A 144,179-nucleotide genomic window follows, 5' to 3' on the forward strand; every position below is an offset into this window, starting at 1 on the left:
GGTTGGGGGATGGGGGAATGGTTCAGCAGTTAAGAGCAGCGGCTGCTCTTTCAGATGACTCAGATTCCATCCCCAAACATCAGTTCCAGGGGATCCAGTGCTTTACTTTGGACTTCACAGGGTCTGAACACACAGAGAGGGTAGCCATACATGCAGGACAAAATCCACACTCATAAAAAATACACGTTTACACATTCTCCACACCAGGTATTCAAATATACTAGTTAACGCAGGCTACACTGGAAACAACAGACTTCAAATATGTAACTTGCTTTTATTAAACAGAAAAAGGTTCACATGTGTCAAGATGACAGATAACCCAGTAGCTTTAGTAAGAGTTCAAACAGTGTCAGGCTGATTGTGTAGTTTTCTGAATAAAAGAGGAATGAAATTCTGAAGGAAGTTCAGGACACTAACATGTTCTAAACCTCTAGACCACTGTAAGCCAACACATCAAGTACTGTTTCTCTCAACCATTTTGGCATTCAGGAAAATATATATTATTATTTAGGTGACTAGCATCTGAGCTACATAAGTGACTAATTTAGCATTTTTTTTAAATTAAAATTGGGATTTTGCATATGTTTAACTTCAAGGTTTTGAATGTGCACATAAACTAACCCTATTCTTCCCTATACCAAAAGTGAAATAGCTGTCACAATGTATCAACATTTTCACAGGAATATTTTAAGGCCTCTGGCATTAGAAAATATGTAATATCTGTGTAACAACATCATAATTATATACAGAAAATATCTTAAAGTTGTCTTGTGCAATTTGACTTCTAAAGGTTAAAGTGTTCTATTTAAAAATACTCAACTGTTTCCTACAGATCCCACACTCACTTGTAATTCAAAAAGACATAAAATAAGTCTCATAGTGACTCTTCAGTAAAAATAACTGAACATTATTTATTTGTTTTACTAGTCTTCCACATCTTTCAGCAACAAAGGCCGTACTATAATTTCTTTTTCTAATTATAGCCTAATGCTATAGGCAGTAAATGTTAGTCTGTGCTTGCCTGTTTCTGTGTCATACAATATATCTATAAATCTCAATTTACACCTTTGTTTCATGGTGCACACTGTGTCCGTAAGAAAAAAAAAAAAAACATAAGCAGTGATTACTCATCATTGGAAAAACAAGTCATTTACACCTTGTTTAACATTTCTAAAGCAGCAGTATTTAGCTATAACAAAAAGGCCAAAAAGTATTATAAATTATAAATTCTCATTTTTTTCTTTTGGCATTAAATCCATAATACAAATGTTTATTCTTGAACGGATTTATATATTAATGTACATCTGAATATATATTCGTCAGTATTTTTTGTAGGCAGAAAGCTGGTTGGTGAAGTGTGTCACAGCAGGGTGATGTCAGCGACTGTCCTGGGCATCAATGGACATGGACTGGCTGAGCCCCGACTTTCCATTCACAGATATTCTATTTGACGGAACAGTAACCTAAGAGGAAGAAACACATTTTGTTCCCATCAGTTCTTATAAAATGGGACAGCTGTCTAATTTTTAACAATTACCACATTATAACTTCTGCTCAGCTGTAAATGTTAGCCTTCAGTATTTATCACTCAACGATTTACAAATAATTAAGAATAAATGTTCACTCTATCATGAAATGGAAAAATGAGAGTTGATATTTCCACAACAAACAAGTTAAATAACCCATCAACACATCTTAATCTTTATAAAATTACCAAGCCAACATAAAAGACAAGAGCACAAACAGACTGCAGGCCAAGCTGTTCAGTGCAGTTTCAGCTAGATGAATCCTGGCTTCTCAAAAGGGCTTTGAAAAAGTTACAGTGAATCTTGCAAATTTTTACAAATTTGCTTCTAATGTCAGACAGTAGTTTGAAGTCCTCCACTTCGCAACTCCCTATATATTCAAGACATAAGCATCAACTACCAAAATTGGATCTTTAAGAATTTTTTCATGGCAAGGGCTATAGCCAGCTGTCAGGCCTGTAACCAGCATGCCTGGAACAATCGAATGATAGAAGGGCTTTACAGGAAGTTTCGATCAATAAACACTCAGCCTTCAAAACCCAATGGCTGAGTGTTCCATTTGCAAACCACTGGAAGAAAACAAAATCACTTAAGACAGTCAAGCAGGATGGTATACACCTGAACTGGTGACAATGGGGCAGGAGAATTCCAGGCTAGTGTGGGATATGGAGTCAGACACACCACCCCACCCCCCAAGACTGAAGAATTTTCTAAATGCCTTAGAAGAATGTAAAGAAAAAAAAAACCCTATGTATCATGAATAGTAAATACATACTTATGTATGTGTTTCAGATATAAAATGCAATAAAATACTATAAGAAAAACAATCTCTCTATTGATATTTGACCAGCAAAGATTTAGGATATCAGATCCCGTGGAGCCAGTTTTAAGTCTTTGTAAGCTGCCAGGCAGGAGTTCTGGGGACTCAATTCTGGTCCTCAGAAAGAGCATCAAATGCTCTTCCACTGGGTCCCCTCATAATTCTTTATAAGGAACAAATGGACAGGCAGTGGTGGTGCACACCTTTAATCCCAGCACTTGGAAGGCAGAGGCAGGGAGATCTCTTAAGAGTTTGAGGCCAGCCTGGTCTACAGACTGAATTCCATGACATTCAAGGCTCCACAGAGAAACCCTGTCTCAAAACACGAAACAGAAAAAGGAAAAGAAGAAACAAATATACAAATGTAATCACAAAACTAAAGTGGTAAACTTGCTATCCAGAAGTAAATTTGCTCGTTGTACCACCATAAACAGAACCCAGTTCAATCTCATCCAGTATATATCAAACGTCATGCTGCCAGTGAGGGAGTCAGAGGACTTAACATTAGATTATAAAAAGAACTGGAAAAAATTAAGCACCATAAAAATAAAACTGGTAACCAATAAAAGCATCAGTGATCTGGTCAGCTCTTAAAAGAAGAAATGCAAATGACCTATGACTATTTGAAGAATGTTCAACAACTCTAGCCACAGCCATCAGCGCAACTAAAATTACTTTGAGAATCCACCTTACCTGAATCAAAATGGCTACCACCAAAAAAAAAAATGCCAACAAATAACAGTAAACGGAAGTGGGGGAAAGAACGCTTATCCACTGTGAGTGGAAGTGTACACTAGCAAAGCCACTGTGGAATTAGCAAGCAGGCTTCACCAACAACTAAAAATAGAAGAAACACATGACCCTGAAATACTATACCACTCCTGGATATACTCTCAAATGACTCCATACCCTACTTCAGAGATATAATTCATGGATCCTTGTACATCCATGGTTATCACTATGGATAACCCAGCAAGGAAATGAATCAGCCTCAATGGTCATGAATAGATGAAGAGATAAAAAAATTGTGTTATACACAAAGACATTTTATTCAGCAATAAAAGATGGAATTTCAAAACATGCATGCAAATAGTTAGAACTGGAAAATACCATATTAAGCAAAGTAAGAAAGGCCCAAAGAAAGGCATACACCATATGCTCTCTCACATATGTGATACTAAATTCTCATTGCTAGCTATGCATTATCCAGGTGTACTGGTTAGTTTTCTGGCAACTTGACAAAAGCTAATGTCATTCGAGAAGAAGGAACCTGAGTTGAGAAATGCCTTCATTAGATTGGCCCAAAGTCTGTAAGGCATTTTCTTGATTAATGACTGATGTGGTACAGCCTAGCTCACTATGGGTGGTATCAACCCCTAGGCAAGTGGTCCTGCATTGTATAGGAAAGCAAGCTAAACAAGCCTTGGGAAGAAAGCCAGTAAGCAATGGTCCTCTGTGGTCTCTGTTTCAGCACCTGCCTTGAGTTCCTGCCTTGGTTTCCTCTGATGATAATAGAATCTGTAAACCAAATAAACTTTTTCCTTCCCATGTTGCTTTTTGATCATGGACTTAAATAGCAACAGATTTTGTGAGTAGGACACCAGGCAAGGCAAATATCAATAAAGGCGAGGAAACTAGAAAGGGGCCATGGAACTGGGTGGAAAACATAATTTAAGGGAAGGGAGTGGGAAAGGAGAACCAAGTTAAAGTGGGTAGAAAGGGAGGCAAAATGCTATAGTGGGAGGAGCGAAGAGGTGGATGGAGGAGTCAAGGGGGAGTCAACTAAAACACATGTGGAAAAACCCAAGTAGAAACCTAGTATTTTGAAAACTATTTTTTTTTTAAAGAAGGGCAAATACAGTATCATCTTAAATAGCATAGATCTACCTATGATGGGAAGCTTCACAGAGATGTAAGTTAATATGTTTCTAGAAGTTTCCATTGTATAAACTAGATTTGTTAATACACTAATAAAATATTGTAGAAGTTTACACAGCAATATGCCAGATGCTATTACTCACCAGATGTGAGGGCATCAACCTATAGTAATCCTAGCACATTGAGAAACTGGGGCAAAGGGACTGTGAAAGCAAGACTACCCTCAGCTACAATAGGTAAATCACACCCTGTCTCAAAAAGAACAAAAAAAAACAAACAAACAAATAAACAAAACAAAAACCTCCACTAACTAAAGAGAGGTTATCTTAAAAAAGAAAAAAGTATTTCTTTGATATTTAAATATATTAATATGGGAAGATATCATTAGAATCTGATAATTTATTAATTCTGAAATCAGAGATCTAGAATATTTCTTAAATTAGATAGAAATTTAAGAAACATTTAGAAACTAAGTATTATTTGACTTTTTTGAACTAAATACATAATGTACACAATTTGCTGAAAAGAGTTATTTTTAAATATGATCCATTTTGTTTTATGTGCATTCCTAGTGCTCACAGAGGCCAGAGGAGAATCTCTGATCCACTGAAACTAGAGCTAGAGCAGTAGTGAGTGGTCACACGGGCACTGGGAATTGAACCTGAGTCGTCTGCAAGAACGGACAGTACTCTTAATCCCCGAAAAGTTACTTTGTAAAAACTAATATTTACGAACTTACTGATGTGCTTGTTGATCATCTACCCTTGATGGTTAAAGAATTTTCAGGAGTGGACACCCAATCCGAACTGTGCCTATGAAACACTAGCTAATTTTACAAAAACTTTTATTTATTTAGAAGACCTGTCAAGTATGATCCTTTGTTTAAAAATCGAAACAAAAAATTAAGAATAAAAAGCAAGCTAATTAAATGATACAGGGCAGGAAGAGTCTGCAAGGTATACGTGACTTTTTGTTCTTTCCATACTACCATTTGGTCAGATAAATTTTACATTCCAAGACAATCTACAATATGAAGTATAAAATAAAAGTTTACTTTAGGCCTTGTTTTTAAAAACATATTCTATTCATAACAATGCAATGACCTGATTATGAATTAATTCAGGGCAACACAAAGCACTGAAAGCGGCCGAAGTTCTTGTGTCAGAACAGAGCAACAAGAATGGATGATTTACCTTCATTCTCTATGAACGATCTGCTGATTCATAATTCATTGATAAGTCTGAAGATTGGACACAATTTGAAAATACTGTTCTAGGCTAATTAAAGCTTTGTATGAAGACAGCTAGTCTCCATGGTTACGGGAGTAAGATATGGAAAAACCCCAGAGAATCACGACAAGACCACAGCATGTTCACAGCCACATTCACAAAACACACGTGAACTGAACGCTCTGATGCCAGGTAGCTATTCTAACAGAGGCTAGCTGCTCTCCAGCAACCAGAGACATAGCTCAGATGGTACCTGATGCTAAACTGAACAAATGAGTTCAGAGATAGATACGGGCAAACATGGCGCCAGCTCCCCATTCCACATTCAGAGTCTAGCTTGAGCTTGTGCAGGACTTGTGCATGCTGTCACCGCCTATTGCTGTAAGGCAGGCCCACTGGTGCAAAGGTGGAATGGATATTGTGGAATAGCCAACCACTTTCAGACTGGATTTAAGACCTGCTCCACAAGGTGAAACTCAAACCTAGAACAGTTCTTGGAGTCCCCAAACCTCTGGCTAGACAGGTCATAGGTCCCTAGAACAAAACCTGCGACTATTATTCCGATAAACAGACACTGTATTAAACCAACTCCTGATGACTTAGCAATATACACACAGAGTAGTGCACCTCTCAGGAGGATCAGAGAAGCTGCAGTAGATCTCACGACTGGTTCGGAATTATAAGATGGAGATCACAAAATGTGAGGATCACTAAATAGGGGTATCTATACCACAATTCCTCCTCCCAAGGCTCAGGGACCTTTGGGAAAGAGGAAGTTGAAAGACAGAAAGAGTCAGAAGTAGTGGATGACTACAAAGAAAGTGGATTTTGGAGACAACAGATCAGTCACATGAGACCCCACCTTCCGGTGAAGAGCTGATGACTGATGGCCGTTGGCAAAGAAGAACTCAAGTTCTAAAGGTGTGCCTCTGTGGTAGGCTAACCACACTTCTGTATTTAGCCAAATGCTCCAGAGTACACGGGCTGCACAAACTGGACTTGGTGGGATTTCTTAAAAAAGAAGATGCAGAATAGGGAGTGTAAAGGATGAGAAGCAAACCTGGGAAGAATGAGGGGAGGAATGAATATGATCAAAATTAATACCAAAGCTTTCCCCAAGTGGGTATAAAGTTGGGAGGGGCGGGGAGCAGTCAGAGGAGTGAAGGGATGGTGGCCGAGGATGGACATGATCAACATACACTGTCAAGGTATGGAACCTCAAAGAACATAAAAAATGTTTCAGTAAGATGGTCTATTCTTCAGAAACACTTCTGTTTATCATTTTTCAAGTTATATTTATTTGCAACTTTATAGCAAATATGGCATGAGCAGTGATATATATATATGTACATATATATACACATATATGTGTATGTATAATATATACATATATACATATATATACACATACATATATACATATATATATATAAAATCAGTCTTGGTTTACAAAAATATATTTCCATTTTTTCAAATATGCATTGGTGTGAAGGTGTCAGATCCCCCAGAACTGGAGTTGTGACCTGCTATGTGGTTGCTGGGAATTGAACCTGAGTCCTCTGGAAAAACAGTCAATGCTCTTCACCACTGAATCATCTCTCCAGCCCCCCAGAAAAATAATTTTTAAGAGTATATACTAGAGCTGAAATACTCATCACTATGTTTAGAGATTGTGAACATAACTAGTTCCATTAGTGAAATAAAATAGATTATGTCTGAAGTGTTCATTAAAAACGTAGGAGTTCACTCTATGGGCCTCTGAGCTGTTAATAACCTCCTACTCAATTCGATAAAGTTTTATCCTCAATAGAATCTAATGTAATGAGTTTTAAATAGGATGCAATTATAAGCACATCATTTAGGTCTCCTTTCTGTTGGCTCAGAGCCAGCTCTTTCTAGAAGTTGTGAAGAGTTTCCTGTGTGAAAGCCAAATCAGGCTCAAGCATCCACTAGCATCCAGCTGCTGGCCTGAAACACAGTGCAGTTCAACATACAGTATTCTGCAATGAGAAGACTGAAACCAGTTAGTATATGCACTTGCCAGTCCTAAGGCATTGCACGTGTAGGCACTGGGCGCTCCTATACATCGAATGCAACACTGCTTTTCAGGTTGAGGCTACACAGAAGGCAGAGGCTGGGATTAATTATCTTCCCATCCTGTGTTTCTAGTAAAAATGTGTGTGCCTCTAATTTATTGAATTTAGGAATCTTTAGATTGGTGGCAATTGGCTTGAACTCCTCTTTAACATCCTAAGTAAAGAACAGAAACTATTTCATAAACAAGAATGTGCTATTTATTGACATCGGTGTTATTTTCCCCTTGACCAAAAAAAAAATTGTAAAGACTGGTAAAAATACTAATTTCAACATTTAAATCTCTATGAATTTTCTGCTGCCTTGGTACCTATACATAATGTGCAAATTTTAGATGTGTCCTCTGATTTATTCCATTACGTTTCTATCATTTCTGAAACTACTTCATACATTGTTTTGCCTCAGTGGTGTCTCTGTGTCTCTGTGTCTCTCTCTGTCTCTGTCTCTTTCTCTGTCTCTGTCTCTGTCTCTGTCTCTCTCTCTCTCTCTCTCACACACACACACACACACACACACACACACACACACACACACACACACACACACACGTAGAGCAACTGCCTTGGATGGTTCTGCACAGCAAGGGCTAATGTGGCAGAAAAACCAAAGACACTGCTCTCAGTATTTCTATTCCTTTGTAGCTTTAATTTCTGTGGAACTCAGTGCATTATTTGACAAGCCTCTTAATACGTCTTTGAATGCATTCTAATGTGATTACCATGAAAGCTCATGCTGTGAAACTCAGGGAAGTCAGTGAAATACGAACGTCCATGTTGAGGTGCTTCTCTCAGCATGACTGAGGAGGGTCCACCACAATGGCTGGTCAACCTGAACATTGTCTCTCAGAGGAAGAAGGTAGAGAGGGAGGAGAGCCTTGCCTGTGATGTTTACATTCTGTCCACTGTGCACCAGATGAGTCCTCTGCGTTCTCTAGATTCCTCTCTGCTTTCTGTAACTAAAGCTATAAAACTGTCCCTAAAACCCAGATATAGCAGTTACTTTGACCACTGAGAGATGACTGCAAACATAAACGGTCCCATTGGCAAAAGTCCACTTTTCTGGAAGAAAAAAATTGGGTGGGATGGGCTGGGCTTAATTTCTTACAGTGCCATAGTAACTTCTTAAAATGAGAGTTCAGGTTAGCTTTTCTATAAACACAGCAATGAATACAGTCATAGGCTGCACCTGGCCCACAGAGTGGGGGGGAAAAAAGAAGGAAAAGAAAAAGAAAAAAAATGACTTGACATGCTTTTAGATATGTGTAAGACTCTGAATTCCTTCTCTTTATACCTCAAAAATGATCTCTGGCAGAAAAAGAGTAACAGCTGTCATTTTTCCTGTTCATATGTGAATGTTCGAAGAACACCTGATCAAGTCCTAGTTTGACAAGGTTAAAAATAAGCCCATGGTTACCCATCTGATAAGGTAAACTTACTCTCTTCAACTTGGCAGCAGCCTCTCCAGACCGGATTGCGGTGAGCAAGCTCTGCCGGACGTGCTCTGGGTCAGAGCTCTGGAAGGTCAGAGAACTCTGTCTCTGAAGGGTGAACGACGACGGGCCATCAGCGGGAGGCAGCCTCTGAGAACTGTGCTCATTCTGAATAGGTTTATTTTGCTATAAAAAAGATTGAAAGATATTTTTATGAATTCCAAGAGAAGAAAGGCCTATTTAAAAAAAAAAGTTTCTTGTTACTGATTACTCTTTTCAAAACCACACTTGCCACACTCGTGACACAGACACAGCTCTGCATCTTTACCCTTTATGCCTCAGTTCTGTCAGAGCCCGCTGGGAGATCAAGAATATATCTTCCCTTCCCAGATTAGGACCATGTGCACGAAAAGTGCTACCTCTTTTTATTTCGTGCGTAAAGTGGCGATCTCCCTGTGTGTGAATCCAACAACACTAATACTGCCAACACATGGAACTGGCTACCAGAGCCGAAAACCATGGTCAAAAATTCCACTAACTGAAAAATGGCCCCCCTTTCACCATTCTAACATACTCAGGCAAGTGCACAAGGCAGCTGGACACTGACAACTTCACACTTTTGAATCCGGTATGATTTAACACGGAGATGTTAATGTCTCTACTATACTTCACTGCCTGAGTCTTTTTCTGTTTCTAGAAACTTCAAGAACTACGAGCTCAGCTGGCTTTCTTGACTTTTCCCGTAAGACTAAAAATAAACATTAAGAGCTTCCAAATTAAATAATCAGAAATTTAATTAAACCTCTTAAGAACAAATATTTACTGAGCAATTAAACTGAAGAATTATATCAAGCAATCTTTAATTTTTTTTTTTTTTACAAACTGTCTAATACATATCTTTACTGTTTAAATGAACTACACTAGGCTGAGGCCTAGGTCAGACCCAAAACTCTATCCGAGCTAAGCTGAGCTGAGCTAAGTGTTCAGGGATGGCGATCCGTTTCAGGGAAAAGGGAAGCTCTACCCCAAAGTCAAGAATCCCTCTCTGTATCACATATGCTTCCCGATGCTAGATTAGCCTAACAACCATAAACATCAAACGTATGAGGAAATATCCTTCAAGGTAAATATTACCTCAACATCATAGAAAAACATTTACTCAGCAGCAAGGTCACTGTTCTCTTAGTTAAGGAATGTTTGAGAGAGCTGTACAAAATGCTCCTGGAATTGTCACACATATACGAAGGTATTCTTTAAATACTACCAGAGTCAAGTATTCGAAGTAGTTTTTGTAGGATTGCCTTCGGATCACCATGAACCACACTGTGAGTTTAATCGTCTCCTTTGACTATGTTATGTGAATCCAGAAAGCAAGCTTCTTTAGTTGACAATTCAGGTCAATGGGACTTTTTCTAAATTACCATGGTTGGATGGTATTTTATAGTCTACATATTTATAATGGAAAATAACAAACTGGATAATTAAGAAGACTATATTTTAAGGCTACTTTCATTTTAAATTAAATTATCTGTGAGATGTTTGGCAAGCTGACATTTAATGTATGTGACAAAAAAACAAAAAACAAAACATACAATTGAACACTTTGAGCCCCTGCCATCTTTGATACTATTTATTTCAAGTAATTAAAACTATTTATTTGGGGGTTGGGGATTGAGCTCAGTGGTAGAGCGCTTGCCTAGCAAGCGCAAGGCCCTGGGTTCGGTCCCCAGCTCCGGGAAAAAACAAACAAACAAACAAACAAAAAACCTATTTATTTGGCTATTACATAGTACCATGAAAGTGGAAGAGAAAAATAAACCATGACAACAGTTAAAATATACAGCAAAGCACAGGAAAATAGTCACTACTTTCAATAATTATACAAGGGGATGAATAAAGAAACTTTAAAATATTTGCTAATGATACAATTATATAACAATGCCAGAGTTAAATGGATTATAATTCTCAGAGGAAAACCTTGGATTCTTAAGTATTACCAGTCTTTTCCCAAAGATATTAATTCAGCCACGCAATATGGAAATATAACCAAGGATTGGTATAAAGCGGGCTGCCCCCTACTTTAACCAAGTTGCACTGGAATCTGATAATTTACACCGGAAGAGTTAAGAATTACCTTATCAACACCATCATGTTGGGAGCCCACCGTAGGCTGATTTACTGTTTGTGTCTTTCCATCCTGTATGGCAGCCAGAGGCTGGGCAGAGGAGTCCTCGCTGGGTGACTCTGGAGATGCCTTGCTGAACGACTGTGACCTTTTCACCACAGCAAGGGCAAACGGTGAGGGGGCAGAACTGTTGTACGGTCTCGGGGCCCCAAATGTTTTCAAGGTCTTCAGGTTTAGTGAAGCTCCCTGACTACCAGGAAGAGCCAATGGCTTGGGAGATACAGGAGGAGGAGAGGCCTCAGCAGGAAAAGCCATAGGCTTGGGAGCTACAGGAGAAGGAGAGGCCTCTGTAGGAAAAGCCATAGGCTTGGGAGCTACAGGAGGAGGAGAGGCCTCAGCAGGAAAAGCCATAGGCTTGGGAGCTACAGGAGGAGGAGAGGCCTCTGTAGGAAGAGTCATAGGCTTGGGAGCTACAGGAGGCAGAGAGGCCTCGGCAGGAAAAGCCATAGGCTTGGGAGATACAGGAGAAGGAGATGCCTCTGTAAGAAAAGCCATAGGCTTGGGAGCTACAGGAGGAGGAGAAGTCTCAGCAGATAAAGCCATAGGCTTGGGAGCTACAGGAGGAGGAGAAGTCTCAGCAGGCTTCTGAATTCTATTATCATCAGCTTTTGAAATACTGGGCAGAGGAGCAGAGTGAGTCCTTTCACTCAAGGGAGAAAGACACTGCTCTGGAGGAAGCTGTGGGTCCCTCTGCACCTCCTTGATTGTTGGTTCTTTAGGGGTAGGCCCAGGGGCAGTGTGGACGCTCTTAGCAGCTGCAGATGTCACATAGTGGCCTGAGGCTCTCTTTTGCATCTGCAAAAAGAATGAACTTGGTTTGGCCTGGGGATTCGAAGCTCGGGATCTGAATTTTGACTCCAAAATATTGTTAATATCTTCCAAATTCGGTGCAAAAGGAATGGTGCCAGTGTCCGTAGTCATCCTGGGAGGCTTGGGAGGGTTCATCTCGGTACCAACTGGTGAGCTCACAGTCCTGTGCAAAGGATGCTGTGTTCCTGAGCTGGGCTTTGGTGTACGGTCAGGCTGAGGCTGCTGTGAGTTTTTAGAAGTGACAAGGGCTTCTCTTTGCATGGCAGTCTCTGTCACAGTCTCAATCGCATGCTTCTGTGCTATAGCAAGCATCTTTTGGTCATCTTTCTTCCCCACTGCTTCTGAGTCCCAGTCTTTCACCACTTCCAGGGATTTCGGAGGCACTATTTTATAAGTAGTCATTCCAATTTTAGGTATGTACTCTCTCGTAATTTCATTTGAAGGTTTTGGCTTGGGGTGGTTGTCTTGCCTATAAAGTGGAAAGTTCTTTAGGGAAGAAGCAGCCGGATTCTTATCACTTCCATCTATGGGAGATAAAGCGTCATTGTTCCCGTAAGTACAAGCTGCCTCTTTCACAGGGAGTCTATCTTGTACATAGGTTGAGGTGCCCTGACTCCTGACTTCTCTTGAGGCATTTACAGAATCTTGGAAGCTTGCAGAGTGCTGAGTTGATGGGCTGCTACCCAAAGTCTGCACAGTCTCATCAACCCTGAGGTCAGGTGAATTATGGGCTTCGTGATTCCCATCAAAAGTGCTGCAGGCAGGGGTGGCCTGAATTGCTGCATCCTGCATTTTTGTCTTCTCTACACGTGGTTGATTCGATTTTTGATCTGGTCCTGGTGATGCTGTTAGATGATTTTCCCTTGAACTTTGAACATCATCCATTCTACCTTCAGGAGAGCCTGACAATCTTCCAGCTTCCAGGTCCCCGACTTTCTTCTGTGCCTCTCCTTCCATGGTGGCTTCCATTTCCCTTGGTCTGTTTTTCACGTAATCTGTGCTTGTGGCACAGACCACGACTTCATTTTGAATTACTAAGAGAAAAAGAAAATATTGTCAAGCACATATTTTAAAATGGAGAATTCAATGTTTTCAATGTGTCTCACCTATCTAAAACTAGATAATTTGAGGGCTACAATCCACTTTCAGCCTAATAAAACAAAGGCAAGTGTGGAGCAAAGAAGACAGTATAGGCTGTGTCTATGAAAAAGAATTGTGTGTAAAAATATTTTTATAAATCTTTGATAAGCAACTCTAATTCATTAATATTAAGACTCTGATTGTAGGTCTCATATTTTCCAAGAGTTGACCTATCACTCTCTATTTCTTGGCACCATTTTACAATTATTCCCAAAGACTGTGAAAAAGGCAACCTATACCGAGCTATAAAGGAGCTACCCACCCTCGTTCATATCTAACGATGATGCCCATCAAATGTCTATAAATGACTGCATCAGTTCCAAGGAATGCTGATAGAGGGAGAAGGTAGCTGCTGTATTATCTTTCTATTTTCCCACTATTAAAAACTAGCATCGATGTCTACAATGGGACAAAATGATGGTTTAGATAAGTACTTATGAGGAAAAGAAAAAGAAAACAAAATATCTTAAGGATAATAGAAATTATTTTCTAGAATCACCTGTGAGTTGATAAAGGTCACTACAAGGTACATGTAGATAAGAGAAACTATTACTGAGATATTCTTGTAACTAACCTAGCACTAGCCTGGTGTCAAAATCTTACTGAAGTGACTATCGGATTAAAAAGGGGAGTGATTGGTTGATTTTTAGACAGTTTTACTATTTAAGCAGGGCTAGTGTCTCAGCCCTCTGAGTACTGAGAATTCAGCTCTGAGTCTCCATGCCACGTGTAAGGAAGAGCTCTGAAGACTGGGATCTACATGAATGATAGAGGCCTCCCCTCTGTGTTCAAAGCCCTATATACAAAGCCTAGCACTGCAAAATAAATAAACTAACTACCAAATATAATAGTTATAAAAATCATACTTTTCTATAGCATCGCTATTGCCATAACAGCAGAGACAATGAAAATCAGAGCCAAGAAGAACTTAAGAACATTTTAATAAACTATCAGACAATATTAAAATTGAAAAAGATATTAATCTGATATAAATACAGTCACATTAGTTACAGAGTTCTGCAGTACATGCAGGGCAAACACACACAACTACCACCACTACCCCTACCATCATCAACCACAGTATTAGAACTACCCATTTCCTTCCCGAACATGAATTCTATAGCCCTGTGTTCATTATTAAAGTTTTCACTTAGCACAGACTGGACCATAGGAATTCATAGGCTTTCTCATTCCCTTAAGATGTATAGATCATCATGAATTCCTTGACTTCTCTACTGAGCATCGTTCTATTCTGAAGCTCCATCCTATGTAGATATGTGAGGTATGTCTTCACATTTTGTTCTGTGCTATAAAGGTTTCACAGAAAGTCACAGATTCTGTTCCCTTATCCAACACTGTATGACTTGGCTGGAAAGTCAGGAATTCTGAAGTGCGTGGCTTGCAGTAATCAAGTAACAAAGTTAACACAGGAGAAGGATATGGATAAAAACTGAATGGCCAAAGTAGATGGAAACAGTTTGCTATTCAAGGACAGCATGACCCTAGGCCAACTGGCAGCACTGAACCGGTTACATCATGAACAAAAGAAGAAACTGCCTTAATTTAGGCATGGGAATGGAGAAATGGTGGCAAACGATGTTGCATAATTGGATGGCTTGAAAAATCAGGCAGGCAAGTTTCATCCAAAGTGTGGCAATATGAGTATGAAGTAAAACATGCACTAGGGAACTGAGAGGAACTCAGGTCACAGATGCACAGAGGACCAAAGTTTAAGACCTGAAATTTAAGTTCTATAGCCTCAAAAGGTGGACCATCATGAGGAACAGCAAGAGAGCTAAAAGACCACTGTGGTACTGTCCATGTTCAAATCCTAGGTCCACCACTTAATAGCTATGAGACAGCATCTTCATGGTTTTCTCATCTGTGATATGAAAACTAAGAATAATAGTCCTCATAATACTCATAAATGAGACAGTTATTAAATGAACCAATACACGAAAGAGTTGCCCCAACATGTCCTTAGGAACAGTCCTTTGTTCGTCACATTCTATGATAGGGTTGGCCATTACTATTTATAAAACTCACCACTCTCTTGGTTTGGGCTCAATGTCTTCAAGTCTTTTATACTGTCAGATACATTGTTCTCATTGCCTATAAGGCACTCAACAGGATGATGTGGCCCTCTGGAAGACAAGACAATGAATGTATGTGAGATGTGAAGGTTATTCAAACATGCCATCAAAGAAACTAGGCTATCATTTTTTCAAAGACAGATGGACTGAAATAATCACCCGCTTCTGCCAAATACTGGAATTTGATAGCAAAGAAAAACAGAACAGAGGAAATGCGGCTGTGAAACGTTAGCTTCAGTACACTGGTCCTACTGCAAAGGAAGATGTAAGGAGCTTGGTAAAATGGACGCGCTTCCAAATTAACATCTTTACTTAAGTTTTTGGATCTATTTTTATCTTAAAGAGAAAAGGAAATGAAATACAACATTTTAGTCTTGCATCTGGCAAAGTCAACTCCATAAGTCAGGATGTGAATTGACCTCACTGATTTTTGTTTGTTTGTTTGTTTTCTGGCGATAGAGTTTAGTTTGCAAATTAGGCAAACTTCTGATGAAGAGAGCTTATTTTGCTTGTTTGTTTTCATCTTTATTCGTAGTCATACTAACATTTCTAGTGGACTAGAGCTTTCACGCTTTCTGCATCAGATGGACAGTGAGTGGTTCTTGCATCGCAGACTTGACTGTAAAAAATATGGTGGCTTAATTTATTTCTAACTTACAGGGTGATTTCACAGGCCAGGTAGTGAAAGTGCCCAGATGCATTCGGTACAAAGTGAAAAGTTGATTTGTTTGGTTCAAGCAGATAATAGACAAAATATATGAAAAAACAGAATTATTTTACTTTTGACTCATACAAATTAACTATGTGTGATGGGGATGCTACGACTCTTGAACTGGGTTTCGCTTGAAGACAATCACATGTAACTTTGTTAGTAAGCATTTTACAAACAAAGTATGAGAGAATCTAAACAACATGGCCAACTACAGCTAAACTTAAAATATCAGTTGTCTTTCAAAGAGCAGCATTAATCAAACAAACCACCACCAACACCTCTGGCATAGAAACTACTTACTGCCCCTCTGGGTTTCTGCCTTCTTGAGTGTTTCCCTTGGAGCCTGGCGAGGTCTCTCCGTCACTGATGCCGAGGGCTGAATCAGGATCATTCTCCACTGTAATTATCATATCCGTAGATGCTGAAGCAATGGTAGGCGACTTCACACTTCCAGCCTGATCTCTAGACGCCTCCATCAGTTCTTCCTTTTCATCTATCTCTTCAAGACTGTAATCCGAGCTTACGCCAGCTACAAAGAGATGCAGATACCATCCTAAATATTAATCTGCCCTGCTCATCCTAAGCAATCTAGCATCCTAGCAATGATGTCCTAATTAGCTAGACTCTTACAATATAGTTCCAAAGTAATAGTGAAATGCTTATGTAAATGGTGAATGGGCATGTGCGCTTCGTGAAGCAGGTCACCTCACAGTCCCATTGTTCTAGAGCTGTGTTTCCCACTCTGGGCTTTGTTCATGGAAAGTTAGTTAGCCTTATACACGTCACATAATTGCATTTACAAATTAAACCTTTGGTTAGTTACTTTATACTCACATAATAATGTGAATTAAACAAATTAACAACTTAAAATTCAAATTAATAATATATGAGATTTTTGTATTGCCTACTAGTATGTCTGTAAACTGTCTCAGTAACACTAGCACTGACAGAGAGGGTGGGGGAGGGGGAAAAGGAGGGAAAGAGAGAAGGAAGGAGGGAGGGAGGGAGGGAGAGAGAGAGAGAGAGAGAGAAACATTCTAGCAGCTAAGTGCTCATATTCTTGCCAAGAGTAACTGTGAAAGCCACAGTATACACAAGGTTTGATTTCTGCTTAAACAAATTAAACATCTCCATTCACATAACAGCATCTGAATGCATTTAGCTTTACCTTGAGGGAGGGCACTAAGGTCATATTCCACTGGCTACAGTGGTCAGACCATGCGAATGCTGTAACAAACCAGAGAGTGTGTTAACTTTTGATCTCTGAGAAATAATACGAGGCAGCTGTAGTAGCAAACAACTTTAATCCCAGCACCCGGGAGGCAAAGACAAGCGGATCTCTATGAGTTTAATACCAGCCTGGTCTACAGTGAGTTCCAGGACAACTACAGTTCGGTAGAGAGAACCTGTCTCAATCAATCAATCAATCTGAATGAAAAGAAAAAAAAAGGGAAGGAAGAAGTAAATATGGCTCCTGGGCAAACTAAGCCAACAGAATGACTTCTCCTAAGAATTTTATTCTAAAGTGAGCAATTTTGTTTGAAGAGCCACACCCTCTTCAAACAAAACAAAACAAAAAAGTCAAAATAAAAACAAAATTTAACATCAAACATGGTGCACACCCTTTAATCCCAGTACTCCAAAGGCAGAGGCAGGTATGTCTCCCCCAGCCTACACCACAGATCCTGTCTCAAAAAAGAAAGAAAAAAAAAAAGAAAGAAAGAAAAAAGAGGAGGAGGAGGGGGAGGAAGGAGGAGCAAGAAGGAAGGAAGCATGAAATAAAAAAGTGCTAGTAGTTAGCACTGTTAACTATTTCCCTCATAAAAATTTGACTACTCAAAAAAAAAATTGTTAAGGAACTAGAATTTAAATAAAATGGAAACACATGAACTTGAAACGCAACTAGTATTTTAAAGGAAGTGTTTGCTTGCGGACTTTGACTTACGAAAGCTATTAAACTTAACATTTAAGCTTGTCTTTTCAAATATCACATTTTTCCAAGTTATCAAAATGTAAAACTTGCTTGACAGATACTATGCCTCTGGTAAATACAATTTTCTTAAGTCAATCCTAAACACGCTTCTCTTTCTAGTCAGCACTGCACTGTGTGGGCAGATGGGTTACACCTTAATTCTGATTTACAGTTTAGAAACCTTTGAGTATTTTCCCCTTTGCAGGCAATGACCATGAGAGAATCTGTAACGCTGCACACTCTGTGTGTACTCCAGCTTTCGTTTTCCATGAAAAAATACCCATGGGCAAGGTTTCTTGAGTCCTATAGGAAGTGCATGTATACATTTCATCTTTAAATACCCTGTCAAAGGCTACACTATAGCACATGGGGAGATCTCTCCCTTAGCAAAAAGCACGAGGGTCATCTCTACCTGTTGTGGTGAATATGGCTTAATTATTCTACCATTCCACACTAATGCTGGGACCGGCGGGCCACGTGCCATCTGCGGGGTATTTCCATTTCAATCAGCAAATCGTCTCAACCGCTAAGCTCCCAATCTCCATCCCACCCTGCCTATAGCTACTCTCTGAGCCCAGAAGCAATCTCTACATCCATCTACTTCCCAAGGCCGGCCCCTGCCATACCAGTTTCATACAGAGATCGCCTATCTTAAGGCTCTCTGACTGCTGACTGTGCGTATCCCCAGCGTCCACCCCCTTCCGTTATAGTCTCAACTCCCAGTAACCCGTTAAAACCAAAACTCAATAAGCTTGTAATTTAGCAATCAGATTTATGTCTTAAATTCTCAATCCACAAAACGTCCACACAATAAACTCACAACCAATTGATAATGATATAAACTGTTTAACCTAGATAAGATAAATAGTCCTATAAAAATCCATCCCTTATGAAATATTCATAACTACCTGTGGCCATTTAAGGTCACACAGATCTGGGTCATCCTCTGCCTCCATCTTGGTTCCTCTTTCTCTCTCCTCTCTCCTGTCTTTGTCGCTGCCCAATCACAGGCCTTGCCTTATCTTGTGCCTGTCTTCACCTGCATACAGACAACAGTCTACATCTACCCACCCCAAAATCCTCATCGGACTATTCGCCAAAGTTCCCAAACAATTTTGCATTATTACAAGGAGCATGAGACAGCATACTAATGGTAGGTGACTAGGTTGAAAGAATAAAGGGCTTTATTTTTTTGAGTTTTAAAAGATGAGTAAGGAGTTGGGGGTTTAGCTCAGTGGTAAAGCACTTGCCTAGCAAGCGCAAGGCCCTGGGTTAGGTCCTCAGCTCCAAAAAAAAAAAAAAAAAAAGACAAAATAACAATAAAAAAGATGAGTAAATTTATGAGGAGATCCAAGTATCATACAATTATAATACTGTGCTATCTTCGAACAAAATAGTTCTACTTTTAAAACAGGAAAAGCATCTGAGAATATGTTAGAGAAAATAAGCCACATAGCAAACGGGTAGGGTTCAGTAGAGAATAAGTGTAAATATTCTCAGCAGATCAAGCAGCCCTTGAGAAAGGCAGAAAGCCCAAAACAAGCAGAAGCGGTCCCTAGAGCCACCGAGTGGTTTCTCTCTACTTGGCTGCTTATTTAGATGGTTCAGGAAAACAGCACATTTCAAGCCTAGGTAAAACTTCAAGGGAAAGAGGGAACTGGGCGCATATTTACTTATGAAACATTTTTTTCAGCATGTAACAAGCAATCTGATCTATACTCCATGTCTTATACAAAGCCCCAGCCAGTTCCAGCCTGAGCACCTACAGGTCATGGAAGCTACAGCTGCCTGTGGAGTTCCAGGGCCCTCAGAGATTTCATCCATTGGCTTGGGCACAGCGCACTCTTCCTGGCTTAGGAACCCAGGGCCCTCTGTCAAAGAAGTAGAGTCTGTAAAAATGGCACTTAGAAAAGAGAGTTAAAACAAAGCAAGCACACATCCAAACGTGGTGGGACCAGTGCTGCGAGCTCACATATACCAAAAAATAGCCCTAAAAAGGTAGCAAGATCTAGAAATAAGTCAAAGTCAGAGTAGCCTGGCTGCCTTTCGGAAACTTTAAAACCTTCTCATTCCTGTGTGTATTTTATGTTGGCAACATTATCTTAATAAGTTCCCTGTGTGGACTGAGATGGTTGTAGATGAGTTGGGATGGGATGGAATGAATTGTAGAGCCTGCTTAAGGGGGAAAAAAGCATAACTACTTATCTAATGGCAATATTTTAATACTATAAACAGGAGATTCTTTTACAACTTAAAATCCCAAACTTCTAAGTACCACATGAGAGTCGAGAATAAAGGTAAGCTGTCCCTAGACTTGGCCATCTCTGTGAATATAAGCGATATAATCCAGGTACTCATATCTGGCCAACATTGACACTTACAAATTATTGCCATGCTAATATACTAAGAGTATGACATTTCTAATGTCCTTTTCCCTCTTAAAGCAGGCTGCCCTCAACCTCCCAAGTGCTGTATTTATGGATTTGTACCACTACACTCTGCTCGTATTTATTCTTACGAAAGCTTCTAAGTAGCTACTATTGAAATAATTAAAAACAGATCAAGTCTTTGTTTTGTTTTGTTTTGTTTTTTAACTTCATTTCCTTGGGAGAATCCACAGTGAGAGCTGTGTGGTAGAAAGTACATTTGAGTGAAATTCTTTTTAAAGAGGGGAACACATGAAAGCTGACTTCATAAGTGAAGCAGTTGCTGAAGGAGACCGTGCTTAATGTTAAGTCTTTGAAACATACCAATGAATCATCCCACTGGGGTGTGTCATTAACTAGAGGGAGGCTGTTAACTGCTCAGTAGAGAGTACATAAGGAAGAACAAGAAACCAAATAGAGAAAGCACCTGGGGTCCAACTTCAGAACTGAAATTCTGATTTCTGACAGTTTCTTATCCCAGTGTCTATTCCTTGGTGGTGGAGGGGGGCTGGGGTAGGAGGGCACAAAGGATTTGTTTCATAGTACAACTCTGTAGAAAGAATTCGAATCTCAGTACAAGGAACATTCCAATCTGTTTCATTTCTGTACTCTAAAGGCATTTCTTTCCTTCACAATTTCAGTGTGGGGTGAAGGGGGTCATACCTGGGCTGGACATACCCTCAGGAGAGCTCACTTCCGAAATGCTGTCTGGAACAATCCCATCCTCCAAAGGTAGGCCTGAAAGACGCAAGACAACTGATTAAAAAAAAAAAATCACACCCAGAAAAGAAACAACTCCTGTGGAATTTTCTGCTTTTACTTAATCCAGGAAAGATGAACCTAAACTTACTAGGGCACTTTACAGTCCAGTTGTGTAATGAGTAAGTTCTATCTCCATCCCCATTCCTATGTAGTCAATCATGGATTGGCAGTATCTTTCTGACTAAATCTGCATACTGTTCGTGTGCCCATTATAATAATCAAGGTATATAATTTTGTCATTTTTTGTTGCAAATTTTTCAAAAGCAGTTACACAAGAATAATCAGACTATTTTAAAGGCCTAATGGCATTAGTTTCACATAGATAGACAGATGATTGATTGATAGATAGATAGACAGATAGACAGATATGAGAGACAGACAGACAGACAGACAGAGACAGAGAGAGACAGACAAAGAGTATATCTCTAAGTTCATGCATTAAATCCCAGCACTCAGGGTCAGAAGCAAACAGATCAATGTGAGTCTGAGGCTACCCTGGTCTGATTAGGGAGTTCTAGACCAGCCAAGGGCATATAGGGAGAGCCTGTCTAAATGAGGGGAAAAAGACAAGTCATGACTCCTACTGTTTTCACTGACTGCACTAAAACACAAACCCCAAGCCACTGTCCTGCTCCCAGGAGAATACCATGAGCAGCCGCAGAGCTCCCTTCATCGGTCTCAGTCAGGGAGGGTTTCGAAGGTGGGGCAGGTGCTTTTCGCTTCGTTCTCTTAAGAGATGAAGTTCCTACTGATGTACTGCCACTGAGTTGCAGTGATCCTGTCCTCACCATGAATCCTTCAGAGGAACTCTGTAGAAAACAAAATGGCCAAACAATTATACATTAAGCAATCAAACACAAACTTCAGGATGGCCCTGACCTCCATTACAAACATAGCAAATACTAAAAGAGAGCATAACAGCCATTCATTCAAAATATTTAGGAAGCATCTGTCATGTATAGATGGTAGATTAGAGAATCAATACATAAACAAACAAACAAAATGGCGCTTCTAAAAATTATTTGCCTAGAATGGGATTGACACACAAACAACAAACTACAGTGTACAAGACTTTGAAATGACACAATTGAAAGCTAACATTTGAGGAAAACTCTGGAGAAATTATTGGATGCAAAGGACAATACAGAAGGAGCTAGGGAGATGGATCAAAGGGTAGGGGTTGCTCAATAAGCATGTGGTATTAAGTTTGGATCCCTGGCACCCAGCTTAAAACCCACACAAAGTATCATATGTCTGTAAAGCCAGTATGTATAAGGCTGGGCAGTGGAATAAAGGTGAATCACAGTCTCACTGGGCAGCCCATCAAACCAACTGGTAAGCTTAAGATTCAGTGGGAGACCCTGTATCAAAAAAAAAAATTAAGGTGCAGAGCAATAGAGGAAGATACCTAATAATAACCCCTGGCCTCCCCGAGCAGGCACTCCCCCATCATTCCCCAGTGGTAAGGGAAGGGAAAGTAGCCTTATATTAAGGGCTGACTTAGGGTCCAAAGATGGCTCAATTGGAAAGGGCTTTTACTTGACAAGCCTGATGACTTGCTAGATTCCTGGGACCTATATGAGGAAAGGAGAGAGACTAGCTGTGAAAGAAGCTAAAAACTTGCAGGTGATCTTCTTGAGATGATTCTGCCATGGACTTTTAAAGTTAATGACAGAATTGCTTCTTTAGGCAAGGCCGAGGAGATCTGATTTTAGGAAAGATTCCTGCTATTAATATGCTTTTCCTATTTTTATTAAATATGTCTAATAATCTCTAGGTATTGGCCTACCCTTTTGAGTAGATCTCTACAAGATGTACGGTCTTGTAGTAATGCTGTATAGGCAAATAGGTGATTTAATTCTTAATGATGATCCTATAAGAATTCCTAAAATGATATTAGTAATAATTAAGCTCTTTTATTATAGGACTGCTATCGAGTACTTTCTGATGTCAAAACTGTACTGAGAACTCTGCCAGTCTTCAGTGTCATGAGACAATTGCTTCTGAGATAGCAAGCAGGCATCTGTAACTTAGAGCACATTCCAAGAGGTTGTAAAACAATTAACCAAAGGTCATAAAAAGGGAACTGAGGATTTACTGTAGGTGCAAGGACAGAAGATACAATATTGACTGGGTTTATCTATACAAAACTTCAATGATAACTTAGTCATGGTCTTTAATTCTCCATGAATCTATAGAGCTGGTGACAGATGATGAACGTTTAGCCAGATAATTACTCTTAATAGATATGCATGTAAGCATCTCTCTTGTAAACTTACTCAATTTATGATTTGAATTTATGTTTAAACTTATAGTAAACTTTTGTTAAAAGGGGGGGGAGATGCTTAGATAAACAATGTTATCTATTCTCCTAGAAAATGTTCAAAATACTAAGAAAGATCACATTAGTAGGCAAAGGATTCGTAGAAATAGTATTGGGAGCAAGGGCATTGTTATGTCAGAGCAGGAGAAGAGAATAACATTAGAAGGAGAATGCAGAGTGGAATAACTTAAACTGTAAGGCAACTTAAAAAATTAAGAGAGCAATACACAGAATGAGGAGGGAAAGAGACAAAAAGAAGAAGCTACAGATAGAGCAGAAGGAGCAGGCAGGCTTCTTTTCACCATGCAACAAAACAGGTCTTTTCTTAATAGCAAAGCAGGCTTAGTCTTACTAAAGAAAACAGCTTTCTTCTTACAAACTTGTTTTTAATTCATTTAGCAACAAGAGGGTAGAAGTTTTTCCTTTCTCTATGCAATAAATATTGAAGCTCATTTTTCATCCAGAGTGAGTGAGTTCTTTCTGCACTGACACTTGGTCTTTTGCCCCATATACATACATACATATGGATGTGTGTGTAAATATGTAATTATGAGATAAGCATGTAAGCTGGACCCAAGTGGTTTAAATGGAGATGTATGAATATGTAAGCATAGGTTTGTATATGAGTTTATCTATATTTGCTTGTGTTAAGTTTTTCTTCTGCAAGGGTGACTTTCTTCTCCTGGTTCAATAGAAGTTTATTGGCCCAACCCCCCCCCCCCAGCCTGACAAGCAAGAGTTACCTGGACACAAGATGGAAAAGGCTCTAGCAATAAATCTTTTACTTAATGCCCTGCTTGTTTCCTATGAGGTACTAAACAGCAGAGACTGAAGTTTCTGGCCTCAAACGAGCTCAGGCAGGTCAGCTATAGGAGCAAAGTGGCTCAGACTTAAGATAGATAAATGTCTTATTATTAAACAGCAACCCTAAGAATCTCACAAGACCACTGCCTCAAGAGGAACCAGGAAAGAACAACAGCTAGGGCTGGCCTCCTGCAACTAACATTTGCAAAGTTGTCTTCTGATCTCCTCATGTACAATGTAGCACACATCTGTATGTGGGACAGGCACTCAAGAATGCATACACATGCACGCACACACACAAATAAAGGTAAAGAGAAATTTAAAAAGCTCATTCAATCTATGTTTTTCAGTATAAAAAAATAAAAAAAATCTACATGTAACATGGAAATGAAAGAAGAATGGGAAGGAGGGCATAAGGAAAGGTGAAGAAGACAAAAGAACGTGAAATAAGGGGAGGAGAATAAACTAAAACACATTGTATTCAACAATTTCATAATTTTATCTAATACCTGGTATGCTAATTAAAAATAAAATGATGAAAATCACAAAAATATTTCATTGAAGTTTTATAAATATAAAAGACACACAGACACACACACACATATATATATATATATATATATATACATACATACCCCCTTCACCGTTCCTTATACCTTCCTTCCCATTTCCATGTCAAATGTAGATTTTTTTTTTTACATTTTTCATGTATGTTTTCATATCAAAATATAGATTAAATAAATGCTTTAAAGTTTTTACACTTATTAATGTGCATAGACGTGTGGGTATGTGCGTGTATATGTATGTGCATGTGTTTGTGTATCTGTGGCTGTCCCATACATAGAATACATAGATATGTGTGACCTTGCAGATATGAAGATCAGAAGGTAACTTGCAACGTGTGTGTGTGTGTGTGTGTGTGTGTGTGTGTGTATGTGTGTGTGTGTGTGTGAGGGGTGTGCATGTACACACACATCTCAGAGACAGATCCTTTGAGGCCGCATTGCACAAGCAGACCCTCCTGCTCCACATCAGGTAACTGTTAGCAAACCCTAAGACAAGCATTTCTCAGCAGGCTGGCTGCTGCCTCCTAGCCAACTTCCTCATCTGCTCTGCTTCTGCCATTATAAGCAAACAGCTTCACAGAGTTGTATGTAGTTTGAATCTCTTATTTTCTATTGGAGTCCTGCTAAGTTTTTCTAAACCTCAGATTCATTAATACTTTACCAAACTTGACCACAAATATGTTATAGTCACTTACTAGGCTCCATGATTTAAGCTATACAGCACTAAGCATAGGTGACCATTGCTATTCTAGCTTCTTACTCCTAGGATCACTACTCCTTCCTCTCCATAGTCCCACACTCTAGTTACACAATGTGGCTGACCATTACTACTCATCTCCTGATGAACATCCCACAGTATATGTTCATGTTTCCCCCCTCTCTGGGGAAGCTCAACGTTCTCTTGATTTTAAGTATTCCTTACATAATAATGTAATAATGGATCCAAAACTCCTTTCTCCCTCCCAGACCCCTCTTCTATCTCCACTGAGTGTCTAAGGATACTTCGTGTTAGCATGACTAAGCCTGAGCTCTTGATAACCACTGCTTTTTCTTCTTCACCAAAGCACTGTCTTCTTCTGGTCCCCACAAGTCTCAGCCAAGAGAAAACCTTCAGTCTTCCCTCATCTGTTCTCTTTACCCACACTACTCTCATCTGTCAGCTCGTCCCTTAACTTCCACCCGCATGGCTTCTACTCTGAATCTTGAGACCCTTCTAAATTGACATTGATTTCTCTACACTTTTCTTAGCACATCAATAAACAGTCACTTTCTTCTTAAGGTGCACACTACCATAAGCTACTTCACTCAAAACCCACTAATGACTTCTGAAAATATTCTGAGCGATTCTATGGCTCCAAGACCCCTGCATTTCCTTCTCCAAGGATGTTTGACTTGCATCTGCTATGCTTTCCTTCTCACCACACTGTCTTCTTACTGTCTCCACCTCCAAATGGAGAACCTTTGCGTTCTCTGAGCCTAGAACTCTCTTCTGGTAACACAGTACTGTACCCCTATTCTGTTACTTATTTCTCATAAGGTACCTCCTCCATTAATTCCCTGACTCCCAACAGCTCCCACCTGCTGATTGATGCTCTTAGACCAGCATTTCATAGGTTTCTAGCATACGACAGAGCTGGCTTAATTGTTTGATGTTGTTACTTGGCCCTCAAAAGACTAAAAGGGTACAGAAATTTCTTTTTCGATTCTGCCTACTGCTGTATTTCAACAGCAATGTCTGGTTCATAGAAGTTTTATGATTGTAAGAAGCTGAGGTGAACTTGAACTAGGAATGCATGTTATCCTGAGTCAATCTAATTTACAAAACAATTAGGTACATGAAAGAGTAGTGAACTAATTCAAAGGAATTTTATCTTTTTTTTTTTTTTTTATAAGGGAGAAGCTGGCACAAGAGACAAGATTTCTCTGTGTAGCTCTACCTGTCCTGGAACCCATTCTGTAAACCAAGCACAAGCTTCAAATGCAGATATCTGCATGTCTCTGCCCTCCCAAGACCTGGGATTAAAGGTGTCTGCCACCGCTACCCAGCTTCATAGGAAATTTTCATGCTTGTACTGTGCTATTAAGAAAAATTTAACAAATTTATTACTTCATACTTTTAAAATACTTTTCCAGAGTATTCTTGCCTCTTCCACAGGCAAGAAAAAGAAAGTTTGATTTAGCCCCTGCATCAGGATGTAAAGAATACATCTCATGGGGCGCAAGCCATGAGATCTACAGCAGCACGCACTCAGCTACAAACATCTCTCTACCCACTTACTCCCTTTACAAAGGGGATAGATAGGACAGCATCGCTCCATAATGGCCTCTGACGTAGTGAACAATTAAATTTGCACTTGGTAAAATACCTGCAGCCACACCTAAGCCAGTCCTTACCAAACACGCTGCTCCTTCCTCCAGAACTCTTCAGACTTCTCCATAACCATTCAAGGAAGGAGCTACAATGCGCACCACAGCCCACATTTGGAATCCAAATCACTAATGTCAAATCTGATTAACCATCGTGATCAGACCCCTTGGGAGGGCAGGCAAGTGCATCCTTAATGGACTTGTGAAATAATTCAAGGACCTTCTGTGACAAACAGCAGAACATGAAGCATAGGATCTGGCCCTGTTTGATACCATTTTCAGTGGAATATAAAGTTAAAGCAGCCTTCTACTGTGTTTTCAATCTTCCACTCAATAATTTTCCTTATGTCAGCCAAGGGAAGGTTTGGCAGGCAGTCCTTTTTGTCTATGGTGGTCAGAAGGCAGAGCCTGGAACAGTCACCAGGCTGTTCAAAGCAAAAGCAAAACAAAACAAAACAAAAACAACAAAACAACAACAGCAAAAAACCCCACCAACCCTGTTTAAAAAAACCTAACCGTCATAGACGATGACTGTGAGAAACTGTAGGGAGATCAGAGAGATGGCTCATCAGTTGAGAGAATGTGCCGCTCCTGAATAGGAATTTAGTTCTCAGCACCAACATCTGGTATCCCACTGCCGTATGTGTAACAGCAGCCCAAGGGAATCAATACCCACTACCAGACTCTACAGGTATCTGTGCACATGGGTGGACACACACACACACACACACACACACACACACACACACACACACACACACACACACACAGAAACACACACACACAGAAACACACACACACACATCTCTCTCTCTCTCTCTCTCTCTCTCTCTCTCTCTCTTTCTCTCTCTCTCTCTCTCTCCCTCCCCCCCCACCCCCCTCTCTCAGAACCGCTATCAGGACCATAACTGTATCTAACATGCATCTCCATGGGTACATGTTCATGTGGCTCTCCTGTTTCAAAATGCTTTGTGACATGTCAGATGACATTTGGAAAGGAAAAATAAGACTCAGTAAAGAAAACAAATAAGCATAAGCAACTGATGGAAATTCACCTGCAATTTGAAGGTGATAGACACACCATGTTATACAGGAAAAAGGGACTGATACGGACATCATCACAGCAGTCTCAAATTCTAAAAGGTAAACTATTTACCCCCAAAGGCTGACAGCGTTAGATGTAATTTCTTGATGAATTCTTTTGATAACGCCCTAGTGGCATGCCACTCCACTGCTATCCTGACTCATAAGTGAGATTACAGTAGGTGATCAATATGTAAATGCAGAGACACAGGAAGCAATAGAAACTCTGGTTTGCCTCCTAGTTCCCTGCTTCTGGAGTTCTGAGTGATGTCTTTCATGAGATGTATAATAAAGTTTTTTCCACCTCTGTGCTGCATACCCTAACACTCACTGACAGGTCTGTTCTTTCGCCTGATAAAAGCAGTCATGGCATGAATGTTCTCAGGCAAAAGTATGTGGCTGGAGTCAGAGCTCTCCAACGTGGGGTACAGGAGTGGAATAAAGCAGCGGGTACAGACATGGAAAAAAGAGGGAGTTCTAAGTACAGACTCACAAATGTGCTGTGAACGTATCTGTAACTCAAAGACAGAAGACCCACAGATTCATTTATTAGTCTGGAGGTCTGAGAAGCAAGGTTGTGTTTTTTTTTTAACATGATATTTACATTTCTAGGGATAAGGAATTTAAAGCATATCAAAGTGAAATGAACTGCAGTTTTATAAATAGGTGGGGTCTCTCTCTGTCTCTCTTTCTCTAGTACAATTTATGAAGACAATTTAAAGGGGAAAACACAGACATCCTAGGAAGGCTTTTACTACAACCTTATCCTGTATAATCCACCCCCTTAGCCTGCAGAGCAAGTGAACAGGAACACACGTTTCTGAGGATACAATTTGAAGCAAAGGTACTAAGAAAGTGGACATTCGAGGAGAATGTGGCTGAGTCACCAGGCTAGGCCTAAAGGCATATCATAACCGCAGTCTATGTGGTAAATGTAATGAAAACTTACCAACTTTAATGACAAAATAAAAGTCTAAGGATTGGTACAAATGGTCCAAAGGCAGAATTTTGAACAAATAAGAATTTGACTTTAGGTAATTGGCAGTAAATTGGTGACAGGGATACATGTTTCATTTTGACATATGAATGAGATTAACGTGAGCCTTTAGGAAAGTAGCTTGATATGTTTTATTGTCTTGTACAACACAGAGACAAAAGGTGGTTGGTTACCATGAGGAGATTTCTCAGGAAAGAACTACAGTCAAGATACAAACAAAGAAAGGTAAGGCCACGTGAGTCAAATGTGAAGATCTTTTATGTGGACTAAAGCACTATATAATACATGGTGAAAGGCTAGAGCCCTATACTGTGAAGAAGTCTTTAATCTATTGAATATATCCTTTGGTCTAAGTTTTCAGGAAAAGCAGGGGCAAGCGAATTAAAAGACTTCAGTATGTCTTATCTAACTCATAGCCAAGAAAACTACTACATGTTTAGGTCAAATATGTGACATGTAGAACTGGAGGGGCTTCAAAGTCAAGAGTATCAAACACTAGAAAACAGACATTCAGAACTACTGTAGTATCTTAAGAAATGCACATGATAAGGTTCAAAAGTGACCAGCCAATTTATCACTGAGTGTGAAGCTTAACTGGAGAGAGGCTTACTGAGTGTTCTCAATCAATTTTGAGGATGGAATACTGTAATATTTACAAACAAGTAGGATTTGGAGTCAGTGTCAGGGGTTCAGCCAGGAAACAAGTCATTTATTGTCTTGGGAACTTCAGCCTTCTCATGTACAAAAAGTAAGCACATTAACCACAAAAAGTATCTTTGTCAGAAAGGGATTGGGTTACCCAAATGACATCATGCATGTACAACAGAGTAAGGCCTAGCACCCCATACCATCAGCTGGCACTACTACAATAGATGTCTACTTTCAGGCTGTGAATATCATTTTGTAAATAAGAAAATAAAAGGTAATGAGGTGAGGGGGGTATCAATATGAAATGGTGACATTTAAATCATCTCTCTTTGGTGAGAGCAGAAATAGACTCCTACTGGAATCTGTCTTAGAATAAACTCTAAAACTCAACAGTGCTTGTGTTCTGCATTCGAGCTTGGGTTATGCATATGTCATGCATACTGCCTGAAAATCCCCACTGTCACTTCAGCACACCATGAAGGACTCCAGTAATAATTAAGGCTCAACACTGGTCTGTTACATCTTGGCAATGATTAGATAAATGTGTACTGTAGCATAGACACTTGGACAATTTCATAAGCATGGCTAATTAGAAAGAACTGCTTAACACTCTTTAGTTTTGGTATCAAAATTCATTTCCTTCAGTCAAATTATGGCAGAACATTTAAAAGAAGGGGTGAGATTTCATTATTTTTAAGTCTGAAGGGTTTGCAAACCAGGAAAAATAAAAACATGTTTCTAACTCCCTAGGAGAACCTGCCTTGGATAATCATTAGCTACTCAATTCTTTGCTCTAGTTAATGTCACTGATAAGGCTGGGCACTATTAGTAAGTCCTGCACCTGAAACAAGAACACACTCCCACAAACTTTATGACCTGTGAAAAGGGAAATATTACAAGAAAAAATAGACATGCTGGTGAAAGAACATGGTAAGGTCAGATGGGAACACATGGTAGACAGACCATCTGAATCCATGCCCAGATTAGCACTTGCTTACTCAAATGACATGACATCTAGCAGAAGGCAGAAGGAGTAGTGTGCCCAGCAGTGCTGAGGACTGGTGCTGGAGTAGCTTACATATTAACACGGGTGCACCATAACACGGGCAGTGAAATCAGTAAATCCTCCATGAACCAGTAAGAATACAGGGGAGGGAGAAAGTCCTAAAGAACAGAAACAGTGCAGCCCAACTGCGATCATGGTGCTAAATGTTCTATTAGGAAATCTAGGATTGTATCTGCTTTTAAGAATATTCTCACATTTAGGGAGTGGTGGGTTTAGGGAGGATTTAACCACTTGAAATGATCTTTTATCTTAAAATACACTTTCTTCTTCTAGGAAAGGCTAACATTATGCTTAGCTAACCTTTTTGACAGCATAACATCTATTAAATATCTTGTGATTGACATCAGGCTTATGCAAATAGACCAAGAATATGTCCCAACTTCATGTATGACTGATGGTTGAGCTTTAATTCTTGGTGGAAGGTCCCTAAGTTAATTCTACAACTTAGACACACAAGCTGGTTTTAAATGTCATTAATTTGGAGATAATGATGTTATTAACTAATGAAATATAGAAATGTGAGATACTGGATTTGCAAAGTAGGTAAGCTCTGTAAGCAAGGTTTTTTTTTTTTCCTGTTAACAAAATCAATATAACTGCAAGTGAAACATGAGCAATGATGAAAGTGAGGAGTTTAAAAAAGGGGAGGGGTGAATTAGAGAAAGGACTGAAAGAGCTGAAGGGGCTTGCAACCCCATAAGAGCAACAATGCCAACCAACCAGAGCTCCCAGGGACTAAACCACTACCCAAAGACTACATGGACTGACCCAGGGCTCCAACTGCATATGTAGCAGAGAATAGCCTTGCTGGGGCACCAGTGGAAGGGGAAGCCCTTGGTCCTGCCAAGGTTGGACCCCCAGTGCAGGGGAATGTGAGGGGGGAGCGGTAAGTGGGGCGGATGGGGGAAACACCCATATGGGGGAGGGATAAGGGAGGGGGCTTATGGACAGGAAACAGGGAAAGGGAATAACATTTGAAATGAAAGTAAAGAAATATATCTAGTTAAAAAAATAATCAAAAAAAAGGACAGTTGTATATTCTGGTCATCCTTTTGAGGTTTTGCTGTTTGTTTTCTCATGCATAATTGTTACAGCTGTATGAACATATGCAAAGAGAACTGGCCTTACACTGGATGGAGACATGTGCCACTTCTTTGTCATTGAAGCAGTTGAGAAATGAACTATTTCTGGGTAAAATATGGAAAACCTTTTGCCAAAGGCTCTTTTGATTTTGATTCTTTTGACAAAGACTCTCAGCTCTCTATTACATCTCCTCTGGGTAAGGGGAGAACCTAAAACTTGATAGCACACAGGATCCATTCTCTTATTTTCTAGTTAAGGCCATATTAAGAGTCCGCCTTGATAGCATGGAAAGTCTTACTCAGGTTATCATATCCCAGTGGAGGAGTGGGGAAGCACAGGTGTCCCATCAAGTACCAGCAGCTGTGCTGAGCCGGAGGAGACAGGAGACCTCAGCCACAGGGCCTGCAGCTCTTCAACTACACTGTGAGAGCAGTCATCTCCTCTGCCGATGGTAGCACCACTCCTATCGTTAGTCTGAAGTAAGTGCGGTAGAAGCCATTAAGGTTAGAGTTAGATCATCTAGCAGTTTGAGCCATGCTAGCTTGTGACTTTATGTTCCTAATTAAAGTTAAGGCCCTCCAGGGAGTCACGAGATTTTATCAAGTGTCTTGTACAAAATTCATTATTAGTTAATAGTGACATGTATACCCTCGAGTTAATAAGCTCAGTAAACCCATTTTCCCCACACTCTAAGCCTTCCATTTCTTTGTAGCAGCACAAGGTGCTTGTGTGGATTCCTGTGTTATAGTAAGTGCAGACAGGAAGATGCCAGGTATTAATTCTTCAATGTTACCATCATATTTTGGGTGTCAGGAATCGTTCGATAGGAGCGGCCATCATGACCTGGTGACCACCATCCAAAGGTCCACACTACAGAGAGCTTCATCAGGTAGAAGCCAGACTTACATAGTTTTGCAATGTAAGAGCTGGAAGGTTCTGGAAAATTGAGTTGCAAAATTTTATTCCTCAGAGGGAAGAACACAGCAATGCAGAAGTTCACTGAGTATGGAAAGTTGATGGAAAGACAACAGCAGAGAATCAAAACACCACAGACTTCCTAGGAGAGCCCACGATGACACAAGACACGTGGAGGGTTTAGCGGCTTCCCATTTACGTCCACACTGGCTGTGTGTGTGTGTGTGTGTGTGTGTGTGTGTGTGTGTGTGTGCGTGCGCTGTTTGCGTGTGTGCGTGCACGTGCAAAGAAAAAAAAGACAAATTTTAAAGCTTATGCTATGCCTTTGCCAGACCTGTACATCCGTCTTCTGGAGACAAATCAGCATTTACCTCAGTCCCACCCACCCATCACTCACTGAAATATATTTATATAATCGAGGCTATTAGTAACAATCTTGGCTTTATCCTTTTAAGCCCAATGATGAGAACTGAGCCCAGCAGTCCACCATATATGGACAAGAAAGTAGAGCCTAGGATCCAAAGTAAACGAGAAGAGATGTGACTGTCATGGTTCCCGTAATCCTCACACACTGGACAGACATGTTTCTAGGGACAGGTGAGGAGAACACCTTACAGGTTAGCTGAGCTTAGAACCCGTGCCAATGACAAGCAGCAACCAAAGTAACAGACTGGGAGCATTCCGGTTCAGCCCAGACATGAAGCCAAACCTGTAAACAAGCTTGGTCATATGTGCACCCTCCCAACACACGTATAACCACGGCTATGCTTCCTCTGACCCGGCTTCTGTCAGTGCATGCTGCTGACTAGAGAAGGGCAACTCTACTCAGGCAGCATCCAACACCGAAGTAGGACAGAGGCTCCGTAAGCCTTGGACCTGTGACTTCCGTGTTCTGCTATGACCTCAGTGTAAAGCTAAAGGTGACATCAGCTTTTTGCTCACGGATAGACAAAGAAGAGAACCATTCAATTGACAAGTGGTAAAGCTCTTCTTCTTTGAATATTCTTCTCCTTTAATGCATAAAGCATAATCAGCAGGTCCCTTTACTTTTGGGTTTGAAGCAGTACTGACAGAGGGCTTGGCTGTAGATTAACGGAGTGCTGTTTGCAGAGCTTGGCCTGAAATATGAAAACTAAACACAGAAGCAGGCACGACTGCTTTAATGGCTGTGTCTCATTAATAAACCTTAGAAAAGTTACAACGGAATGACGTGTGTTATGCACAGCAAAGATTAAAGATTATACTGTGCTGGTACTTTTCTCAGATGCATCAATCCACTCATAGCTTTGGAAGCAGGGCCAGATGTACTCATATATCAAGCTGCAACCGCCATGGTAACCACAGTTTCTAGGCAACTGTAGAACTATGTGTGGGGTCCACTTTCCATACAATGAATACAAGAGGAGAGCGGAAGAAAAAAAAAGTGTTACATGATAAGCTGGACTAAAAAAAAAGGAAAGAAAGAAAGAAAGAAAAGAAAATCAGGAAGAGCAATATTTCTTAACAAGTACAAAGACATAATCTATTACAACGGGGAATACAACCTTAATTTGTCTGCATAAAATAAGTGGAAAAAATTCACCAAGTGAAATAAAAACAATGTTTATTTACTTGGTGGGTATATATCATCTGCTTTCAAACCAAACTATGTAGGAAAATAAAAAAGATAAAACTGTGCAAAAGAGGCACGCAAAGCATTCCTAAAACATTGAGTCAGCCATTGAAAAACGAATACTCTGGGTATTAAGTTTCACTTGCATAATATTAGATGGCAAGACATCTCAGTTTCTCAATATTTGAATGTTTTCTGTGGCAGCACACACATCGAGACCAAATGAAATGCTCAGTAGAGATTAGCCCTTTACTGTGCTTCCAGACACAAACCTACCCCAAGGAGGTTACACACCATGCCACCGGCTGGGGAAAGTTATTTACTGTTGTATGTTGGGAATTCTAAGCCGTAAAGCTACACCAAACGGGTGAGCCAAAAATTCTCCCAAGGTTTTGTGAGTTCTACAGGTTGGGATTTCCAACAATTTCTTTTATAACTCTTATAACTCTCCAGTTGAAACATGAATAAGACTAAAAGGCCAACTCATGGAGAAAAGGCCGTCCTCTGACTACTGATTTTGCTACATGTGTCCCCAACAGACAGCAAATGGCTATAGGACTCCAATTTCTGTCCTTAGTCTTAATCTCAAGAGTTGTCAATGTCATTTTGTTGGCAATCTTATGCATATGGTTACGAGCATTCCATATAGGAATACAGTTACTGTTCCCATACATAAAACAAAACAAAAAGGCTGAATACCATATACGTTGTAACACAGAGGATATTTTTAAATCACTAGAAAATGTCTGTTTGACAACATGTTCAAATAGTTCTAAAAAAAATTGGTAGAAAATTTCTGACGAAATTAATTTTAAAATGAACACTTTCACAGACTATAATACATTCACCTATACAGAGAAAATGGCATGGGGCTGAAAATCATGGCAAAGTGTACAGGAAAATTTAGGGACACAACAAAGATGGTTTAGCACTGAAATGGAGCTCCCGTGAAACTTCTCCTTTGGATGGAATGTTAGACGTAGAAATTCCACACGGGTCTGAGAACTTGGATCTTTAATGGACCACTTTCGGGAAGAGCACACACAGCGACTGTCAAAATCGGGTGAAAGTCAGCAGCCAGCTATGTGAATAATTCCACTGTACGTTCCAAAAATCACTACCCAAATATCACAGCTTGCCAAGGTTGAGAAATGCCCTAGAAGAATGAGGCAAGTTATCAAACACAGACAGCCAAAAGTGGAAGAGACATAGGCAACGCTTTCTTCGTTTCAAAAACAGGTACGTCTAAAGTTAGCATTGACTACAGTGGATCACAAGACCAGTGACTGCTTTAAAGGGAACCAAAATGAACCGAAGGTTAAAATGAATACATTGTTCATCATAAACATTTTTCATATTACTAATATTTAATGTTTATAGTTTACTGTTCAGTCTATTTGCCAAACAAAATAAGAAATGTATAACATAATAAAACCATTTCAACCTTTTATTATTATCATTTTTTTTTTTTAGGGTAAAACTGAAAAGATTACATGCCGACTGCCAGTTGAACCAGCACCATTTGTTGAAAATGCTATCTTTTTCCCAATGGGTGGTTTTAGCTCCTCTGTCAAAGATCAAGTGACCATAGAGGTGTGGAGACATTTCTGGGTCTTCTATCCTATTCCATCGATCTACCAGCCTGTCTTTGTACCTATACCATACAGTTTTTATCACTATTGCTCGGTAATATAGCTTAAGATCAGGGATAGTGAATCCCCCAGAAGTTCTTTTATTGTTGAGAATAGTTTTCACTATCCTAGGTTTTTTTATTTATTCCAAATTAATTTGCAAATTGCTCAAATTCTATGAAGAACTGAGTTGGAATTTTGATAGGGATTATACTAAACCTGTAGATTGCTTTTGGCAAGATGGCCATTTTTAGTATGTTAATCCTGCCAATCCATGAGCTTGGGAGATCTTTCTATCTTCTGAGGTCTTAGTCTATTTCTTTCTTCAGAGACTTGAAGTTCTTTCACTTGTTTGGGTAGAGTCACACAAAGGTATTTTATATTATTTGTGACTATTGTTAAGGGTGTTGTTTCCCTAATTTCTTTCTCTGCCTGTTTATCCTTTGAGTAAAGGAAGGTTACTGATTTGTTTGAGTTAATTTTATATCCAGTCACTTTGCCAAAGTTGTTTATCAGTCTTAGGGGTTCTCTGGTGGAACTTTTGGGGTCACTTAAGTATACTATCATATCATCTGCAAATAGTGATATTCTTACTTCTTCCTTTCCAATTTGTATCCCCCTTTGACCTCCTTTTGTTGTCCAACTGCTCGGGCTAGGACTTCGAGTACTATATTGAATAAGTAGGGAGAGAGTGGGCAGCCTTGTCTAGTCCCTGGTTCTAGTGGGATTGCTTCAAGTTTCTCTCCATTTAGTTTAATGTTGGCTACTGGTGGCTGTTTACTGCTTTTACTATGTTTAGGTATGGGCCTTGAATTCCTGATCTTTCCAGGACTTTTATCATGAATTGAATTGAATTTTGTCAAATGGTTTCTCAGCATCTTAGGAGATGGGATGCAAATTGATCCATTCTTATCTCCTTGTACAAAGCTTAAGTCCAAGTGGATCAAGGACCTCCACATAAAACCAGATACACTGAAACTACTAGAAGAGAAAGTGGGGAAGAGTCTCAAATACATGGGCATTGAGGAAAATTTCCTGAACAGAATACCAATGGCTTATGCTCTAAGATCGACAATTGACAACTGGGATCTCATAAAATTGCAAAGCTTCTGTAAGGCAAAGGACACTATCAATAAGTCAAAACAGCAACCAACAGATTGGAAAAAGATCTTTACCAATCCTACCATTAGACTCCAGAGTAACCCTATTAAAAATGGGGAACAGAGCTAAACAAAGAATTCTCAACTGAGTAATATTGAATGGCCAAGAAGTACCTAAAGAAATGTTCAACATCCTTAGAAATGCAAATCAAAACAACCCTGAGATTCCACCTCATGCCAGTCAGAATGGTTAAGATAAAAAACTCAGGTAACAGCAGATGCTGGCTAGGTTGTGGAGAAAGAAGAACATGCCTCCATTGTTGGTGGGATTGCAAATTGGTACAACCACTCTGGAAATCAGTCTGAAGGTTCCGTGGAAGATTGGACATAGTACTACCTGAGAACTCAGCTATACCTCTCCTGGGCATATACCCAAAAGATGTTCCAACATATAACAAGGACATATGCTCCACTATGTTCATAGCAGACTTATTTATAGTATCCAGAAGCTGGAAAGAACTCAGATGTCCTTCAACAGAGGAATGGATACAGAAAATTTTGTACATCTACACAATGGAGCACTATTCAGCTATTAAAAACGATGACTTCATGAAATTCATAGGCAAATGGATGGAACTAGAAAATATCACCCTGAGTGAGGTAACCCAGTCACAAAAGAACACACATGGTAAAAGCTCGGAATACCCAAGATACAATTCACAGATCATATGGAGCTCAAGAAGAAGGAAGACCAAAGTGTGGATGCTTCAGACCTTCTTAGAAGGGGGAACAAAATATTCATGGAGGTAGAGGGTGGGAGGGACATGGGAGGAAAAAAGGAGGGGGAGGGGAGAAAAGGGGGAGCAGGATCAGGTATGGGAGGAGACAGGGATGAGATACAGAGGGTCAGGAATTGGAACAGAGGTGTGTAGCAATGGGGGATGGGGAACTGGTGATAGTTACCAGCAAGTCCCAGATGCCAGGAAGGCAAGAGGCTCCCAGGACCCAACAGGGACAACATTAGCTGAAATGCCCAACAAAGGGGAGGGAGAAACTGTAGAGACCATATCCAGAGGTTAGGCAAGGTCTCCAGTTGGGGATGGGGGCCACCTACTCATCTCCAAATTTTTAACCCAGAATTGTTCCTGTCTAAAGGAAATGTGAAGACAAAGTGTGGAGCACAGACTGAAGGAAAGGCCATCCAGAAAGAAACTGCCCCACCTGGGGATTCATTCCATATACAGATACCAAATCCAGACACTATTGCTGATGCCAAGAAGTACTTGCTGACAGGAGCCTGATATAGCTGTCTCCTGAAAGGCTGCCAGAGTCTGACAAAGACAGAGGTGGATGCTCACAGCCAACCATTGGACTGAGCATGGAGACCCTAATAGAGGAGTTAGAGAAAGGACTGAAGGAGCTGAAGGGGTTTGCAATCTCATTAAATAAACAAACAAACAAACAAACTAACTAACTAACAATATCAACCAACCAGATCCTTAGAGCTTCCAAGGACTAAACCACCAACCAAAGAGTACCCATGCAGGGACCCATGATTCCAGCTGCATATGTAGCAGAGGATGGCTTTGTCTGGCATCAATGGAAGGAGAAGCCCTTGGTCCTGGGAAAGCTAGATGCCCCAGTGTAGGGGAATGCCAGGGCAGGAAGGTGGGAGTGGGTGGGTGGGTGGGTGAACACCCTCATAGAGGCAAGGGGCAGAGGGAATGGGATAGGGTGCTTCCAGAGGAGAAACTGGGAAAGGGGATAGCATTTGAAATGGAAAGGAATAAAATATCCAATTTAAAAAAAGAAAACTGAAAAGATTAGAATGCTGTACTGTTAAACAGCGCACCCTTGTGGTCTCTGTTGCATTACAAGCAATAGCAGCTTGAGTCATAGATATTTTCCTTTCATTATGTTTACATATTTCATTGTTATTACTTTCAGTGACTAAAAAAAATTAATAAAGTTGGCTAAAATTTTCAACTAAATTGTTCAAGGCGATGTATAATGCTTAATTATAATTAGTACTTTTATTTAAAACTGCAAACAAAATAGCAACAAAAATAAGTAACATTCATTCATAAACACGTGTTCTGCTCAACTTCATGAATATTCGAATATAAAAAGTATCAGTTCAAGAGTTAACTGTACATAAATATACTATACAATACAGGTACACAGAAATTAAAACACACAAGACAATTCAGAGTAATGATTACTCTCTTCAGAACAGTCTTCATTAGGCAGTTCAGAGAAGAGGAAGGAATCAACCCTGGTGAAGTGGGAGAGCAGGAGACAGAGGTGCCATCATTCCTTTCTGAGGGACTTCACTTGAACAACAATAACTAGTGTCCTGCTTAGACCGGAAAGATTCCTGAGACTGATAAGGTATAGTGGTTTGTAAGGGAAAGTATGATATCAACAGATGACCTTGGGACCCCCAAAAAAATATGACCGCCAGTATAGTTTCTGTCCTGGGAAATGTGAAATAACAAATATCAATGTGGCAGTTGGCCGCAGAGAACATGAAGACACTTTAAGCTGTTCCTCTTCTGTCTGTACTCGGGTTTTCTTTGGGTAATGACTGGAGCACAAGGAAGGGGAGACGCTGTGCATGCAACTAAATGAAGGTTGGGCCTCTCACAGAAGTCACAAGAATAAGACAAAATGAACACCAAGATGGCTACGAACTCTGGTAAAATCCAGAGTAGCCCATCCTCATACGAGGTGAGTCAGTAAGTATGCACGGGTTCAGATTTAACAGCAAGAGTATTAAGACTGGAATCATAAAATGGACATGGCAGTTGCCAAGCAATGTTATAAAAAGTCTCAATGGCTTCAAACAGGGTTCTAACAGCCAGAACTCTGAAATGGAAACACTCGAGCGTCACGCTCTCCTTGAAGGACTCTCCCTACCTGCTGCATTCTCCGGTGGCTTCCAGTGCTCCCGAATGGCAGAACACCCACCCAGCTGGGCCTGGGGCTGCACATGACTTTCTTGTCTGTCTTCATGCAATACGGCTGTACCAATCATCTTATAAGGACCCTAGTCTTTCACTAGAGCCCAGCTTAAAGAAAAGATGGTCGCACCTCCAAACTTAAATCCCTACACACGCTCTATTTCTAAATCCTATTTACAAGTATTAGGGCTTCGACAGAGGGGGATATATACAGATGAGCAAAACAGAAGCGGGCTTCCAGAGAACTGCACTTCTTATTCCCAGATAAGTAATAGAAGGAAATGCCAGGGGTGGGTCTCCAAACAGGAACAGTGGGGACGGGTGAGGAGCCAGGGGCCTATCAATAAAATACTCACACAAGAGGCCATTTCGTGAACTCGTAAGTCTTAGGATCTGCATGCTTGTTACATTAGGGCCTGAAGACAAGTCTTGGGGGAGCATCATTCAAACCACTGTAGTTACGATCCATTCACAAAGTCAAATACAAAACAAACAAAACAAGCCAAATGACAGATGTCCTTTCTTAAAGAGTGCGATAAACAGACTTAAGACTACAGATTCTAGGACGGTTAGTTCAGTAAAGAAAACGGGTAACGGAGAAAGTAGTAGAATAGAAAGAAAGAGAGGGGGCGGAGGGAGAGGGAGGAGGGAAGCAGGCAGCAAGGGAAGGGGTGGGAAGGAGGGAGGGTGGGGGAAAAAGGAAACAGAAAACTGGTAAGTTATAAGGAGACTATCGGGATGAATGAAGAGTTGAAAATGAAGGGTGTCCAGCCACGTGAAATCTGGCTGGGTCTAAAACGTGTGGAGATGCCGAGGAAGAAGGCATGTGTTCCTGAGTAGTGTACATGAGCAGACGCGGGCAGACAAACAGAAGCCCAGCTTAATCATTAAGGATTTTGGGTAATGAGTAAATAAAACATGGTCCTTCAGCGTCTCTAGGGAAAAACAAATAATTCTGGTTCCTGTTGAACAATACATCAAAGAGCTCCCCAGATGTCCAGATCAAAAGACAAAATAATCAGAAAATTGCATAAAGATGTGTAATTTGCCAAAGGCAATATTAAAAAAAAAATCATTTAACACAGGGCACGAAGTGGTCACAGAGCAGAGGGTGAGAATCAGAAGAACCAGCTTTTCATGAGGTCACTGGTGGAAAGGCTTGGGCTTCCAAGAGGCAGACAGGAGAGAGATGATGAAGAGTCCTTGGGAATTGAAGCGCACAGAAAGCTACTGGGATGGTGTGAGTGAGGACCGTTGGAACAGCGATAACGTCTATCCAAAGACAAGAACAGTTGGTAGCTATGTAAGGGGGCAGCTTACATTCTTACAGTTCAGCTCTAAGGTAATTAAAATAGAAAATAGTCTTTGAAGGGTTATTGTTCATAGGAAGAAGTAGAAAGGGGCCATGCACACAAAAAGGAGGCCTCTGAGACCAGCTTTGTCCTGTCTTCCCCACTTAGTTTCTGTCTGGTTCTCACTCAGGCCCAAGCACGCTGTATCCTTGACATTCTGGAATCTGAACAGAGTTTTTCCACCCAACTGTTGTACGCCCACACGCATTTATGACTGAACACAAAGACTGCCTTTTCTGTGAGGCGTCACCCACCTACAGGATGGATGGATACCTTGGACGTTTGTCAGCAAATGATTCTCTCAGTGGAGAAAGAAATCACCCTTCTGTTTTGTAAGATGAGATTTTTTTTAATGGCATAGCATTAACATGGATAAGAAAAATACTGAATTTTTAAAGTGTTCACTTCTCTACTTGAGTTGCTGGCCACCCAGAGGGGTAATAGGATCCTTTAACTTCCAGAAGAACTCTACTCAGTGTCTAAATATCTCAAAATACGTTATTTTCAACGTCATCCAAACTGTCTCACCTAAGCATGAGCATGTTACGGTCAATCTCATTTACCCAAATCTTACTTATGCTCCACCTGACTAAGGCAAGGAATGTCTAGATAGTTTTAGACAAATGGATCCTGACAACAAGGTATATTCAGGGAAACTTTCACATTAAACGTTTTTATTTTAAGCTGAGGTAGTCTAATGAGGTGGCTTGGCTGGTAAAGGGGCAGAGGCCTTCCACCGAGCCTAATGACTTGGCTTCAATCTCTCGAGCATTCATGCATAGCTCTCTAACCTCTACATGGGACCCACACTCATGCCCACACTAAAGTAAATAAATGTTCTTTGTTTCTTTTTTGTAAATTGAGATAATGGTTTCCTAGAACATTCCCTCTGGATGGACACGTTCTATTAAAAGGCTTGTTTTACAAATGGCATTGGCAGATCCAGTAGGCAGCAGGATTCTCCCTGGGGAAACCTCCGAAGATGCCAGAGGTTAGAAACGTAAGAATAGAACATGCAGAGCTATAAGGTTGTTTAAAATGTATATGCTCAAAATATGCATTTAATTCCTCATACATGCAACTGATGGCTGGGATGAAGTAAAGTGCGACAAAATGTATATATCTTGTATTACCTGAGGATGACAGCTTCTTAAAACTGACATCTGTTCAAGACACAGCAAAGGTATCCATGATCTTTTTCTCTCACCCATCAGTAACAGTTCTCCTGAGTACATATTTTTTTCTTTAAGATTTATTTATTTTATGTATGTGAGTACATTGTCACTGCCTTCAGACACACCAGAAGAGGGCATCAGATCCCATTTCAGATGGTTGCGAGCCACCACGTGGTCGCTGGGAATTGAACTCAGGACCTCTGGAAGAGCAGTCAGTGCTCTTAACCTCTGAGCCATCTCTCCAGCCCCCCCCCAGTACATATTAATAACTGTTTCTTCCTCAGGAGTCTATGTGGAAAGAGACAAATTAGATACAGAAAATAACAGATGCCTTCTCAGAGCAAACTGCGAATTAAAGCAAACACAGCACACCTTATCTGTGTCGTCCACACTGGTGGATCTCTCCACACAAGAAGCACGCCTCTCCTGGCCTTGAGCAGCACCCTGGGATGTGGGCATGGGTGGCAGCGGGGCACGCCTCTTCTTGGGTGCGTCGGAGGGCAGAGTGTTGGAAATGTAGGGTTTGGAAATGGTGTTGGACCTCGTAAAAGACGGACGGTGCTTGCTAACTAATGGGGTCGCAGGAGCGCTGGCAGTCTAACAGAAAAATCAAAAGGCAGTATATGGTCAAAATGAAAATCCACTCTAAAAACACTTGTTATGGATCTTAAAATACTGCATGAAAATGCCTTACTTGCTCTCGCTTTTTCTTACTGCGTTGGAAAAAGCTGAAAATCCCTTTGTTTTCTTTCTCCTTCACAATGTCCGGGTTGTGTGATATTTGGCAGGACTCTGAAAAAACACGAAGAAACAATTTACTTTTTGTTCTCGGGTGGAACGCTCATTTCTAATGTTTCTTTTCTAACCTCCCTTTCAGAAGATTTTCTGGTGATGACCATCACCCATTACAGCCACTATGCAAGGCACCATATACATTGCTCAAAGCAGCAAACAGACACAGTTACCATTTTAGATGAGAATGAAGCGAAGCTTAAGGAAGCTAAGACACACAGCCAGGGCCAGGAGGCACGGCTAGACAGAGAACTCAACTTCTTAGGTACTGTGTAATTACCAGCATTTCAAATGCAAAGCGAGAAGTCTGCGTCGCAGTGACACATAAGGCTTGTCCCTTTGTTTATTTCAGCTATAATTTTGTCAGAGCTAAACAACCATGAAGTATTTCACTCTCGAAAACCACGAGCCGTTATAATTACAGCTGCGACTCTCTCTGCCCCCATGGATCTAAACAAATTCCGCATGGAAAATGCTTCAGGAAAAATCTGATCTGTACTGAATGCATACGGGTTTCTTTCCTTGCCATCATTTCTGATGGAAACTCACAATAATGACTATTTATAAAGCACTTTACAAAGCATTTACAAAGAGGTATTGGGTATCACAAATACTCCTAAGATGGCTTAATGTATATGGGGGTTGGACATGGGCATAAGATATACATATACATATATATATGCACACATATATATATATGCATACACACACACACACATATACACATACATACACTAGCCAATTCTTTTTCAGGGACTTGAGTTTCCACAGCTTTTGGAACCCTCAAGGGTTCACAATCAATCTCCCCCAGGCACTGAGGGAAGACTGTCTCACCAAGTATTGTCTCTTAAATGCTATCTGTTTAACCTAGAAGTTCTAGTGGTTTCATAATTACCATATATTAACAGTGTTACAATTGGACTTTAGTTAGAATGGCGACTGCCAAACTTTAAGGCCCTGTTTCTAATCTTTCTTTAAAATAAAAACAACAGCTACAACTACAACAAAAAATAAACAAAAACAAAACCTGTTTCCTCATATCGACGAAGGGATCAATAACCAAGGGCAAAGCCAGCATCTAAGCCGTTGTGTCCCAAGCACACTTCCAATCAGGTCTCCCACTAAAAGGAACATGAGAGCTGTGCATTCGTTTATTTCTTGTTTGTATAAAGCAATGAGCTACAAACAAGTCTGTGTGCAAGCTACTGGGAGTCACACTGAAGGACTGAGGGACCGTCCTATGGTGGTTTCTATTGACAAAAGTCACCATTGTGATGTCATAAGAGTAACTCTATTGAAAGGTATCAGGAGAGCTGGAGGAACTGAGTTCAGAGTCCCTGAACCCACATACAGCTAGACGTGAGAACACACATGTAACTCTAGTGTTCTTATGATGTGTTGGGAAGCAGACAGGAGAACCGCTGTCGGCCTGTGGGCCCTCTAGCTGGCAGGTACATTAAGAAAGAGACCCTGTCTCAAACATGGTAGAAAGCAAGGAGCAATATCCTGTCTGCTCCATGCATGTCACAGCACACACAACCCCGTCCAGGAATCCCCCCCGACCCACACATTTATACACACGAGATTTAAAACAAGCACCTGGTGGCTGAAAGGAGGGTTGCCTAAGACTAACGTTCTTTTTTAGCTCACGGCAGACGCTGCTGATTACCGATGTTATTGAAGTGTCTGTATGTGGAAGTGCAAGCCATGCTACTTAAGAAAGGTGTTTTGTTTTCCCGGAGCAGGGATCTCTCTGTGGAGCTCAGGGTGGCCTTACAGCTCCCGGCTTATGCAATCCCTCCTCCTTCACCTCCTGAGGAGCTCGGACTACAGACAAACATTATCGAGCTCTTATGAAGTATTCTTGCCACAAATTATCTCACCCAAACCTGTCAAGTCTCTAGATTTATAGTCAGTTGAATAAAGAATAGATAAGTAGGTGAAGTTATACCCACAGGGTTCATGGGACCAAGAGCGAAAGAAAAAAGACTATTGGATGGACCCTGAGACAAAGAACCTTGTGTCTTCAGTTAGAAGAAAAATTATAAATTCAAAGAAGGAGAGACGAGGACTAAATATTTTTTCCCACAAAGAAACAAAAGAATTTTTATGCAAATCATAGTGCAATTTCAATGATAGTAGAAACAAAGCACTTCATGTAAAAAATAGAGAGACACCTGGGCAGCACAAGAGAGCTAACATTGGTGGTAGGGGCGTAGGTGAACCTGCCTAAAGGCCATAAGTGTGGGAGAGCACCTACCCCAAGGCCATAAGTGTGGGAGAGCTAGCCCTCTCAACTGTCCTGTTGTCTGCCTTGTAGTGACGTGGGTGAGGGAGAAATGCTCCCCCACCCTTGTTACCAATGGTAGGCAGGAGAGCTGGCCCCAGGTCATGAGAGACAGAGCTGACTCCCCACCTACTGTAGCACCCAGAAGACTGGCCAGGTAAAAGCCTGGGCAGCATGGTAGAGCTGGCACTGATGTGGGGGCTGCAGATGAGCCAGCCCCAATAGCGTGAGTAAGGAAGGGCAGAAGAGTCAGCCTTGCCTCTTGTCTGTTGGGTGGTAGTGCAGACAAGGAAGAGACGCCTTCCTCCCCTCCCTCATCTCTATGGCAGGCAGGAAAGCTGGCCCAGTGTCATAAGAGTGGCAGAACTGACCATGTCCCTCACTGGCAGCCATACTCAGGAGAACGGGCTCTGAACATAACCTAGGCAGCATGGTAGAGCTGGCCCTGGTAGAAGGACCTGCTAGTAAGGGCATGGGAGCACAAGAGCTCGCAGGATAATGAGCTCACATCTCAGGCCCAGAGCCAGGGCTTTGCGTTGGCCCACCCCAACATCTACACCACAGATGGACTGCTAGAGGGCATGAACGGGCAGATCCTACAGCTCTAAAACTATAGGATCTCCATGACAGGGCAACAATAGGATATCTGAGAGGAGTCCAGTGAGGATCCAGTTTTGATAGTGTAGCAGAAGTCAGAGGCCTCGTACCAGGCCAACATGTCATTTTATTAAACATTTCCAAGGAAAGAAGTGTGGACAAGGGGGTATAATATAGGACACACTCTGACACTCTAGAGCTTCCACAGTGATTTCTTTTCTCTGTTGGTGGTGAGGTTGCCCAGCTGGAGGGAGGGTACAAGGGGAAGGGGAGATGACTGAGATTGGCGTGCTTGACGTAACATTCACAAAGAACTAGTAAATGTTTTTTTTTTTTAATTGAAAGAAAACCTACATGGGACTTAGAAATAAATGTACAATCTTAAGTGCTTTTAAAATGCGTTTATAAACAACATATGTCAATGTAGAGACCACTGTAGGGACACAAAAGAGTGTACTTGCTGGGTTTTGGTTTTCTTTGGGTTGTTTTGTTGTGGTGGTGGTTTTGGTTTGGTTGTTTGTTTTTTAATCAATTTGGCACAAGCTACAATCTTCTCAAAAGAGGTAACCTCTTTTAGAAAAGGCCTCTCTACATCAGATTGCCTGTAGGTAGATCTGTGGGACATTCTTTTTAAAATAATAATTATGTGGGCTCAGCCTCCCGTGGGGGAGGGTCCAGTCTCCTGTGGCTGGGGCAACCCCAGGGTAGGTGATCTCAGGTTGTGTGAGAAAGTAGGCTGAGGAAGCAATGGCCCCTCCTTCCAGTTGTCTCTAAGTTCCTCCTCTGCTTCAGTTCCTTAATAAGCCTCCCTTAATGATAGACTGTGATCGGGATATTCGAGGCAAATAAAACTTCCCCTTCTCAAGTTGCTTTTGGTCACGGTGTTTTAACACAGCCAACAGAAAGAAAAACAGGGCAGATAGTTAACATCAAAACTCTTATTAGTGCAACCCGTCACAGTTAACATTCTAAAGGAAAACTGTATTTCACATAATAACACTTCAATAACTCAAACATTAAACAGGAAGTACCCACTGCACAAGGGCCTTCCTAAGGCTGACAAGGAACACTGAGGACATAGAGCTTCAAGGCTAAAAGTTTTTCATTCGCTTTATTTTTGAAAACACCTCTGTGAAAAAAGAAATAAAAGCTTCACTCTGAGCTATTTCTCCCAAATACATTTAAGTAATTAAGTGATCTGAGATTTGAATAATGTGCAAACTCATAGATCCCTTCAGTAAGTGTCACCAGAATATGTCAAAAGATGCTTTCCTCCCTCCACACTATGTCGGTGTCAGCCCTCTTCAATTAAAATCTTGTGTGCAGATCACTAAGTGTCAGAGTTAAACACTAAGACGAGTAAAAACCTGCCTTCATTCAGGGAATCAGCTCAAACACTGTAGCTTCCTGATTCTAGAGGAGAAAGTCACGGCAACACAAAGTCTACTGGCATCTGAGGACATCTGGCCATATCAAGGGATAAAAGCAAGTATGCTTTGGACAGCCCTGCTGGACTCTGACACTGTAAAATGAGCTCTCTTGATCCCACAACTCTTGTCTCTGAAGGTTCTGCTTATAGCATTTAAGTCTCTGGAAAAACCCTCTTCAGGTAAGGCCAGAGAAGACGTTAGACATCAATGGGTTAAACACCTTAAAGTGGAGCCTAAGAAGATCATGGAATGTGCTTGGGACCAAGCAAAGTACAAGCACTGTTTCTGGAGTGAAGCAAAGACCATTTGTTCTCATTCCTTGACTCATTACAGAAGTAGAATCCAGACACATAAAGCTATTTTCTCTAGAAGCTTGCCACCTCGGCTTAACAGTCAATGTACCCTCAGATTTAAAGAACCTGGTTTCTGGTTCTCTACCAGGGTATATTTTAAGATGATAGGAATTTTTAACTCCTTTGACTAGCCTAGCCTGTGATAGCCACTGAGAATAAATCAACATATACTTGCTCCTGGGAGCTCAATGAGAAGAACATGGCAACATGTAACATGTACTTTAATAAGGTGTTGCTTTTACGTAGGGCAGTAACGAATAGACAAATCTGTAGAGGAGTTTTAATCTAGCAGCATGGTTGTTAGTACACACCTTTAATCCCAAACAATGTATGTAAGGTTAGGTTGTAGAAGAAAACAGCTATTGTTACAAGTAAAGTCTAACTGAGGGGCAGACAAAGTGATGCATCAGAGAAACATTTGACAGAATGAGTCAAAGATAAGATACACCCAACTCTTATGAGAACTGACAAGAGAAGCTATTTAAGAGCAGAACAGGGAGAGAGAGGGGGAGAGACAGAGAGAAAGGGAGGGAGGGAAGGAAGGGAGGAGGGAAGAGAAAGAGTAAGAAACAGAGAGACAGAGACAGAGAGATAGAGACAGACAGATGGACAGACAGGTTCAGTTCAGCCAGTCAGCACAGGAGGGAGTGCAGTGGCGTTGAGTTCATTGTGAGTTCGTGCAGTTTATTACAGGTCAGCAAAGATAGTTCAAAAGCCGGAGAATGAGAAGGAGCTAGAAGATTAGAACAGACTGCCAGAGTTAGTTTGAGGCCAAGCAGAGCAATTTAGCAAGAAGCTGAGAAAAGCCAGATTGAATCAGTCAGCTTGGAGAGGAGTTTGAGCAGAACAAACCAGCCAGCCAGAGGACAAAGATCTAGACACAGCGAGCTTACGCAGCACTAAGCCTCAGAGATGACGATTACATCAGGTGAATAAAAGCTACCTTTACACAGATCAGTGCCCTGGGCCTACCCTTTTTGTAATGGAGGAGAAAAAGAGTCCCAGATTCTATTATTGAATAATTTTAACCAAATTTCCTATGAAAATAATATATATTTGTTACAAACTATGCATCTACAGAAATAGTTATACTTAAAGAAATATGAAAACTTGCTCCCAGCCCAACCACTCAGAGCTAATCACTATTAAACATTTTATAGATTTCCTTTCAGAGGTTTCATGTAAAAGATTTTTTTTACATACAGTATCAAATGCCCTTATAAGCTTTTAAACCTAATAATTGTAACATAAAATTTTTATGTCATTACAAAATTCAGACAAAATCTAAATGGTGGGGAAAAAATGTTGTGATAAAACTGAGAATGCTACCTCTCCCAGTAGCTGCTGACTGAGAATAAGTTCAATCCCGTCCACAGCATTGCCAAAGTATTCCTACCAAGATCATTTCCTTTTATATGAGGTAACAAACCCTGTTTCCCACACTTTAGCCTGGTTATTATTTTCTGTATTGTTTTTAGCGTTTGGGATTATTTTTCTCCTATGAAGCTCAGGTTGGACTTGAATGTGGAATCCTCTTGCCCTGCCTCCCCGAGTGCTAGAATTGTGGATCTACTCCCAGGTCTAGAATGATATCATTTATCAGTGTTCTATTGAAATGAAATTAGTATAATTCAAGCCAGAAATCAAAGAAGGTGAAACCTTTAAATTTTTTTTAAGGAAATAAAACCCCAAGATTTTTCTAAGTTAAAATCTCTTACAGAATGCATGTGTTAGTAATGTTAAAAAGTAAGATTAGAATCTCAATTTTAATCTTCCCAATTTCTTGTTATAATTTACAGGGTTTTTTTTTTATTCTTGGATCTTACCTTGGAAAGATGACTTACTGAAGGCAGTAACAGAGGGGGCTACAGCAAGAGGGAGTAAAAAAGGGAAAATGACCGTGATGATTGATGTCTGTTAACTATTAACTATCACTGAGTCAAAACAGTCGTCTGTGAATTACACTATACCACAACCTCAGAATAATGTCTGAAATTCTCTTTGCGGTGTGCTTTAACTGTCTCCTCCATAAAACCCTGATTTCCCCCAATGAATGAGATTGACACTGAATATTTAAATGTAACTAGTCTTTGGGCACCAAAAAAAAAATCAATCTCACTTGATATCCCCCCATTTTAACACATCTCTTTTGGTATGAATAAAAACTCTGCAATCTGGAAAACTTTTGGAAGTATTCCTGATTCATTTTATATACAGGCTTACTTTGGATGCTCACCCATGTTGACCTCAGAAAAGAATTTGGCAAAAGAAAACCAAACCAAACCAAACAAAACAAAACAAAAACCACTTCAATCTTGAGTGATAATGAAGCCTCCTGCAAAGTCTTCATAAACTTAACTGCTGCTTCAGGAGAACAGTGAGAGGCTTGCAAAGCCAAGGTAGATACTGACTTTGTTTAAATCCAAAAGGCACAAGAAATTCAGCTACATTCCTCCCCAAAACCTGGACAAGGCGGCCCAAACCTGTCATCCTAAACTACTGAGATCAGCTAAGATGGGAGGACTCCTTGAGTGCAGAGGTTCAAGCCCAAGCTAGGCATCCTGATGAGACCCCAAAACATAAGAACAAAAGAGGAATAAAAAAAAGTACGAAGCTACCAAAGGAATTCCTAGGTTGACAGAATAATATAAAATATGACTAACAGCTAAAAAGACTGACTCTTCTTTCCATTACAATAACTATTATCAGGTTAAATTGTACACCTGGCTTGATTTACTTATTTCAATTCAATGTTTTTTTTACTATTTCCATTAGGATGTATTTATTTCTATCTGTACGATTGATCCATTAAATCCTTGGCATTATAAAGTTGGGAGCACACACACACACACACACACCGACTGATGGGGAAAAGTCCACTTACCTCTGCTGATATCCATGGCATATAACTCTCTTAGTCCCAGGTCATTAAGAGACTTTGTCAGGTCGAGGGGCTCCTGAGCCTGGTAATCCTTCAACAACACTGTTTGCGACGGATCAAACTCACATTTACTGCATATAATGGGAGCAAGGTCTTGAAGCGGTGCGTGGGGACTAACTCTCACTATGGTCTTCTGTGTCTTCTTAAAGTTGATCACTACTCTCACAGTTTTCTGAAATGTAAATGATATGCAGTTACAACATTATTTATTTACCAAAATAAATTTTCCACAGTGGCATCTAGAATATCTAGAATAATAACTGACTCTCGATTCTGTGACACATGAATTAAAACCAGAGTTACACCTCAACCACGGGTCATTAATTAAAACAAATTCTACGCAGAGTTATGTATTAATTATATTCAGTCAGCAAACATTTCTTTCTATTCTCTTCTTCTGGTGCAAAATTCTCTTTCTCATTAATGCTACAACCGATTTAAAAATTAGGTGTTTTGATTTTTTTAATGGTCCTGGGGATTAAACAAATGGTTTTATTCTTATAAGTCAAGTACTCAACCACTAAGTTAAGGCCCTGGTCCTTTTTCTAATTTTCCTTTGATTCAGGATGTAATGTAGTTATCCTGGTTGAACTTTAACTCAATCTATAGTCAAGGTAGGTCTGTGAACTTGTGACCCTCCTGTCACAGCCTACTATGTACCTGGGATTACATTTGTGAACAAAACCTAGTTTTTTTTAAATACTTAAATTCAAAATTCTATTAAGTGTTTGTTTGTTTATGCATACTTTGGGACGGGGGTGAGACAAAATTTCTGTGTGTGGCCCTGGCTGTCCTGGAACTTGTTCAGTAGACCAGGCTGACCTCAAACTCAGAGATCCACCTGCCTCTGCCTCCCGAGTGCTAGGATTAAAGGTGTACATCACCACTTCCTAGCTAAAATTCTTGAGAGTAAAATATTAAGCAGATTTAAAGTCAACAAAAAAAGTCTCATACGTTACAGTATTACTAATATTTTTACATTGTGTCTTAAAATATTTATTTTTAAATGATCAAATGCATACAATCATACTACCTGCGCATTATGTTGTCCTTTATGTAAGGAATGCTTGTCTTTTAATAGCCTGTTAATGGCTGCAATTTTTAAAAAGGCATTTGAAAAACTACTATCCTTATCATCAATCATGCTAGGAATGAAATGCATGGTCAGTTATCAGTAAGTGACTACTACATATTGTCATTGACATTGACTGTTCGTACTAATAACCTTCCAGTTAATTCTAATATAATAGCAAAGAATAGCAAAATCATCCTTATTAGGCCTAATACTAATCATTTCAAAATTATGTGCACTCTTTCGAGTGTGTCTCTCTTTTGATGTAACTGGACTAAATCCATTAAAAATGGAACTCTGAAATAGGTAGCTACACTAAATGAAATGTACCGACTTCAGATCCTCAATGATGCTCAAACCTAAAAGTTAGAATCCTGTAACTGGGGGCTCATGAGGCTGACAGTCTATGTGCTACATAAATAAACTTGCTCCGATATGGTCCAACAGCACATGCATACGTCAGATAAACTCAGACCTAGACAGAAGACACACCACTGCCTTACTAATATTTAACACTCAATCAAAGCTTACAGCTAATGTTTTATCATTAAATCCCTGTCAACGTTTTTATCGAATGCTTATACAATGTATGGAGACACTGGGAGAATGTATGAATTCAAGTTGAATGGAAGCGAACTACCAATTCAATGCATGAAGTTTGATATATTTTATGAAAATGCTTGATGTTCATAAGTCAGAAGTATTTTTGAAGTCCTAAACTTCTATGCCTGTACTCTTTTAGCAGTAACTTCATGTGAATAACTTTAAGAGAAAAGAAAAGAAGTGCTATGGATATTAGCTCACCGGTAGAATGGGTAGAATGTTTACCTAGCAAGTATGAGGTCCCGGGTTTGGTCAAGTATGTATAAATAATTAAAAAATAAATAAATAAAAAATGAATGAATGAATGTAAGACTATCATCTGAATATATTAGTGTCATTGTAGCTCAAAGGTTCTTGTTAATGCACTAAAAAGGTAAGGATGTGAACAGGTGACTCAGTGGTTAAGAGTACCTGCTATGTAACCACGATCCATGTAACAAACAGGTGTGGTTTCACAAATGCCTACAGGCCTAGTGTTGTGGGGACCAGAGACCAGAGGAGACCTGGTGCTTGCTGCCAAAAGAGCTGAATCAGGGAAAGATCTCACCTAAAGGAGGAAGTCAGATAAAGAAGGACATTCTACGTCCTCCCCTGGCCTCTGAACATTTAATACACACACATAAAAATTAATTATAAAAGAAAAAGAAGCTACTATATAAGATAATAAGCTGTGATCTGGTGTGTGTAAAGTTAGTATCTTACCAATACAGAGAAATCAAATATGATATGAAATTTTAAAGTATTGCTTAAATATATTACTTTTAATATATAGGAATGGTTATTATTAGATCCTGATGTGTCGATCCACTCAATTTTAGGGAACCTGATATCTAAACTGTTCCCCCAATTCTAGTTAACCTAAGAATAAACAACTAGTTGACAAACCAGGTGGTTTAGGAAAAAGGTTAGTGCCATATTCCACGAATCCAGACCAGAAATGTCCTTCTTATTTTATTGATATGAACAATAAACATGGACTGAAAACTTAACTGAGTGTTTCAAACATAAGAACATCAAATCTGTGATAGAATCCTTACCTCTGGGATTATAGGTGTAGGTTTTTTCTTATCCAGAGATTTCGGCTTTAAAATGACCTTTTCTACCTCCAGCATTCCTATTGGTGTGTTTGGCTTAAATTTGATGAGATTCTCTTCAGCAGACAGCAAGTCGATCGTGTGACTTGATGGGTTTAAGTGATACTGTGCACAGAGGAACACCAGCAAGTCCATCATGGGCTTACTGAAAGAGACGAACAATGGTGGCTTTAAGAGTCCAACTCAACAGACTGTAAAACTTAACTGTTTTTGAAAACTGTGCTCCTTGTTTGTCTTCAAGCAAGGCTACAAAACAAGAGTTGTGTGAGCAACTTAAATATCTGATAATCAGAAAGACAAAATCCTAACAGATTAAAGGCAGTGGTTAGAACGCTTAAGGTCTTAGATGCTAGCACTGGTTCAACAATTTGCTACAGATTTTTATCTGCCAATTTATGTCATAAATTGTATGAGTCCTTCCTTACCCAAGAATAGTTAATCACTTTGATTAGGAGACAATCCTCAATATTATAACTCAAAATTAACTTAACTCATGAGTTGGTTACATTGCAAAGTTCTCATAGAATGAAGTACAGCCTTTTGGGTTTGGGGGTGGGGAGGGAGAGAGAATTGTGCACTATTAAACAAATATATAAGGACCCAAACTTTTAATAAATTATGTGGATTATTTTATTTAGTATTTCCTAGGTTCTGCTGTCATTGCACAGAATGAGGACATGCTGATCCTGACAGATCTATTATTCTATTTGATGGACTGGGCCAGGTGTCAGCAATATTGCAGTCCACTTACAATCTGCTCCAAATCTAGGCTGACCTCAACTCACTATGTACTCACATTCAGCCCTCACACACAAAGGCATAAGAACGACACGCAGAAGTCTTGGTTCTTATTTCCTGGGCGGAGGAGGAGCACCAGGGACTTCACTGTAGGGCAACCTGTGACCAGCCACCTTCCTCTTTTGGGGGAAATGTAAATGCCAGTAAAAGTGACTTTCTAGTTATTCAACATGAACCTAGCTATCAGCTTTCAGGAGCTTGACAGGGAAATGAGGCTAGGAAACTCACAGTTCACTTTTCCATGTCTCGTTCAGTATACCTGCTTAATACAGCATCTCACCCTACCGTCTGCTGTCACTGCAGCCCCAGGTCTGTGACCTCTCTGATCAGGAGAGCTGAGGGCCAGCTGTCCCCATGTGCACCTAGCGGGAGATATTACTTTACCGATATCTTCAAACTACCCGCTACACTCAGCCTGTCTTACTCAGGCCACCGCAGTATCTGTGCAGTGAAAAAGTAGACTTCCATCCCAACTCCCCAGGCTGTGTATTGAACCCAGGGCCTTACACTCCACCATCTCCCAAGAGTTTCATTTCTAATGTCACAAGTACAAGCAGCATCCCTTTGCACAATCCATGACTAAATCAGTGAATGACTTCACGCCGCATTTTGAAAGCCTGGATTTTGAGATACTAAACAAAACAAACAAACAAACAAACAAACAAAAAAGAATATACACACTCCCATCTGTAAATGCTGGAGTGGAGAGAGTGTGAGGAAATGTCTTAACTGGAAAATGCCCTTAAAATAGACTTGGAGAGAACCAATTATCTAGGAGTTCACTTGTCAGCTCTCCCTGGATGCAGAGTATTTAAAAAACAGTAGTCTTTTTTTTTATTGGATATTTTCTTTATTTACATTTCAAATGTTATCCCCTTTCCTGGTTTCCTATCTGGAAACTCCTTATCCCATCCTCCCTTCTTCTATGAGGGCACCCGCCCACCCACCCACCCACTCACTCACTCACTCCTGCCTCTCCACGCTGGCATTGCCCTACACTTGGGCATCTAGCTTTCACAAGACCAAGGACTTTTCCTCTCATTGATGCCAGACAAGGCCAGTCTCTGCTACATATGCAGCTGGATCCATGGGTCCCTCCATGTGTACTCTTTGGTTGGTGGTTTAGTCCCTGGGAGCTCTGGGGGGTCTGGTTGGTTGGTAGGATTGTTCTTCCTATGGGGTTGCAGACCCCTTCAGCTCCTTCAGTCCTTTCTCTAACTCCTCCATTGGGGACCCTGTTCTCAGTCCAATGGCTGTCTTACAGTGTTTCTAAAAGCTTCTTGGGGAAAGAACTGAGATTTTATAGAGTGAGATTAAGCTTATAAGAACAATTAGAAGGATATAGCAAAAATTTATGTGGGAAGCTTAGTCTATACCTCCAATGTCAATAGTGTGGAGGCCTGAACTAAATATTGAGCAGGGAGAGAAGGAAAAAAGAATGAAAGCAGGTGGTAGTAGAAGAGACGATTGAAATTTGCATACAGTCACTAAGGGGACTATAGACTATATACCTACAGTCACTAAGGGGACTATAGACTATATACCTACAGTCACTAAGGGGACTATAGACTATATACATACAGTCACTAAGGGGACTATAGACTATATACCTACAGTCACTAAGGGGACTATAGACTATATACATACAGTCACTAAGGGGACTATAGACTATATACATACAGTCACTAAGGGGACTATAGACTATATACATACAGTCACTAAGGGGACTATAGACCCCTCTAAAACTGTGACAGAGGCTCTGGCCAGTTTAACCCAGACCTTATCTAGAATCCATGTATAGCTATCTGCGAACACCTCTCTGGCAGGACCCCAGCTTAGCAGTCTTTCTTCCCAGGAAATAAAAGGAGGCAATGAATAAAAGCAGTGCTAATATGTGAAAACTTTTACCTCCTGGACAATACTATTTTGAATACACACACACACACACACACACACACACACACACACCACAGATACACACACACACCACAGATAAACACACACACACACACAATCCCACAAAACACTACTGAGATCTGTGTGCACTGACTGGTGTAAGGGGAAACAGTTGTTGAAGGGAGAGTCACACATTCTAGGGAAAAGAAATATGAACTGAAAACTTTGGCAAATTTGCATAGTAGCCTTGCTTTATATGAAGCTGTGCCGTCGACAGTAAAGGAGGCTATTACCTTTTACAAATGTAGCTTCAGACCAGTCTGAATGGCTAAAACACATAAGAGAAGGCTCGGTATTTGACAGTAAACCACATCAGTTTCCCTCAACCAGAAGAGTGGGAATTACAATGTGGCTCTGTTGTAAAGGAGCCGCAGCTCTAAATGGCAGGACTCCAACTCTGAAGCAGGTGCTGTGGGCAATAACACATCCTGAACCCACAGAAAATGAAGCCAGCCCTTAAATATAGATGGGGATCATCCTCCCGAATGCCAAAGCACTTTTGCCAAAGACAACCATCTTGGCTTAAGAATAACTGTCCTCACATGATAAGACTGACAACAGTTAGGTAGCAGGTTTGGCCATAAACTACTACTGTCAGGAAAAGAGTCATCTCCCTGCAGCCCAAGGTGGGACCATCTGAGACCCAAAGCACATTATTAAAGTGGTCAAGGAACATATGCATTAAACTGCTACGGCCTCGGTGATGTGTGCATTGGTCTCTTCCCCCATTTATCACTTATCCACAGCAACGGAAACTGAAACTGAAAACAGAATATGAATCCTGATTTGTCACGCTACCTGGTTGTAGCCTTAACATTATCATTGTTTTAGCACTATTATTCATACTTGCAGACACTTATACAGTGATGTCCTGGAAAGAATATTTAAATTCTTTTAAAGCAGCTAATATAAAAAAAAAGTCTTCAAAACCTCTTTGACGTGAAGAAATCCCTGTGAGATTGCCAATGTTTCATAAACAAACCAAAAAAAATCATCTTTTGTATTTAATTCCTTTCTATTATTTCATTTGAGATCAGCTCTACCATGAAAGCTAGTCCTTACATTGTAATTTTATAAGTGGAACAAATGAGGTTTAAGAAATCATATTAATATATCACCTACAATAGTCATTTGGATTAGAATCTCCTGACTCTCCAACTATTTCCAGCTACATTTCGCATCCACATGATTCAAAGTAATGTCCATAGTGCTGAAATGGTTGTTTAGAGCAGGATATCTGCTTTAGGACACAATTTCACCACACAGATCAAAGACTTCATCAAATATTTTCTAAATCCTCTGGGACCCTTGCTGTATCTGGGACACGGAGTAGTAGTAATCTTAACCTGGTTTTGATAATGGATGGTCTGAGCTTCTATTTCTGTGTTTTAAAGATCCAGCTGGATATCAAAAGATTCAGGTCACAATGCAATAAAGAGCTCCAAGAACAGTGCAAAAATGACATAGGTGGATTTCCAAGCCTCCACATGCTTAAACAAGGCCACCTGCCAACAGGGTGCCTAGGTAATTTTTCATTCAATCTGGGACAGCTGAGAGCAAAAGAACGACTCGGGGATAAAGGGCAGATACAGGAACACCCTAGAAAATGGGGACACCCAACAATAAGTGAACAGAATAAGTAAGATTCTAGTCTCTAACAATGTATCTTATTGTTGTAGTTTCAACAAATCCTCAAATCCATGTTGAGATGAATTGTTTCTCTGACTTACATATGCAGGCTAGCAACTGAGTAAGATCTATGCTGTGCAAACCCTTCCTGATCCAAACAAACTCAGAAATGAAACACTGCAAACTTCTGTGCATCCAACATGGAAAACACATTTTGTCTTGGCCTTGGGAATGCTTTACTGTGCTATGTGAAACTAGGAGACAAACATTAAGCAACAGAATGTGAAGGTAGCTAACAATCAAACAGGTCATCACTAAAAATGATTTCCTATCAAATATTAAAAATAGATGAAGTAAAAACTGTTGTCTCCTTGAAACCCACCATTTTATACTGTAGTCTACACAAACATTTACCTTTAATGTTATTTGCAGAACAAGTTAGAAATAATGACCTTTATTTAAGAAAAAGACAAACCCTTCCATTTAAAAAGAAATATATTTCAGCTGCCAAGTGCATACCAGACCTAGAGAAACTGAACCAGGAGGATTAGGAATTCAAACCCAACCTGAGCTATAGACAAAGGTCCTGTCTCAACAACAACACTCATACACCCAAACAAACCATCACACAAACACAATAAATAAGAACAATTAAACAACATAAAAAAGACTATACTCACTAAATATACCACACAGTTGTGGGTCTTCATTATCAGCCTGGCTGAACTTTCAATTACCAAGAGACATCAGACCAGGTCTTTGAGAGCTTTCTCAAACAAAAAGTCCTGTAAATATTACATTGATTCTCAGAGGAAATCATACGCGTTTTCTTTAAAGATGAGAAACTTTCACAAAAGAGTCACTAACAATGACCAAGTTTACAAACTAGAAGTAGGAATAGTGTCTGTAAAGGAAATCAGAGCTCAGTAGTAGGAAAGGAGACAAAGCAAGCCTTAGTTAGAGACTAATGGAGTGAGGGAAAGAGACTTGTCAAATCTGGCTCGGCGATATAAGGGACAGCGTGACATGGTTCCCTCCCCTAAAACAGAGCCAGCAGGGCATGGATCTCCACGAGTGTGGATGGTTGCTGTGGATGTAAGGGTTATATGTATAAAAAAATATATATTTTACTTCATGTTCCTCCTTGGGGAAATATTCTCCCTGCCAAGGTTATAAGAAAATGTTCTCTCTGCCAATGTTAATGACTTCATGATAATTAGAAATGGAGTCCAGGAATCGAGTATGTATTCATGTCCTTAGCAAAAATGGTAAATGCTGAGACCTTCAGGACAGCCCTTAAGGCTGTGGGAAAGAACTCTGAAAAACATGAGTTCAAAAATACATAATTTCTCAACTATGCAAAATATAGGGATGCAATATGGATTGTATAAGGAGTTTCACAGATCTAAAGGAACAGAAGGAGCTGCACTATAAGATAGCTTGTCAGAAAGATACTAGCAAGATCCCACCCACCTAAGATTTTTGTGCTTACAAGGCAGGCAGGTTTGTAAGTTCAAGGTCAGCCTGGGATAAAGGGAGTTTAATTAGGTCCAGGTCCAGGTCCAGGCTTGGTAGGAATGGTAATTTCCAGGTGAGGTTGCACCAAGCTGCCTTATTGTCTCTGCCTAACAAAGGCAGGCAGGTCTCCAAATTCTTTTGCAATGTAAAAAACAAACAAACAAACAACACAAACACACATACACAAAAATGCTTGCTGTCCTTTTCCTAAGAATCAAAAGGCTACAGTCATGGAATGCTAATTCATAGGTTTCTAGAGGGAACCCGGAGTAAGAGACTATAAACTGATATGTAAATAAAAACTGGGCTTCTGGTCTGTCTGCATGAGATGAGCCAGCAGAGAGTGCTAGCAGGCTTTTTTTTTGTCCCCCCCCCTAGAGAGACTTGAGCTGTTTGGACATCTCTGGAGAGCAAACACAGCTCTTTTAAAATTTTTCATAGCTCTTTCAGAATTTTTCTAACAGGATTTTTGACCTTGGTCCGAAATCCCAAGAATTACTTGAAGAGCTAATACAGCCCTTTTAGAATTTTATTCTAGAAAATCCAGTAATATTTTATAGCAGCTTTACTGACTTTTGTGGGAAAAATTCATGAGCTATCTAGATAGCTTTTAGAATTTCTTCTAGCACGAGAGAGCTGTCTCTACGTGGAGGTATCTCAAGAAGAAAGCTGTCTGGAGCAGACTACAGAGCCAAGAACTATCTAAGAAAGCTGTCTAGGGAGCCATCTTGAACAGATTACAAGGCTATAAGCCTGTACCCGTTATTTGACTTTGAGTTGTTTGTTTTACCACCCTCAAACACTGCTTCCTCAGAAGCCCTCTCCAAGCACAGGCTAGTCTTTGGTGGAGACTCCTACAAAGACAACACAGCTTTCACTATGTGAATTTATAGCCAAGGACCAGGGCCAATCACTTCATGGTAAATATTTAAAAGGGACAAAGGGGGAATGGAATTCTAACTGTGCTAGTTTTACATCAACTTGAAACAAGCTAAAGTCATATGGGGGGGGGCCCTAACTGAGGAAATGCCTTCATAAGACCCAGCTGTAGACCAACTCAATTACCTCATCTGTGAGCTGCTGGAGCATGTGAAAGGGCCAGCCCCACAGATCCAAAGCTGCAATATCTCCATAACAACAGGTTATCTGAGGAGTCCCTGTGAGGATCCAAAATTGACGGTGTATCAGAAGCCAGAGGCCTTGAACCAAACCAACGACTCGTTGCAATGAACATTTGTGGTAAAGATGTGTAGACATAGGGAATGCTGTGGAACACACTGACATATTTGCAACATCCACAATGAGATTTTTTATGATTTGTTTAATTGTTTTTGTTTTGTTTTGGGGTATTGCAGGAAAGATGGCAGATACATAGAGACAGGGGGATGTGTGGGACTTGGATGCCTGGTGTGAAACTCACAAAGAATTAATAAAAAGTTAAAAATCCAGCAGTAAACCTGCAGGATATTTTCTTAATTAGTGATTGATGGGAGAGGGCCCAGACCATTGTGGGTGGTGATATCCCTGAGCGAGTAGTAGGGAGGGGTTCTACTGGGTTCTAGAAGAAATCAGGCTAAGCAAGCCAGTAAGTAAGCAGCACTCCTCCATGGCCCCTGCATCAGCTCCTGCCTCCAGGACCTTGCCCAGCTTGAGTTCCTATCCTGATTCCCTTTGGCCAAATAACCCCTTTCCTCCCTATGTTGTTCTTTGGTCATGGTGTTTCATGGTGACAACAGAAACCCTAACTCAGGCATTGACCAAACCAGCCTGGAGAAATCTGGTTCTTGTTTGGGTGGTTGGTTTGTTGTTATTTTGCTTATTCTTTGCAGACGGGGTCTCATATAGCCCAGGCTGATCGCAAACTTACTACTCATTTGAAGGTGATTTTGAACTTCTGATCCTCCTACAACTGGTTCCCAAGTACTGGGCACAAGCATGACTTTATTTAGCAGTTTTCAATAAATACAACTATAATGTGAACTTTTGAATTCTGGTCCATAATTATTTTAACAAAAACTGACCCACGACGGTGTAGCCTGTCACTTTTCTTAGTCTACTTACTTCCAATAGGTGGCACTCTACTCCATGTAAATCCTCCTGGGTTGGCTGCTTTCTGCCCTGTACCAGTCAGAATTGCTCTTAGTGGCACTAACCAAGGGAACAGGGCCACAGGTTTTATACAAAGTGTCTCTGAGTTACTTGACACAAAATCCTTGAGGACACACATGAAGCTATGAGGCAAAGCATAATTTCAAGCCGGGGATTCTACTTAAAGAGCATTCCTGCCTTTGTTTGCATTCACGGTATCCTAAGATTTGATCACATCAAAACAAATGCCTACTTGTAATTTAAAAAAAGGCTGTCTCCTTTGTTATAAACAACTGGCCTTTCCTTCCTCCCTGTTGTAGAAAGGGGTTACTCGTACAGCATGGAATGCCCTCCCTATACATACTCAATGTGAAACTTAAATCAATCTCCCCAACTGGAAAATTTAAAGGTATAGTACTTTCTCCTGGGAGGCAGCTGCAGGAGGATGGTGAGCAGAAATCAGTTTGTTTTACAGACTGAAACAAAAAAAAATCCAAAAAACAAAAAAGGAACTTTCCCCAAGTATCAGGACAACTCGTCCTTAACAGCAGCTGCCTCCAATGCTCACTTGAGCAGTTAAGAGCAGCAGCGGTGAGAAAAGTAACTCAGTGGTACACCTGCATGCAGGCACATACACCCAAGTGCATGCAGACACAAACACACAAGCAAGCATGCACATGCATACTATATGTGATATATAAATATTCTAGTTCCTTCCTCCCTCCTTCCATCATCCATGCTATGCTACTATTGCAGACAGAAATGACCCAAGTTTTCAATCAGACTACAGCTACCATCAACACAAGCAAAGTAAGACGATAGCAGAGACAGATGAATCCAAGTTATTTAGGACATGACATCAGGAAACTCTGGTACCCACTAAGCCTGCCGCACTAACTCAGGAGAATGTGTGCTTGTTCTCTCCTGAGCATGGTCTATTATGCCCCAACCTCACTGTGTTTCAAACCAGAATAAACTCTAATAAAAACCAGTGTACACACAAGGACATTCTTCTGCAGGTAAAGTTAGACATGCCCATGTTCATGAAGGGAACATCCTACACATAGTCTTGCATGGGAGATGTGACAAGACATCTTGAAACATCTTCCCACTGATGGGGTAGGTATACTGTGGGGGAAAATGCTTTTGAAAAGCAAAGCACACACACATTACATACTACTCTACATACATATTACAATCCGACCCCGATAATGTTTTTTGCAACAAATGCATGGTAAATCAGGCCATCGAAATGAATTGGCTGGGCTAGAGATATGGATCACCGGTTAAGAACACGTGTTGTTCTTGTAGAGGAACAGGGTTCTATTCCCAGCACCCATTCAGCAGTTCACAACTCTCCATAACTCCAGTTCTAAGGGATCCAATCCTCTTTCCTGATCTCCAAGGGCACCAAGCATGTATGTGGTACACAGACATATATGTGAGCAAAACACTCATACACATAAGCTAAATAAATAAATCCTAAAAATGTTACAAACAAATGCTTAAAAATAAACATTCAAATATAATTTAGACCAATTCAGAAAATTCGAAAAGTCTAGAGACAGACTCCTCAGAGGTTTTGATTTGTCTGAAATACCCTTGTGCACTTGATCTTATTTAAAACTAATTCCTCAGTCCTACAAAGAACTCCTGGATCACTCTGTAGGATCTTTTTCCTTTTTACAATAAGAAGATATTATATTGAAATATCTTCCTTTAGTTAACACTTTTAATAAATACAATATATTTTACTATTTGTATTTTTTGTGCTTATTAACTAAACACCTTTTAGAACAATGGCTCATCAGTACCTGGACCTCTTAAGACCACTTTAATCACACCCGTAGGATTCCTCATACCATACTCCTGCAGTACTACAAACTACACTCGGAGAAGCCCACACTACACTCTGAAATAGAGAGCAAGGTCTTTCAAAAATATCACAGAATCATACTAAGACCCTCAAAATCAACACTCTATATCACCGACATTTAGAATACTCATTAGTCCTCTAACTAAAAGGCTCATAAAGACGACCACAGTCAGATCCCAGGTGACAGGGCTATGAAAAGCAAGCTGCTATAAGAAAAACTGCTAGCAAGTAATTGCCAACTCACAAAACTTGAGCCCTAAACAATTTTTTTTTTAATTAGAGACACTTCCTTTTTAGGGCACCTCTGCCTTGATCTCTACCTGGAGAGAACAGCTTGGCAGTTAAGACTGTTCTTCTAGGACCCAAGTTTGATTCCTAGAACCCATATCAGTTGACTCCCAACTGCCTGTAACCCATGCTCCAGGGGATCTGGACCTTCTGGCCTACCCGTGTACCTGTACTCGTGTGTGTGTGTCTGTCTGTGTGTCTGTGTCTCTGTGTGTGTCTGTCTGTCTGTGTCTCCGTGTGTGTCTGTCTGTCTGTGTGTCTGTCTGTGTCTCTGTGTGTCTGTCTGTCTGTGTCTCTGTGTCTGTCTGTCTGTCTGTGTCTCTGTGTGTGTCTGTCTCTCTGTCTGTCTGTGTCTCTGTGTGTGTCTGTCTCTCTGTCTGTTTCTGTGTGTGTCTGTCTGTCTTTGCGTGTGTGTCTGTGTGTCTGTGTGTGTGTGTAACGCGCACACTAGCACACATGCACTTGAATGCGCACAGGTTAAAGACAAGAATACGTCTCTTTTTTTAAAATAAAAGACAAACATATAGAAAGCATAGCATTTTAAAACACTATGGGAAACTATACTATTGCACAAAGAACCAAGAGTATGGAAGTGAGAGGAAGCAGGTGATTCTAGGGATGTCAGGAAACTTTTATATAAAGCATCATTTGAGCCTGCATAAGCTAACTGGAGAACAGCAGAAAGAAGTCCTGTAGAGTGCTGGGGGTGGTGTTTATAAAGGTACTGAGGTTTAAAAACCAAGTACCTACAGAAGAATGAACAGTCACACGGCAAAGCTTAAGACACTTTATAAAAGAGGGCAGGGAAGGAAAAGCCTACGTAATGTCAGAGGAGAAACTGACAAACCACAATCTTCACACGTGGTAGTCTGGACTTCCTTAACTCAGGGTTGAATTGCCATAGCTGTACAAACTGAGAGTCCTCAAGTCAGGCCATCTGTGAGTGCAGCAACAAAGCACCAGGGGCCAGGTGAGGGTGATCAGTTCCCTACAGAAAAGAGCTTGGGGGGTCTGACTCTGTGATACAGAACTCGCTGGCTTTGAACCCCAACATCCCTCCCCACCCCTAAAAAATAGAGCCAATCTGTGCCAAGCAGTGGTAGGATTTCATGTTACCCTAGCAATGTACAATGTGTTATTTAATCCTAACAATTCAGGCACAAAACTTTTCCATAGATAAGCAAATGCTGCAATTCAACCAACAATAGCTGGGCTTAGACACACACAAAGGTTGATTGATGGAAAATTACCTGGGATTTCAGGATGGAGAAGCCAAAGAGCTTAGAAGACAAAGGTAGGAAAAGACCAGCAAGCAGCTGAAAGAGTCAGATGCTGAGATTTACATTCAACCAATGGACAGAAGCTGCTGGCCCCTGTGGATGAATTAGGGAAAGACTGGAAGAAGCTGAGGAGGAGGGAGACCCTGTAAAGGACCAGTCACAGGGACCAGCCATCTCAATTAACCTGGATCCCGAGATCTCTCAGACACTGGATCACCAAGCAGGCAGCATACACAGCTGATATGAGACCCATATCATATACAGCAGAGGACTTCTGGGTGTGGGTTCAGTTAGAGAAGATGCACCCAACCCTCTAAAGAATGGAGGCCCCAGGGAGTAGAGAGGTCTGGTTGGGTGGAGAGTTGGGGGATAGGGACATCCTTGTGGAGACAAGTGGGGAGGAGGTATGGGATGTGGAAGAGTCAGAGGGTAGACTGGGAGGGGAATAAAATCTGGAGTGTAAAAAAAAAAGATTAAATAAAAATGCTATTAAGGAAGGAAGGAAGGAAGGAAGGAAGGAAGGAAGGAAGGAAGGAAGGAAGGAAGGAAGAAAAGGTCTATGGTCCTCTGGTCCCAGTAAGAAGACATGTAGCAAAAAATGACTCAGATCCTTTAAGTTATAGATGACCCAAAGTAACTGTGGACATGCGGAATACAATGCAGCATAAAATCCAGTCATAAATTAGACTAAGAAGGAAAAGGGGAAACAAATCCAGCCGAGAAACAGAAGGTGGAAAACCTAGATGATTAAAAGACTTCTAAAGGAGGCCAAAAGTCCCTGCAACGGGCGGTTTATCATGAGATTCCCTGAAGCTCTCAGGACAGAGGACTCAGGATGTAGATGTCCAGAGCAAAGACGGTAAGCAGAAAGTCTGAGGCTCCTGTCAATGTACAAGTCTCATGGGAAGACCAGGGTTCAAGTCCGAGTCTAAGCAGATGGGGTAACAGCTGATCCCAAGACAGAAAAGACCACAACCCAGTGAGCTTACGGGGACACCCAAAGAAGGGCGTGGCCAGTGAAGAAACCAGCTTTACCCACAAGCCTTAGAGGAAAGCCAGGAAAACTGAACTGCTGGGGGTCGGTTTTGTGGCCTCTGCTACATCAATTCCTATCACTGTTTTACTTCCGTGCACGACAGTAGAACACTGTTCTGACTGTTTTATGTTGTTAGAGTGTCGAACGCTGTCTTCTACTTTCTCCCCCAGAAGGGGTAGAGTACAGGCACAGGTAGGAGCCACCAAGGTTAGCGACAAGTGCAGCAATCTCATAAACAGGGTTCCGTGAAGAAATCCTAAAACTACCTTAACTACAGAAACAAATGGAAACAATGTAACTTGCTGAGACTTAAGGAGAACAAAAGCCTAAGCCGGAATTCTAAGAAGTACTTCCTAAGGCTGCCTGCATTTTATTTTCACCAGTTATAATGTTTAGGGTGACCGATGATTGTGATGGGTTTAAAATTACCATCATCTGGAGTGAGAAGTTTACAGAAAGCCGTAGCATTAGAAGGCAATAACTTACTAACACATTGCTTCCTCCTTTTGCTACACACGCAGGGCATCCCACGCTAAGGGCAAGCAGCCTCTCTCTAACACATGCTGCTGGATCGCAACACAATGCGGAAGGTAGGAAGGCGAACCGTCAGGTCAAGTATACGGTCCATGCCGCTTTCTACACCAGGATGGAAGGGAAAATTACAAGCAGCTCTGTTTCATTTTCCCAACTTCTGTGCATTTAAAACGGTCAATCTCCTCAATCACATCTTCCTTCCCTCACATCTTCCTTCCCTGTTACTTCAAGTTTGACTCTCTATTTCTACTCGATACAGCCATGGGATTAAATCAGTGAATTTAAAAAAAATCCCTAATGTTGCACATAAATCTATTTGTTTGGGTAAGTTAAGGAAATGCTACCTTTTAACTCTTTAACCACAGCAGCAGCCTGAGGCAGAAAGAACAAATTGGGTAGGACAGAAGGAATGAACCGTGCTGCAGACACTGGGCTTTGGAACCTTGACTGACAAATGAAACAGTAGGACCGGCTTTTCACACCCACCAGCAAATAACGAAATACGAGAAAATTCCAAGTCTTAATCATTGAGCTGCATTGGTGGAATACACAAGCTTGATATTAATACACTGCAAGAGGAGACTTACTATTCTTTTAGCCCGTGCTTTAAAAAACAGGTAATAACTCATAACAGATATATTTTGTCAAATGAAGGAAAATGAAGGCATGAATCCCAGTGGTTTCAATGGTGGCAGAAGAGAGTGGCCTGCTGGCATTTTAACCACTGCGGCATACCTGCCATGAACAGTAGTAGATTTGAGAACATCTCCAGGCAGGACCACCGAGAGTTCGATGTCTTTATCTATCATATTGTCATGTTGCTCTGTGGAGACAGGGATAGATTCTACAGGGTCCTCAGCCGAAGAGACATCCACGCCCTTCATCTCGGCAGGGGGAAGAGGTGCCTTCGCTTTTGTTTTCCTCCTACAATAAAAAGAAATTTCAGAAAATAAAACAGATGCTCTCTAGTATTATCTAGTTTTATTAAAGAAAAAAACCCAATCAAATTATATTTTTAAAAAATCCCTAAGTTTTGATTACTTTCACATCAGGAGAATTATACATTTATTAAATTAAAAGACATGAAATATAAATGGCCAATAAATGCATGAAAAATATCCATCACTGCCCACTAGGTAAAGAACCTAAGATAACACTGAGATCTCCGATCATCCTAATCAAAACAATGGACATTAAGGATAAAACACGGAACACTGTTAAGATCTATAGACAAAGGAGTCCTTATAAATAGTTAAGTACGACAGTAAACTCGTCAAACCGCTTTGGAAACCTGTATGAAGGTTGTGGGTTAAAATCACAGCCAGTGGACCACATGACCCAGCTATGCTACCCCGCTCTTTACTGAAAGGGCTCTGAAGTCAGCATATCATAGCATCCATGCTGAAGGAGGTTTACTGCCCCACCATTTACAACAGCCACACTGTGAGATCACCTTAGGTATCCATCGACGAGAATGCATAAAGAAAACAGATATGTACACACACAAAGCACATGATTCAGTGCCTGTGTGTTATACACAATTATGTCACTTGCAATAAAGCTGATGCCACTGAGGATTACAACAGAACATGAATTCTGACTCAGAAAGATAAAAATCATGCGTGTTTTCACTCATTAGTGGATCCTAGATTTTATATAGATACATAGAATCACTTCTATGTGTATGACCTAAAAGTAGAAAGAATGTGAATGAAGATGACTAATGGGAGAGGGGGAAGGGAGAAGAGTAAAGGACATGGGGGTGACCTGAGAATGGCGCATTGCATCTTTATGAAAATGTCCCTATGTAACCCAGAGCTCTCTGTGTATAACCAACATATACTTAAACAAAGAAGACAAGGTAAAGAAAATCTATATTGGCTTTGATTCAGTTCAGTAAATATGCTCAGGTCTACTGAAGTAAGAATTCCATCTCTTCTTTGATGAGATAACTTATTAACAATGTCTCAGGATGGACTGTTGTACTATACACCTCACACTGGCCCCCGAGTCTTTCCTTCAAGTTCAGTGTACCCTAATTCTCTATCCACATAAACCTTACCTATCCTTTACCATCTAGCTTACTTCACCCTCTGGTCCCAAACATGTACACAGAACTTCTTTCTTTTTTGATTTGGTGCAGTGCTTGCAACTGAATCTCTAAATCTAGCAATTTTTTTCTATCTCACCCTGATTACCAGATCACCACTCGAAAAGAAAAAAGAAAGCTAAAAGTGGCTGCATTTGGTACTACTCCTGGCATTGAACAATGAACTCCCTTGCTGTCTGTAAGACACACAGCCGGACACGACTGTTACCCAGTGGGCATTTTCAGATGAGCTTGACTGAGGCAGGAAAGATCCACCCTGCATGTAGGCACCACCTTCCGGAAGGCTAGTGTCCAGACTGCATAGAAAGGAGAAGGGGAGGGAGTGATGGCATTCACCCCTGCCCTAGAATCCTAACTATTATGACTTCCTCCCCATGACAGAATATACTGGCAAATTAGGAGCCAAAATACACTCTTCGTTGCCTTTGTCAAACACTTTGTGGTAATGAAATAATAAAATAAAATAAATAAAAACACCAAGCAACTTTCCTAACCTTGTGGCTCATAGACCTGTAAAACTGCTTTGTGGAAGGAATATGGAAGGCTTTGGAGCTGCAGGCTGGGGAAGCCCGAGAATGCTATGAGCAGAACTGAATGGGCCATTCAGGACTTCAGAAGACCAGAATGCCTTCAGAAACACAGGCAGTAAAAGGTCAGGCTCTTGAGAGGTTTCAGAGATGAACAGGACTCTATCAGGAACTGGGTTAGAGGCCAATCATGTTATGTTCTGGCAGTGAGTCTGGCTGCATTCTAAAATCTTGAGCGAGGCTAAAAGCAATGGGCTGAGTCATTCAGCAGAGAAAACTAAAAGGCAAAAGCACTCGGACGGTGGCCCTGTGTTTGCTCACACTGTTTACCGAGGTTCCTGTGAGATTCACAGCAGAAACGAAAACGTGTGCAGCTTGGCACACGGAAAGGAACTTGAGTATGGGGAAAGGTGGGGACAAGATTGTGACAGATGAAGCAGCAGCAAAGAGATTCATTAGTACCAATAAAGATAAATCTCACACTCTTCAGTGGGTAATGGAAAAGATATTCTGACGGCAAGACTCCATCTATGAGAGGCACTAACTTTTAGAATTGCAAGTCAATTTGACAAGAGAGACTCTGAAATGAAAATGCCACAGACAGTCTCCCCTGTGGAAGGGACTCCCTGCTCACAAATATTTACCCAGGAAAAGTTATTTTCCTAAGTTTCACTCCCACAAGACACAAAGGCCAATGAAACTGTGAAAGAGGAGTCCAGTCTCTATCTTGAGTTGGCAGCAGATCTTGGAAACGTCACATACAAAGCTCTGGTTTTATAAGTGTAAAAAAAAAAATGTGAAATTTATAGGATCATGGTGGTTGGTATCACGGTTGTATAAAGCCACGTAGGCCCAGCGAAGTTAGGTGCCCTGCTTTGAAATACTGTTCCATGACGCAGTGAAGATAATGCCCAGCTGCAGTGAAGAACTCAGTATGATGGAAATGTTAGTGCCACTGGATGTCACTGAGGAGAGCTGCGGGCATGGGGCAGAGCCAGTCTATGCTAGAAGCTATGGATACTTAGACGGAAGAAACAGAAGGACCTGCTCTGACCAAGTCTACTGGAGTGAGAGCGTCACACACCTCACGTCTGCATATGAAGCTGAGGATTGCATGTTTTCCCTGCTTGGTTTCCCTCTCTTTGCCTCTATTCCTCCTCTTTGGAGTATGTGTCTCTACACTCTCTCTCTGTAAACTGGAAGAAACAATAATGTAGTTTTTAAGACTTCTTATTTTACCTTGGGTCTCCTAAGACACTTTGGACTTCTGAACAACTGCTAGAACTGTTCATAGTTTGGGATTCTTACAGATGAACCAAAATGCCTTTTGCTTCCTGAGATGACCACGAGCCTTTAAAGACTGTAAGTGTGGGGTTATGGCTTAGAAACTGTTTTGATTATCAAGATGACAAGAGACAGACTTGTAACTGGTTACTATTCACAATTAACATGGATACGTTTAAAATCATGGAGGAGGACTCACTTGCTGTTTTGGCTAAAAGAATAAGATCAAGAGTAGAATCACCTAAGAGACAGACCTACCGGTAGGCCTGTGAAACTGTTTCTGGAAAGATTTACTTGAGAGAGGAAGACGCGTCCTTATACAGGTGGTGCCAGTGTAAATCAAATCCAAGAAAGGAAGCAGGCAGAGCCCCAGGCTGCACAATCATCTCCCCTTCCTTATTGACCAAGGATCCACCCCCATCCCCCCACCCGCCTCCCTGTCAGGATGGACTACATTTTCTTAAGTTGTTTTTGCTACGCATTTTGACACAACAGGAAGAGTTTGCAACCGTAACAAATACAGTTATTTCATACATTATAAACTGGCTCCAATGGAATTTCACAGATATATACACTAATAAATATGTTCAATGTCAAAAGGGCAATGAGGCTACTTGGAAATAGAAAGGGTAGACTTCCCAAAAACAATTCTTATAGAAACAATTAAATAATGTGATGGCCTTTGAAAAATGAAATGTGAAAAAAAAACTATAACTAGTGACATATACATATTATTTAGTATTTAAATAAAATTAAAAGTTTGAAAATGTTATCTTAAAAAAATATAATTGTAGGGCCAGAGAAATGGTCAGAGTTTAAGAGCACTGGCTGCTCTTCCAGAGAACATGGGATTAGTTCCCAGCACCCACACGGCAGCTAATAACCATCTATAACTCTAGTTCTACATTGGATACATTCTTCTGGTCTCTGTGAGCAGTAGGCGTGCATAAGGTACACAAATGTATGTGCAGAAAAATACTTTTACACATAAAAATATATTAAGAAAACTAACTGCTTTGGAAGAAAGAATATTATTCCTTTCCTCCCAGGACAAATGTAAATTTTAATTCTGCATTTCCTGAGAAAATGCAAGATCTACACGAGATAAATACACCATCCTTCCACTCAGTAAATTTACAATTATAAGCCCAAGCAACTTTGAGCACTGCAGTAAAAAGACAGAGGTAGTTTTTTGTATATCAGATTATTATAACTAGTTTTTAATTTTTAGTCATATAATCACATTTATATTTAGGAAAGCTTCTTTCATAATTTGCAATAAAAATAAATTTTAAACCGGTTACTATATATAACAAGGTTTTTTATCTGCCAAGGAAAATGTTGCTTTATGCTAAATTTTAATCTGTAGAAACTGACTACTCATACATTACAACCATTTATCCTATAATAGATAACTTCCAGTACAAGTAAGCACAAGAGACCTAAAGACAAATGATTCAAATATGACTTTCAAAGGCATGGTCCACAGGGCTGACGGACATACAAAATTACCATGAAGTCTGATGATGGATTTAAGCGAGTGCAAAGTACTCCTGTCGTGAATCTAATTTTCCTGGGAAGCAAAAGTTTTTAAATATGGGGGATACCATTGCACTGGGTTTGGGTGAAGAACTCTAAGTACATGGGAAATGCCTAGAAATAATTTATATTTCTGGCAGAGAAAGCAAATGAAGATGTACTTGTAGAACGCTGATAAAACTCTACAGAGAGGAGAAAGGAGATAAAAAGTCAGTGAATCAGCTAAAAACGTAAGAGGATTCAAATAAAGTGGCTTAGTACAAAGGTAATATGCTTAGGCCAATAGTCGACTTACCCTGAGCAAAAACTAATCAGGAAACACAGTGATTGGAAAACTCCTTTTAGAACAGGAGGGGGAAAAATGAATTAGAAAAGACTGCAGGTTTCCCCACCATTTCCTTCAGTTTTCTGGAACTCAAAATGCCCATTCCTAACAATGATGTCCAATGCCTAAAGCCTCGGTTGGCACTGTATCACGGGCTGATCGGAGGTCACCACGCCATGTCTTGCTTTCCTGTTCTCCATCTTTACTGCCCTCTGCCACTGCAGCTTCAGCTGCAGCTATCTGACACTTCCCAGCCAGCCCTTCCACATCCAGAGAAGGAAAACCTCCTGAACAGCCTCTCCCCTCTCTACCAAACCCAAAAGAAATGTTCACCTTTCGGCATCCTATGCGAAAGCTGCTATCTTGCATCCTAGGGTAATCTGAGCTGGTGAGGAAACTCCATCTCTAGTTACGAACACACATCAATTGCAGAACCACCCGCTGGTGGATGGAAAGTGCTATTTTACATAGAACTGCCCTAACGGATGTCCTCAAGACTCCTCTTATTGCTTTAATCAACAAAGCTTTTGTCCCTTTTTTTTGGTACTGATCATGTAAGTACCTGGGACACTAAGTACAAGAGACTAAGATTCTCACAGTATCAAATGACCAAAAAAGAAAGGTATGAAGATACACAGAAGAAAAAAAAAAAAGTCACCAAGCACATGGGTAACCCTGAAAACCAAAGCAATTTGACAGCAACTAAAATGGCTATATGGAGTGGGGGGGGGGGCAGGTGAGCTTAGGAGAGTCAAGTGACTCAGCTCCTGCAGGCACAGTAGACCTTCCCGTAGAGCATGTCCTGCCAGCTAGTGTTGGCTCCAAATGTGACCCATTCACAAAGTGTGGGCTTGTCTAACTGGGTCACTTACTCCATCTTCTGTCGTCTAATCTCATGGAAAGAATACCAGGAGGAGAGAACACCAGGAGGAGGGAACACCAGGAGGAGGCCTGGAATCGGCCTGAATCCTAAATGGCTTTAATACTTTAACTTCCGTGACCTTCAACTATCAGCAGAAAAATCTGAATATGTTTTAACATACTCACTTCTGGAGTTCATGTTTCGATTACAGGACATGAAGCAGTGAAAAACTGAAAGTCAACCAAGTCCAGTAAAAAAAAAAAAAAAAAAAAAAAAAAGGTCAAATATAGATTATAGACTATCTGAATGCAGGAAATTCTAGTAGCGAAGAGGAAGGCAAGGAAGAGGGAGAGGGAAAGGGAAGAGAGAAGACAGCCGAACACAAGTATTCAATGATAACTACCGTCTACCAATTCGCGTCTTTATTACGGTTTATCCTGTGTGGTGTATGTATGTCAGCGTGTATGTGGGGACCCAGGGTTGACGGCAGGAGTCATCTGCCAAGGCTCCTCTACCTTAGTATTGATGCAGCACCTCTCAAGGCAGGGCTCACAGGTACAGCTAAGCCAGCTTGTCCTCAGGATCCCCTCCCTCTCGGCTTTTCAGGGCTGGAATTACAGCAGGTCACTATGCCTGCCCGGCATTCCATATCTGATTCTGGGGACCTGAACCCCCAACCTTTAAGTACACCTAGCAGGTACTTCAACTGCTGAGCATCTCAGCAGGTCCTACTTTCCATTAGAGTATTAAAATTATAGCTTCATAGCTGAAGGGATGGTGTAGCAGTTAAGAGCATATGCTGTCCTTACAGAGAGCCTCAGTTGGGTTCCCATCCCTAACTGGCTACTCACAACCATATTAACTGCAGTGCTACAGCATTCAACAGCTTCTTCTTCCTTGTTTCCCATGAGCCCCATGTGAACACATACACACACTCATAATTAAGCAATAAACATAAATCTTAGAATGATAATATCGTCATTAAAGTCACACATCCCATTGGCTGCTTGATTTTGACGATCAGGATCAAATTCATGGCTTTGAACAATTAGGAATGGGCTTCATTACTGAACTGATAGACACCTGTGCCCCACGCCTTGTAAAGAGAACGAGGTAAGGATTTTCATAGCAGCTCTTCCTCACCAGTAGTGTGGCTACCACAGCCTACTCAGCAAGGGCTGCTCTCCTTGGCAAATCTCAGTTAGAGAAGGCAGAAGAGAGAAGAGACACAAAAACATATTTGAGACAAAAAAAAATTCTTCAGATTAGAAGAAAACTTAATCAACCCTTAAAACCAGCAAGCCACAGTGAATCACTGTGGGATCGTTCATTTAAAATAAATTACGTGTATTTACTTATAAAGAGGTGGGAAGACACATACATCCATGCCACGGAGGCCATTGAGTTGGTCTGCTCCTTCCAACATGTGAATCCTGCAGACTGAACTCCTATCGGCTTGGCACTGAGTGTTCTTCCCAGCTGAGTCAAATTACTGGCCCAAATTACTGCCTAATGATCTTCATGAGGGAAAAAAAATCTGTAATTTCAAACACCCAATGTATTACTTTTCTGTGGCAAAACACCTAACAGAATCAACTTAAGTGGGGAAAAAGGATTTATTTTGATTTGAAGTCTGAGGACCCATCATGGGGAAAGCACTGTAATAAAGCGGTACCAGCTGTGGCAGTGGGGTGGGGGGCAATGGTCACATTGTGTCTGCCCACAGTCAAGGAGTCAAGGAGAGAGAGGAACACTGGTGTCTTCGTCCCCAGCCTCTGTCTTCCATGATCCAAGTGGGTGCTCCCTCCTCAGTTAAACCTCTCTGGAAACATCCCCACCATCACACCCAGAAGTATCTTTCTTAGGTGTTTCTAAATCCAGTCTAACCAATCATCACACCCAGTGATACATGTTTAAAATTATGTATTTAGTTTTAATTTAATGTGCATTGGTGTTTTGCTCACATGTATGTCTATATATATATGAGGGTGCTGGATCACTTGTAACTGGAGTTAAAGACACTTGAAAACGGCCTTGTGGGTGCTGGGAATTGAACCCGGGTCTTCCAGAAGAACAGCCAGTGCCATTAACCACTGAACCATCTCTCCAGCCTCCCCCAGTGATACATTCTTAAAATACCAAAACCTCAGCTGACTCTGATTTTCCACTGGCATCCTACAACTAACACTGGTCTTTTCATCATTTTTTTTTTTAAAAAAGCTAGAACACTTAAATTTCTGTGTCTAGTATGATCCTAACTCCATTATGGTCAGAACTGATATCCATAAGAGATGGAGAAGAAACAGAGATCTGGGAAAATAATGGAATCAAAATCAGAAGTCTCTTCTTCGTTTCACAGAAAAGGTGAAAATGGCATCTGAACCAAGGCTGTTCTTCCCTGAACTTCTGAGCTCAGAGCGTATTAGTATCTCTGCTTTAATATGGTATGTAATACTCTGTATATTTGGCTTCACTATTAATGACAAAGGCATGAAAACAGGACTTATGAGCCTTTGAATGCCTTAGTCCAAGACCAAACCCCAAATATAACAGCACTCCCACCCTCTCTATACAAAGTGCTATCATGCCTGAGTCCTTCCAGTGTGGGTGATGAGCCCCTCCTCCAAGTAACTGACAGGGATTCTGGGGCCCTCCAACTATGCCCCGTCATAACACAATGGGGACTGGCTCCTCAAAGAGTGCATTTTTCCGTGTGGGTGTGATGAAGGAGGAGAAGGTTTAGTTAAATAAAATTTGTTCCATAGTGGACTTAACACTGAGCTCTGGGGAGAATCCTGACTAACTTCACGTACAAGCGACTTTCAACGTAGATCTGACCAGCAAGAGGGAAAGGCAGCCCAAGAAGATGGGTCACAGTGGCTCAGCTGACATTTTCCCAGTTGACAGCATTAATGGCATTCCCAGGTCTAAGTCTAGCGATGAACTTGTCCATCTCAGTCCCGCTGAGCACTGTTTCATGCCTGCCAAAGCTCTCCACCTGGGATCCTCTGTGGACTTTCTGGTGAGAGCACAATCCACCATGTTCTTCCTTCTTCACTGTCATGCCTGTGTCCACTACCATCCTCTCAGCGTGCAGTCTCCAGTCAGAGACTCTGCTGTCCACTTTTTTGTCCTTTTCCGGTCTCTGTTCACACCCTACTCATAAGTGATTTCCTCAACACATGCAGTATTTAAATGGCATCTCCACGTGGATGAATCTCAACTCCACATCTGCAACCCACACCTGCCACTTACTGTCTCCACATCTCACAGTCACCTCCCTTGGCTGACCAGGCATGGACCCCCAACTTTAAGGACCCCAGATTTTATCTTCTTCCCCAGCTGCCATTCTTATATCAACCTTCCCCTACCTCTGTGTCTCCAACTAACCTTACAGTGAACTCAAGCAAAACTCTAAGCCCATCTTGATTCTTCTCAGCCGCTTATACCTATCTTCAATCCATCACCGAACAATTCAGGATAGTTTGTCTACAAGCGAGAAACCTGTGTTCCTTGCTCCAGATCCTCTGTTACCATCTGCATAATTCAGCCATCACCTCCTGACTGTCTTCTGCTGTCTCTCCTCTCCCTTGAAATCCATTCTCCTCACAATAGTCAGGCTCTCTTCCTAAACATCAGTCTCTTCCCTATCGGTTTTCCTTGGCACTGACAAAGAATCCCAGAGACCTTTCCTTCCCTTTAAAGCCCCCATGGACTTTTTCTTCTGGTTCAGAACACCAGCAATAGCACCCGAAGCCTTACAAAGGCAAACTCCTTCTCCAGAACTACATCAGCAATGTCAAGGGTAGGGTGGCCCACACACCACAGCTTTCCAAGTGATTCTGCTGCATGCTAGACAGCTGGGCAAGCCCCAGGAAGCATGAGATTTCCTATGGTGCCAGGTTCACCATAGGAAACACTGCTTTCTCAAACAGACCCAGTCCCTCCACATCTGAGGACCGGGGCACAGCTTTCCTCACCCAAAACCACTCCCTAGCACTGTACCATTCATCACCTATTCCTTGGGCTCATTCTGGCTTTAGATAATGCATTTCCTCCTGAAGTGATTAAGGAGGGGAGGAGGTAATGGGATGTGTGGAGGATGATCAAAATATGTTATACATGTATGGAAGTTCACTTGAAGTCCTTATTATATGTAATCAATAATAAAAAACGTTATTGATCTATTCCCAGACCTCTCAAAGGATATGCCAACCCCAGTCCTACCCAGTATATCCTCTCAGTGCCCAATGCTTCCCTCACCCCGTCTATCACTACCACACATTACCTTCCTCGTGCCTTTACTTGTGCATTATTCAGTGTTCAGATAAAAGTCCCCTGAAGATTGGGACTTGGACTCCCTCCTTCTCTCCTGTGCCAGTCCCTAGAAATTAAGCTGGCACAGATGGGGAATTCAATATGTATTTGCTGATTTAACTGAGGGATCCATTCATTCCATAATGCCAGAGAAACGTGGGTGCATTGCCAGGAGCAGTGTATTCTGTAACACATTACAAGTTGTCACAAATGGAATTGGTCACTCAAAGTCCAAAGACAGACACAGACAGACAGACAGACAGACAGACAGACAGACAGACACACACACACACACACACACACACCCACACACACACACACACACACACACACCCCTACCTTAGAATGTGTGTACATTTTCCACTACTTGGGCAAAGGAGGGTTTAAATGGGGAGTGACACAGATGAAGAGTAGAAAGAAATTTCTCTCATTCTGCCCAGGCAAGTAACTTACCCAAGGCTGAATCAAAGATCTATGAGTCAGACTAGAAGTGTCTCAACTATAGTGTCCCTTGACTAACCAATGAGAATCATGATCGGTATCAGAAAGAAATAATCTAATTCTGTGTTCTCCATTCTCTTTCAAGGCTGTGACTCATCCCTTCCTGCCATTTGGCACTACAAAGCAAACACGAAAACAATGGGTATTCTCTACACCAAAGCAAGCAAAGCACCTACCCAACTAGCATCTCCGCCCTAACGACAAATTCCAATAAAGGACAAGAGTAAGAAACAAAATAGTGTTATCCAATATCCTCAAGAGGAAACACTTCAATGGGTTAGAAATTCTTAGCCAGATATGGCGGTCCAGGAGGCTGACACAGAAGTTTTACAATGGTCCAGGTATCATAGCAAGACTTAGTCTCAATTTAAAGAGGAGGAGGAGGAAGGTGACAACAACAAAGACTGAGACAAGGAAGAAGACAATGATGCCAGAGGAGAAGGAGGGGGGCAAAAGCGGTCTTAATTAGGGTTTCTAGTGAAACACAAGGACCACTTCCATCTCACTGTTCAGGGTCAGGACAGGAACTCAAACAGGGCAGAAACCAGGACCTGATGCAGAGGGCATGGAGGCTTACTGCTCACCGGCTTGCTCCTCATGCCATGCTCAGCCTGCTTTCTTATGGAACCCAGGACCACCTGCTCACCTGCCACAGCCATCACTAATTATAAAAATGCTCTCCCAGCCCCCGGACAGCCTGATCTCATTCAGGCATTTCTTAATTGAAGCTCCCCAGCCTTCAGTGACTGTGGCTTGTGTCGAGTTGACATAAAGCTATACAGCACGAAGAACCGCCTTCAGTGTTTCCAGATGTGTAATAACACATTTGCATAACACCATGAGGTTAAGTGCTACTGAAGGAACTTCTACATGGAAAGGTTGGCGAGGCTGCCTGAGGTCGCCTGGCTAGTCAGAATGGAGCAGAGTTTTAATCCCAAGTTTGCTGGTTCCCATGCTAGGGCTCTCAACAGCTATAGCATCGCATTCCTTTGGGAATTCAAGAGCGTCCAACAGAATAAAAATAAACCATGGACCACCAAGGCCAAGCAGCAGAGGAGCAAAGAGTACAAACCATGAATAACCACTGCCAAGTCTTAGGCAGACATTTTTTTTTTAAATTTTGCATTTAATCTTATGAGGCGGTTGTCACTTTACTTTGTGGTTTATAGAAATGAAGAAATGTGTCCCAAGGCCCAGAGAAGGTGCTATGACCACAAATGCAAGCCAAACTCCTCAGGCTAAACACAGGTAAACTAAATAAGGCCTGCTGTGTACGCAGCAAAGCAGATTCCAGGTGTGCAACAACCCCAGCGTCCCCAACAGTGACTGCTTTCTCCCTAGCAGGCTGGGGAAATATCACACAGGCTTCGAGGATTTCACTAAGTCCTGGAGGCACTGTGCCCGACCACTGAGTTATCTTTTAGCATTTCCACAATGTGGTATTTTAGAGGATCCTAGGTCATAGCACATTCAGACTTGAGCTTGACTTTTGTTTAGACACTGAAAACAGACACGAGCAGCTCTGTAGAACTTGGTCAGAGCACACAGGCTGAGCTAATCTCCAGCCAATATTTGGTGAGATGAGTCATGTGGACAGGACTCACTCCTACTCGTGAGAATTCTTCCTGTCCTTAGACGCTTTTGGGTCTCTTCTGGGGCTCCGAGGAATTGGAAATCTGAAAAAGGTCCCTAGTGCCTTTCTCTCACTTGGCAAACACACTAGGAAATATATGAGCTTCTGTTGAACAAAAAATAATAACTTCTGAGCAACTTGTGGGTTGTGTTTCCCACATGCAATTGTTTTACCTTTCAGCACCTGGAATATCAGGGCTCTCCCATGAGCACTTCTTAATCCCTCAGGGTATATACAAAAATTACTAATGAGTTTTCTCTGTAACACACTAAAGCCCTGAACCATATTCCAATCGTCTAGTCCCATTTACATGCTTCTGCCCAGGAGAACATAAATGGCAGTAGCACGTGGACCGTGGACTTAACATTCTTTCTCATAAGCTTGCTTTGTATCTTGTGTATGATGTATACAGAGAAGTCAGGGAGGATCCAAAACTCAGCCAAAAACGCAGCTAAGTAGGGCAGGCAAGTTGGAACAGAGGGTAAAGGCCATTTGCTATATGAACGTAACAAATGAGTTTAATCCCTAGAACACAAGTAAAGAGGGAAGGTGAGAATCAACTCTACAAAGACCTCCTCTGACTGTGAGTGTATACATGCATACACATATAATAAAACAATGTATTATTTTAAAAAGCAATTAAAATCATGGCTGGAGGGATAGCTTAGTGGTTAAGAGTGCTGACGCCTTTTCCAGAGGACCTGGGATCAATTCCTAGCACTCCCATGATAGCTTACAACCATTTGTAATTTATACATGAGCTGTATAGATATGTATGTATAGGCGAAACACATAAATAAGAACATAATTTAAAAATACATTTTAAAGATTCATTAATAGCAATGAAAATTTGTTTCTATTAATAAAACACTGGGAGAGATAACTAGGCAAAAGTTAGACTATCAGCACACTAAAGTGTAAGCATAAAAGGCTGATTTTAGATATTCAGCATTTGCTTTCACTGTTTCAAGGGGTTAAATACTCAGAAAGATGCAAAGAGAAAGTTACGGATCAAAGACAAAATGTATCCATGCATAATTTTCTTATAATCTGACATAACAAATAGACATAAGAAATATTTATCCAACGTATTAAAAGGTTATTCAAAGTATTTTATTAATTTTCAAAAACCTCATAGGAAATAATAAAAAAATTTTTTTAAGATTTATTATTTACTATATGTAAGTACACTGTCGCTGTCTTCACCAGAAGAGGGCATCAGATCCCATTACAGATGGTTGTGAGCCACCATGTGGTTGCTGGGATTTGAACTCAGGACCTCTGTAAGAGCAGTCAGTGCTCCTAACCACTGAGCCATCTTTCCAGCCCCCGAAAAAATAAAAATTAAACATGAAATTTATAAGTATTTGCGTGTATAATAAAGAGTAGGAATGAATTATCTTCCACACAAGCAGGAAGATAGGTGAGCCAATCAAAGAGTGAAGAAAAAAATTACGTTGAAGTCACAATCTCAAAATCAAATAATAATTTTTTAAAGCAGTATTCAGTCACTGTCTACACTGTGTTAAATCTGTGTTGGGGAGTGGTGCAGGTCATGATAAACCAAACCAGTCAGAAAGAGAAAGAAAACCCCTTGAAATGATTTTCATAACAGTTATCCCATCTAAAAGTTCTGGCAAACGCAAATACAGGTTACTACCTAAGAACGGTGTCTCAAAAAGCATTAAAATCTGAAGCAGAATCTATGACATAAACTAACCAAATGCTACATGAACTCAATGTTTACATGAAAACCATAGGAGATAAAATATTTGGAGTGAAATGCTGGACAAAAAGTTCTCAGGGACAGCTCATCGAAGATTTAAAAATAAGTAACAACTTTAAAGTCTTCATTGACTTAAATCAAAATTTAAAACTTGATTACCTTGAAAGAAAGTTCAGATGAAAAGACAACTCAAAGAATTTACACATCTACAACCAACAAAAGCAAACCAATGATGTAAACCCAGTAACAAAAGCCCTTCCAAACAGTAAGATATATTCAGGTTATAAAATGAGGGGAAAGGTTTAAACTCTTTAGTAATGAGGAAAGTCATCGGCTGCCTGACCAGAGAAGCATTTCATCCACAGACCCTCAGGTGGAAAGAGGGCAAAGAATCTACAGTTACCCTCTGTCCTCCACAGAAGATTACTGTCACATACATGTGTACACACACACACACACACACACACACACACACACACACACACACACACGGAAGGATAATAAGACTGGATTTTAAGTTGTAAAGGGTTAAAATTGGCTACCAGGTACACAAAATGATGTTCAATGCCGCTCAATAGAGAAGTGAGACTTTAAGCTCAGGTACATTACTACACATTGCAATAAAACTCATAAGTGGTGGATGCTGCCTTTTCTTTTATAAAGTCAAGGGCTGCACTAGACTGTCAACCTTCTTCCTCTGGCATTTGTGTATATCTTTTATATAAAGTCACTTTTGGTTGGAAAGATGGTTGGCTGCTTTAAAAAGTTTACTGTCCATTGAAGGACCAAGGTCTTTGGATCGTAGCACCCATAATTGGTGTAACTCCAACTTCAAGAAATCCAAAGTCCAATTTTGGACTGTGTGCACACATAGAAATAATTTCTAATGGACCATTTTCTGTTTGTTTATAGTAACTTTGTTCTAAACCTAACCCCACACAGTGCCAGGTGACAACACTAATTTATTTTCTGTCTCTATACATTTGTTTTTGAAGAAACTGTATGTAAATTTAATCATGCAACACGTTGAGTTTTGTATCTGGCATCTTCTATGGAGCTCTGTGTTTTTAAGCCTCATCTGTGTTGTGCTGGGCATTCAAGCTTTGTTACTCCTTACCGCCTAGAGCCAGTCACTGTCCAAGCTAAGCTTGACTCAGTCATCACCAACTGATGGACGTTTGGGCTTGCCTCCGTTTAAGCTACTGAAAATGCCGCTGCTAAGGACATTCACACACAAGTCCTCATGGATGCTCACTCTGACTTAAGAAATGTCTTGGCTTTGTGATTTTGATTCATTCCTCATTGTCTCATGTATGTCTAATCAATAGCACATTTTGGGGTGACTCGCTAAAATACCTCCCCAAAACATTTTACTTTGCTGTTACAGAGACTTCCTTTAGGAATTCCATGTTTATGATAATTCAGTAAATTTGATTTTATGGGGTTGCTATGCCGCAGTCAAAGCTCTGACCCATCATTCTTCCTGTCTGAAAGAAATGCAGGGATGGAAATGGAGAAGAGCCTGAGGAAAAGAAGGTCCAGTGACAGGCCCAAAGTGGGATCCAGCTCAAGGGGAGGCCCAAAGACCTGACATTACTGAAGCTATGGGGTGTTCACAATAAGGGACCGACCATGACTGCTCTTCAAAAGCAGCTGAAAGAGTCAGATGCAGATATTTACATTCAACCAATGGACAGAAGCTGCTGACCCCTGTGGATGAATTAGAGAAAAGCTGGAGGAAGCTGAGGAGGAGGGTGACCCTGTACGAGGACCAGCAGCGTCAATTAACCTGGATCCCTGAGACCTTTTAGACACTGGGTCACCAACCAGGCAGCATACACCAGCTGAGATGAGGCCCCCAACACATATACAGCAGAGGACTGCAGGGTCTGGCTTCAGTCAGAGAAAATGTACCTAATCCTCAAGAGACTGGAGGCCCCAGGGAGTGGGGCAGTCTGGTGGGGTGGGTGGGGTGGGGACATCCTTGGGGAGACTGGGGAGGGTGGGGGGGGGGGAGGTATGTGATGTAGAACCCTCAGGGACAGTGGTGCGGGGAGGGGGTGAGGATGGGGGTGTGGACCTGGATAAAATCTGGAGTGTAAAAATAAGTAAATAAAAAAAAATTTAAAAACATTTTAAGTAAGTCTTCAATTTGGAACAGGATGGTGGTGACACAGGCCTTTAGTCACAGCATTCTGGCGGCAAAGGCAGGGAGATTTCTGAGTCTGAGGCAATTCTGATCTTCAGAAAAAACCCCAAGGCAGCCAGGGCCACACAGAAAAATCCTGTCTCAAAAAGCAAAATAATGGTAACAAGAAGAAGCAAAATTTGGATGAAATTCAAAGTAGGCATGGACCTGCAAACCAGAAATCATCTCCCAACTGGAGAATCTACCGACATGGGCTTTGTTTTACCACAGTAAGGAAACTTATGACCAACCTAGTTAACTAAAATGTAGAAACTTCTATAGTATTTCTCCATATAGAATTGCCACAGAATTTGAACCATACATTGACACATCTTCAGAAAATCATGACCAAATAAATTGATTTAAGTTCATGATTGGTTTAAGTTCATGCAAGCATTTGCAGACTAAAAACCTCCTGGCGCTCGACTTCTTACCTAATTTCTAAGAACAGCAGCAACACTCAATGAGAGCACCATGGGTCAGATCACACAGCAGAAGGAATACTAGGTAGTAAGTAGTAGCTCAGTGGAAGAGTACTCAGAAAGCAGGAAGGCACGAATGTGTGTCTCCCTGCATTTTATTCCTTTTACCTGGACACAAAATAGTCTGCAGTCGCCCTGTTTCTATTACTTACCTATTCTGATTAACATACATGTATGAAGTTCTCAATATAATACAAATGTATCTTAAAGCATGTTCTCCTACATACTGCCCATCCCATGGTGAATATGAGAGAAATCGCATTCAAGACAGAGAAACTGTAAAACTCCTATCGGGTCATTGAAACAAGACAATGAAATTGAAAGTCAATTACGTATCAGCCAAGAGCATTATCTAAAAGTCTTTGAAATGGCCCTGCTTTCCTGCTTCCTTAATTACTGCCGGGGTGTTTTGTTTTGTTTTGTTCTTTACTGTAAGCACACCATAGCAAACTAACCAAAGGTATCTGTTCACACACTCAATAGATAAAAGCAACGAATACCCAGGTATTCACTGTAAATTACAATGTATTACTGTAAATTACAATTCCAGGTACTGATCAGTCAAAATTGATAGATTTTTGACTAGCGAATAAAAGCCACTGAGTCTGAATACTGTGAGACTTTGATTTAACAGAACATTTGACATATGAAAAATGTAACTTTTATTTGCTTAAAGTATCAACTTAAGAAAATACCAGCAGATAAATGAAACACAACACACACACACACACACAAATAAATACTTTGCAGCGTATTCAAATGTATTCCAATATTTTTTTTAAAAAAGACCTTAGCTAAAAGCACAATGGGATATAGCTTTTGATGCATTTAATGTGAAGTGAGTTTTCTCTCACCAGTGTATTCAAGAAGCTATAAAAAGAATAAATTTTCACTGTTTTAAATGGACAGCATGCACCCACAAAACAATCTTGTCCTCAGCAATTCAAATATAACTAACCAATAGGGTTCTCAGCATTTCTATCACACCCAAACAGTGGCAGCCTCCTGTTTTTTCTAAGTCCTGTCTGATGCTTTCATACACTGTTGGTCTGGCAAGTTTCCCAAAGAAATTACCTTAAATGCATCCTCTCCAATCATGAAAAATTAAGAATACACTTTTTAGAGAGACAAACAGCACACTGAATGAAATAAACTCAGCCCTCAGATTTCTGTGAAAGAACACATAGATGAGACCTGCCAACAGAAAAGCACTTTATGTGTACACACTCAGAAATGTTCAGTAGACCTGTCTTCATGGTCTGTAAAGCTGCATTAAATCATTTTAGATAAATGAAAACAAGTGCACGGTTCAATCAAGCAGTATTGCCCCTGGCCCTCCCATCTTATCATTTCCATAGGACACAGCTGAGTGTAACCGTCCACTGCGATTCCTCCTCCCGTGAAACGAGAAGCGAGGTCACAAAGTGCATGGAATATTCTCACTTACACAGATGTTCCCTGAGGAAATAGGTGGGTCTAGAAACAAAGGCAATGGTGTGTAACATGCTCAACGGCAGTGGTCCTCACTGCTCAGAGTCCTCCCAAAGAAAGTGACCAGCACCTGCTTTAGCCAAGGACTCCCTTAAAATAGACTCGGTTCACTAATTGCTCTGATGCTAAGGTGCAGGTGGTAAGAGTCTCAGCAGTGCCATCATCCTGTGCTGCCGAGCAGAAACCAGGTGTGCCTATCGGAATGGTTTTGTAAAAAGGTTATTTTCTACGTTTTGCCTCAACATTTCATAAACACCACTCACACCGTTACTGTATTTTCACAATCACCTTCTACCTTCTTTCTTTAAAGAAAAATGGGCCCTTTATTTTTCTTCAAGGGTATAATGCTTTTTTTATTATTTTATGATATGTGTGTTATGCGTGTGTCCGTATACATCACTCTGACGAGTTACAGCTAACTTTGACCAGCAACCTAACTCTGACTCAATATGGAAAACTGAAAGTCATCTTCCGTCATTCTAAACGAACCACAGGTGACAGGTCGTCAATTTTATGTGCCATGTAATGTGTTATTGTTTAAATAAGACGGGAGACTATTTCCTAGAGTTTCATTCTTGGGAACATACTGTCATGTTTGGATACATGCACTTACAGCAGCAGAAGATTAGCGCATTTCCAAAAGACAAACTAAATTTGAACTTAAAAGACACTTTTTCAAGAAGTTAAAAGCTCTAATATACAAGTTGCCAAGGTCGTGGGTGTAGCTCAGTGGCCAAGCAGGTCCCTAGCTTGCATACTGCCCTTGTCTGGATCCGGTGAGAAAACAAAAAACCAAGGTATTCCAAGAAATAGAACCAAACCAGGTCTAGAGGATTGGAAGCTCTGACAAGCAGAGGAAATTAACTAGAGAAAACTGCAACACCAAGCATTGCAAAGTAGCTTAATTTGAGGAAAATATGTTTTAAACTGTACACTGCACACGACCTAAGGATCCACCAGCCACCTGTATCTTCCCATGAGTTATTACCCATTTTCTTCTGACAAGGTTAATAGTTATAGGAGGGCATTTAAGCCCTTCACTTAAACATAAACTTCCAAATACTATAAACATGCCTCAACTAAATTCTGAATACTAATGTGTAATTAATTCAAATACTAAATAGAATAAAACTACACTCTCAACATGGAATGTGCAATGAGTTTTTGTTAAACTGCTCTACTGCTCAGTTTCTTTGCCTGGTTTTTCATGGTTATGTAATTTGCTTTCTAGTGGGAAGCAACAAGACTTCCAATGACTATTTTCCTCTTCTTTATGAATGACATTCTTAAATATGCCTATATCTAGTCCTGATTGCCCGACCTCATCAGCTACATGAACAAATGAGTTTCTTTCATTAATCCTCACACTGTGTCCTAAGTACCAATTAACCAGTAACCAATAGTAACAATACTATATTATTTTTAAAACAATACGATGACCTTACATTTTTTTGTTGACTAATGTGAACGTTGTATGTGATGGGATTTTTCTACAAGTATTTTTTTTATATTTTATATTTAAAATCCTCTGCATGGATTTCAATGGACGACTTAAAAATTCAATTATGTAAGCTGTATTTCTATAAATTATCTAGGAATAGCCCCTTGTATGTGTGTGCATACTTGCTTTTATTCGATTGACTAAAATTTCCCCAGACTTTAGATCTGTAACAAGTAGGCATGTAATTTGAACACTTGGAACCCCATCTACGTACAATTATAGCTCTCTACTGTTTTGTACAAGATTTGAACAATCAGCACCAGGAAGATCTCCACGTATAACAATCAGCTGTACTTTAAGAAGTGACACCAAAGGTCCCTAGACAATGGTAGCTCAGTTTTCTCCATCTTTTTTTAAAATTAAGATTTTCTTTTGTTTACTGGTTTGTGAAGTCTGTGTATGTGTGTCTGTGTGAATGAATGTATACCACACATGTGCAGGTACCAGAAAGAAGACTGGAGAGGGGATCAGATCCTGAGTTGGAGTTGATGGTTGTGAGGGCCTGGCAGAGGTCCTGAGAACCAATCACCACAGGAGGAGGAGGGAGGCCATGCTCTTAACCTCTGAGCCCTATTTTAAGTCACTAACTTTTCAACACAAACCATTTGGAATTGCAATGGAATGTTTTTACTCTTAGCAGGCCCTGGATTTCAAACTTTTAGCACATAGTGAATATTTTGTCACATTTGTTTACCATTACATGATACCAGGAAACTATTTAAGTCGCTGGGAGGTAGTTAAAAGTCCTTGGTAAGAGAATCATGACTTTAGCACACAGGGATCTGAGGATATGGCTTAGTACATGCAAGATCCTGAGTTCTATCCCCAGTGCTGTCGATTTTGTTTAATCCTTTCGCACTCACACAGTATGAAACGCAGCACCACAGCAAAGACGTGAATCAGCTTGTGCTCTTACATTAAACAAAGCCATAAATTGCCGGACAGGAACCAGTCAGAATTTCTGCAACAACCATTCATACTCAAAGTCCACAGAAGTGGTGCTGATGTTTAATCCAATGTTTGCTTCAACAGTTATGTAGCACCAGCCTTTTAAATTTTAATTCAAGTAAAGTTAACTACATACAGACTCACTACTGAGAAGTTAAAATAGGAAGGTCCAAACAAGTCTACTAGAGGGACGTGAGTCCTCTGACAAACAGATGCCTTCGCTCCAGTTTCGGTTTCTCTGTTAATAACTGAACAATTCTGGATCTGTTATTTGATGTTATCAACAGGAGAACAGCGGAAACGTCATAGGACTCTCATGAATAAGGGGCAACTGTGATTAGACTTTGTAAAACAAATAGAGCCCAGGCAAGAGTTATCTTAGTGGAATGCTCCACAGAACCTGAAGGAACTTTCCTAGGTCTAATCTGTTTCAAGAGCAAAAGGAACAGCAATGGTCAGACATACAAGAGCTCAAGACATTGTTCACTTACAACTCCTCCAACAAGCATGGGTTACATAGCTGATTATAGTTGATGTTGTCGATAAAACGACATCAACAGAAGCGCAAGCTCCTCAGCCTTTTCTACAAGTTGCCGACCTAGGAAAAGAACATATAAAACATCTAAAGGGACTAACTGCTTGAAGTGGAATATCAGGCATCTTTAAAGCAACTGATTAGGGGGAAAAATCCTGGCTAATTTTTAAAAACCAAACATACTTACAACCCTTGCAGAATGTCTCCACGGCACAGCACCACCTTAGTTATTTACTTGGAGAATCCTGGGATGACTGTTTGCTCTGTTCCATTCCCAGCGGGTGTGTGTGTGTGTGTGTGTGTGTGTGTGTGTGACAGAGAGAGAGAGAGAGAGAGAGAGAGAGAGAGAGAGAGAGAGAGAGAGAGAACGCATGCAAGTGAGCACAAGAACACTGGCACCAGGCACTTCTTACCTCTGACAAATATGTAAAGGCAGGAATTTGTGAAGAATGATTCTTACAAAATCATTCTTGGAATGAGCATGTAACATTTTCATAAGCCTCCTTTTTTCTTTTTTAAGAGAGAGTGAGAGAGGTAGGGAGAGAGACAAAGAATGTATTTCACCCCCAATTTTTTAATAAAGTTATTTTTCAAGAAATAATGAAATTACAGAAAGCATTTTCTCTTCTTTATAAAGCAGTAATTGCTTGCAGATCTCAATACGTACAGACATTTAGTGTTTTAAGCACTATTCCAGCAGACTATCTAAACACTTTATTTTAGTACTAAGGACTACATCTACATAATATTAAAGAATATTTACAGAATAGTTGGAAGAAAGGTCGCCATGTGAAAACAGAAGTCAGCATTGGATCGTGTCAAAGGTACGAGGACACAGTAACTCCCAGCCGATGGTCCAAGGGCTCTTCTGTTGGTACGAAGTTGAGAACAACTATCCAGTGTGGAACTGGAAGCTGCTACCCGAGCATGGGGACTTCACGCCTATTGCAAAGGCCACCCCGTGAGTGGGCTGCAAGCTGAAAGATTGAACTTCACAGCCAGTCCTTGTACGATGCAAATATATCTGAGCAACAATTTAGATTTTTTCCCCCAGACCATCAAAATCAAATGGAAGCCATCTAAATAAAAGTGGTCAACACAATACGAAATTAGACATTCTGTGACTTTCACTAACGGACGTATTATTGCTTATTCTATTTATGTGACGGTGATGCTGACATAGGTAAAAATAAAACCAAACGTGTCCTCTACAATATCCTTGCCAGCTCTTACATTTTTTAATTTATTTATTCTCAGCGGGGGGAGAAGAGATGCACACACCAAGGTGTATAGGTAGAGCCTGGAACCAAACTCACCCGGGTAAGCACCTTCATCCCAAATCATCTGGAAGCCCCTTTCAGGCTTTGATGAATTACGTTAGCTTCCTCTACATCTCCATCTGTTTTATATTCACATCTTTCTGCCGAGCAAAACTTTCAAGTGCTGACCTGGAGTATTAGAGAAGAGTTCTAACACACAGCATAAGGGCTGCAGCTAACAACACTGAAACCGGCTAAGGTATTTCAAACGCTCTTACAATTAGAAAAGAAAGCAAGAAAGGAACCGAAAAGGAAGTGGGAAAGGCAGGTGAAGTGAATAATTTAATGCGTTTTGATGGAGGAGCCACATCGTGCTGGAAATTAAATATATGCATCTGTTTCAAAGGTATTCGTGCTTTCTGTCTCTACTTGGCAACTCCCCTGCCCCACTTGCTCTTGGCCTAATCCATCTGGCTGCGTCCCTTATCATCCTTATCACTAGTGCCGCTCCTGGTGCTTTGAAGAGCTAGGCTCTCTGCTCTAGTCCCTGCAGATCTGACTACTTTCAGGTCGTCAATCTTAAACTACTAGTCTGGAATCAGATCCCTACGTGCAATCCAATCTGAGCCGGAAGGCCTCTGCTGTCCCTTTGGTAGTACTGACCAGCGCAGTGTCCTGAGTTTCATTCTCCTGGTCCCCAGGTGGTGACATCACTGATAACCCCTTACCCTTCCTAGTTATTTTCAGGTATCTCTTTGTAGCTCTCTAAGTAGACATCTCAAACACAATGGTGCTCCAAAGTGCTCTCTTTTCCCCTTAGCCCAGACTTCGCCATCATAAAAACAGACCCACGGGGATACAGTATGTAATGATCAGTTTCTCTTTCCTTCGCTTCCCATACTCAACTCACTCAAATGCATTTCACCTCCACAACACACCAGTTCACACCTCCACCTCACCCACAGCGCCATCCTCTCCGCACCTCCGTCTCAGCCACTTCAGTCCTCGAGCCTTCGAAGCCTCCCTGGGACTCCCTGGGGAAATCCCGGGCTTATCTTGGTGAAGGGTGGGCCCAGAGAGAGGGGGGGGCGCTTCCGGTTCCTCTCCTCTTCTGTCTTCTGTGTTCCAGCAACCACTGTGCTCTCCAGCCTGGCATGCCCTTCTTAAGAGGTCCTGTTACTCAGTTCAAATGTTCCCTCCTCATAAACATTTCCAGGAATCATGCTCTACTAGCACAATTCTCTCCAAATCATTTATCACTGGTCCTGTTTTGCGTTTATTTTGTGAGGTTGCCCTGTAAAGCCCTATCGTTCTTGGGATGCCTCCAACAGAGACAGATTTGAGAATCAACATGATCTCTCTTTTTTTTTTTTTTATCAAATAAATGCATCTGTTACGACATTTTACCAAGTCTTACATACTTATAAAAATTATAACTAACTCTTCTTTGGGAAAACTTGTGATCAATTTGTATATTATATGTGTGTACATATACACACATCTAAGGGACAGTATTACTAATTCTTCAAAAACAAAAATGAATTAATGTTGAATATTTTAAATTTAAAAAGAAACATGGCATTAAAATAAGTTTGGATTCACAGACAAATAAATTTTAAAGATAATCCTATTTCTTTTTCCTGCTATTTCATTTTTCCTCCTATTAGCATTTTATATAGCCATGTGCTAATAATAAATCCAGTAACTCATGAAATTCGGCATTAACTTAATTCTAAATTTCAGTTCTGTTTTGTTTTGCTCATTTTATGAGATCGTTCTAACTCTGTAGCCCATCCGGGCTTGGCAGTCATTATTTGGCCCAGGATACCTTAAATTTGAGGCAATCCTTGTGTCTTAGTTTCCCCAATGTGTGCACATGGCATATTAACTTTTTACTTAAAAAAAAATCAATTTTCAGTTTTCCTCCTGGCAAAAAAAGAAAGTTTTCTAGTGGTCTTACACCAGAAAAAAACAAAAACAAAAAACCAATATGCATGTATACATGTTACAATTAAAAACCCATCTGAAAGGCCACTATCACTCCAGATCATTTTCAAATTGTGTGGGGGTCTTAGCTTGCCTTATATTGATGTGATAAAAATCTGTAAGCAAGAGTAACTTGGGAAGGAAAGGGTTTGTTTGCCATTACAAGGTGCAGTCCACCATGAAGGGAAGTCGGGGCAGAAACATGGGAGCCAGAACTGAAGTGGGGATCGTGTAAGAACACTGCTTACTGAACTCGTCAGAATGCATTCTCACAGTTTAGGACCACCCACCCAGAGGTGATACCGCCTACCACGAGCTGGGTCCCTCACATCAATTACTAACCAAGAACATAGCCCACAGGACAACCTGGTGGAAGCCTTTTCTCACTTGAGACCCTCTTCATAGGTGACTCTTTACTCCTGTTCTGTTAATGAAAAAAAAAAATATCCGAACAAACAAAAATAGTGCAAAAAAAAATATTACTTGTTGCTGTTTTCATTTCTGCTGAGGACACTACCCAGGCTTCTCCTGGAATATTCCATGCACATACCTGAGCATATGTGCAGCCAGTATCACATGAGAGGGAACTGGAGTAGTTCAATAAGCCTGAACTTAAAGAGCGTTAAGAAGGCTCACAACGGCCCTTCTGAAGAAATGGCAGAACACTTCCAAACCAAGATGGATGGGGCTCATAAGTAAGTGAGCACACTACACCATGCACACACACACACACACACACACACACACACACACACACACACACACACGCACGCACAAACCGTAAAACTAGGTCTTTAGCACGAGGGTCACCGAGGCAGAGCAAAATGAAAGGGATCAAACTTAAAAGATACTGCCATGGGGTTGGGGATTTAGCTCAGTGGTAGAGCGCTTGCCTAGCAAGCGCAAGGCCCTGGGTTCGGTTCCCAGCTCCAAAAGAAAAAAAAAAAAAAAAAAAAAAGATACTGCCATAAGTAGACAGAGGTCTGGTGGCAGGGATAACTGACACCTAGCTAACAGGAAATGAGAACCTGTCACTATCTGTGAATTTGTTTTTGGTTTTTTGTTTGTTTGTTTGTTTGTTTTTTACAAGAACTAATACAAAAAGATAAATTCCAGGACCTCCGCAAAGAGTCTCCTCAGATCCATGCAGAGGCCAACAGACCTTCTTAGAAGTTCATTCAACATTAATTGAGCCCCACTCCATGGGAGATTGCTAAGCATTAACAGAGCAAGATAATAGGTGAGAGGACCAGGAGACGGTTATTCCCAAAGGAACGGTAAACACAGCATCTAAAGATAAAGGCCACGCTGAGTCATATAAACCTCAGATCTTAAGGTGACTTGGAGTCAACAGAGTAGTGACATATCCTATTTATACCTGGAAATATCACAGTATGGGGAACAGATGGCTGTAATTAAAGGAGCACAGTAAGAAGAAAGCAGATTATCATCTGCCTGGACCTGACTCTTGAGTGCCATTAGTCTCTAGTGGCCTCAAGCTATTGCTTCTCTCTACTTTATCTCTGATTCCCATCTGTGCAATGGAGTAAGAATAATAGCCACTCAAAGGATTATGGAGAAAACTTCAGAGTTCTTGTAAAGTCCTCAGCACGGTGCTCATAGCACAGAAGTAGCTAAGATGGTGTTTCCTGGTGCTACAAAAAAAAAGAGCACGGGCAGGTTTCAAATAGTCATTTTGGAAAAATGGAGGTAATCTCTTGCAAGTCTTCCCTTTGAATTTACAAGTCTCACTGGTCAAGTTCACATCTTTAATGCTTCTGGTCAACGATATGGAAAAGTTTGAGATTTCTCATGAATGCTTGCCTCCAGATCCACTTAAATGTGGTTTCCCCTTGGAAAATTATGAATAACTAATATGGGTGTGGTGGTCCAGAAGCCTGTAACCCAGCACATGGAGGGGTCGGGTGGGGGTGGAGGCAGGATCATCAATTCCATACCAAACTAAGATACACAGCAATACCTGTCTCAAAAAAGAAAGACGTGCCCATTAATTGAAGACCTGATTACTATTTTCCTTGGCACTGAGCATAGAGGATTGTGAGCTCCATCAAGAGACACACATCATCACCAGCACAAAGCACAGACAAGCACAGTACCCTTATTTATTAAACACCAACCCCGTTTTGGTGCATTTTCATTTTTGTGCCTTAATTAGAAGCCAACTGATGTTTGTCCTGGGTGGGGCTGTCTAGTCCACTTACTGGACAAAGTGGGAATTCAGAAGGCAGGGACAGCCAGAAACAGAAGGGAGATGCTGTGTTTTCCGGGAGACCTGCTGTCACCTTGTGAGGTCTCTGGGCATGGAGCAAATACCGTTCCAGCCCATAATTTGCTCTTCCATTTAGTCAGCCTAGAACAGACTCTCCTTAAGACCTTGCTTGTGCTGTGCACATCTCCCCAGGGGCGTTTACCAACTGGAGAATTTTCAATACACACATCCCTTCAGAGTTTCACTAACAGTGAGTAATGTGTTTCCTTCTCTAATATTCTGAATTTTACAATGTGTATTTAGTTACTTCCTGAGGGAGGGAGGAAAAACTTTGCAAAGGCTGTTGAAAATGAATGGAAACTAACAAGCTGCAGACACCTCAGGATAACACTGAACTTTTATCTATAGAATACCTTGGTATCGTCGCCTTACCCAGAGCTGCTGAGCTTCCTGAACACGGGGACTTGGTAGAGGGCTCCCTAAGCACTGTTTTGCTATTCTCTACAATCCTCCAGACAGGCATTCTGCCCCCTGAGAGATGCTTCACGATAAGTCAAGGATAAAAACTTCCCAGTCAATAAAAATATATTGTTCCTGCAGGGTAGGACTTACAGCCACTGCTATCTGGCTTTAAGGCACTCCACTGCAATAAAGGAAAACTTAATGCCCAAAGTGCTCCAAATTAAGTCATACACCCTGATTTTGTTTCAAAGGCATAGATGTGACATGTTCAAGGAAAATCAAAACTAAAAACGCGTAAGAAGGTCACACAGAAAGAGGAACACAGTAAGGTTCACGAATCTCAAGGATTCAGCTAGGCATTCAAACCTTACCACTTTACAGATTTTGAAAACACACTCCCCTACTCAGTAGCATCACTAGTTTATTCTCAACTCACCAAAAACTTGTATTTTACTCTACCTTACTTCCCCATATAATCAACAGTAAAGAAGACAATCCTGTAATCTGGAACAAATGTTGCCTTTTTACCTGTGTAATTTGCCACTTTAGATTTCCTAATTACAAAGTGATACATCTTGTGAGCTCACTTTTTCTGTCAGTTAATTTTTGGTACTAGGAAAGTATGTGGGAAAGCCTGAATTCTACTGCTGTTTCTGCTTACTTTGATGAGTTTTCATTATTCTATTATAAATATTTTGATGTTAAATAAAACTTCCTAGACATATTATTTCTAAGTTAAGTCATGATGACAAACTTTAAAATAATAAGATGACTATAAATTTTAATAAGTTTAGTATTACTGGTAAGTAGGTCAATGTATTTAATTTCATAAACTGAGCAATAAAAAATCAAACAGCCTATTTCCAATACTTTGTACCCTATTACATTGAGAAAAAAAAAGTCAAACAAAAATACAAAACAGAAAGCACACTAGGTATTGCTATAGTTTGCAGAAGAAAGTGTAGTAGTTTCCTGCCAAATTGAAAACATTCCATCTGACCACAGAAGGTAAACAACACAAAATAGCTTCAGGAAGTTCCTGAAACTTACAAGATTCACTAGGCCCCTCCCTTCCAAGACTAAGCAACAAATACTGCTGAGAGTCAGTCTCAGAGAAGCCAAGTTGCAAAAGAGTCTGTGAGACCTTTCCAGCTGCCTGAAAGAAGCAGAAATCAATTGAGATGCCTGGAAGAGGTTTAGGCCAACTGAGACACTTGGAAAGAACACTCTCCAACCTGTTGAGCTGCCTACAGACTATGCAGCATGCTAAAGTCACCCAGATTTTGTAAGTGGCCACCCATAGTAATATACCTGTCTGTGAGTCGTTTGTGTTCCTATATGTAACCTCTCGTCTAAATTCCTGTAAATAACCCAGGAAAACTCATTGGTTCACAAGTTGGACTTTGGTGGTATCTATATTTTGGTGGTTCAGGGGCTCCCTATATAGAGTAAGTAGATGTGTCTCTTCAATTCCCAAGGAAAAGTCTTGTCTAAAAGCAGACACAGACAAATTGTTTAACATAGGCAAACTAAACTCTCTTTTAGGATGACAATTGGGTATGGTACTGGTTACATAACACTGCATATCACTGAATGCTGCATACCATGTATAATTTTATACCTAAGAGAGTTACTTTTTGGTTACCTCTATCCTACCAGTTTGAGGAATGAAATAGGTAGTGTGTGATTGCTACTGATGCAAGTAGATATCTGTTTAAAGCCTTATACTTCATAATAATTGGAATAAAAATATCATGCTATTAAATGACATTTAACAAAAGCTACATGTTTGAAATACTAATAAAATCTATTGAAGATACAACTTCATCTCCTAGGAAATAAAATTGTCACCAAGTACTTGAATGATTACATTGGGTGGAGAGATGGCTCAGCAGTTAAGAGTACTGACTGCTCTTCCAGAGGTTCTGAGTTCAATTCCCAGCAACCACATGGTGGCTTGTAACACTCTTTAATAGGATTCCATGCCCTTTTCTGGGGTCTCTAAAGACAGCTACAGTGTACTCACATACACAAAATAAATAAAGCTTAAAAACAAAGTCAATGAATGGTTACATTGAAAATACTTTATCAATAGTTCATTAGTATGCATAGCTTTGTAAGGTTCCTAAATGATATAGAATGGAGAGATCAGCCCTTAATATCTTATAATATCTATAGTTTTTCCTGAGATTCCATAGAAAAGATGGCAAATCCCACTGGTCTTTAAAAAAGAGTAGGATACATCTATCTACAGGAGTGGGTAGGCACTGAGAAAAGCAGCCCAGGAAATGGTTGGTATAAGCAACCGGGTCTACCAGGATTGCCAAGAACCAGAGTAGTGAAGACACCTTCGCTATCCCTGATGTTGTCACACACCAAGGTTCTACTATCAGAAACAGAGTTGAGAATGAAGTTAAATCAAGGAAGCACTTCTCCTGAGCCAGGCAATGGCTGTCAGCTCTTCCTAGCTGTGCCTCCATCACAGGCAACCCTAGACCCAAGTCCAGGGAGTAGAATTAACATGTGGACCACAGTCTTCTCAGACTGAAACGAGAAGGACCCACCTCTCCCTGCTGGAGCTCTGGAACAGGAGGTAAACATTATTGAGGCACAATAAAGTAATGCTAAATCGTTGTGTGTGTTAATAATAAATACTTCTTTGAATAAGCAAGAACACTAGAGGAGACAGGAGGTTGAAACCACCTGGACCTTTCTGGCTGGCCTGAGGAAACAGTTACACAGCAACCAGACGGACTACCTCCATGCCAGCTGCAGACACTCTCAACACTCCACTGATGCCCTGAGTAAACCATATTGCAGCTAAGGCCCCTTATGACCAAAGCGTTCACCTCCTAAAGGTACGACCCAGCCAGGGCTATTCCAGATAACTTCCTCTAGACTTGCTATTCTGAGCCTCTGTGAACTCTAGGTGACTGTGTAGCCTTTCCCCCCTAGAGCAGAGGAGAACTATTTTCCCTAGGGACCTTGCCAGAAGTCTTGTGACTGGTACAAGCATGGTCTTTCATCTACATAAGGCACTGCTGTGATTGGTCGAACATGGTTTTCATTTGCATGGTAGACTATGTGCCATGACTACTTTAAACACCCTTTCCTAACCTTTTTTCTTTTCTTTTCTTTTTTTTTTTTTATCTTTATTAACTTGGGTGTTTCTTATTTACATTTCGATTGTTATTCGGTTTCCAGGCCAATATCTCCTAACCCCTCCCCTCCTCTTCTCTATGGTGTTCCCCTCCCCACCTCCCCCATTACCGCCCCCCACAACAATCACGTTCGCTGGGGGTTCGTTCAGTCTTGGCAGGACCAAGGGCTTCCCCTTCCACTGGTGCTCTTAACCCTTTTTCTAGATGTTATCATCCAGCTGTTCGTGCTGGGTAGTCTTGTGTCAACTTGACATAAGCTAGGGTCATTTGGGAAGAAGGAGTAAGATAGTGAAAAGTGCCTCTATAGAATTGGCCTGAAGGCGAGTTTATAGGATATTTTCTTGATTTATAATTAATAAGGAGAGGGCCCAATTCACCATGGGAAGTGCCAACCCGGGTCTGGTCCTGGGTGTTTTAAGAAAGAAGGGTGAGCAAGCCATGAGGAGCAAGTCACTAAACAGTGATCCTCATGGCCTGTTTCATTTTCTAAATGAAAAAAGAAAGTAAGTAAAAAGAAAGGACATGACTGATCCTAGGCACGATGGAACATAAGGTTTATTATAGATAAAAGGGAGAGCATAGCCAGGGACAGGGACATCTGGGAGAGTCCAGAGTGAGCATGTCCCTGAGCTGGGCCATGAGAGGAGAGATAGGGAGAAAGAGCATGAGAAGCTCCTCTGACCAGGGAGAAGGGGAGTGGCCTGGGCCAAGAGACTGGCATAGGCAAAATAGCTCAATTGTATAGGGAAGGGCCGCATAGCCTCTGAGCTGGAAAAGTTTAGGGTAGAGGGCAGGGTATGTCAACCATACCCCGAGGGATGCTGGGAGAACCTAGCAGTTTTAGTATGTGAAATAAGCACCTCAGTCATTTGCCCTGGGTTTGAAACCTACCAGTTCCTACCTCAGTTTCCTGTTCTGGCTTCCCCCTAGGATGGATTTATACGCTGTAAATTACAGTAAACCCCTTCCTCCCCAAGCTGCTTTTGCTAACAGTATCACTGCAGTAGAAACACCATGACACTGCTCCACTCCCTTTGTGAGTCAACTAAAAGCCATCCTGCGCTGCTCTCTAGTGTTGCCACCTGAGGCCCGATGATAGGCTTCTTTTGGGTGGCCTTTTCTTAACAACTTTGCTCATCACGGTTATCATTAGCAGAGCAGGGTGACACGGTAGAATGAGGGAAATGTAACAGCGCTGTGACGAAAGAGTCTGCAGTGAACACATGGGTTAGTGAGGAGGAGCGGCTGAGGCGTGGAAAAGGGTGATGGGGGAGGGCGATAACAAAGAACAGAGGCCGTGAGGACAAAGGGAGACTGGCAGTAGGAAGGAAGTGGAAGGAAACTGAGGCTGAAGAGAGATGGCTGCAAAGAGCTAGAGAAGAGAAGGAAACACTGTGGACTGGTTACTGAAAGAGTCCCAGAGAGCTGCCAAACCTTAGAGGCTACCAGTTTAGACCCGCAGCCAGAGATGCCACATCCAAAGGCCCCAAATACCCTACACTCCGAAGCTGCAACCGCATGGAGCTGGCGTTCCGGAACCCAAGGCTTTCTGAACGCTCTTAAAACAGGCGGGTGGGCACCCGCTGCTCCTTGCTGCTGTCCGGAACTCAAGAATTATTTGAGCCGTTCGGTCTGGTGGGGAAAGGGGGCACTGGTTATTAAATCCCACTACAATAAGCCTCTGACCTGAGAGCCTGGAGCCTCTGGTTTCTAAAGGGCTCTGGGACAGATGCCTCTGGGTCTTTTCTAAGCCAGGCCCTTAAGCGTTGAGCATTTTGTGAACATTGGAAAAAGTTTCCCCTCACCTACCCATAATTCCTAGCTGGGTGGGGCAAAAGGACTCTACAGCTTACTGGTAACGAGGCTGTTTCTCTCCTCACCTCACAATCATTTCTCTCATGCCACAAGCCTCCCAGCACTGAACTCTTACTTGTAGTCATAATGAATGTGACAAACGAAACAGAGCTGTTCCGCTTCATCCTCTCAAGAAGAATCTGAGATCGTTAAACGGAGCCCTGCCATCACGGTTTATATACACAAGAGTCCCTTAACAAACCTTGTTGTGGCCCTTGTGTTCGCACTCTGAACTTCTAACTACATTTAAAAACCTTTGGGGTATAACACACAGGTATTTCTTGAGTTCAAGTTTTTTACCCTTGAGTAATGCTGGTAATATGGCAATACCACACCCACATGAATTACTGTGTGTAGCTGACCCTGTGAATTCCACCATGGTATAGCCTTATCTACCTACCCACTATCTATCTTTCTGGAAAAGCCGGTTCTCAAGTTAGTTCTTCTGAGAAGACAACCCTCATCTCTCCCTCTCCAGCCTCATGCCCTAGATTCCCAGAGTCCATGTGCTACACAAGTAGAGACCATATCCATAAGCTATGGAAGCGACATTCCCTCACAGGACACAGAAATATTCCTTTTCCACTTCCACTTCTACAACACACTCCACCGTAGAGTCTGCATTTAGGATGAATGTCCTCACAAAAGCCTTAAGGCGGTGGATTCCTTTCCCTACCCTCTGCACTCTGCATGTGAGGATGCACCACCTCGCTGGGAGCTGATGCCTTCTGATCCTGGACTGGTCAGCCTCCAGAACACTGAGAACATAACCTTCTGTTCTTTGTAAACCACCCAGTTGGTGGTACCCTGTTAAAGCAGCAGGAGCAGACAGGCGCTCCTGGCAGTCCCCTTAAAGCTTTTGGAAAACCCCATGAATGAAATACTCAACTATCAAATAAGGTTTCCCCTTGTCCCCTGCCCCCCTCTTTTTTTTTTAAGAAAAAAAAAAAGCAACGGTCAAAGCCCTTCATGATGAGTCAGGAGGATATAGTGGTAACTCTCGGCAGGGTTAAAGCAGGAAGCTGCACAAACATAACATTTTCATGTGAGTTGAGATCAAAAAAAAAAAGAGAGAGAGAGACAATATCATCTCTGGGGTTGCTATGGTAACAAACAAACTCTGTATGATGTTCTAGTCATCAACTACTCCATCTGCTGCGGGTTTTCACTGGTGGTTGAAACGTTAAAAAGAAAAAAAGGCAATTAACAAAGGACAGCGGAGGCTGCCTTTTTAAGAAAGGCAAACAGGGCGCTGATTAGGAATCCTGCTCACCGCCTCAGCTACCTCAGTCCTTTCTCTCACTCCTCCATTGGGGACCCTGTTCTCAGTCCAATGGCTGAGTAACCCAGGCTTACTTTCTCCTCTAGGATCACCTACTAGTTAGAAAATAGAACAGGAGATACTTTAATATAGGGTTTCTGACTTTCACAGTTGGTAGCGTGTTGGGCAAAGGTAAGTCTAAAAAGAAAGGAAAGCCTGAAACCGATCCAATCATTCACAAGGCTTTAAATGATCAACCACAGAAATCAATCCGCGTAGGAGCCAGTGAGATGGCTCAGCAGGTAGAGGGTACTTGCCAGTAAGCCTGAAGGCCTTAGTTCAATCCCCAAAACCTACGTACTAGAAGGAAAAAGAATCAACACCTGCAAGCTGTACTCTGCCCTCCGTATACACATGTGACAGATGCTAAGATAGATGACTGATAGACAGATGAGAGAGACAGACAGAGAGAAAGATACGTCTTTTTGAAAAGAAACTAAATCAATACAGAGAAACGAAGGCACAGGGAATACAGCCAATAAAAAGGATTGGCTTGGAAGCCAGGAGAATAGGGGTTGAACTAACCAGTTTTTCTTTTCAAAGGTCTGGTGATTCTATGCTATAATAACAGTGATTGTTTGAAGGAGCAGATACTGAAAATAAACACACGCATACTGCATGCGATAGAATACTAGACTGTGACATGTTTTAATACAGCACGTGAGTGAGGAGGTTAGAGCAGACTAGGAACAATCTGGGTGAGGTGGTGGTGAGGATGAGGGGGGTTGATGGGAAATGACCAGGACAGTAGTAGATAGGCAAGCAAAAAGGTGGGCAATGGTGTTTGGCCTAATGGCACCACCCACCAAGGCAGTCGGTTCAGGGATTTTCATACCCAGTTCATGACAGTGGGTGGATATAAAGCAAAATGGAATACACAAAATATCCATTATGCACTCCGGGCTAATCAGAGAAGGTGTGGTCTAAGAAACTGTTTTTGAAAAGCAAGAACAAACAAACATCTACAAAAGAGTCCAAGGGCAATATCTAAATCAATGTATTGATTCTCAAAGGAATTGATTTACGGTCCTTCTTTTCTCTATTTGGATTTCCAATCAGGTGAGAATATGTGTTAGTACTTAACTATCCACCAGAAACCCACAGCCTACAAGCCTATTCTACTCGAAACTTAGAGGGTACTGCAGGCAGTCTCTCTGCGATTTCTTCTTTTTTCTAAGGACACGGTTCAAATGAAACAAGTGAGATTCTTAGCTGAGACCACTAGCTGCTTCTCCACACACTTGACACTCACTGGGTTAACTATGTAACTCTGAAAGCTTCTAAAACAGTGGCCGGGTCACCCACCTCCACCCCAGCCCCTGTTTTCTTCTTTTGTTTTCCATTTAGATCCTTACCATTCTTCTCTCTTCTTCTACATTCACAAGCAGTAGGAGAAACAGATGAAGAAGATAAAAATACAAATAAAGAAAACAGTTAAATACAAATACCCTTTGTAATTAATCAAGAACAAAGAATTTCATTCCTCTGTGCCTCCTAGGTTACGTGCTGGGATCCAACACTTGTGCAATAAATAGAAAAGGTGCTAGGACGATAAGAAAATAGAAAGACAAGGGACTTCAGAAGTGAAATCGGTGCATGGAGAGGACATTACTGGCCATGAGGGAAAATGTCTCTTGTGAGACTAAGCAGTGTTAGGAAGGCACTAGATCTAAAACACCCCCAAGAAAACCACAACCCCAGCCTAGGAACAGCCTACTTCCTTCTCACGTTTCTGCAGGACCTAAAATAGCAGCATGAAACTGCCTCTTTAAAGAATTCCTCCATCAAAAGTACCCAGCAAAATTCACATCTAGATTTCATTTCATCTAGATAAATTATATAAATGTATATGTGAGTATATATTGTATATATACACATATCATTCTGTGTAGCCCATTCTTTATTATATGCATGTATGTAAATTATGGTATTATATAATCACAAATATAGTATATAACCGTATAATATAAAATTTTATGTATTGTGTATAATTTTTCCTGGCATTTCTCAACTTCTTCCACGTGCTGTAAAAATTAGCTTCTCAAAAAAACCTTCAGGTTAACCATGATAACTTAATCACATTTCCTGTGCTTTCACTGAGAGCACACCCACGGCATGGATAAAAACTCTTTTTCACCCAAGTATATAGAAAAGCAGAAATTGAATAACCTTTGTGCATGGCAGGTCTAAGAGGACCAAAGGTGACATTTTCATGATGGCTGAGGGTGACACAGGTCAGGAAATGTGGCTATGGAAACCAGCAAATGTCTCATCATACTTTTGTAGTGGAGGGGTAAACCCCAGCATCAGCTTCCTTCCTGCGAACCTTCCTGAATGACAGAACCAAACCCCTGCGCATTCCCCTGTCCTAGGTTCCCTTCCACCCAGGGCTCTGCTAAACAGATATGCAGGCCAGAGACCAGGAAGGAAGTGAGCTCAGCAGGGCTCCGGTGCTCTGCCTCTGAGGAGAGCCCCAGTGTACAGTCACTGCTGAGTGTAAAAGCAGCAAAGATCCAGATGCTTTTTTTACACTAAAAACAGGATCTGAGCTGCTGAGAGCGCCGTTTGTGGTCCTCTATGCTTCAGGAATCATAACCGTACTTGAGAAGCGGCTTCCCCACCTGTGGACGGTAGCAGACACAGACGGAGCATGTCTCTGGAAGCTACAGGAATGACATCACTGCGTGTGATGGCCCTGGCCCCACTGCAGCTAAAGACCCTTCTACCCCAAGATGCCAGTCTTTTTACACTTTTTCATGAAATTCTTTTCTATTTAAAAGTATGGGTCAGCCCAAGTAGTGACTCGCGCCTTAAATCCCAGCACTAGGAAGACAGGAGCAAGCCAATTTCTTTGAGTTCTAGGACATTCTGGTCTGCATAGTTAACAAGACAGCCAGAGCTACATACCGAGACCCCGTCTCTAAAAGGGACAAAACAAAATAAATAAACAATTAAATGTTAAAACTGTATGTTCATCCCTTTATTCTCTCAAACTGAAAGCTGAAAACATACATTTAGATTATTACATGAAACACACCAGATAAGTATGCAACTGCTTTAGTTTTCTCATGGGTAGGATTAGTGTATGTGTGAGTGTGTGAGTGCATGTGTGAGTGCGTGTGTGTGTGTGTGTGTGTGTGTGTGTGAGAGAGAGAGAGAGAGAGAGTGTGTAGGAGAGAGGAGAGAGAGAGAGAGAGAGAGAGAGAGAGAGAGAGAGAGAGAGAGAGAGAGAGAGAGAGAGAACATTGTTGTTATATGATGAGACTGAGACTGGAACTCAGGTCTTCCAAAACTAAGTACACGCCTCGCCACCGAGCTACAACCCCAGCTCTCCACCATTCCATTATCTAATCATAACGCCTGGAAGATGATTTGTAGTAATGTCCAGCGACTTAGTCTACCTCCTAGATAAAAGTGAGAATTAGCCAAGAGAGAGATTACTAGTAAGGGAAGTCCATCCAGTAAATTAAACTCTCCAGTCTCCTTTAAGATGGTTTACCAGCAAAGCAATGGAAGTTCTCTTAGGCACTTCAGATCAGAAAACCGGTAAGTAGACGACAGACAAAAGCCTCCTTCTTCAACTCCTGACTTTCAAGGACTTACTTTTTTTTTAAAGGTCAGCATAGTGTCTGGTAGAGCACATGCTCTAAATTGTAGCTACCCAGGAACCCGATGACTCCTTGAGATCAGGAGTTCAAGACCCACCTCAGTGACAGTGAGATGCTGTCTCGAGAAATAATAAGAACAGTTAAAGCAAGAATGAGACAGTATATCACGCTGCCAGCTTTGAGGGTGAGATGTCCTGGGCTCCTTCACTCTCATAGGTTCTAAGAGTCACCCCGACTGGGCTCAGGAAACTATAAGCTGGCTATTGTTTCAGGAGAGGATGATGAAGAAGAAACAAGAAACCCAAGTATCAAAGACTAGAATCCAAATGAAGACTCCACAACCAAGTGGGCTTGAGCCAACTACTAGATCTTCAAGTCTGGGCTTCCTTCAAACTCACGTTCAGCAGTAACAGCTAAACAGGGTCTGTGTAAAACGCACATATAATGAGTCATAAACATTGCATGTCCCCAGGGGGGAAAGATTTTTCACCTTTAAAAAAAATTACTAAATGGTTTCAGGCTAAAATGTCTAGCTTCAAATGTTTACGATTTCCTACTTAGGCCTTGGATCTCGAGAGAATACTTTTGAGCATAAACTCTGCCTGCAGACATTGCCCCTTCACTTGTTCCTGCACTAAAATAAATATTTAGGGAGAAGATTAAGTGACCTATTCTGCTCCAGCCTGGGACTGACTCCCTATCCAGGCCCACCAGATCCTGGAACCACTTCTTGGAGTAGACATTCCGCTGGAAGACACACCCAAGGCTCCCCACCCATAAACATTCCTACCCCTAAATTCCATTCTACCCCTAATCAGGGATCCCTATTCTGCTGGGGAAAGAAAAGAACAACAACCTTATCTCCTGCTGGAGATAATCAGCCTCCAGGATCCTTCAAGAGACAGAGGCTCTGTGGTGTATCCAGTGTATCCATAGGGACCAGACAGACCAAGGGAATGAGTCAGCCTTTGAGGCACCTTCCTCCTTCTGGGGCTACCTCCACACTGCAGTGTAAGATTGCAGGGGACTCCGTTCACCCAGGCGAGTCTCTTCTACTCCATAGTGCCTTATAATCCATCTTAAAGGCAGGCTTCAGGCTTTAAGGCGATTTTCAAAAGAAGAAATTAAAACTGTCTTTAAATAGATGTCCCATACAATCAAAAGCCCCTATCATTTTTTTTTATCTGCCACTTTACAAATTTGGTAAATTACGTTTTCGGCAAAACTTAGTTTCAAGTATTTTCACATGACTCTGGGATACATTTTGTAACAGACTATTATCAGAACATTTCATCTTTGTCAATGCTCACAAATTAAATCCTGAAACATGTAAGCCACCAGTGATCTGAAACCACGGTCTACCTGAAGAGACTTGGGCAATCGTATTTTCCACAGTACGCTGCATGTGGTTCCTTTCCAATGCCGACAGGTCCAAAGGGAGACAAGGGACAGCATGAAAAACATTGTATGTATGAGAAACACGGAGAGGCACAGAATGGTAAAGACATTCAACAATCCAGACCAGCTAAGTACCTACTTCCTGCAGGCTCATGAGACCATCAACACACCCCCGTTTTCCTTTCTGTTACCAGTGCTTTGATTCAGGGCCTCAGGCATCCTAAACAAGTGCTCTACCACTAAAAACTGCCTCCAGCCCCTTCTTACTATAATTTGACTTTGAGACAGGGTCTGTCTGGGTTGCCCAAGCTGGTTTACCCTCCTGCCTCTACCTTGGCAGTGGCTAGGATTACAGGAATACACACTCAGTCCTAGCAGAATATTGCTTTGTAAACTGCTGTGAAGTGTCAAACAATTAGGGTCACCACTAGAAAAGCAATTCTCAATTAGATTACAGGGGTGTGTGCATGTGTTACTACTAATGAAGTTTAAATGGGGCATTTTCAAATAGCATATATATATGTGTGTATATATATATATGCACATATATACTAATTATTTACTCATAATTCTTAAGACCCTCTCTCAAATCATGTGGTTTTCAACTTACAAGGTCAACATAACAACATAAAGAAATCAGTGGCAAACTTTATTTGTAAAACAACGTAATTATTTGACTTTATAATGTACAAATGTCTCTGAGATGAACAACCCTAACCTCAACTGAAAGCTGGAGACTGAGCCCCAGCCTTTTCATCTGTATCATGGTGACAGCAATGTCTGTTCTTATACCATAGACTGTGGTTATAATCCTTCAGTGATGTGTGACACTACTCATATAAGAGACATTAAAAAAAGCCATTTGTCTAAAGACTGAGTATCCCATATAAAGGGAAGGACCTTAAGTTTTGGAGGTATCCCTGTCCTGATGGCAAATCTTGAGGGGAAAGAACCCTGTGTGTACTTACGGATGTGTCATCTCACTGCACTGCAGAAGGACAGACACAGTGTGGCATGAGGACAGCGGACACAACCAGAACAATGCTCCTGAAGAACTTCCAAGTATCATAGTTAAAATTCTGACACTTCAGTGACCCTTTGCTGGGCACAGTGATGGCCCAGCAGATTTCATAGCACTTGGCACGTTCTGCTGGCTAGCCGGCCAGGTGCACACTGCTGGCCCATGCCAAGAGCAGAGAAGGGAGGACAGGACTAACCAGGCCACAGGGCTGTCCTACAACCCACAGAATCCTCAGGCTGCAGCATCCTACTGGGTCAGCCCTGTATCTCAGAGCCAGAGACTTTGTTAGACTCGAAAAATCCTTTCCCCACCCAACGAGTACTAGTGTTTTGAGATTTAGCATTGTTAAGAAAAGAATATGAATCTTAAAACCCTTTAAGTCAATGCCAACAGCCGGAGCCAATAAAAACAAAAGCGAATTGTGAGAAATACTTATCACCGCGACCAGTCTTCACGAAACCCACTTCCTTCTAGACTCTTCTCATCTCCGTCCCTAGGGAAAGAGGGCTCCACATATCAAGTAATCAAATATGTTTATTTTGAAAGGGAAACTACTTTTTGAAGCGTCCCTTTAAAAACGATTCCTTTACAATAACATTCTAAAAGGGGATTCTTTATAGTGTGTTTAAACAACATAATATTTTGAAGTCCGCAGTGTGCTCGGAGGATATAAATAAAAATCCTCCAACAAGAGACTACTGTGCACATAGAAGAGCAGGCAAGCAGAGATATTACACGGCCAAGTGTGGGAGAAAAATATACAATTTCCTCAAATTTTAATTAATAAATTAAAATATTTAAATTTAAATCTCTTCATAGCATTGCTATTGATAATATGTTTGTTCACTATGTTTGATTAAACATATCTTTGCCTGTACTGTCTAATCTTTTCTCACCCCCCAAGTTATGCTGACCAGTGCAAAAAATAAAATAAAATTCTCTACAGGACAATGAATACAATCTTCATTTTTAAAACTCCTAAGAAGATACATCTACAATACCCAGGGTCATTAAATGTTGAGAAGGAATGACCAGAATTAGAAAAAGCCTTTGGTATTTAGAGTTAGTAAAATGGCGAATTAAAATGCACATGTGTCTTTCGAAGCTACATTTTAAAACCAAATTCTAAGGGAAATAAGCAAGTCTTTTATCAGGATGAAAACATGATTTCTCAGTATGAAACCAAATATAAGATAAAAGAGTTTAGCTGACTTGGCAAGCAGGACTAAGTATTCCAAGGGAATGCAAGAATAGAGGCCGTGAGCACTGGGTCTCCTTTTGGGACATGCTGTGACATTCAATCGCCAGCTATGACATCTTGTCAAAAATGACTTTACTTCAAACCCTTTCACCTAGATCTGTGTTTTCTATGAAAGAATTTAAGAGTACACCTGTAGGTTGATGTCTATACGCAGGTGAGGGCTGGCGCCAGTTAGGTCAGGACCATGACTGGACAGTAAAAAAGAAATGTGGGGACAAGTTTTTGTAAGGCAAGAGAGAAGGAAAAGGGAGAGAATCAAGATGGAGATGGAGAAAGACAACCCAGATCCGGGTGGTCTTAAATGGCCTTAGATAGTTATATATATTTCTTAAGGGATGCATTTCTATAGGTGACTTTATCTTATGTAGGTGGGCTGTTTATATCTTTATCAATTGGTTTTGAGTATTGTGTGGACATATCGTAGATTGAGAATTTAACACATAAATCTGACTGTTTAAAAAAAAAGATGGGGAGAGCAGTGTGGCAGGGAAGGTGCCACGCTGGAATGGCTCATGGACTGCCTGGGTCAGAGTACTTGGGGTAGCAGCGTGGAGCCACTGAAATAAAGATGCCCTGCAGGATCTCGTAGTCCTACAGTGCCAGCGTGGGATAAAAGATTACCCATTTTTGATATTTACTGTAACATACACTTATAACATCTCAAGGAAACAACTGGAATAATCTAAAAGTACAGTATTTTGTAGAGCAAATGAAAGCCTCTTCAAAAAGCCAGGGCTGGACGTCTCCCTGAGGAACCTACCTTAGGAGGAAGCCATCAAGAGTGCACAGGCCAGACATGCAGGAATGAAGGGAAAGACCAAAGCCACAAGAGGAAGGCAGCCTTGGACTCACAGAATAACCCACTGGGCTCACTACCTCTTATTACTCTCTTGGGAAAGTAGTTCTAAGATCTTTGCCAATTACCTTGTGAGGACAAACAGTGCCTAACTGTCAACAGAGGGCAGGAGATGGTTGAAGGGGGTGACCAAGCCAATGGTGAATGAACCAGGTCAGAAGATGAGAGGCTTAAGAGACCTTCACTCACGGTGCCAGGAGAAAAGTGGGATTTTCTGTGGCCCACACTTAGCATCCAACACAAAAGCTCCATCTTTGCTTTCTTTTATGAGCAGAAAAGCATGAGGAAAGAACTGGTTGAACGTGGTATTACAGAAGGCTATAGAGACTGGTTCCTGATTGGAAGAAGTCCATCAGGGCAACCTACCCTCCCTTGCCAGATTCCTAAAAGCCAGCCGGAGGTGAGCGGCTAGGGACTGCACACTCTGCAGCTCTGGCCTAAGCCTCCATGTCCCTCCTGTGCATCAAAGCTCACAGCCCCCGTCTATCAGTGCGAGCCCTTTGGGGAAAGCTCTCGACTATTTTAATGCCAAGTCCAGGAGCTGGGTAGCACCCTCTCCAGGGTGGAGGTAGTGGTGTGCTGTTGTGATTCATAGAACCAAAACGATTAAGTCTCAAAAAATCGAAAATTGGTCATGGTAGATATCATTTGAGGAAATTTCCAGGACATAACCAGGTACCAAGAGTGTTTGGGAGTCCATGACGCAAACCTGAGAAGCAACTCAAGTTAAAAATGAATTGACTAGGGTTGGGGATTTAGCTCAGCGGTAGAGCGCTTGCCTAGCAAGCGCAAGGCCCTGGGTTTGGTCCCCAGCTCCGAAAAAAAGAAAATGAACTGACTTAGAAAACTGAAGACTATTAAGTCATCTGAAGACCAGGATGAACTAAACAACACTTCATTTTGGCAAAACACCAATCTACCTGGCTAGATAAGAAAGGAGGTGGCCAGTGAAGAGAGGAAAGGAACTGGGGTGTTCCCCTTAACAAACCCCAAAATACTGTCACCATGACAACCATGGAAAATGCAAACCGCTGCCTCAAACCCAAGCAGCTTCTTCCCACGAATCTCAGGGATGTGATAATCAAAGGTCGGTGTGTCCTTCATCAACAGTCAGCAAGACTGATATTATCTAAATACCAGGATTTACACATCAACCCTTCAAAGGGCAAGGCTGCAACTGAGTCATGGCCGTATCTTGCATCATTTCTAGATTCACCACACTGACGTAATCCCTCCCTGTTTCAAAACGAAAGATGCTGTGTGTCGGGACCTGCTGGTTCTCAGCTCGAAACACACTCCTGAAAGAGCACCGTGTGATGAACAACTGAATGGTTTTAGCATTGCCCCAATCAGGTCTGTATGCCACTGAACTTCTTACAAGCACAGAAGAGGCTGACCAAGCTGCCAGCTTTGTGTTCGGCGGGGCATGCGGGATGTGGGTATGGGAACCTCCAGCAACGCTGGCACCATCCATGGACAGATCCAGCCCCAGTCACCAGCAGGTACAAAAATGTCACCTTTCTACTTTATCTTGACATTGAATTCAGAACACTCACAGTCTTGTATGTTCTGAAGGTTTCTGCATTGCTGCAGGTGGACTGGGAAGGTCACACACGGAACAGAACCTTCATGTCTTCATGCTCAAACTTGCCCATCCCCCACCACCCAGCATTCCGGGAAGAACATCTGCTTGCAGCTCTTGGGCTGCCACCGCTGTCCACACCACTAATGACTGACTGACCGCCTGTTCTCTGGGTGTTCTCTGGAGAGTTGTCCACACCTCCAAACCAAACCACCAAAGCTTCAAATGGATGGATGTTATACTTCTCTAAGGAAGTGTGTGGCCCCCGCTGCAAGCTTGTTCTTCCATGGTCTCACTCACCCTAGGGTGCCTTGTGTTCCTAGATAGATAGATAGATAGATAGATAGATAGATAGATAGATAGATAGATAGATAGATAGATAGATATAGATATATTTATCATAGTCATGCTTTTACACAGTTAATGACTCTTCACATGAGTTTCCTATTCAACATACCAGTATGGATCCTGTTTCCCTATCAAAATCATACTGCTACAGATGTCAGATAGTAGTTCTCTGCTATGCATGTAATGGAAAAGTGCTTGTATCAGTACTTGACCAATTATCTTTATTCTCTCACCCCTCTCATCAGTGTATAGTCTTCATGAATTCACCCCAGAGTTCAGAATGCCTAGGTACGGCTTCTGTGCTTTTCTAAACTTATTATCATATGATATAGATAGAGACCTAGTGAGGCCTCAAACATTCATGATATATTTAGAAATGGCATCCACATGTACCTAAAAAAGTTTAAGAAATAAAACATTTTATAAAGACCCTACTAACCCACTGTTGCCTGGCTCGTGCCCAGACAAAAATGTTATTTAAACCTAATATAATTGGCATCTCGACTTTCAGTATACATAAACAGACCCAGGGAGCCAAAGGACCCCAAACTGTACACAACATTAACTAAGCAAAGCATGCTCCTCAATCAAGGAAGAGCAGTAGCTAGCGATCTTTCAGAGATCCCTGCGGTGGTTGGGTGTACGGGGTACATATGTGTCCCTTACAACTCAGAACGCTGAGGCAGGAAGATCTAAGTACAAAGCTAGCCTGGGCTACAGTCCAAGACATTGATTAAATAAATAAATAACTCTAAGTCATTTAAGGACTTCCTCCTCTGGTCTCTAACCTACCATGATGGAAAGATTTCGTCTGTATTTTTTTTTTTTTAGCATTGTTTTATAATGACACACTTGTGTATACTGCTCTGTGATCATTTCCACTCTCGCTTCTGCTGACCTCTTTTCCTCCCCAACCTTTCTTCTCCTTTTCATATTTCACGTGAGTGCAATCATGGGGCAGGTAGCCGTAGCTGCTGTGTTTTTATAATTACCACAGTGATGCTATATCCAGAAAACAGTGTTTCACTATGCTCCTTTCTACCCACTGGATCTTAAAATCTTTCTACTGTCGGTTCTGTCGAGGTTTCCTGTATCTGAGAAAGAAGTGATGAAAACAGAAGTGATGAAAAGGTTCCGATGAGGACTAAGCACTGAACGGTCACATAGTCTTAGCACCCTGACCATCTGAGAGTCTCTGCTTTAACCACTGCGAAAAGAAGGTCCCTTGATTCAAATTGAGAACAATACTGGTCTTATGGGTATAAACATAAATACTTAAAAGACAGTTTGGCTACGTGTCCATTTAGCAAAACATCAGCAATGTATTCCTTCCTAAGGCCTATAACCTCCCCAGCCACAGGCTTGACCAAGTGTATAGTATTCAATCTGCAGTCTCTCTCGAAGAGCCAGCCTCAAAGCCAATCACAGAGTGATTGGTTATCCCTCAACAGTCCCCATTACTGCCCCAGTAGAGTTCTAAATATTTATATAACTATGGGCCAGGCACAGTTGGGAACATTTTTGAAAATAAATATTATTAATAAATATCACTATCTGTTTCTTCAAGAAAACAGGAAAAGTTTTAAGCAACTTGTTAGTGACAAAGCTCTCGGATTCACGCTGCCCCTTCTGACCTCAATGCCTCTGTTCTCACTTTGTCGTGATCACATGATTCCCATGACTCCTAGTCCTCGTCAAGATGAGACAAAATGGAAACAAACACCAGTCAGCCCTTCAAAACAGTTCTCATTACAAATTTTTGGAACTGTGATACATATTTTTTTCCTAAGAAAAGACACAGGACGCTCTGCCTCACTTGTATAAAAGCCGGTCAGCCCCTTTCTTCGTTTATCTCAAACACCATATAATGCTTTGCATTCTTCTCTCCATGTAAGAACACAGAATGACCCTCACAGATGTTCCTACAGATGTTCAGTTTCAGAACTTCTCTGAGAGGAGAGGAACTGAAACCCTGAACTCTATGCCTACATCTCTGTGTGGAGCTACAGATGATTTAAAACACCTCCTGAAAAGATCGGTTACTGCAGACCCCTGTATCAGAACCCCGTATCAGTTTAGCTGTTAGACAGCATACTTAAGCAAGCTTGAGACACAGGAGTGGCCAACGCATGTAAAGTAAAATGCTTTTACCTAATTTCAATACGGAAGGCTTTAACGCCCTCACTGGAGGGTTTCTGGATAGATAGATGGATAGTTTGAAAGCAGTGACTTGTAAGTCATCCATTAGAGGATTGCCTCTCTAAAGGTTCATTTTTGTCTCTTATATGCACACTGCAAAAGGTTCAATTACATATTGATTTTGCTGCGCTGTATGGGTGTGTGGGTGTATGTAGAGCAGAGGACTAACTTCAGATGTTGGTTCTCTCCTTCCGCCATGAGTGGGCACACATCTTTACTAAGCCACTTCACCAGCACCCCCCGTTTTAAAAAATTATACTTTAATTTCATTTTTATTTAAGAATGTTTAAATTCCGTAACATTACATTTCTCACACACGAAGTAAAACCGCTGTTTCCTTTCACTTCGCTAAGTATTTTAAAGGATGACACTGAGGGGAGTTTTAACTCAAAACTAGTTCTTTAGGAACAACACCAAGATTTCTCTTCTTTTAAAAGAAAATTAATTACAACTACTCCAGCCAAAAATAATTTTCCCTAATAAATACTTTGACTATAAATAATAACTGGGTAATCAGGCTAAGGAAAGAACTGTATTATAATTTTCTTGTCAGGAAAACACAAGAGAAGGCTGTTACAAGGTCTCAAGGTCTCAATATCTAGGTAGGCCACCTCCTCATAGCTACAGATTTTTAACCATTGCTTGATTTCAGTCAGCAGAAGACACTGGACCAGGTCCTGGCTTCACAGGAAATGAGTAAACACACTCTACTTGGTTTCTCCAATCCAGACACATGAAAGGGCAGCATGAGAAATCTGGTAAGGCCGTCGGAAGAGCAGAACTGGAACATCAGATCGACTCTTCTTCCCTCCCATTACCCTGCCGAAGTCACCTGCTCAAGGCTCAGAAGCAGCAGAAACCGAGAAGGAGCCAAGGAAACAGGGAGGGCGCTGAACACCCAGGAAGAAGTTATATAGGCCTAAAGGACCTTCCTAAATGGAGAGCTGTATCGTATGTGTGGACCAGAAAACCCAGCCCCGTAAAGGCAGCGATTCTTCCTCATCTGTATACTTAACAACCACAGTCAAATCCTAGGAAAGCAGAGACAGACGTCCTGATTCACAATGCAGACCAAAGAAAGCACAACGCATGATGCTGTGAGGAGGAACAGGGTGACGGGTGGAGACTGAATGAACGACTTGGTGACTTCATATTGAGCTACAGAAACCATTAAGAAATACTCATCTAGATCCCAGACCACAGGGCAGTCTGGGAACAAAGGTACACAAAGTCATTTAGAGAAAGTCTTAAGCAGCATCCCATAGAGACAGAACATGGGACTAAATAAATATCTCTATACTTAAAAAAAAAAAAAACAAAAAAAAACAAAAAAGCAAAAACAGTAAAAGGTTGTACCTTAAATAATATGTAATTTAAATAAGTAATAGAGCTAAGAACAAATTAGAAAGTTACAATTTTCTCCAAAATAAGAGAGAATCTTTACCATGTGGACTTAGACAATGAATTCTTAGGACACCAGAGTAATAAATAGAAAAAAAATTTTAGAAATTGCTTCACCAAAATTAAAAATTGCCTTACAGAATATACAGTTAAGATAATGAAATTAAACCCTGAATATCAATTGCTCAGAAAAATCAAAACCCTACAGCCGGGTGTAATAGTAGCAAGCACATTTAATCCCAGCAATCAGGAAGCAGATGCGGGCTCATCTCTGAGTTTGAGGACATCCTGGTCTGTAGAGTTAGCTCCAGGATAGTCTGAGCTATGGTAAGACCCTTTCAAACCAAAAAAAAAAAAGGAAAGGGAAAGAGGGGGGGGAGGAGGAGAGGGAAGGGAAGAGCAGAGGGGAAGGGAAGGTGGGAGGGGAAGGAAGGGGAGGGGAGGAGGAAGGGAAGAGAGGAAGGGAAGGGGGAAGGGGAGGGGAGAGGGAAGGGGAGGGGAGGGGAAGGGAGGGGAGGGGAGGGGAAGAGAAGGGTTAGGAGAGGGAGGGGAAGAGAAGGGGAAGAGAAGGAGAGGGAGGGAGGGGGAGGGGAGGGGAAAAAGGAGAGAAAAGGAAAAAATGAAAGAACATCAATAACCACTCAATTTTTAATGTGCAAACAAAGGGAGGCATGGCAGCTCACATCCATAATCCCAACACCTGAGAGGTGAAAACGAATTGGCACAAGTCCTCGCCAGCTTGGATTCTACACGAAAGTCTGTCTCAAAAATAAGAAAATACACAAGAGCCCAAGGACCTACACGGATATGTAAAAAGTATATATGACACAGTAGATAAGCACCTGGGAAGCAACTAAATATATATATACAGCAAGTAAAGAAATGAAAACTAAAAACAAAATGAGCACATGACCTATATAGTTTAGGTGTAACCTCCACCATCGTTAATTTAACATTGAACACGCCACCGTTAGAATTTCTTCATACATAATAATAATGAATGTTAAAGTTACTCTAAAAATGAGGAAAAATAAAAATATTCCAATGTGCTAAAACAGCTAAATATAAATGCGAACAAGATCATACTCGGTGAGTTTGCGAAACGAGGAAAATTTCATGCAATGTAGAAAAACGTACAACCATGCTAGAAAGTGGCTTGGGGGTGTCTAAAATTCAACATATATTTAACGATGTAATTTAGAAAGCAATCTTCTATGTGGTTCCACAGGAGAAATGAACACTTAACACACACACACACACACACACACACACACACACACACACACACTCACACACGCAGACATATCAAGGGCTAATGTACAGGTCTACCTTGGGTTTCTATGCCTGGTATTCACATCATTCAAGGCAAAGTCTCACTGTTGTTCACCATTGCACATTCCAAGCCAGCTGGACCACAAACAACCAGGAATTCTCCTGTTTCTACATCCCACCTTACGGTAGAAACACAAAGCCACCTCCATGTCACTGTACAACACTGGGATCCACCTCTCATGTCACAGTAGGAACACTGGGACCTAAGTTCCTTGTCACTGTAGAACACTGGGATTCCTTCATCTTCCACCCTGACTTCATACAGCTTCTGCACATTTAAATCCAGATTCTCCCACCTGCACAGAGACTGTTTTATCCACAGAGCCACCTTCCCTGCCTGAATGTTTTACTTCTTAAGCTTTCAGAAATCCGAAGAATTACAAGTTCAAGACCAACCTCAGCTACATAATTACGTTTTGATGCAAATGGGGACAAGCAACCTAATACAGTATTACAGTGATACCTTTTCCTTGTAGCTGTACTTGAAGAGAATATAAAGTGTCGCTTCAGTGTTTTACAATCTGACAGTTTATCAACTAATTCAAAATATCTTTCAAAATATCTTTTGAAGAGAGGCCTGAATCTTTTCCCTAGTCTAGTCTCAAACTCACTGGATAAAAGTTATCCTCCAGCAACAGCCTATCATGTAATTAGGATTATACGTGCACGTGCTAATTGTATATATTTAGGACACTAATACATCCCCAATATATAATTAATATGTAAATATATAATAAATATATTCATTGTTTTATAATATTTATACTCGATGCTCAAGTATATAGATAGCAAATTAATATTCAAAAATGCTAGGAATGAAAAAGCACATTTGAAGGAAATAATTAAGACAGTATAAAATGGGTCAGGTAGCCATGATTCTTGCCGGGAATCTCAGCACTCAGGAGGCAGATCTCTGAGTTTGAGGCCAGCCTGGTCTACAGAGTCAGTTAAAGAATATCCAAAGCTACACAGAGAAACCCTCTCTCAATACGAAAATAATAATAATGATAATAATTAATAAACTATAAAATGTGTGTATTAATTGTCATGAATTCCACGGCATTTGGCACAGTTTTTAGTATGTTATCAAGCATCATTTTGTAATGTATAATCCAAGAACTGTTTTTTACCAGTAGTAGTTCACGTAAGAATCATACAGTTACACTTGCCTTTGTAATATAAGCTAAGACTCAACAATTCAAGCATGTAAATGGCTATGTACCCGAAGTAATGAATTTTGAAACAGATTTAATTGTTACCTTGGAAACCTAAATTCTACTTAGCCACTCAAGCAGGGAAAAGTGCAGCAACAGACAAGTACTTGTCAGGATGCACGGGTGTTCCGCAGACCTCTTCCATAAGGCCAACGCTTGTTAAGTAAAGTCTCCTGGGTGATGTGGTGAAGAAGTCAGAACATATATACCTCCACTTTGGCAAGCTCTAGGAGACCTGGGGAAATTAAAATGGGACTCTGGGATAGCTTTTTACTCAGAGATTTTAGTCAGATGTGGTGGCTTTTGTCATTAATCCCAGCACTTGGGAGTCAAAAACTGGGGAGTCAAAACATTGAACTCTGTGACTTCAATGCCAGCCATGTCTTTTGTAGTGAGTTCTAGGACAGCCATTGCAACGTAATAAAGAGACTCTGCCTCAAAAAACAAACAGACACAGAATGAAACAAATAGAACCGTTAGCATGTAAAAAAAAACAGAATTTTGATACCTAACTTTTAAAAGTCTAGCTTTTAAAAGTTTTCTAGGAAACATTCAACTTCATGTATTGCTAACGAGTTGCGAATAACGTTTTAAAGTAAACCTCAAAGTGACAAAGGGACAAAGAGAGGCGAGTATGCTTATTAAGAAAGGCATGGATAAAACCGAAACCCTGAGGCAACTTCACATTTGTGCTAAATCGCCTTGGTGGCTTCTTTGTTTAGTCTTGTGTCTGGTTCTAGGTTTTGAGGCAGGATTTCATGTAGCTAGCTTCAAACCTGCACATAACCAAGGTTGACATGAATTCCTGATTCTTCTTCTTCCCCCTCCCAAGTGCTGAGATGTACAACCTAACACAGGGTTCTCACTGGGGGTCATTATACACACACTCCCTCTATGGAGAAAACAAAGGCCTAACTAAAGTTTGCAATCTCATCACATTTTAACAGTCCCTCCCACAACAGGAGGGGGGAAAAAAAAGTAAGGTACCAAAAACTTTTGGAGAAAATTGTATGACTGCAGGCCATGTACTGCCGGGATGTACTATTAGTGGTTAACAGCTGGAGTGTTCTTTAAGTCTGACAATAAACGTAAAGTAATTTTTTTTAAAGTCAGCAAACAAAACATCTGCCTGTAATCATCTGCTGTAGACAGACTTATAATCAGACACAAGATTCTTTATCTCCAGTCACTTTCCATATACACTTTGGTGTTAACTAATCTAATCGGAATAGGATACACATGAGGACTTTCAGGTGCAAACGTTCCAGACACTCTTGAACTCTGTCCCAATTAAAACCAGAGAGTGATGGTTCAGACCCAGCATTTGTGACAGCAGGCTCCAAAAGGGCAGACCTCAGGGAGCTGGAGGCAAGAAACATCTACGGACGGACGGCTCAACGTTCCCAGAGCATGAAAAAGCGACAGCCCTGGGCAAAACAAAGTCCTTTTAGGTATAGGTGAAAGAATGGTGACTTGTGGACAGGAGCAGCAGAGATCAAGGTACAGTCTCAGGTTGACCCTGTTGTCACAAGCCTGAACTGACTTAGAACGTAAGCCAGGGCGTTGAAATGATTTCAGCATTTAGCGAAAATGGGAGAAACTGCAGGACAGATGCATTTCAGAGAAGTCTAGAATCTGTGTTTTAATACGCAAGGGGTAAACAAAAGAAGCAGCCCATGAAAGATAAACCTGGTTCCCTATAACCCTGCACACCGTCTTTCCTTTAATATGGAATTAGAGCAGTGGTTCACGAAGCAGTTGGTGAATTCCTGCACTAACTTTACTTTCTAATTTGATCCAAGGATTTCGCGCTACCGCCCTCATGAACCAGAGGGTCCTCCGGTTCATGCTAACTGCCTTGGGAAATGCCCGGAGAAAATGGGTTCTCACTCCAGAACCTTCTGGATATAGTGCAGCTCCATTAAGAAACGGTTTTCAACATCAAATTTCTATAGCTGACTCAACAGCTCATGCATGATTCAATGTGGGTTTTTTTTTTTTTTCTTTTGAAAATTCTCCATTTTGGCTAGAATTTCTAATTTAGCATCCCCAAATCTAGTGGGTTTTTTGGTTGTTGTTGTTGTTTGGCTTTGACTGTGAAACACTTAACACGGCTCAGATGGCCAGGCCCTCACCATCTCCTGACTGGGTTCCATTCTTGGTATAAATGGCTGTCCCCCAATTTGACCCTCGGCACCCCCTAACATGTCTGCTTTACTTTTCTCTGAGTCCGTAAGAGTTTCTTGTCTTCCCTGAAGGTGAATGGCTCCCAGCCTGTTCCTTTCCTCTTCATGTACACCAGTCGTCCTCTTGGCATCATCAGTTAACAAAACAGGCCACATTTCTTAGTTCACGTTCTCTCACCTTTAACGTTCATCATGAAAAGTGCACAGTTCCTGGCTTCTAAGCATAGACTGCTGCTAATACTGGCTTCTGTCCACGGGCCTTCTACTCATTTTGATTTGCTTCTTTGCTGTTCTAAATGTCTAGAGAAATCTGATCATTACTTCCAAGAGCTTGATTTATTTTTATTTGAACTTTATTTTAAATACTATCTTTGGATCGAAGGATTTATATCTGTGCAAATAAACTAAGTTTTCCTTCTGGGCTGCCCTATCAATTTTTTAACAAGCTTCTTGAGTACACAAAAGCACATTTTACTTTAGTCTGATGCCTTACACTCCTCTCTTACTTTAGCTGGTATCATTGGAATGGTGGTAACCTTGGGGACTTCCTGGTGCGTAGTGGCTCTGGTTTCTGACTTTAGCTCTGACAATTTTTCTGCCTCTGTCTTCCAGCCATATCTGTTTGCTGCTAACCGCCTAACTGCCTTAGTCTAAGCCATCTCTTATAGTTTCTGCCTTTGACTTGAAGGTCACACTACATGTTAGTAGTAATGTTAAATAAAACTAATGGGATTTAATCAGGGAATCTGTTAGCACAATCCAAGGGAAAGACAGATGTGAACTTTATACCATGTCCTTTTCAGCTACTGGCCATATTATTTATTCCTTTCTATCGAGTCCAGCTTTCTAGGGTAAAGTGTACTAGACTTTTAAAGCACCCAAACACATGTAAAAAGTTAAAGCTAACACAGCACATTACCATTCTTTTTTCAAAAAAAACTTAAAATTTAGATTTTAATACATAAAACAAAAGGTCCACAGTAGTTTTTAATACATTCCTTGTCACCCCATTTGTTAAAAAAAAAAAAAAAAAAAAAGTCACTTAGTGAAACTGTTAGAACCAGAAATAGCTGGTTTGTTGCCCCACTCACATAATCTCAAACAGTAAGAACAATGTTTCTCTTTATAGCCAAACAATGTGGCACTTACTACAACATCCACTAAATAGTCTTGCTGGCCATCAGCTCCGTACTACACAACAGTGAGAAAAATGTTAGCACAGAACGTCATCCTCCGCGGTACCAGCATTTGAAAGAGTGGAACCGTTCTTAGTGGTAGCTGATTTCTCTCACTTGTGAGATAAAAGCCTCTCCTTTCAATTAACTGTAAGACATAGCCTTGAATTTTAAGGGAAAAAGCTAACTTTCAGAAATATGTTCCCAACATCTGTAGAAGCAGAGTCGAGAAGGAAAATACAGCTTATTTATCTTAGTATTTTGGTATCTGATAACATTCAGCTAAAGTACTTTTAAAATACCTAAATACAAAGGAGATGCCTATTCATCATGGACCATCTGATCTAATAAATTTTTATGTCTAAATAGCACAATCTCCCTGGATCTGAGGTCATTCAGGATGTTGTCACTTCACTTATGAGACCAGGAGTCTGAGAAAAAAGGGGAGAAAGGAAGATACAAAAGAGGTTTTGTGCTCTAAACTTCTTAAGATAGCTGCTTCAAATATAGGACTGGCCTTTAATAAGCTATTAGTGGAGTCCCCTAGTATCAGTTAGCATAAAAAACCAACCAAACAAACAAACAAAAAACAGTGACAGGAAGATAAGAAACCCACTGAGTATTTAATGTTATCCCTTCTTACATGTTACATTCTCAAATCTAAAGAACAAAAACTCTAACTTTGTAATTGATCCACTGATAAATGTTATTGATCAATTTAAACCCCAACTGAGTTCATGCTCCCATGAGAGGAATACAGTAATCTCAGACCATTAAATAAATATGCTCTAATGCTACAAATAAGTTCTTTAACACACCAGAACAGGTCACCCAACTGCAGTGACTACATAATCACTCCCATCGAGCACACTTGTAATGTCATGATTCTGCAGACCATCAATGTCCTAAATTCATGTTTAATTTAACTTTCCTAATTGGAGTTCAGACATCAGTGACAGAGTTTGCAGTTGAGTTTCAAATAAAAATTCTGTCCCAAACAAGAGTTACTTTTAAAGAAATAGAGAGGAAAATGAAGAGATATGAAAGCCAGGTGCCTGCTTCAAGCTTCATTCTGTCAGTTCTTGACTCTGAATAAAGGCTACTTAACCTGCAGGGGCACGTTACTCAGTGGATTAAAAAGGGGAAAAGTCTAGAATGAGGCAAATTAGAAAATGGCAGCCAAAACTTGCATAACAGATATAATCTACTTAAAAAACAGTCCCAGGGGCACCAGCAGAGCCCGTCTGGTTCCAGAAGTGTCATGTCATTCCGGGTACACTCTTGAGCCCAAAGCACAGAGCCAGCAGTCAGGGAAGGACAACTGAGTTACAGGGAAGGGGGGGACTCAAAGCCAGAGGAAGCCATCTTTTAGCACAGCCCCTGCACTATTATATTCTAGGTCACATGAGTCAACAATGATGCAACATGACAGATTAAAAGTCTTCCTTTTAAAAAGCGTTATCATGCGAGGTGGCAAGTTTCTTTACAGTATGTTCCTACATACTGGGTGTTGGTTGGCCATTCCCAACCCTTTCATTTCCCTATCAATCTGCCTTCGTCCCACTCTAACCCTTTTAACGCCAGTGTTCCCACTTCCATGTTCTTATCTTCTAAATCTGTCTATTTTTGTTAAATTAATATAAAAACGAAAAGACTGGGGCACTACACTAAAAGCAGAAGCACTGGGGAGGCCAAGGCATGGAAACTGATAGGAGTTCAAGGCTCCCCTGTGCGACCTGAGGAGGCCTGTCTCAAAACACAGCACAAGAATACTAAGTGTGTATAAAATCACGATCCAGTCCCATTGTGGCAGTGGTCCCTGACTGCCACATACACCATACACACACACATACACCAATAAAATTTCTTAAAACTTGTAGAACCGTATGTAAAAATTCAGCACCAGAAAAAGTAATGCTGACTCCAACATCTGCTAAGAATCCTCGATTCCGGCTAAGATCAAAAACTCAGGTGACAGCAAATGCTGCCGAGGATGCGGAGAAAGAGGAACACTCCTCCATTGTTGGTGGGGTTGCAGACTGGTACAACCATTCTGGAAATCAGTCTGGAGGTTCCTCAGAAAATTGGACATTGAACTGCCTGAGGATCCAGCTATACCTCTCCTGGGCATATACCCAAAAGATGCCCCAACATATAAAAAAGACACGTGCTCCACTATGTTCATCCCAGCCTTATTTATAATAGCCAGAAGCTGGAAAGAACCCAGATGCCCTTCAATAGAGGAATGGATACAGAAAATGTGGTACATCTACACAATGGAATACTATTCAGCTATCAAAACCATGACTTCATGAAATTCATAAGCAAATTGATGAACTAGAAAATATCTTCCTGAGTGAAGTAACCCAATCACAGAAAAACACATATGGTATGCAAACATTGATAAGTGGCTAATAGCCCAAATGCTCGAATTACCCTAGATGCCTAGAACAAATGAAACTCCAGACGAATGATCAAAATGTGAATGCATATTGCTCCTGAGAGACACAGCCAGAATACAGCAAATACAGAGGCGTATGCCAGCAGGAAACCACTGAACTGAGAACAGGACCCCCGTTGGAGAAATCAGAGAAAGAACTGGAAGAGCTCGAAGGAGCTCGAGACCCCATATGTACAGCAATGCCAACCAAACAGAGCTTCCAGGGACTAAGCCACTACCCAAAGACTATACATGGACTGACCCTGGACTCTGACCTCATAGGTAGCAATGAATATCCTAGTAAGATCACCAGTGGAAGGGGAAGCCCTGGGTCCTGCTAAGACTGAACCCCCAGTGAACTAGACTGTTGGGGAGAGGGAAGCAAGGGGGAGGGTTGGGAGGAACACCCATAAGGAAGGGGAGGGGGGAGGGGATGTTTGCCCGAAACCGGGAAAGGGAATAACACCAAAAATGTATATAAGAAATACTCAAGTTAATAATAATAAAAAAAAAAAAAAAAAAAAGAATCCTCGATTCCACGAAACACAGGGCAGTACATCTAAAGAGGGACTCCAGTTTGAGAACTAAAATCCCATGATCTGGGACCAATTACGTACGTACACTTCAACTTTCCCGACCAAAATGCAAACAGATTCACAGGTTGTTTTTCTCCCCGTGCTCTTGGTTCGAAGACTACTGGGTTGGTTGGTTTTGTTTTGTTTTGATAAGCTTTCTCTCTGTAGCCCCAAGTATCCTGCCACTCACCTGGCTGGACTCCCCTAAGACACACAGATCTGCCTGCTTCTGACTGTTGGGACGTCGTCACACACCAGGCGTGGTGTGCAAGCCATCATGCCTGCCTAAGACTACTGGGTGTTCAAAGGTATTCTGACTCCCACGAATATCACTGACAAAGTCGCCATCTGAAAGACCTTAGGGATGGAACCAACTTAACAATGGAGCCAAGGTGCTCCCCAGAAATACAGGAAGGTTTCTCCTATCATGTTAAGACTAGAAAGAAGTCAAGAACTGTGGCAGCAGCCAGAACAAGTTCAAAGGAAAATGAAGCTTTCGCTTATATCCTCCAAGTTAAACTTTAGACCTGTTTAATACTCAAAATCCTCTACTGTGGCATTTTCTCTTCTGGGAGCCAACAGTTCAGAGGCCTGAGATGTCCAAACACATTTGCTCTCATTCTAAAACTAGCATGTTCTTGGTTCTCCTGACCCCAAGTCACTGGTTACACCCACATTTTCAGCAGATAGGATCCCACACCACACACTGAAGCTAGGTAGCACAAGTAGGTGAAGGTATTTTGGGACATACTAATTGCTAACCAACATCTAGTACCACAAATGAGATAACAAAACTATTTTATTTCTGAGACTTGTGATGTTATGTAAGGAACTAGGGATGCCAAGAACATTTGAATGCTTTTCAATTGTGAATACCTGCTTTACAGAAAGATCCAAAATAATAACGTATATGGGATAAACAGCACCACTGTTCTACAATAATAATAATAATAATAATAATAATAATAATAATAATAGTTTGGAATCCACATCCACCACACACCAAACTCAATTAGCTGGTGGGTAGTCCCTCAGTTTTGTGATTTATCCAGTATGGCAGGCGGGCCATAGTCTATCTTTGAGATTCTGCAATCCACTTATCTCATTATATGTTTAACAATTCAGTCTGAAATAGAGCATGCAGATTAACTTTAATTGGAGGGTAGCTCAGTGCTAAGCGCCTGTCTAACTAGTTCCAGCCTCCAGGTTTGCTCTCCAACACTGAAGTCAACTCATTTCATAAGTTCGATTTCAATTCATACAAACGTACTTTCTATAAATGTCAAGAAGCGCATTTGTGGTGCCACTGAGGTAATGACAGGCGACAGTCACCTAATCTAGTGGCTCCAGAATGATGCTTTCTTCACCTTACACACCTGTGCCTGCCAAGACCTCGCTCTTCCTGCTTAATCTTTCAAGTTGTAGAACAAACAGCTTAGCTGCCCAGAGTGAAGCGATATAAAAACACACACAAGTTGATCTTCTGGTACAGTACCTGGTGTATAATAAGCCCTTGATACCTGCTAGCTGACTTTACTGTTAAAACCGCAGCCACGATATCCTGTTAATACAGTATGGGCAAGGACAAGGCTCTGTGATGTTAATCATTATTAATCATTATTAAATCACAAAGTAAAAAGTAACTTAGTTATTTTTTATATATTCCCATGATGCACTAAAACCAAATAAAATCCATTTAATTAGACTCAAATAAATTAGAGCTAATGGATTCACTTCAAAGATTGAGGCATTTAGTCCTTTAACAATTTTCTTAAGGACTTGAGACCAAAATATTTAACTTCCACATCTAAATGAAAGCCAAAACTGAACGTTCAATTTTTCCAGAATCAGATCTTAGAAAGTAAGATTCAGTTGTGTGTCATCATATGGGCAGAAACACTGACACAGTCATGATATTGTACATCTTCACCACACTCATATGCTGCCTGGAAGTCAACTGCTTTTCACACCACAGCCAGACAGTACAAGAGACTAGAAACACACACACTGTCATAAAAGGTCTTTGTTTAATCAACACTGACAATTTCATGGTTGCCTGTGCAGTTTACTGGATAAACAACCATGTACCCCTCGAGAGGTCTCGTGGGAATAAAGAGGATACAGAATCAGAGCATAAAACTCGTCCAGAAGGAAGATTTTACCTGGCCCCTTGAGTTAGCTAAGGCACTTAAGGGATTCCCATTATCCCCAGGAATCCACATTTCTCCTTAGTCCTTCTCAGCTTAGTGCAGATTTGGCATTGCCTTTGAAGCATTTCCAAGCAGTAAAAAATGATGAACCAATTACTCTGCTGAAGCATCCCCTCCCTCTAAAAGACAAAGTGTAACGAGAGAAGCACAGGGGCTGCCAATTCAGCTCCAGCTTTTGCTCTCCAGAACCCAAAACATTCCTTGAGCCACTGGAACCCTTAAGGAACTGTATGAGAAAATGTACCAGAAACACTGATATTTTCAGTGAATTTTAATATGGTCATGTGACTCCATTGGTTCTACAGGGAAAAGGAAGAAAAGGAATGACAAAGTGGACTTAGGATCCCACTTCATGCACACACACGCACACACAATCAGTTCTAACCTCATTTTGTAAGAAAGAGAACAACAGCTAGGAGAATTTAAGTCATTTGCCCAAGGTCACCCAGCCAAGAAAAAGTAATGCTGTTTTCTTTCAGGTTTATGCGTATATGACATTAGAACAGCTAGCAAGAACTTGGCGTTTTAAATTCCCTCACTGCCTCCACCTCCCCTATCCCCATCCCTGCCTATCAAGTACAGAGAACTGAATGCAGGACCCTGTGCATGTCAGACAAGCAGTATCCTCAAAGGGTTTGAGCCACAGTGTAGGCCCAGAAGGCTACTTTTTACAAAGCTTTGGAAAATTCCCTATGGAAAGTCTCTCCTATGCATACAAGAAGATAATTTGTCACTTGAATAAAATAGATAAACCTGTAGGTACCAAATATGAGCTACAATGGAGAAGACACACTTCACTTATTGTCTCTGAGGGCCAAATTCAGCAGTAGCTCTCACAGAGCCCCAAATGCTAGGATAGAATTACTAGAGACCACATAAGACTTCACTGTCCTGCAGTGGTGGCATATGCCTTTAATCGCAGCACTCAGGAGGCAGAGGCAGGAGGATCTCTCTAAGTTCAAGGTCAGCCTGATCTGCAGAGAGAGAGAGAAAGAGAGAGAGAGAGAGGCAGACAGACAGACAGACAGAGACACAGAGAGAGAGAGACAGAGACAGAGACAGAGAGAGACAGAAAGACAGAGAGAGTGTTAGTTCCAGGACAGCCAGGATATGCAAAGAAGGCCAGTCACAAAAATAAAAAAATGAACAAAAACAAAAGACTTCACAACTAATAAGGTAATAGTAAATACTGGCCAATCATATTCTGGCACACAGTGCTCAAACAGTAAATAAACAAAATGTACAAAAATTTGCCAATCACATTTTTCTCAAAGCTTCCATACTGACTGATGAGGAAGAAAATACTAAGACATCAAGACAACCGTTTTGCCAACTTTTCCTCCACATACCACCCTGATACTGGTCTGAAGACAAGACAGAAACAAATCAATCTATCAAAAAACAAAAACAAAAAAACAAAAAACCACCAAACACCAAAAATAGTTAATACCTTAAAAAAATAGGCAAGGATATTTTAAAAATATTTAATAGCTTGTTCGTTCTTCCATTTGAAAGCCAACTACCCCAACTCTAGAAAAAGCAAGACGTCACTATTGCTATCTGAGGCTTTCTACCAAGCTCCTTCATTATCTGTCCTTTCTGCAACAAAGAAAGCAGAGGCAAAACTTCAATTCTCCATGAGTTGACTGACTAGCTATTGTTGATGTAAGTGACTCTGAAACCATATTTATTTTTTAACCTCTTTTATTATTAATTCGATGGATGAACCTAACTTTGCTGACTTCAGAACTTGCAAGCGACTAAGCTAGTTTGGAGAGAGGCTAACGCTAAAGTCAGTTGCTTCTACTCTGAGCAGATCTTGAAGCTGAACTTGATTTGCTCTTGAAGCAGAAAGGCGCAGTCAGAAATGTACACTTAATGAATATTTAAATAAATAAAACAGATGAACCCAGTGATGAAAGGCATGTGCACTAAACCAAGGCAGGTCCGACATGAAAACACGGCTTTATTCCTTATTAATCTCACATAAGAAAAGAATTAAATTATGCCATGCGGCCTGGTTCTTAAAACATCAAAGAAGGAGGATTGATGATACTTTTTCAAGCAAGTTTTCAGCAAGCATCACAAAAGAGGCAATTGGTTAAAGGGCCAGGGAATCCGTTGGAGAATAGCGATCCTCTGAGACTGAAACATTCTGTCCTGCAGGAAAACTCTTAACAGAAGATAAACAATTCAAAATAGCTTCAGGAAGTTCCTGAAACTGACCAGGTTCTCTAGGCCCTTGTCTGCCAGAGTAAATAACAATAGCTTAGAGTGTCTTCTCAGACTAGTGGGGTTGAGGTGCAAAGATGCTCTGAGACCAGACCAGCTGCCTTGGAAGAGGTTTAGACCACTGAGTCAGCGGGAAAGGATACTCTCTAACTTGTTGACTTACCGACTGGCTGTGCTGTCTGTTCCAGGTTCATGAGTGTTGTGCTGTCATGTGTGTTGGCGTAGGTTTTGAGGATGCAGCTATCTTTGAGTTATTTCTGCTCCTTCAAGTAACCCCTCACCCATATTTCTCTAAGTAACCACAAAAAAATGCATTCTGTCACCCAGTTGGAATTTGGTGGTATCTGTACTTTGGCCTGTCCCTATCTGAGATGAATAGATATATGTGTTGCACCTCCCCAGGATGAATTTTACCACATAACAGGATCATCCTTACCCAAACCACTTTTAATAACTTAAAGTATATATCCAGGTTCCTAGAGAAAAAGAGGTGGGAGGTAGGTCTAGAATGGGCAATTATTTTAAAAATACAAATTATTTTACTGCATCCTTCTTTTTATAATAGTTTGTTCAATCATTGAAGTCCTAATCATGGGCAAAGCAATTGCACATGGGAAAAAAAATCAATGAGAGTAAGTGTTAGTGTAGCAAAAAAGTTGAACAGATCTTTACCAAAGTTTATCCTTTTGTGTAAAAGCCTGCATCCCTGAAGGCAATCAGGAAGAATAAATGTACTGGTTCAAGGACCCAGGAAAGCGTCAAGAATGTAGAATGAGGAACTTGGCCTCTACTGACAATTGCATGACGCCTCTGGACAGGGAGCTGGGCCAGTAGAATTCCATGTGGAGAGGGACGGGCAGGGTAGAGATGAGTGAAATGTGAAATGCTCTAGATATCTAGACAGGGCACAGGTGACTTCCCAGGTGTGGAAGGCATGTGGGCAGAGGAAGACAGGGAGGTGAGGCCAAAGAGGAAAGTTAGGATAGGAATCCATGCATCCCTGATGCCTTGTCAGGCAGCCGGGAGTAGGGGAGAGGACCTCCATGTGAACTGACCTCAGGTTTGTCAACAGTCCTTTAAGTGTAATAAACATTACAAGAAAAAGCAAAACAGGACTAGAGACAACAGCTAAGAACAGTAGGAAATGGGAGTTTAAAAGCTCGTTAGATTCTAAAACTCTAAAATATTTAACAACATGTCACCCCTGTGATACGAAAATATTTTCTTTTATTTGGGGTAAAATGAAGTGGTCAGGGGTTGGGGATTTAGCTCAGTGGTAGAGCGCTTGCCTAGGAAATAAGACCCTGGGTTCAGGGTCCCCACTCCGAAAAAAAAAAAAAAAAAAAAAAAAAAAAAAATGAAGTGGTCAACTGAGATGAGAGGTGACAAGGGAGACTGACCAGCATGGATGGCCAACGCACAGAACAACCTCAAAGAGTTGCTAATTGTAAGTTAAATGTTAGGTGCAGCTACACACACCAAGGGTCTGACTGAAACAGTACAGGCTGAATGCAGTCACACGGCGGGTGAAAGGCATGTGAGAGAAGGCCACAGAAACCCAAGCAGGAAGAAGCAGCGGTTAGTGAGAGTCAGTCAATGAGAGCCTGGTGAAAGGTACTCCTGTATCTCATAAAGGAAGCCTCCAGGCCTAGGCAGGAAAGGCCATAGCCCCGGGCAAAGGGATATTGACAGTAGCCTGTCAGAGCTTCAGCACAACTGAGATAAAAAGCCAAATCCCACTGCTCCACAAGCAGGAAAGTCAGCCCACTGTAGTCTTCAGAGAATGTATGCAAGCAGGCTACTTCCACATACAGTCTCAGCTGCCCTCACCCAGCTTGGTTTACTCACACAAAACCACTCAGGGATCTCCTTCACACAGAGCATTAGTGTACTCAGACCTGGCCAAGTTCTCTCTTCCGGCTCTAGTTCGGCAACTTCCAATGCACTCCTCACACCTCCATTTTAAAGACCCTCTGTGCCCTGGGACAGAACTAGTCACAGACTGAATCCCTACCATTTTTCCTACATGCTTCAGCTGCAGGATGTACACCCCTTTAAGATCAGTTCCAGAGCAGGGCATGGTGGCTAGTACCTGTAATCCTAGCATTCAGAAACATGAGGCAGGATCACAAGTTGGCAGCCTGAGCTACTGTCTCAAAGGATGAAGAGAAGGAGGAAAAGAAAAAGAGGAAAAGGAAGAAGAAAAATAGGAGGAGGTGGAGGAAGAGGAGGAAAAGGTCAGCCCAAGAGTTTCCTCTCCCAGGAAGCCTCGGGCCTTCCTATGCAGCCTTAATTACTGGACTTACCATGATGAGCAGTACATTTCTCAGCCGCTTCCTCCAACCAATGATAACTTCCAGTCACAAGGAAATCTCACCTTTTTATACCTTCTAGTAACCTCCAATTTCGGACATAAAGACAATTTCACAATATACTAAATAAAAAACATTCTTCTAATTTCCTAGTAGCTGGTCAGGTTTTGGGTAGTTACTTATTGTGGCTATGTAACAGAAAAGAGTAACCTTTATTTTATTTTCTGGCAGATAGTAACACTTTAAGATAAGGGACTATATAGTATTATAAAACGCCAAGTATTTTTAGGTTAAGACAAAGGAAAATAAACAGATATATCTGTAAAATAGTAATAAACTAAAACACTAAAATTCTCCAATGAACAAAGCTGCATGACTCCACTAAGGCTGGAAAATATTAAAAACAAGACATAATGTTAAAAGGTTTTAGTGTTAACAGTTTTCATAACAATTGGCTTGCTGGGCCTAGTACCCCACTTCTTCGGCAGATCTTTCTTAAAATTTGTGACAAACCTAGTCTAAATGGTCAGTTCTAAGTCATCCAGAGCTATCCCCAGCTGAAGGGGAGAAAAATCAAATAAAATGAATATTTGAAGGAAGAGGAGATCTTTGTCCACTGTGTGAATGCATATGAGCAAAACAAATACTATTAAGTATTTAAAGAGCTCCCCGAGCATCAGGAGCCATCAAAGAAACAAGAAATAAAGCGTAATTTCCCCTTACATAGAAGCTGTGTTGGCTTGACAACTCCAACTGAAAAATGGGAACTTAAAAGGAAAGCTTGGTGGTGGCAGGAGAGGTGCCCATGTCCAAAACAGGAGATGCAAAGCAGAGGAGGGAGAGGGGAAGTGGAGGAGGGAGGGAAGGGGGAGGAGGGGGAGGGGGGAGAAGGAGGAGCTCATTCTTCCACAAGTTGATGGTAGGTTTCTCGACAACTTTCATTTAAAGTGCATTCTTGATTTCAAAAGCTAGAAGGTTTTTAAAGGTTATCTCAGAAGAAAATCAATAAGGAACAACTAGTTTTGACTTTTTTTTTCTTAACTTCATGAATTTCCAAGTCTTCCTATTCAGGACAGACCAAAATGCTGTTATTTTCAGAAAACAGACAAATGCTCACTAGAAACTTAAGGGATTTTGACAAATCTTGGAAGTTACCTAGTTCACTAATGTGTGATGTGCTTTCAAGCTGTTAACATTTCTGGCGAGTTTATCCAAATAAAAACCACTGGATAACAAGGGAAACACACCTCCCACCCCATTGGCTGCCCAGACCTACTGCTTGCTGGTCACCGTCGCTTTCTCTCTCCAGTTCACAGGCTACTAGTATTCTGATTGGGTGCTTCATACTCTCTGTGATTAGAAAACATGTCTTCCTTCAAAAACGGCCCTAACAATTTTTAATGAAATAGGTTCATGTGCAAATGAGGATTGGCCAAGTGATGGCACCTCAGAGCTCAACTAACAAATGGCAACAGATCCTCAGGTGTCGCCCAATTCTCTGTACACCAAACAGTCTGTGCTTTCAGGAGAAGGACCCAAGGACCCTTATCAAGACTTCAGAGATGAGGCTAGAAAGATGGCTTTCTTGTTAAGAGCACTGGCTACTCTTCTTGAGGACCTGAGTTCGATTCTCAGCACCTACAAGGCAGTTCACATGCAACCGTCTATGATTGTAGACCCTGGGATCTGATTTGCTCTTCAAGTGTGCAGGTGTACATGTAGACAAAACATGCATGCATACATACACACACACACACACATACATACATACATATTTTTAAGGAGGAATTTGAAGAGGAAACACATCACTCATTCAAGTGGGAGCAGTTATCATCTTGAGACATGTTCTCAACAATCTGAATGGTTCTCTTCTTAGATACCTGTGGTAGAGAGTTCCTATATCTAATTATTCAAGTCACAGTTGACTTGCTCAACACCTCAGCCAGTATTGTCCAGTCTGTGCACATGGGATGGATATAAAATCACCAAAGAAAAGCTTCCCATGCACGACAAGACGGTCACAAGCTCAGAGACAAAGTCCTCTGGCGAGAAACTGTAACTCACAATAAAATCCACTGTGCACTTGCTTATTACCACTCCTAGAGGAAAGGTAATAAAATTTTTTAATATAGACACGGTGTACTTTTACTATCTCTATATCTTAACAGGTAGAGCCTTTTCTAATGATTGCTTCAGGCTAGAAAAAATGTGCTTACAGAGAATCACATTCCACGAATTAATGAGTTACAAAACAGCCTGCTTTACACTTGAGAAACCATGATCCCAAGCCAAATACTACTGACTTTCTGAGCAAAAAAACTGTAGAGCTGGGGCTGGAGAGAGAGCTAGTCCCGGTCCATGTTCATGGAGGGTCTGCCTTATGAACAGTGGAGCCTTACTTTGACCCTCAGAAACCATGTGAAGAGCCCATCATGGTGGCAAGGACTCTTGGTGGAGACAGAATAATAGCTAAGGTTCTGTGGCCAGCCAGCCTAACATATTTGGGGACTGCCTGCCCAGTGAGGGAGACCCTGTTTCAAAACAAAATGGGGGGACTGGAAGTGGGCAGGTTAAGCCAATCTTGCATAGGTTGTATGATATGGCGCGTCTCAAAATTTTCAACCGCTCAGCTATAGACATTTGTTACAAGAACATGTGCTTGAGGAGTTATTACTATCCTTAATTCTTCTCTCTACACATAGCCTCTTCAACTGCTTCCTGTGAGTCTCCACAAACACAAGTCCCAGGTTTAAGGCAATGAATATGCCTGGCCAGAGTATCTTCAGAGGAAGAATAATCTCCATGTGGCCTGTCCAACTCGCAGCTTGGCTGGCCCATGTCCGCCGAGCCAGCCAGCTCCTCAGGGAGAGTCGACTGCCCTTTGCTGCCATGGCAATGATCCTCACTCCTCCTGGGTTACGAAATATTCCCTGCAGGAATTTTCCCTTTGGCACCTTAGGAGCCCTTGCAGTCTGTGCTCCTTGGTGAGGACAGCTTTCTCCACACTTGCCTTTACAAACTCCGGCCAAGAAAGGCAGTTTTCACACTGCCTTTCCCAGAGTCCATTGAAAACTGAGCTGCGGAAAACTCTGACCAGTGAGGAAGAGAATACATACATTCGCACAATGTACATTCCTGTACCCTTTCTCAAAAAGGTCCAGAGACTTTACAAACCACACACGATACCATTCAACATGGGGAAATTAAAAACTATTTGACTGACTGGCGTTTTTGGATACTTGGGATGTTCCTTATATTAACAAGGTATTCTATGATCTCAGAGGTTGTTTAAAGATGTGTGTGTGTGTGTGTGTGTGTGTGTGTGCACGCGCATGAGTACACAGACTGATATACACACATACATATATTGATATACATATATGATACATATATATTTTATATACATATGTGTATGTATACATATTATATGTGTGTGTATATATATATAATCAATCAGTATGAGTGTAAGAGCAGGTGTGTGCACACCACAGCACAAGGTAAGGTCAAGGACAACGCTCTAATATGGTTTTTTTCCTGCCACCTTGGGGTGCAGGGATAGAGCTCAGGTTGTCATACCTGAGTGTAAGCAACTCTACCGTGTGAGCCATCTGCAGCCAAAGGGGTAAGATTATTAAGGCAGAACCACCTTTTCCTTCAGCCAACATGCTCTTGTTCTATGAACATAATTTCTTTGTCTTCTAGTAATATTATCAGTGTACTTCCTGCTAATGCTCAACCTGATATCTGATACAGCTGGTTTTCAGCAAGTATTAATTTAAAAGTTAACTGTTGATTAGAATAGAAAGGTTTCCTAGCCTTAAATGAGTCATCTACTAAACGGGCTGAATCCACATCTTTTCTGACTAACCCTCTCCCTTTCCAATCTGTCAGAGACCCAGCTTCTTGGCCCTTTAGAAAAGTCTGAGAGGTCCATTTCACGCCCCTGTACCCCAGAGTCGGGTGTTCACTTCCTCCCTGTACTGCTGAGAAGCCCAGAGCTAACCTGGGCTGTACTTATACAAGGCACACCTCTGAGCAGGGCTGGTAGCACAACTCTGACATCCCTGTACTCAAAGGGCAAGTTCAAGGCCCGCCTGAACTACCCAGTGGGAACCTCTTTCAAAAATCTCTAAAGTAACCAGGCCACCACAGAAGAAATAATACTCTAACCCAGGAAGCAATTCCATGCAGTCAGACCTTAGTTCAACTCCATCCAATAGTTAACTGCCTCTATTTCCTCCAAAGAATGTCCTTTTTATGGTATCTCACCCCTAATGGCGTGCACAGAGTTCTTTAAATTCACACTGGTTTTTGGTTTTCAGCTGTGGAATTAAACCTGCGGGTGGTTCCTTCCTAGCACCAGACTTGGAAAAAGGTCCTCTCTAGATGCTAAAGCTTACATACCTTTCAGTGAAATGATTTCACCGGGAAGAGTTCAAAGGCTCAAAAGGTGAAAAGCTAAACTAACTCCAGACCATGATAAGGATATTCAGAGAACTTGCTAGGCAGACATTTCAAAAAGAATGTTAAATTACTAACAACTTACAGCATAAACCTAGAGAAAACATGAACATAGTAGTTATAGCCAAAAAAGACAAACAAACAAAAACAAAACAAAAAAAAAAAACAAAAAAAAAAAAAAACCCTGAATGCCCACAAAACAGTCTCGAAACATGCATTCTATGTACAATGTTATATGCACTACTCTGGAAACACTGTGGACTTTAAGGTTTGAACCATCACTCTGATAAATGAATTTGCAAAATGCTGCTGACTGTGCTTCCATCCGGGTCCTGCTTAATGCACAGGGCCGTATCCCCAGGGTCCAATGAATGAAAACTGCTTAACTCAACTTTCAACAGAATATTTGACCACTGGAGCCATGTTGCATAAAACATGACAATTTGTAAGTTCATAATGCATCGGGGAAATGTTAAAGTGCCCATTATTTGCATCATTATCTCCACGAGGCAAAAATATTTTTTAAAGTCACTAGTTCTTTCGATATTCTGTATTAATAAGCATGTTCTTTTACAATGAGAAATGATTCAAGAAAAATAAAATTAAAAAAAAAAAGTTTTGCCCCATTTAAGGTTACTTCTGCTTCACTCTGGCCTTGCCGAAATGATAGTTCTCCAAGGCAGAACATACAGCGATTGGTAAGATAAAGACAGTCTCCAACAACATTGAGGTTTGGCTTTCAGACCTGCCACTGTCTGGTCATGTGACTCTGCATAGGAACGGTTCAAGACACAGACTCTTCTCTGGAACAAGTAGTGGATGTCAGCTGAATGTTGCCACTGAGCACAGCAGTAAAATACCAACAGGAGCTGGCACCACTCCTGTGATTAGTTGCAGGCAAATCAACACCACTGTCCTTTTTGTTTTGTTGGTGGTGGTGGTGGTGGGTTTTGGTGGTTTGGTTTGGTTTTGGGGTTGGGATAGGTTCTCACGAGGTAGCCCTAGTTGGCCCAAAACTCACTGTATAGAACTCCCGGAGATCTATCTGCCTCTGTCTTCCAAGTGTTGGGATTGAAGTGTGTGTCTCTAATGCCCAATATCACCACAGAAGTTACCACAACCTTGCACCTTTTAAAAGTGGAAGTCTGACTTCACAAATCCTCATTTGGGGTCGCTATTTATTAAAAAAAAAATCTTTTTTTATGAATATTTGTTTGACCTCTGCAGCTGTCAAAGTCTCTGCCATTTGGCAAATTACCTTGTGAAACACTGATTAAAGCCAACTTAGTAGAAGCACCCTGTTTCTTTGAACATTCTTAAATGCTGCGTTTATGTCTGGGTATAACCAGAACACACCAATAATATCTACGATGAAAAAGCTGGTACGGTGTCAAGAAGTGTTGAAGAAAGCTTTCTTCTCAGACCTGCCCAAAAATGGTATATGGAAGTTTGTCTCAAACAACTTAAAAATGTCTAGAACTATATACAACTCAGGGGTAGGCAATTGTTACCTAGCCTGTACAAGGTCCTGGGTTCAATTTCTGGCATATGGTTTTGTTAAAACAAACAAAAATACCTTTAAAACCCAAGTGAATATACAAATGCACTGCCATTACCTTCTCTGTGGAGTTTATACAACCCACAGTCACCTGGGAAGAGGAAATGTCCCAGAATTTGCCTCTGTCAGATTTGTTGATGTCGGAAGGTTCAGTCCACCATGACAGCACCATCTGTAGACCAGTGGGCCCAGAACATATAGAAAAGCTAGTGGAGTGTAGGCCTGGAAATGATCGGAGCAAGCATTCATTCCTCTACCTACTTCTGTTCAGCTAGAGTTCCTGCCCTGACTTCCTCAACAATGAACTATGACCTGGAAGTATAAGCCCAAGAAACCCTTCCTCCCTAAGGTGCTTTGGGTCAGAGTAATTATCACAGCCAACAGAAAGAAAACCAGGAGACCCATTTTATCATATCTTCCCCAATGAAGCCTCTCCAACCCAGTCCTTGAACCCAGGGCCTTGTGTATATTAGAGTCCAGCAATCTGTCAGCCAGCGCTTTCCCCCGTCAGACGGCGTCTCGGTAAATTGTCCAGACTTGCCTCAAGCTTGCACTGTCCTGAAGCCACTCAGGAGCTAGGAGGCCAGGTATGCACCACCATGCCTGGCACAATTAAGGTTTTTGATCTGGGGTGGAAAAAGAGTCGCAGCTTTAATGATCCAAGGCAAGCACTGTGCATGCTCCCCTCAAAACACTGAGCAGTGTACCGCACTCATCTCAGAGAGCAAAGATTAAGGAATCCCTGGGACTCTTTGTGCTTATCAGTAACTAAAGTCAGATTCTAGACAGATACACAATTTTACAGCATTTGCAGTGTTTAGGCTAGGTGGAAGATCAGTTTGTAAACGGACTGTTCTCTTCGACGTTGGACCTGTGGTCACAACCATGGCAAGCTCTTGTTTTCCTTGAATACAGCTGGCTGCAGCTGGGTTTAGCGTTACCACAGAAAATGTGTAGTCACGGCCTGTCTCACCAAAATCAAAGAAAGGCACTTTCAGTTGTTTCCACTAGATGCAGGAGGAAGTGGGTTCCCAGAAAGGCCTGAGGGCATGATAAGAAGTACATTCTGGCAATCACCTTGCTAGCACATTCCTAATCTAATATATGGGGGAGGGGGGTGTTACGATTCTTATTGTGAAAATAAAAAAGAGGCACCTACCTGGAACGGATACTGAGGAAGCTTCACCAAATACCATCCTCTACTTCCTGGGAGAGTTAAATGTCCATCCTTGCAATAAAGGTAGCAACATGACAATGGGTTGCTTTTGAAAAATTGAGGACGGCTATTTGAAATTTATTGGCCGTGATATGCCTGGTACCTACCTGTCTTATTCCCACATTTGATTCTGTGGTACTAGACTTTTCTACCACCACGGAGGGGTCCCCCAGTGCCCAAGCCAACAAGCAGTGCAGAGAGACTCAGTGCCCGTTCTTCTGCCCAAGCTCGCCCTACAACAGCAGCTTGCCAAGGCCAGCTGATTTCTGGATGGACCAGTTTTCTTTGAAACCAAAACGAATGCTGCTAAATGCCAGAGAGCCAAGCGTGCTGGCTCATTCCATCTGAGGATTGTAAGTAGGCTGAAGCTCTGAATGAAAAGAATGTGACTCACCATTAATGCTCCATGCTCGGGATGGCCGGATCACCTGCCCATATGCTGTCACTTCACAAAGGGCGTTTTGTTGTCTTTTAATTAAATTCATTCCCTGATGCATATGATGTATATAATGCATTCAGATGGCTCTCACCTCCCTCACAGCCATCCTCAACCCCCTGCCTCTCAACCCCTTCCCCACCTCCCCAATATCCCTTCAAGGTTTTATTGTTTTGTGGTTGATTGTAAAGATAAAAACTGACTTAGGAGTCCATCTTATTTTAGGTGACTATAAAATGCCAACAGATTGCCAAAATATTCCTAGATAAAGAAAAAAAACTTTTCTATAAAAGTTTGCAGTTTTATATCCATTTTGGTAAAGGGAAAAAAAACAACTAAAAAACTCAGCAGCACTTAAATCTAGTGAGAGAAGAAAAAAGAAAACACTCAAAACCATCAGAGAAACAGATGTGTGTTCTATAGGTGATTTTTTTTTTGGGGGGGCAGTCTGAGAAATGGAAGTTTTTACAGGTTTTGTTATTTAAGACAGAGTCTCATTAAACAGTCCAGGGTAGCTGGACCTTCAGATCCCCTGCCTAGGCCTTCAAAATTCTGGATTATAAGGCTGCTGGAATTACAGGCCTGAACTACTATGCCTGACACAATTTAATTTCTTGCCCCCTCCCCCCATAATACTTCCGAATTCTCAGTCTCTTCTTTCTGGAACTAGAACAAACAACCCATTCATAATTCTATCTTACGTTTCAATCTATTGTTGTTTATGTCAACAGGCCAATTCCTCTGAGAGCAGAGATCCTTCCCCAAATGCCAAGGCCGCTGACAATTCAGATTTTCCGGTCTTGACACAAGTCAGAATGATTAGGTGCTACTTGCCTACTTGTGGGGACTCAACAATCATTTCCCTTCCAAAGCCCCAATCTGACTTACAAATCAAAGGCTCTTCCCTGTCCCTATTAAAACAGGAAAGTCAAACCAGTAAATAACAGCAGCATAGTCTCACCATCCGGTTACTTCTGACCCATGACCACAGCACTAACACCTTTCACTCGTGCTGTTAAGGATTACGTTCAGGGGTTGGGGATTTAGCTCAGTGGTAGAGCGCTTGCCTAGGAAGCGCAAGGCCCTGGGTTCGGTCCCCAGCTCCGGAAAAAAAAAAAAAAAGAACCAAAAAAAAAGATTACGTTCAGTATAATTTCAGAAGAACGAGCATGTTTCGCAGCACAAACAAAGCTGGGCTGAATCTCAAGCGTGATAAGGTATTTATTTAGACCAGTGACTTTATAATCCCGTTTGACAGCATCTGAGCAACAGCCTACTGTCAGTGCTTACAAAAGTAAGCAGTCAGTACTCTGACACCCTCGTCGGACCACAGCGAAGCGTCTCCTTTACTAGATTAGCAAATTCTCTGCGTCCATCCCCAATACTGACCTAAGACTTAAGTTCCCACAAATTCAAATGATTCCTATCAAAGAGCTAAGTGTTGTTGGTCCAAGTATTTGTAGAAAATAAATTAAAACCTGGTATTTACATGAAGGCAGCAGCTAGGAACATGGCCTCAACTTCTTCCTATTTCCCGGGAGATGTAAAGATACACTGTGAACACTTAGTAGCGAAAGGTAGAATGTGTTGCATAAAGCAAACCTAAAGGCTTGCCAATGGGTAAAGAACAGCAACAGCAACAACACAAGGCCCTTTGTCAACACAGGGATGGTTGCTAAAGTCTAAGTTTAAAGTAAGAATTACTAAATAAAAAAGAAAACAAAATACCAGCATACATTTGCTTATGACAGGGCTTCACGTGCAAGGCGTAAGGCTCTGAAGCACCTGAAAACAGGCTATGTGACCATGAAACAAAATCTTCACATCATAGAATTAACTGAAATTTTACACCTGATTCACTATAAAATATTATTTCTGTTGGAAACTGTACTGTGGCCAAAGGGATGGCTTAGCGATTAAGAGCACCCACTGCCCTTACAGGGGACCCAAACTTGGTTCCTAGCAACTCCCATCGGATGCCTCACCAACTACCTGCAACTCTAGCTCCTGGAGACCCAGCGTTCCCTGAGGGGACCTGGACTCACACGTGCTCAAAACCACAAAACATGCCTATGCAGACACCTAAAAAAATTAAAAAACTTAAGAGACAACTCCATCGGTGGGCAAGCACTCTATTAACTTCCGTGTTGCACAGTATTTATTATGCTTGTCATGTGCATCAGAGAAAAAAAACTCAAACTACAGTATTCTACCAGGATACCAAACTAATAGTAAAACTGGAGCTGGGCAAAACCAGCCGTGAGGCCCTAGGTATGATTCTAAGCAGGGGGTGGAGAGGACAGGACCGGAAATGTTTATTTTGTTGTTGCTAGTGTATTTTGTGTTGGTTTTGCTTGTTTCAATGTTTTGTTTTTTTGTTTTTTGTTTTTTTGAAACAGAGTTTCACGCTATTGCTCAAGCTGGTCTTGCCTGAACTCACTGTAATTAATCCTCCCTCCTGCCACAGCGTCCTGTGTGCTGGGAGCTAGAGAGAGCTCTCTCATTATTGTGTCATTTCATGCCATTTAAATATACTGACTGGAAAAACAACTAGATAAATGATACAAACCATACATACTAAGGACTTACCTTCATTGACACAATGGTCAACCAGACTAAGGATCAGAGCCTCTCACTCCCATATTACTTTGGTTGTCATGGTGACAAAAGACTGACAGAACCAACTTGCGAGGGAGGGGAGACAATTTACAAATTGTCCCTGGTGGTAGGCAAGCCATGGGTTTCTAGAGAGCCGGACCATGGTCCCCAACTTTGTTAGACCATGAAACAGAGCTAGAACCTGAAACAGCAACAGGCTATACCAGCAAAGGCTACAGCCTCTGTGAGCCACACCTCAGCTAGCCTAGTCCCAAAATATCCTTCCAAAACTGTGCTACAGGCTGGGGACCAAGTGACCCCAAACATGAGCCTATGGGAGACATTTCCTATCTGAGCCATGCTGTCTCCCCGAAGTTACAGATGTTGCTCTTGAAGAGGTCATACATAATCTTGCACATAAAACATTCTAAATAATCTGAGATCACTGGCGAGTTTCACAACAGTGCCATAGATCCAAACCCTCGGAAGAGCTCTGTCAGTGTCAGAAGAACGCGTTTCTCCACCATCAGAAACCGTTATCTTTCATTTATCAACCCCCTAAATATAACACGTTCTGAGCTGTTTGTCCTTTTATTTTTTATCTTCATCCCAAGTACAAACGTGATCATCCTGACAGCTGCATTTAGTAAACAAGGCGTTACTCAGCCATCCTAAGCAGAATAGAAGACAACTCTCCCTTCCAATCTCCCTGAAATTGGTTTCTAGGGTAGTGTAAAAATATTAGGTGATCACAAAGGGCTAGAGAAAGGAAACTAATATACACAACCGATATACAATTTAAAAAAGTCATACTGCATATGAATAGAGTTGTTAACCCAAATTACAAAAGCATTGCCATTTTATTTTGAAAATAAACATGATTTTTTATCTTTAAATGCATATGTCACCACCAACAGCCTTTCCTTGACGGGGTTCAACTGTTTTGTCTCTAAAACTGAGTTAAAGGCCTCTGTTCCGGACTCCTGAGCAACTCTACCTTTGTCCTCCTTACATGTCCCTGAGAGGGCCTGGGAGAGCCTGCATGGCCATGCATCACTCCCAGAAAATGTCCTAGAGCCACCATGGCTCAGCAACTACGTGGCAACTAACGTGGGACAAGTCCTCACCCACCACCCAAATCCTGCTGCAGGATGAGTAACTCGACAATCAGCGGAAGGTCTGACCTTCTGCTTCAATGCAGAGAACATCCCAGAGGCCTTCAACGATTAGAGCACAGCAGCCAGAGCGTCTACAAACCGCTTCTTGATGGCAAATCTCTCGAAGGACATGCTGCAGACTAATACACCAGAAGTTATAAAACGTTCACCGTTTGGTCACTGTGGCATTGGTGGTTGTTCTTAGTGCCCAAACCATTACTACCACTGAGTGACTTCACCTTGGTGTCCAAGCCATTGCAAGCATCCATGAAAATTCCAGAACCACGGTGTCTAGGCCACCTAAATTTTCAAAGTAATTATAAAGAAGCGATGAGTGACCAAACCTAACAATCAGACACCCCACTGCTGGCAACCAGTCTGTCTTTCTTCTCATTCTCTAATTTTGGAGGCAAGAGCTCACTCTGTATAACAGGTAAACCCCAAACTGCGTATGTAGCCCTGGCTCCCTTTAACCTTAGAGAAGTCCTCCTGCTTGACCCTCCTTACTGCTCAGACTGCAGTCAGCCATAACAGTTTTAACTTTTAATGTGCTTAATGGTCAGGACACAAAAAAAGAATGGATTTGAGCTCTCAAGACTTATTACTATGTTCAATTGTTCCCAATAACAGCATTATTGCAAGCAGCCTGCTCAGCGCCTAAAAATGCAAATCCCAGTATGCTGCATTTCAAATATGTAATAAAATCATAAATCCTTAAAAAAAAAACTTCTCCAAATAAATTCAAAACCATATGTCTTACAACTATGGACCCAAATGAGGGCAGGAAATGTGCTCTTTACAAACCCCAGGTCTGAATTTTCTTAGCATGCTGTATGAATCAAGAACTTATACAGTTTTATGAACACATAACATCACTCTTGGGGGGGGGATTCTTTTTGAAAATTGCGCCTTCCCAAGCACACTGCCGTTTCTAAAAGAAAATATGGTAAAGAAGACTGGACCAGAGATAGAAATACATTGGAGACCCCCCCCAAAAAAAAAAATCTGCTCCAAGTAGAATGTCCAGAGGAAAATTAGTATATTTCCTCTTTTCCTTGTGTTAAAAACTTTTCTTGAAGTGATGCCACAGCTCAGACTTTCTTAGATGGCAAAACAGCTCATAGGGAATAGACTATCACAATAAAAAATGAACCACAACAAAAGAAAGAACAAACAGAAAAACCAGTGAAGTGCTTGCCGCATACACGGAAAGAGCTGTGATCAGATCTCCAGGGTCACAGACCAAGCTGGGCATGGTGGGCGAGATGGACACCTGTCACCTAGTGCTGGAACTGGAGACAGACACATCCCTAAGGCTGCATGGTTCAAAACTAAGGAGCACAATAGAAGACTATACTGACAGCCAATGTCTGGTCTCCACATTAACCCAGTGTCCATGTACCCGCATGCACGGGTGCGTTAACATTTGTTCACCACACGTAAACATTTACACAAAGATAGACTGCAGCATATGATCACACAACACACACTTTCAACTCACCTCTTCTCACCCACACACACTCTTCTCTGCCACTTTCAGCTTGACTCTCTTGAAGCACGGCAAAAAAACCAAGAGTATCTAACTGCTCTCTAGGGATGGAGAAGGGCATATCTTACATAGCAACAAGAGTTAGGAAGAAGCCACTCCCTAGCCTGGTAGGATACCTTGTCCAGAAATGGTACAGCCATTCATGGAGTAACAGACAGCAGAGGAACAGGGTGGGCCAAAGGACAGGAAACACAGATACGGTCCTCTTAGATAGCCACCTCTTTCCTATGAGGAGGGGTTTTCTATCATTGCCTGTAAGTGTATACAGCAAGTGGCAATCGAATGTTAAAGAACCAGGTGGAAGGCGGGTGGAGGGCAGGTTGCTTCTCTGACACTCTAGTCTGTCCTAACCCGTCATCCTTTTCCACAAGTGAGAAAGTCAACTCCGTGGTTCCCATAACTATCCTGACAACTCTTGATTTGATTGGTCCAGAAGGCGTAGCACATCCCAGGGAGCCCAGAATGGAAGGGTCTCAGTCATTTTCCCATTAGTAGCTCAATTTCCTGTTATTCTAGAGTATTTGAATGGCCTGACACACCACTGCGACAGCTGTTAAAATGCTGGCTGGCTACCACTGATCCCCCTGGGCTCATCTAGTGCTTCCAGACTTCTGTTTTTGCAGAAATAATACCCTGAAGACAGAGTAGACAGACGGAAATCTTCCAGGGCCGGCCATAA

The 144,179-nt window shown here is 41.2% G+C and overlaps 1 protein-coding gene and 1 non-coding gene across 2 annotated transcripts; one reads left to right on the forward strand and one right to left on the reverse strand.

Annotated features, from left to right (window-relative positions):
* Positions 1–254: 254 nt before the first annotated feature.
* Positions 255–69,009, reverse strand: Cobll1 (cordon-bleu WH2 repeat protein like 1). The gene is made up of 16 exons (XM_032902529.1): positions 68,996–69,009; positions 67,669–67,857; positions 53,874–54,075; positions 51,105–51,333; positions 50,047–50,085; positions 43,456–43,553; positions 43,134–43,358; positions 21,723–21,885; positions 20,978–21,052; positions 20,407–20,414; positions 19,655–19,757; positions 16,217–16,445; positions 15,158–15,255; positions 11,111–13,005; positions 8,983–9,162; positions 255–1,463 (listed from the first exon to the last, which is right to left on the reverse strand). The coding sequence occupies exons 1-16, from the start codon at positions 69,007–69,009 to the stop codon at positions 1,377–1,379; spliced, it is 3,834 nt and encodes a 1,277-aa protein (XP_032758420.1). The 3' UTR covers positions 255–1,376.
* LOC116902516 lies at positions 60,261–60,323 on the forward strand. The gene has a single exon (XR_004388125.1). It is a non-coding gene; the product is annotated as a U7 small nuclear RNA (small nuclear RNA).
* Positions 69,010–144,179: the final 75,170 nt, after the last annotated feature.

The sequence above is a fragment of the Rattus rattus genome, chromosome 5 (genome assembly GCF_011064425.1).
Source record: "Rattus rattus isolate New Zealand chromosome 5, Rrattus_CSIRO_v1, whole genome shotgun sequence".
Taxonomy (NCBI): Eukaryota; Metazoa; Chordata; class Mammalia; order Rodentia; family Muridae; genus Rattus; species Rattus rattus.

What these genes read in the sequence shown, in the direction of transcription:
- Cobll1 (XM_032902529.1), bottom strand. An exon ending in TCTACTACTGTTCATGGCAG is followed by an intron (nt 54,076 to 67,668) that starts GTATGCCGCAGT and finishes CGTCTCTTTCAG; the next exon opens with TAAGCCCATGATGGACTTGC. An exon ending in TGCCATGGATATCAGCAGAG is followed by an intron (nt 50,086 to 51,104) that starts GTAAGTGGACTT and finishes CTCTTGCTGTAG; the next exon opens with CCCCCTCTGTTACTGCCTTC.